This window comes from Urocitellus parryii, chromosome 12 (genome assembly GCF_045843805.1).
Source record: "Urocitellus parryii isolate mUroPar1 chromosome 12, mUroPar1.hap1, whole genome shotgun sequence".
Classification (NCBI taxonomy): domain Eukaryota; kingdom Metazoa; phylum Chordata; class Mammalia; order Rodentia; family Sciuridae; genus Urocitellus; species Urocitellus parryii.
Window position 1 is genome coordinate 14819366 of NC_135542.1, and position 144179 is coordinate 14963544.

Genomic DNA, 144179 nt, shown 5'->3' on the forward strand with positions numbered 1-144179 from the left:
ATGGAGACCTAATTTATGGAGATGGGACTGTCTTTTTGTTTCTCCAAATAGTTCTGTGAATCACAGCTTTAGTATCACAGAACCTGTGTCCCCAACAACTTTCTGGAGCAACTCTGCTATTCTGACCTGGACCTCCCATGTTAAGACTTCATCTGGAGTAATAAATTTATGATATATCCTTTTCATTTTGAGTTTTAATGCAACTTCTTGAACTTAACCCTTTTTTGAGATAAGGTCATTTATGAATTTTGTGGTAGTAGGTGTCACAAAATAACAGGCATTAGCCTTATCACTGTATATTTTGCAATGGATGGTATATTAGTAAGTAAATGTAGTAAGTGATGTGCACTCTTTCAAGAAATTTGATTACAAAACCATGGAACAGCTTCTTTCACTGTGCAATCATTTTAAGTGATGTTTAAGAAGTATGATATCATGGAAAATTGCTTATGATACAGTGTTATTCAAAAAATCAGAATATGCTACAGGAGTACAATAATATGAAATTACCCTATTCATTAGGGGAAAATAATGTAAAAGAATACCTGTTGAAAATGGGACATTTTGTTTATTTTCTTTATAACATTTTGCATCTGAGATTCTTAGTTACTGCTTAGAGCTTAGGTCTGAATATTTAAGGCCATCATTCTACCCATGGTAGAACTTTCTCAAGCATCATTCTGAAACCCTCTAATAGGGACAGAGACATTGGGGAGCTAGGATGAGAAGGCCTGTAGATTTGGAGGAGGGTGTGTGGAAAGGAATGGGGATGAGGAAGTTGCAACTGAAATGATGGGTCTTTTGAAATCAGGCAGTAAGGAAAGTGAAGTCAGAAAATTGATTGAATTTTTGATGACAATAGCTGTTTTTTAGCTAAGATTGAATATGATGTAGGTGAAGAGATAAAAAAAGTGTTAATGGTGAGAATGTAGATATTCAGATTTAAGATTATAGAGGTATGAGTTCAGATAATTACATGAGATGGTTTTAACTATGGAGTGTGTTGCTGAAGTGGAGTGCCCTGTGAAGGTCATTGGAAATTATGAAGTATACCACTTTAATGATTAGTAATAATATTAAAATGGGGCTTAGAATTCCTTTAAATTAATGGGAATTTGAATAGAAAAATAGCATCACAAATGTTCAGAGAAACTTTCAGACTATTTCCTAATGTTTTAGTCAGTTTTTTATCTCTATGAGAAATATCTGACATGAATCAAATTTTCCCCCTGAGAGCTTTTTTAATATATTTTTTTTTAGTTTTAGGTAAACACAATATCTTTATTTTATTTTTATGTGGTGCTGAGGATTGAACCCAGTGCTTCATGCATGCTAGGCAAGCACTCTACCACTGAGCCACAACCCCAGCCCTGACATGAGTCAAATTAATCAGGAGAAAAAGTTTACTTTGGCTTACAGTTTTGTCATTTTTAGTCTATGATTAGCTGACTGCCTAATTTTTGAGCCTGGTAGTACATCATAATAGGAACATGTAGTAGAAAAAAATCACTTGCCTCATGGCCATGGAGCAAAGACAGAAAGAAGAGACAGGGGGACTGGGGCTGGGGCTTAGTGGTAGAGCACTTGCTTAGCATGTGCGAGGCCCTGGGTTCAATTCTCAGCACCACATAAAATAAATTAGTAAAGGTATTGTGTCCATCTACAACTAATAAATAAATAAATATTTAAAAAAGAGACAGGGTCTCACAATCTCCCTTGAGGGCATTTCCTTAATGACTTGAATAACTTAGACTTGAATAACTCCCACTAGGTTCCCACTCCTTAAAGTTTCCACAACCCTTGGGCTGGGGATGTGGCTCAAGCGGTAGCGCGCTCGCCTGGCATGCGTGCGGCCCGGGTTCAATCCTCAGCACCACATACCAACAAAGATGTTGTGTCCGCCGAGAACTAAAAAATAAATATTAAAAATTCTCTCTCTCTCTCTTTCTCTCTCTCTCCTCTCTCACACTCTCTCTCTCCTCTCTCACTCTCTCTTTAAAAAAAAAAAAAGTTTCCACAACCTCAAGTTAGTGTGAAGCTGAGGATCAAGCCTTTAATATATTAACCTTTTGGGGACATTCCAGATCCATACTCTAGCCCCTAATAAATTGTTATTGAATAATTGATTGAAAATGGAGATTCTTTAATTATTAAATCTTGGTTAAAAAATGAGTTGAAAATGTAGACCTTAAAAAAAAAAGAAGAAGAGAAAAAACCTCAAGGTACATCATAAAGAAGATGTAGAAACTCCAACTCACAAATTCTGTTTATATGTGTAGGTAGCTTTAGTAACACATTTCTATGCTTTAAGAGCATCTGTATTTTATGCTTATCATAAATGTAATGTATTTATCTTAATACATATTTTCTCTTAAATATATTGTGACATCTTTGATTTCAATGAGTTTTCCTGTATACTATTAACATATTATACAGAATCTGGCAAGATATGAGTGCTCAATACCCATATCTATTTCATGACTATATTTCCTGACATCGTTTTGAAAATCTATATTCCTGTAGCTTGTGATCTGAGATTCAGTCATTCAAACCAAATGGGCTTTCATTTTCAATCATAAGATGTTCAAGCATAAGTAGTGTTCTAACTATTTGGAAATGGAAAGAGTATACCAACAATAGGTTGAGAACTAAATGGTTATATTAGTTTCTCCTAAGCCTGTGGTTCTACAAGTCTATGTTAAGTAGTTGTTTGCTTCTCTTTCTGTGTTAATATGTCATGTGTCCCATCTCTTCTGTACATTGTAGAGAGAGAATACACATAAATTGCCAATATTATATCTTATAAAATTATAACTTCTTGGGATCTAATGGAACATTAAGTATTATTTCGTCTAGAACCTGTTTGAAAGTGACAAAAGAAGAAATTCTAGGCATAAAGCATAAGAAAAAAATATTTCTCAATTTCTTTATTTCCCTTTCATTCCTAGGGTCCCATAGTCCTTTTAAATATTTCTTCTCCTATTCTCTCCCATGTTTTTAAAATATTTGTGTTAATTAGATTTTCATTGCTATGACCAAAATACCCACCAACTTAGAGACAGAAAAGTTTGTTTTGGGATCAAAGTTTCCATGGTTCTATACATGGTCAGCTGACTTTATTGTTTTGGGCCCAAGATGAGGCAGAAAGTCAAAGAGGACAAGTGTGACAGAGGAGCATTATTCCTCTCATGGCAGAGAAGGCTGAAGCAGAAGAGAGTGGAAGATATATGAATCCATCCAGGGCACACCCCCAGCGACCCACATCCTCCAGCCTTAATCTACCTGCCTGTAGTTACCACCCAGTCATTCAAACTAGGATGGACTAATGAGGTTATAGCTCTCACAATTATAGGAAGCACAGGTACTCTCACAGGGTCACCCTTCCAGTATGGTCTCGACTGAAATGCCCCCAAATCTACCCCTTTCATCTCTCTTATTCCTCATTTTCTGAATGTTCTTCTGTGTGATACTGTATTAGTCATGGTTCTCTAGAGCAACAGAACCAACAGGAAGTATGATTATAAAAAGGGGATTTTTAGATTTACTTGCACAACCAGAAGCTGGATAGTCTACAACGGCCATCTGCAGGCTGGAGAGCTGGAGGAACCAGTAGCTCCACAGTTCAAGATGCTGACGCCTCAGAAAAAGAGGAATAAATGATGCTACCCCAGGCCAAGACCAAAGGCTTCTGGATACTCCCTGGAGAATCACTGGTAGAGTCCTCTTTGGAAGAGTAAAGGACCAAGAGTTTGATATCCTCAGGTGATCACAGCAGCAATCAAGAACCCATTCAAGAAGAATTGAGCTTGCATCTGCTGCTGCTTCCTTGTTTTCCCAACTTTTATTCCATAGAAGCCTCCAACCTATTGGATGGTGCTGCCCACACTCAGAAAGGGTCTCTTCTTTAGTTGCTATCCCACATTCCAATCATTCCTAGACATACCAATAAGCTTCTTAATCATTGGCATCTCTTATTCCAATATAGTTGACAATTAAAATTAACTATTACAGAAACCAATAAAAAATAATTGATTAGCATTTTGGGTACTGTGTTCTACTCTTTGCAAATAAGATATTATATTTTATTTCTGAAGATCTTCCTCTTTATAAGAGACTTTTGGGGAGAATGTTTACAGGTAAGCAGGTGTCATAATCAATATTCTCAACTCATTCCTGGAGATAGCAGATTACATGGGAATCAGCCTTAAGGCAAGCTGCTCTCTGGCCACTCATATAACCTAGCTGCATATTCATTAAGAATACATTCTTTTCAAGGAGGCTTTTATTGTTGGTTGCACAAACAAAACAAAACAACAAGATGCTCAATTTGGTGATACAATTTCTACAGCCCATATATACCATGTCATCTCATTGGTGATTCCATGGTTGTCATGCTTGCTATAGATCATGAGGCATCTCTAAATCAGAAATCACATATTTGAATACCTATATAAGCCAAATAATCATGTAAGTTAACAAAACATAAAGGGTAGAATTTATGAGCAAGACATGGAAATGTGGAAAATAGAACATGGATACCCTATGCAATAAGGCAGCTGCTACACTTTATGGTTTGCCATATTTTACATAGCAAACTAGCTTTCTATTCCAATTTTTTTAAAGAAAAGAAGGTGAGAAACTCAGGCTTTTATGGTAAATACTTAGAATATGAAATATTTAAACCTAATTGAAAACAAACTGTTTCTACCACACTAATATAAGCCAAAAAAATTACAAAATAAAAACCCTAAAATAAAATACCCAGACTGCATTTGACCATCAGTTAACATTTGCAGATGTCCTATTCTATTTAATTTGGCTGTTGGCCCATTTGCAATTTTTCTTACCTGATAGGGTTCACACAGGCTTAACTGCCCTCCCACCAAGTCCTCCCTACTAGGACTCATTTTATAGCCCTGGCCCTAAACTGAGAATTTTATTTGCAGATCCAAGATTTCTTCTTGCTTATTCTCAGAGTTCCAGAATCAGAAAACATCTTTTTCAAATTAGAGTTTGACTTTTAAGGAGAACATACATTTTCATAATACAAGCCATGGAATACCAATTTCAAATTTATTTCTTTTATGTTGGATCTGGCACAGTTAGAGTGGAAAGGATTCAGGTGAACTTTGGGAGTATGATTTATTGAGCAAATCCTTGATGAAGAGTCTTATAAACATAGCTTCTAATCTTGTCTCTGACATTTCTTAGCAGTGTGAACTAGTTCAAGTCCCTTAGATTCATTCAGTTTTCATTTTCTCAAATTCAAAATGGAGATACTAATAAAGAATTATTGTTTTCATCAGGTTTTTTTTTTTGTTTTTTTTTTTTGCTGCTGTTACTAAAAGACCTGACAAGAACAATTTTAGAGGAGGAAAAGTTTACTTTGGGGCTCACAGTTTCAGAGGTCTCAGTCCATAGACAGCTCACTCCATCCCTTGGGACTTGAGGTGAAGCAGAATATTATGGAAGATGACAGAGGAAAGCAGTTCAGGACATTATATCAGAAAGCAGAGAGAGAGAGTGAGATTCCCCTCACCATCGACAAAATACATACTCCAGAGGAAAGGCCCCAATTATCCATCTCCTTGAGCCTCACCCTTCCTGCCTGGTTACCATTCAATTAATCCTTATCAGTGAATTAATGCACTGATTAACCCAATCATTTCACCTCTGAACCCTAATGCATTGTCTCACAAATGAGCTTTGGGGGGACATCTAATATCTAAATCATAACATTCTATTTTTGGCCCCCCAAAACTCATGTCTGTCTCTCAATGCAGTATACATTTAGTGCACTTTAAAGAGTCCCCATGATCTTAGCATTATCCCATGATTTTGGCATTGTTCATAAGTCCAAGTTCAAAGTTTCCTCTGAGACTCAAGGCAAACTCTCAGCATAAGTCCCTGTAAAAATCAAAATCAAGTTATATATATATATATCTAATATATAAAGGCACAGAGTCAACATTTCCATTCCATAAGGGAGAAATAGAGGTATAGAAAAAAAGGAATGTGACCAAAGCAAGATAGAAATCCATCAAGATGAACAAGTCCTATAGCTCCACATCAAGCATCTGGAGCATATACCATCCTGATGTTCTTTCCAAAGGGCTTGTGTAGCTCTGCCCCTATAGCTTTGTCCATTGTATCCCATGTGGCCTCTCCTTTGGCTTGTCTCTGCTCAATTTCTGCAGCTTTCCTTGGCAGATGTTCCACAGTACTGACATTTCTTTAATCTTGTGTGTCTTCAGTATGGCTTTGGCTTCTTCCTCACATCTCCATGCATTGCCTTATCAGAGACAGACACAGGGACACAGGGACACAGGGACACAGGGACACCAACCCTGCTGCAACCTTGCCTTGCCCCGCAAGCCTTCCATAGAAATCTTGGTCAAAACTTCCATGACCCCCTAACTCTAGCCTATTACATTCCTGCAGAACCAGCATTATGTGGTTGACACCAAGGACTGCCACCATCTTGAGCAGTAGCCAAACCTGCAGGAACCAGGCAGCAGCCTCTCCAGAGCTGGGTGACACAGCATGTTGCAACAAATTCCTAGGCCACCCTGTGCAAGCAGGATGCCCTACTGGCCTCTTCTCAAAGGTATTTTTACTTTTTTTACTTTTACACCCTTGAGCCTGAGATGGATGGGGTCTTGCCAATTCCTCAAGCTATCTTTCCTATAGTCTCTGGGTGAAGTCTTTAGTGGCCCATACATTGCTTAGCCCCAGTTTTACTCACAGCTGTCTGGTTAAAATGAAAGTTTTCTATATTTTTCTGCTTTGGTTCCTACTCCTAATTAACACAATAAACTTGGTTAAAAGCTGCCAGAAATATCATGCCATATTTTGAATGCTATGCTTCCTAGAAATTTCTTCCTCCAGAGTAAGAAGTGTATCACCTCTAAATTCAACCTCCTAGAAAGTCTCAGGACACGTTATTAGCCAGAACGTACCACGAATGGCCTCTAGTGCAATATTCAATAGAGTACCCCTTCTCCCCTGAACCCTCAAGAGACCAGTCTTTTCTGGCCACAGTCCTGTTGGCATTGTAGTCTTCTGAAATCTCACCAGAGCTTCCCATTGAAGTCCCTTAAAATATTCTGAAGGTTTACATCACTAAAATTTCCAAATTTCCTCCCCCAAATTCCAAAAAAGTTCCAAAAGCTTCTAAACTACATGACCAGGCTAGTCACAGCATGACCCTGCTTCTTGGTACCAATTTGCTTTCGTCAGCTTTTTCACTGCTGTGACTAAAAGATGTAAAGAGAACAACTTTTGAGGAGGAAAGGCTATTTTGGGGATCATGGGTTCAGAGGCTTCAGTCAATATACAATGGGCTCCATTCCTCAGGGCTGGAGATGAGGTAGAACATCATGGCAGAAGGGAATGACAGAGGAAAGCAGCTCAGGACCTCACACCAGGAAGGAGAGAGAGATACTTCTCTCACCACAAAGTATATACCCATTAATGCTTATTAGGGGATTAATTTGCTGATCAAGTTAACCCAGTCAATTCACCTCTAAACTTTCTTTCATTGTCTCACACATGAGGTTTAGGGGGACACCTAATATCTAAACCATAGCAATTTTTATAACAAATGGGAATGCATAGGAAAATACCAAGAAAAACTATGATATTGAAATGTAGGGCATTTTTATGATTGGTGCTTTTAATATTCAAATATGAATTTATCTTAAAATTTTATTTTTATTTTTCAAAATTTCTTATTGTTCTCTATTGCATGGAATGCAGTTAGCTAACAGTAGTGAAAAATTAATAACTAAATATAATAATAGTGTCAGGTTTTAACTGGATATAGTTATCTGTTATAATATTTTCTTCCATATTTCATTACTATAATATCCATTGATTATGGGATAGACATTGTTCTAGATACTTAGGCCATAGGTATTAATAAGATAGGCAAAGAGCCTGTCCTTATGGAAATTTTATTTCTAATTAAAGAAGTAGATCATAGCCACATAAGGAAATAAATACATAAGTAAATGTGTCATAAGGGTCTTAAAGTAAAATAAAACAGATATAGAAATAGTGAAAACTCCCTTAGTGTCTTTTTAACATTTGGAAAATCTGTAGTAATGTCAACTTTTCACCTTTCTCATTATTGATATAAATAACTTTTACTTTCTTTCTTTTTCTTGATAACTCTGGCTAAAGGTTTATCATTTTTGTTGATTTTCTCAAGTAATCCACTAGTTTCATTGGTTTTCTGCTTTGCTATTCTTTCTCTCAATTACTTTAGGTTGAATTTAATCTTTCTCAAAGTTTTTTTTTTGTTGTTGTTGTTGTTATTGGGTTTTTTTCTTTTTTCTTTTTTTTTTTTTTTTACTGTGGAAGCTGAAGTTGTTGAGGTGCTTCCTCTTTTCTCATGTATTTGGGAAGCTGTAAATTTTCCTCTAAATGCTGTTTTATACACATCCCACAAATTTTGGTATGTCGTGTTTTCATTTTCTTTCAAGGAAAATGCTGTTAAGTTTCCCTATGATTCTTTATTTGATGGATCAACTATTTATTTTCCAAGAATTTGGGGATTTTCTATATTTTGGTTCTGTTCTTTATTTCTAATTCAACTCTATTTTGGTTAGCTCCCTCTTTAAATGAGCAATCTGAGGCCCTGAGATAGTCTACATGTCTTCTTTTCATCCTTGTCTTACAGAGCACGGACATGCTACAGAGCTAAGGCAGCTATGGAGGTCCTCTGTTAGTATTTCTTGCTATCACATTCAAAAGATTTCAGATATGTCACTAAGAGTAGCCAGCATGAGTTTATTAGAGGGGATGTGAAAAGAAATAAAGAGGACACTCTCCACGGAAAATGGGTCTTCCCAGAGAGAATAAGGATTGCATGCCTCTCTGCCCTACAGTTTCATTATAGATCTCAGGGAAGTTTCTAGATTCATTCAGATCTTCCTTTTGACTATTAACTGACTGCAGGATTACATCAGACCTATAGGTTCATGCTAAAGATCCAAGGCATTCTGTGTACTGTAGTATCTCTTAGGGGTTATAAATAATATTTATATTAAATTATTCCAATTTAAAGATGCCATCTGTTTTCTTCTGGGACCCTGACTGATACAGAAAAGATTTTTAAGGGTAGTAGAGCTGTTCTTGAGGAGCTTCTAATTTAACAGGAGAAACATATTTTCTAGAACCTAATTTTGTTTCAGTTCGATGTGTCTGTTAATGTCAAACGAAGAAAACAAACATTAATCAATATAAGGATTCCAGCATGGAAAAAGATTACAAATCACAAACTCAGTTTAAATCCCTGTCCAATTTTAGGATAGTTTCTCATAATTCCTCTGCAGAATATGTAATCTTTTTCAAAAGATTAACTAGGTGATCAGAAGATTTGCCATAAGAGGTAGCAAACAAGTAGTTGAAGTGTTATCATTTGGATCTAAAATGTCCCCTAATAGCTCACATGTGAGACAATGCAAGAAGTTTCAGAGAATAAATGATCAGGTTGTGAAAGCCTTAACTCAATCAGTGAATTAATCCCCTGATAGGGATTAACTGAATGGTAACTGAAGGCTGATAGGGTGTGGCTGGAGGAGGGGCATGGCTTTGGGTTATATATTTTGCATCTGGGAGTGGACTCTCTGTCTGCTTTCTAATCATCCTGTGAGCTGGTTCCCTCTGCCACACTCTTCTACCATGATGTTCTGCCTCATGTAGAGCTCCGAGGAATGGGGCCAGCCTTCCATGGACTCTGAAATCATTAATTCCCGAATAACTCTTCCTCCTCTACAGTTGTTCTGGTCAGGTCTTTTAGGCACAGCAGCAAAACAGCTGACTACAACAATCATGGAGTATTTTGAATAGGCAAAGATATGGCACAAATTCAGATGCTAATTTGGGATTATTTTCTGAATATTTAATGTCTATGCCTTTTTTCCCCCATGCTAGTGTGCTTTTGAGAGGCTTGTGTTATGTGATATATTCCTTCCATCAGAAGATAAGTCAAGCCTGTTTGGAAAGCCAGCCACTTGAATGATTGCTAATATAGTTTTCTTTGGCTCTGCATCTAGGGGATGGGATAAAAACTATCCTGAAAAGTAGGATGGAAACAAAAAGAAATTACAATTTCAGTTGACCTAGAGTCAAATTAAGTATTTGAGCAGTAATATCAACCTCATGCCCAAGAGGAGGGCTTGAGTCTATGTAGAAAAAAATAAGAACTCAGATCTGTAATAGGTTGGGAATTGGAGTACAAGTGTACAAGTGCACAGAATCAAAGAATTCAAGACACTGGTGGTGGGAAAAGAAAACTTCTGGCTACTTATTTTTGCTGAGTACTATCCAGGAAGCTTTGAAGTGACACCACAATAAATATCACTGGAATAGGTGAAGCGATGGTGAAGTAAGTGCCTCCATAGACTGCATGAAATTTCTACCTAGAAAACATGATGGGTTGAAATGAATTAACGTATATAGGTTCTCAGATACTGATAGCACAAGGAGTGTGAAGAGAGAGGCATATATGTCAGTGATAGATGGTTTTCTTGGAAACAAATGTAGTTTTACACAAATGAACCATGACTTTATTAACCACTGGGAAGCAAAAGTAGACTAGGATATATGAGTGCTTCAGGTGAGGTAATTGTCTTGAATCTTTTAAAAAATTACTTGACAGTTTTTGAAAGGAAAGAGGGCCTGGCTGCTAGAATCAGCACTCAGCTTTTCATTTTTGTCTCATGGAGTTCAACTCTAGGTTCAGTTATATATCATAGGGATCTAAAATCTTCCAGTTAGCCAGACTCATCTTTCTTGAAAGGGAAATAGGTATGTCCTGTTGATACTTGAAACATGGCCCACAGAGACCCTAATCAAGCTTCCTTATGACATTCAGCCTGTCCCTAAAATAAAACCTTCTCCTAGCATGTTCTTAATAAGGACAAAATAAACAAACAAATAAATAAATAACACTTTAATAAATTCCACCTGATTACAAGTGACATCAAATTAATTTCTACCTACATATATTATTACTGTCTTTTCAGCTCCATTTTTTATAAGAACTCATTAATTCACATTGATGTACTATGCCATTTTTGGCATCTTTCAAAATTCCATTTATGTATCGCCCTTCTTAGGAACTCCATACATTTTCAATTTATTCCTACATTAATATGTGAACACATTATTATATTAATCATGTATATATCATGCTGTGTGTACTCTCCATATTACATATCATTGTGCTTTATAATACATTAATATATTAATATACATTACTATATTTTATCATAAATCTTATATGGTAAGGGAATTCTCCTCCATAGCTGCATTTAAATATGTCCTAGGTTTTATTAACCTTTTATACTTCCATAGAAATTTAATAATCAGTCTCATGAATTGGGACTTTGACTGAAGCTTCATTATGTCTTTAAATCAATTTGTAGTGAATTGACATCTCTGGAGTATGTTTCTTTCTTTATTTAGTACCAGGGATTGAACTCAGGGGCACTAGTCCAATGAGCCACATCCGCAGCCTTATTTTGTATTTTATTTAGAGACAGGGTCTCACTGAGTTGCTTAGCACCTTGCTGTTGCTGAGGCTGGTGTTGAATTACTTATCCTCCTGCCTCAACCTCCCAGGCCACTGGGATAACAGGCGAGTGCCATCGCTCCCAGCTCCTCTAGGGTATGTTTCTATCATAAGCATGATCTTCCGCCGAATTACTTAGGTCCTTTTGAATGTATCTCAGTGAAATTTTATAAGTTTTTGCTTTTAGGACTTTTACATCTTTGGTTCAGTTTATTACTTAATATTTTGTACTTTTGTTTGTTTGCTATATAACTTCATCTTTGTCTAAATATTTTCTTGTTATTTATTACTGATGTATAGTTATACAATAACTTTTTACATATAATCCACATAAAATGTTTCAATTCTATTATTTATAACTATAATTTATATGTTATATTTCTATAATAGTTCTCTGTACATTCTTTAGGGCTGTCTGTGTGAACAATCATATTATCTACAAATAATGACAGTTTTATTTCTTCCTTTCTAAGCCTTATATCTTAACTTCTTATCTTATTTCACTGACTAGGAAATTGGATATCTATCTTATATCTTGCAAAACAAACAACTTTTGATGCATTGAGGATTCAAATATCAAAAGCAAAATTTCAAAATTTTGTTTGCTAATAGCTATAATATTGGTGTAGGAAACTGTTTTAAGCAAGATTTCAAAAGTAATAGCCACAAAGTAAAAGATATATATCTTTGTTTATATTAATATGAAAACTCCTGATAATCAAAAAGCAGCTTAAAGAAAATGGGAAAAAATAAAAATGCAAGTTATAAATGGGAAAGAGTGTATCTGTAACATATATAATTGGCAAAATATAGTTACTGTCTCTTTAGGAAATAAAAAGTACTACATATAATATTAAGATGGAAAATTTATCCTTTTATAAACAGAAAATATTTATGGCTAATAACCATATTTAACCATGGAGTAGAGTGTCAGGATGAAGAGAAAAGACAGGTACTTAGTGAGCAGTGACAAGGACATGCACCGATATGTGGATAAATACACCTCATACAAACTGGGGTTCCTGGCTGTCTTGGTCACCACTTCTTTCCCCATCTCCACCCTTGCCCCAGGGTTTTGGTCTTGTGGAGCTATGTAATTCAGCTTATGAATGTGACAATACTGCTTCATGGATTCCATGGTCAACTTTGTCAGCAAGTCTTTATTGCACATATTTTCTTAGTTAATGTATGATGCCATCTTTCCCTCCCAGGCCCTATAGCACTTGTAAAAGCCACACCAGCAGGGGTCGGGAGAGGTACAGGGCATAGCACAGAGGGTCAAGGGGTGTTTGAGATGAAAAGGGTATTAGAGACCAATGAGAAAATTAAAGCACAGCAGGATTAAAATGGTTGTCTGACATCACTTAGTTGATGAATAAATTCAAAGGATATTTGTGACAAGTAGCAGAGCCTGAGCTCATTTCTCTTGACTCTGGACTAAGGCACTTCCTGTTTCATCACACTGCTCTGTACCTGCCATATGCACACTCAGAAGATGCCAGTTTTATCCTGTTCCATTTATACTTACAAGTTTCTAATGTATATCCTCTTAATACCTTATAGTGCACTTCACAGGAGAGGTACCAGTTTACTTCCAAATCTCTTCCTAGATGAAAAATATGTTAATCCATGCTTCAAACAGACACAAGAATGATTACCACCAGGTGGCATACAGGCTTCCACAGGAGTTCTCTGAGCCTCTGGGATCACTGCCAAAGATGGGAGGAGAAGGCCATGGTGGGTGGGAGGCAAAACTGGAGTGGTAGACAATAGGGAAAGCGCACCTGTGGAACTGCATAGGCAGAACTCAAGAGTTCTGTTCAGTGAGCCACTCCTCTGCTTTTAGGACTCATCGTAATCTGATGACCTAGTATATTTAATTTTATCACATAGTCACTTGAACTTGTTTTCTCTGAACTGTGTCTTTCTTCCACTTGGTTTCTTTGCAGCCTGCCTTTTAATTAAACTCCTAATATATCTATTTAAGACCTCCCCAGACTGATTAATCACGTGCCACCAGGAAACTGAAATTCCATCATAAAACAGTTACTAATGTGTGAGGGGGGATTATTAAATTGCTGTTTTATTGCCCAAATTGACAAAGATCAGTGATGAAGAGTGAGCATACTGGAGTTGCGTGGCAACGCGTTCATCTAATTAATGAAGTGACAGTTTTATGCTGTGAAGCAGCAAAAGGACTTGACAAGACTCATGGCTTTTCTCATTGACTCTAACAGCTGGAATGATGTTTCTTAACATTCTCATAAGGTTTGGCAGTAATATATTACCCTTGTCACACTTAAGGAAGGAGGAAGGGGCAATTAAAATCTCTTTCCACTGTCAGTGAATCCCAGTAGAAAGACATTGCTGAGAACTAAAGATTCCCTGGGCCCTGCCTTAACCTGACTAGCAACATCTACTCCACTAAATACACACTACAATCAGATATCTCTGTTGTGAATCTTGTTGTTTTAGTACCTTGACTGGACAAAGATGGAGAAGTCAAGTGTAACTGACACAAATTTTCCCAGGGAGATAATGGAGAACACATTGAACAAATTCACCATTCACTATTCATTCAACAAATATTTATTGAATAAAAGCTTAAGGTATTGACAAACATTTTGTTAGTCATTCTGAATTCACAATGCAATGGGACCTACAAGTGAAAACATGGACTAATTCTGAATCCATCAGATATGAATAATATTGATGTATGTTTTCAGTGACAATAGTAAGATTGTCTTTATCAGAAGGAAAGGTAGGCAACTCAACCTGTACTTGTGTGCATTTGGAGTACGTGTCAGTTGGCTACTTTTCTGTTCAATGGCCAAATATTGGGGCCTCTGTGTGTTTTGATTCTGCTCAGATAGGCAAAGAGGATCAGATGGATTTGAGAACTGTATCTCTCTTGAGTCTACAAGAGTCCTTTGGAGATGAGATGAAAAATAGTCTGCTTATTACTAGGATTACAAAGTTCCAAAAAGACAGGCTACAGTGCTACTACAAAGACAGGCTTGCTTCTGATATTTTAGCTGCCCTAGTCTTTCATTCTTTACTCTCCAAAAAAAAAAAATATTCTATTATATTAAGGAGGAAGAAAAATGCTGCCTATGTCTTAGGTAATAATGGTAGGTCTAGCCTCAGATCTCAATCAGATGTAACCCCAAGGTTATGTGTGGGAAGCTTGGTTCTGAAAACTGAAGTTTTTGAAGGTAAATGATTATAAATGTAAATTTCAACTCCCTGTGGGGCTGCTTGGCTGAGAAGGATTTCTGAGCTTGGCACAGCTCAGTGGTAATTATCTAGACTTGAACACAGTTTTTGTTTCACGGGGAAAGACATTTGGCAGAAATTCTTGCAGGCTCTAAAAGGCCACATCCTTTTTTGCCCCCCCTAGGAATGCCAAAACCTCTAATTTCCAGACATAAAATGTTAATGCTTCTCTCTCACCCATATCCTGGTTCCTGTCAACTTTTAGGAACAGGGATGGCTTTTTCTGGAATATAGGAAACCACAGAGCTTTTAACCTGTTAGGATTTATCTCAGTGCCATTGTTTCATTTAGGTCAGTCTGTGTAGCACGGTTTTCAAATCTCCACAGCCAAACATGTGTTTCACTTGAAGGGATAGGCCAGAGTTCTTCAAGCAAATGATATCTAAGCTTTTTGTACAATCTACTTAAAATATCTGTCTCTTTTTCATCTTGAGACAGCAAGAGGAGCAACAAAATTATTTAAAAGCATTTTAAAGTATCTAAAATGTGCCAAGTATTGTGTGGACCAATGCATGCAGATCCATAAACCAGAAGATACAGTATTGATCTTTAAAGTTCTGAGGTCTCTGCATCAAAAACACATATGCCAAATCAGCAGAATATGATTCTAAGGCTCTATATGAGCAATACAAAACTAGTGTGTGTTTTTGATTTTGTGTGTTTGTGTGTGTGTGTGTGTGTGTGTGTGTGTGTGTGAGAGAGAGAGAGAGAGAGAGAGAGAGAGAGAGAGAGAGAGAAGAGAGAAGAGAGAAGAGAGAAGAAAGAAAAAGAGAGAGGTGAGGAGGAGAAATGGAGATATTGAAAAAAATACACTATTTACTATTCATTCAACAAATGTTTCTTGAATACCTTCTAAAGCTGGGCACTAAAGCTGGGATATAATGCTAAGAACTGAATCTGGTACTTTCCCTTATGGATTTATTATTATGCACTCATTCATGATACAGTGCACCATGCTAATTGAAGAACTATGGATGGGCTTTGGAGTAAAGTCATTCTATGTTCAAATATTAGCTATTCAATGTATTTATCTATGTGGCTAAACAAATTAATAAAAGTAACCTTTGGTTTCCTCTTTTGGAAAATAGGCATAAGAATATATGACACCCATGAGTTGTAGTGATTAAATGTAAACACAATACCTATTGTAGTGTCTGGTATACAGTAAATGCTCAATAAATAGCAATTAGATTTAAGTTGTTTTTTTTTTTTTAATGGCAAGCAATAGTAGTATGTAGGTGGAATATCTAAGGCAGCCCAGGGTTCCAGAGGTGTGAGATGCATCTGGAGGATAAGAGGAATTAGGAGAGAAGAAGCAGAGACAGAGGCCTGGGATGAAGCAAATGGAGAAAGAAGCGGGGATAAAGTTCCTGGAGGAAGAAGAGACATCAGCACTTATAGGACCTAACTGGTTAGAAGGAGCTTTGGCTCTAGCTTCTCTCAGAGCAATCTGAGAGTCCATTGTCTTAATTGATGATTTCAGAAGGACTTTAGGGTTAGAGCTGCCAAGAGCATAGCTGTGATCAATCCCTGTTTATTTACTCATTTAAATTGTTTATAATCATATGATCTTATATTCTTGAAAAATTATTTTGGGCATTTTACATATAGATATCTATAAGGAAACAAGGATGATCTGTTTGCTTCTTATTATTGTTAAAATGATGGTTTGTATTTGCTTGTAGAATCTTAGATGTTCCTATCTATGATTATACTGAACATGTCTTTTTGACAACTCTGCCTAGCACTGTATATAGATATAATGACTATGCTTCCTAAACTCAAAACCAGTTTGACCTGTCTGGTCGTTATGGAAAGGACCACAGTGTGGCATATTGAGACCAGAATGTGTGGTTTCCTAAAGATGTTTCACCAGGGTATTACTGTGTGGGGACTTGCACCCAGAAGTGTATCTAAAGAAGCCCCAACTGGAGAAACTGCTTCGTGACTCAGTACTTCAAATCCATTGTCTCAGTGATGACAAGTTTTCCTTATACTTTAATCCCAATATAGCTCAGTTTTAAAAGAACATTTTCCAAAAATGATACCCTTTGTTTTCCTAGGAATATAAATTTCTTCTTCTCCCTCTAAATATCACATATGCCTACAAATTTATTCTACTTTACACGTGGCCTGTGCTGTTTCTGAACAACCTTTAACTGTTATTGTTTGTTGGTACAGAGAATTTAACCCAGAAGTGCTTTACCGCTGAGCTACATCTCTAGTCCTTTTATTTATTTATTTATTTTTAAATTCTGAGACAAGGTCTAGCTGAGTTGCTGAGAGCCTCACTAAATTGCTGAGACTGGCCTTGAACTTGCAGTCTTCACACTTCAGGCTTCTGAGTTGCTGGGATACATACATGCACCTGACTCTGTCTCTCATGATAAGGGTGTTCCTCAAATGTGTGATTGTGGAGGCCCATTTCTGTAGTAGTCCCATCTACCAGGGAGGCTGAGGCAGAAGTGCTTGAGCCTGAGAGTTTGAGATCAGCCTGGGCACCATAGAGAGACCCCTGTCTCAAAAATCAATAAATAAAACAGATTGTGTTTAAATATAAATCAAAAGCACAGGTTGGACAAGGTACCTGAATGACACACTTCATGTTAGATAGCTTTCAAGGCATCCTGTGTCACTTCACTTCCCACCATGGCCACCTGAGCATCTGGGACTGTCAGTCCCTGAACTTTCCCCATGTTCTCTGTGAGCTTGCTGGGAGTGGCCTTCAGGGGAAAAGCCACCTACCACCCAGCCAATTTTTCCCAGCTTTCAGAATATTGTTGGCCTCATGTTTCTCTTCCTATTGGTCACACTTTTTCCTAGGAGGTTTCTATATTTCTTTAAATAGATACTGCGAAGCTTGTCCTCAGTCCAATGGCCAGACATGCCTGTATGTTTAGATGACAGCTGTCATTCTGTTACACAGATCAGTCCTTTGGGTTTGTTAATTACATGCAGTTGACAGCAGCTATAGCTAATTTTTAAAAATACCTGTTGAGGCATTATGTCACATTTGAAAGAATACTGGATATAGCACCAGAAGTGTTATCTAAAGTTCCCCATTTCCAGAAAAGACAGGAGAACTAAGAAAAAGCTGTCCCCTCTCATTGTTTTGCAAAATGTTAGTATCATCTGATTTCTAAGAACATTCCATTTCTAATATCCAACGGTTCTATTATACAAAGATCACAATCTATACATGAACATTATTTTGGGGATTTCAACCATAAAAAAACCTATTATTAGATTTGATAATGGAAGTCAAAATCAGTGAGTATGTTTGGAATACTGGATTGATGTTGGAAGGGGAGATTTACAGTCACTTCTTTACTCCCTAAATCCAAGTTTTTGTAGAAATTAATTTCCTGAAAAAAAAAATGAAATGCCTAACATCATTAATCTCATGGTTAATGTGGGTGGGTTCAGATTGCTATATTGCTACTTTATGATGAATTATCTTTGACCATTCCGATTTCTATGATGAGGGAATATGATTCTTATACTTTCATTCCTAATTTTTTAAATAATTTCTTATCATTTATGGATGTAAACATATTTCTGAAAATATTCAATCTGTGTATACTTTTCTTCTTTCACATATTATACCAGCAGTCCTGTAATATAAACAGCCTTGCTTATTTTGGAGGACCCTATATTTAACATGGCCCCTAAGTATTGAATGTATGCAAAATTCCTTTTATTAATAAGGATAGTAATCTGTATGCTGATACCAATCTATGAACTTCTTGTTTCCAGTTCATAATGAGAGAAGTCCAAATATTGAGAGTGATTGTTAGGAACTATTAAAACAATTTGACATTGCTGTAGCATCAAAATAAGTGATCAATAGGCTTATTGCACTGAATGGTGTGTATAAAACATTTTGCATATTGATCATTTATTTTGCAGAGTTACTAAATTCACTTATCATTTCTGCTTGTTTTTTTTTTAGATCAATTAGGATTCAAAGTACTCAGTTGTGACATGGGAAAGAAAAGTTTTATTTCTTCCTGTCTAATCTGTGCTTTTTATTTCTTTCTTTCTTCACAGTATTAAGACCTACCAGGATATAGAAATGATTCTGAAGGGTATTCTTACCTCATTCTCAATCTGAAGAGACATCGTTGTCTTTTACCATGAATTTTGATACCGTATGTTTTGCCATAGATATCCTTGCGAATGTTGATGGAGTTCCTTGTCATTCCAAGTTTACTAGGAGTTATTATTGTGGATGTTTGCTGACTTTTATCAAATGCTTTTCTTGAAACTATCATGTGGTTGTTCTTGTGTGGTTGTTGTAGTGAATCACATCATTGATTTCTGAATGTTAAACCAACTTTGCCTTCCTGGGATAAGCCCCAAATGGTAATAACACATATATTGCTGGATTTGATTTGCTAAAAGTATGTAAAGGATTTCTGCATCTATATTCATGAGGGATATTAGTCTTTAATTTCTTTTATTGCAGTATTTTTGTCTGATTTTAAAATCAGGGAAATATTAGCCTCATGAAATCAGTTGGAGAATGTTCATCTTTTTCTATGTCCTGGAAGATATTTCATGTAATTGATATTATCTCTTAATTAAATATTAAATAAAATTCACCAATGAAGTTAATGAATCTGAAATGTTCTTTGTGGAACCATTAAAACTATGATTTTAAAATTTTTAAATCAAATATAGGACTATTCATTCTTTTTTTTCCCCATGAGCCATGGCAGTTTGTGTCTTTTGCAAAATGTTTCTCATCATCAATGACATCTACATTTTTCCAAGAGTAATTCATAACAGTCCCTTATTATATTTTAGCATTTGTAGAATCTGTAGTGATGGCCTCTTTTACACTCCTGACTTTAATTATTTGGTTTTCTCTAGTTTCTTGATCAATCTGATTAGAGTGTTTTCAAGTTTGTTAATTGTATCAAAGAAGTATCATTCTATTTGACTGATGTTCTCTGTTGTTTTTTTCTTATTTTATTGATTTCTATTATTTATTATTCCCTCTCCATTTGTGTCTCATATGCTATGAATTTTTTTAGATTGTTCCATTTGTCACAATATACATATTTTAACTTATCACAGTCTATTTACAAATAAATAAAAAATTTTCCACTTTATTGTATCATCAAGAAATTTGGGAGCTGTGAGTGTAGCAAATTTAAAACACATGCTGACTATGTTTTAATAAAGATATGTCATATATCTTACATTATATTTGTGCTTACTCTGTTTAAGCTATACATTACCTTTAAAAAATATTAAACATTTGAGGAACTTTTTAAAACTTCTTACAGTTCTGATACTCCATTCTTCTAAATAGATTCAAATTTATATCTTGTGTTATTCATCTTTTGCCTAAAGAAATTTCTTCATCATTTTTCAAAATCCTTTTTTATTTGTTCTTTTTAGTTTTACGTAAAAGTAGAGTCTATTTCTTCATATTTGTACCAACAAGGAGTATATCTTATTCTAATTAGTATTCCAGCCTTGTGACTCTACAGAATGTTGAAATTCACTGTGATGTATTCATATATGTACATAGGAAAGTTATGTCAGAGTCATTCCACTGTGTTTCCTATAGTGTAGTTCTGCTGAAGACAAATTATCTCAGTTTCTGTTTGTTAAAAAAAATGTTATTTCATCTTTATTTTTGAAAGCTATTTTTGTTTAGTATAAAATTATGGGTAGACTTTTTTTTTCCTTCCAGCATTTAAAAGTGTTACTGAATCTTTTTCTAGCTTACATATTTTCTCATTAGATGTCTAGTAAGATTCTTCTCTTCGTTCCTTTGTACTTGAACCCAGGATGCTTAACTACTGAGCCACATCTCCACCCATTTTTACTTTTTATTTTCAGACAGGATCTCACTAAGGTGTCAAGGGTCTTACTAAATTTCTGAGGTTGGCCTTGAACTTTCCATCCCCTGCCTCAACCTCCTGTGTTGCTGGTGTGGTCTTATTTTGTTTTGTGTTTATCAAGAATCTTAATTTAGTGGGTTTTAAGTGTTCATCAATGAATAGCCATTATTTTATACAAGTTTTTGACCTTTATTTCTCTCCTACTAATGCTCCAAATACATTTCTTAGTTCACTTGGTATGGTCCCAAATGCCACTGATTTTGTTTGTTTTGTTCTTTCAGTCAGTCTCTCTCTCTCTCCCTCCCACTTTCTGCCCACATTTTACATTTTGGTTAAATTCTGTTATTGTCTCCAAATTCACTAATCTTTTCTTCTGCAGTATACAACTTCTTGTCAGTTGAATAATATGTTGTTTTTTTTTTAATTTTAGGTGTTTCATTTGTTCTTGTGGCACTCCACTGCACACATGCAGATGCTCCTTGAATCATGATGGGTTAAGTCCTGATAAATACATCTAACCAGCAGGAGGGCATTACTTAGCCACACTGTGCATGTTAGAGTAGTACCAGTTGCTTTCCCTTGTGACTGACTGGGAGCTGTGACTTGGTGCCTCTGCCTAGCATCTCTAGAGAGTATTGTATTATTTATCACTAGGCTAGGAAAAGATTAAGATTCAAAGTTCAAAGTATGGTTTCTACTGAATGTGTATAGCTTTCACACCATTGCAAGTTGAAAAATCCTGTCTAATTTTAGTCATGGTTTGTCTGTGCCTCTCTCTTCTACAGAGACTCATGAACCCTCCAGGCTGATTCTCTTCCCTGAAACCTAGAAACTTTCACTAAACATAGGCTGAATCAATTGTAGAACTTATCTTTGTTCTGCTTCTTCCAGAGTTTAAGTTTGATGCTACTTCTTTTCCAACGTCTGAAAACCCCAACTATTTCACATTATTTTTCTAGTATTTTAGTTAGGAACAAAAGGCAAATGAATATGAGGTCCAAGTTACCCCAAAATGGTCTGAAAATTTCTAAATATAGTTAAAACTAACTTATTTGAGATAATTTGAGAACTAAAATAATGAGAACATCAATAATAATGTCACAAATAACTGAATCTACACCACAAAGTAATGTGTTCAGTAGAACTGAGATAATGAAAATTTTCTGTAGCTACACTGTCCTCTACAATAACCACTAACTGACATGGTCATTTTAAGGCACATTGAGCCCTTGAAATGTTTGAGAAACTGAATTTTTAATTATATTTAATTTTAATAAATTTATATAATTTTGACTAGTGACTACTCTATTGGGAATCCAGGTCTAGAGCTTGATAGAAAAATGTTAAAATAAATGGAACAGAAAAAAGTTAATGAAAGATACAAGGATAAATTAAGAACAAGGAATGGGTGGGGTTTTGTTTGTTTGTTTTGTTTTGTTTTTTTCTTTTTGGTTGAGTGAAATCAAGTAAAATGCTTGCTATTCCAGATTTGTGTTTAAAAAAGAAGATCCGACAATTAGAGAAGACACATAGTACGATGATGGCTGAATCAACTCATATTTCCAAACATAATTTAGAAAGATAATGAGGAACTCAATGTGTTTGTCATTGCTGCTAATATCATTTACCCAGTGGTGAGAGGTTAAGGGGAACAATTGGAGAACAGAACAGATAAAACAAATAGGTGGAAACATCTGTCTCAGTACCAACCTTTCCTGCCACTTAGTACTCATAGAGATTTTCAATCCAAATGGGACATGGTGGCTTATGAAGTCTCTATTCTGCCTCCCATCACATAGGAAGTAATAGCTAAATTGATCAAAGGTAACACCTCTTCCAGTATGTTAAGAGACATAGGACTTTTTCAATATGGAGTATAGAAGGCAAGAGGTAGCCGCCTACTGAATTTTCCTTTCTTAGATATCTGTTATTCAGAGTGACCATGCATAAAAGCACTAATTCTTGGAATCCTTACTGCTAAAGTTTAATACTGAGGATATTGTATTGCAGGACCCCTTCTTGTGTGGAATCTTCATGTTAATTAATGGCCTCTGGAAGTAGATCTTCCAGTAACTTGTAAATGTCTATAGTGGCTTTAGACTAATTCTGTCAAGGAGTCCATTATTTTTGAATGTTAGATTATGCTTGAATGTCTATATGGAAGTTTTATTCACAGGTCATCATTCCACCTCTTATTATTAAAATGCTTCTGCATGACTGACCTATTTTTATGGGTCAGATCTTTAAAAAAGTAAGAGAAAAATTGCTTTTTTTCTTTTCCTTTTTTTCCCAGTGATCTGTATATAAAGTGCAGGTATATAATATACCAAAAGATGCATAGGGACACAAGCTTCTATAAATCACTGTCAGGACAGGAAACAGCACTGCTTGCTTGCACCTATTCCACCATAAGTTCTAACCAGAAAAATGTTGTGGTTTATTTGGAAAATGCTTGTGTTTAACACATAATAAGCTGGGCATATATTGGTTACTGCATTATAAGAGAATATCAGTTATTTCAAAAGTGTATCCAAGCAGGTCACAGGGTAATAGAGGTAGGATGGAACATGGCAATACATTTATTCCCAGCAGAAACCTATGAAAGTTGCAAGGAACTCTAAAACAAAGAAAGCTGAGATGGTAGGCTTGATAGAATTCGACTGGTACTACAGTAGAGAGTGGTTGAGATGTGGTGAATGGAGGCTTTCCCAAATCCTATGGAAAGTACAGTGGCAAACATCCAGAGCATGGGCTTGGACACAGTTAACTCCTGGCTCCACTTACTGACTTTAAGTTACTGTTCTATGACTTGGGCTGACATCCAAAAAAGGAAAAATGGAAGCAATACTTCCTACTTCTGGCGCTTTGATAAAAATCAAATGAGTTAAAGTTTATGTAAACATAGACCTATAAATTCAGATGAATATTCAGACATGTCTGGTAGGTGAGTCCTGCTGCCATGACACTGGAGTTCCTGGTATTACCATTGTGGTGGGCAGAGCCCCTTTGTATTACAGCTCTTTTTAGCTCTTTGGCAGAAAGTGCCTGCTAGGGCTGTCCACTGAAACTGGATTTTCCGCTGCTGTAATCACTATGGGCTGCAATTGTTTGGATTACAGCTCCTTTTGGCTCTGTAGCCAGCAACAGCCTGCTATCATTGCAGTTTAGTAGCAGATCACAGTGATTCCTTCAGGGTTATTGTCTCATGAACTCGAAAGAATGAAATCCTTGGACAGTGGCAAGTCAGTGTGAAAGAGTAGGATTTATTCAAATAGGAAGAAAAGAAACAGCTCTCTCCCACCAAGAGGGGTCCTGATAGCAGACTGTCATTCAGATGTACTACTCTAGAGGGTTATATGGCTGCCAGGTTGGGGCACTGCTCAATATTTATACTAATCAGATATTGGAAAAATATCAGGGTTATTGGTCGGGCCCGCAACATTGTATTTGATAGTCACTGAAGTTCTCTGTAGTCTTCACTCAGGTCCACTCTACTTTCCCTTTTCCTACCTCTCTGGAACAAAGAGGCTGGGATGTCTACAGAGCACTTAATTTCTACAGAACAGCTTGTACTTTTCATCTTACTTAGAGAAGACTTTTGGTGGCCCATTGCCTTAATTGCCTATTTTACTATCTGACTATTTACCTTTTCAAGAGGGTTTTCTGCAAAGATATTGAGACTCAGGAGGGGCAGAAAGGATAACTTGCTCTGAGGCAATAGGGAAACGTAGTAGACAAATTTCATTTTAGGACAAGATGGAAGTATTGGCGTGGAGACATAATTTTAGGACCATGTATTATCCTTCAGAGCCCATATGGACCTATATCTGGTCTTAGGACATAGGCTGCAAAAGAAAAGCATCAAAGAGCAGTTTCACTAGATGAATACTTAGGACAGAAGAACTGGATTTTTATATATGTATGTTGTGTTTGTGCCAACTGTATTTCTCTCCTTTTAAATTTCTATTGGAGTATGATATAATGCAGAAAAACATAGTAGGGCAGAATAATACATATATGAAGCCCTCCAAACAAAAACCAACAATCGGCACCATTTCAGTTAAGTTAGTTGTGATAAAAGCTGCAGTAAGGGAGAAGGAAAATGGTGGATACTGCTCTGCAACTGTGAAGGTGTTCATTTTTTTTTTATTATTGGTTGTTCAAAACATTACAAAGCTCTTGACATATCATATTTCATACATTTAATTCAAGTGTTAAGAAGGTGTTCATTAGCTGAAGTGAGGCAAACCTGTGGCAAAACAGAGTTGATTTTGGTGGAATGATTTTGAAGACACCTGGGTTCCCCATCATGGTGGGAGAGGGTGTTTATTTTTTCCAGATGATAGATGCAGACTGGAGAAACCTGGAAAATATGAGACCATGAGACCCCTTGGTGCTGGCTACAGAGTAAAGATTCTAATTATCTCCTTTCTCTTTTCTTTCTCGAAACACTTGGATATGGACAGTAAAGACAGAGGAAAATAGATTTTTCTTTAATTTCTTCATTGTCACTTATGCTACCCTCCAAGATCTCCCTTCAAGGAATTTCAACTGGTTATTCTGGTCTAAGTTGCCAAACTGAAACAAAACAGTTAGCCAGAGCAGCTGAGGGAGAGTGCTAAGAGTTAAAATATGTATCTTAGGTCTGTCTTCTGTTTCTGATGTTACCTACTTGTATGACCTTGAGCAAATAATTTACTTTCAGGACTCAGTTTTCTTGTCTATAAAAGAGGTTTAAATGACCCCAGAATTCCTTTCCACTGTGACATTCTGTGAGTTCCTTCAAGATCTCGTTTCTCTAATTCTGTCTGTGGTTCTTACTCCCTGCCAGAGGTAATGAAAGACACAGTGAAGCCATCAGGGTGATAGAAAGCTTCTCCCACTAGGTGAGAAATTTGTTTGGTACAGGAGGTCCTGAGGAAATTAGTTTGGCTAAAAGGAAGTCTTCTATAAGACGTTAAGTGAAAATGTGAGCTGGTATCCAAGGTGAGCCAGGTCAGCAAAGACCCCTTCCTACTTTGATTTCTTTTAGTTTATTTTAACCAGGTTGGGGCTTAGGAGTCTCAAGGAGTCTAGGGCAAAGCAAGCAATGATTGTACATATTTTACTTCAGAGTGCAGTACATAGTTAGCATTTCTACAGAATAGTAATAATAATTACCACTTATTGAGTGCTTGCCTGAACTCGTCTCAAGTCAAAATGCTTCACATTCTCATTTAATTCTAAGTAGTATTCATTATTTTGCCCATTTTACAAATGATGAAACCATAGCTCAGAGATGTTTAATATTTAAATTCACACAACTGGTAAGTAATGGAGGCAGTATTTTAATCTAAATCTGTTTTGACCCCCATTACTGGCTTTTATGTTGATCCCTTCAAGGAGTCTGTATAGTGAACACACTGGTATGCCACACAGTGTGGAACACATCAGAGTCTTTGGGCAGTTTAATGGTAAATGAATTAATCAAAAATAAGTAAACATCTCAAGCATATTTAACACAAAATAACTAGGACATGGTTGGATCTCCACATGAATTCCTCCTGATGAAGCACTTTCTGCTGTGACAGAAATAAAATAAAGCCTCTCGGTAATATACAGCAATTAATTCTACATTTATATGGTCTTTTTTTTAGAACTGTATTTTAATTTTTTAAAGCACCATTTTAATATCTGTGCTGTAACTGATAATTATTTTGGGAAGGGGGCAGGAGCAAAGGGATTTTAGTGACAGCACAAACAATTTTTAATGCAGCAGCTGCAAGGCTTAAATCAACCATGTGCCAAGATCCCTGTAGCCTTTCAGAGGGAGGATAGTCTATAGATAGCGCCCCACTCTTCAAGGTCACTTGTTTGAGTCAGGCCAAAGCTGATAGTGGCTTAAGGTCACCTTCATTTAATGGCTCCTTGGTGGCCTCAGCAAATGAAATAGTAGACATATCCAATTTCTTCCTGGGCAACCACCCAGGACTAATTCCAAAGACTCTTACTACAGATGGAAGAACCAGTCCTGGCATAGACACTCATCATTGTGTACCCTCAAGGTCTTGGCCATGTATAATAATAATTATTATTATTATTATTATTATTATTATTATTAATATTAGATATTCCCTGACAAGCCCCTGGAAGAATACCAATGTGGAAAAAATAAGCACATTAACTTTAATTGTTGTGGGTCAGGATGGAGGGAGTGAGCACAGGGGAAAAGGATGAAATTCATTCCCTTATTCTACCTGTCTCCTAACAACATGTCAAAGTCCATCTAGGTCTCAGCCTACCACAAAGTTGTTCAGGACCAATAAGCCCAGGATGTCCCATGAATTCTAATTGCCTCTGCTATTTATATATCCTCTTATGGCTCATTATCACTCATGACTTCAAGTTGTGTTGTACTCTCATTTGGGATGCTCAAGTGTAAAATAGCAGGTAGGACATTAAGATCTTCACTTGGTTCATTGATTCATGAAACTTGGCTTAATACGAGCCCTCAGATGTCCTTATTTGAACAACATGGTTTCCTCCAGGGAGTTCTTCTCTCTGAAGTTCTTCTTAATATATCAAGTCTAAAAGTTACCTATAGTAGTCACACACCACCTGCATCCTTACCCCAGCATACATAAAGCACTATAAAAGAGATGAGGATGCACTCGCTCGGGCTGCTTTTTTAATTAACCTATCCTGTTTATATCTTTGCATTATTATGTTCTTTGAAGAAAGAGGTACAACATTAATTAATTAGCAAATTAAGTTATTTAAGTCTATAATTCTCCTGGGTACTTTTATCATAGCTCTTTTTAATCTTTTAAATCTAAATCGATATTTGCTTTTTATTATGAGTTTGCTTCTTCAGATATTTCAGCCACCCTATCCCAGATATGAATCCCTGAACTAAAGTTCATTGTATTTGTGTCCTGAACCTCTCTTGCTAAGGCGTTTTTCCTACAGGTGACTCTTCAATCTGAGACAAGGTGTATCTCTCACGGGGTCCTAGCATAGCCCCTGTGAATCCATGGGCAAGAAATACTTTTATCTCTTCCATGGAAGAGTTAAAGCTTAGTAAGTATTTGTGGAATCAAGTGAATAAATTAATGACTCTGCAGTGCTTCTGTGAGTAGTTTCCTCCATTCTTTCTCACTTTGAAATCCTGAAAGAATCCCAAGCAACTGCAAACTCTGGCTTGTGATTTTCATGTGATTTTCTATCTCTGCACCTGGTTGTAAAAAAATACCACATTGTTTAATTTTTCGGAATAAACTTAGTTCTGATTTTTTGCTTATACTAGTGATGACTGGGAGAAATTCAAATTCAGTAATGTTTTTGGAGACAGGTGATTTGCATGAATATTTAGAAACTGAGGAAATATTCTCTAATCTTTAGTCTATTGTGATTATTTCTGGCATGTATATTGTTAATGTTACATGATCCATGCACAATATGCAGACCTGTTTATACTCAAATTTGGGCACAGAAATCTTGATATAGACAGAGTCCTTAACACCTGGCATCCACCTAAGTATAGATATCAGTCAGGTCCAAGGGACTGAAAGGGAAGTGCTTCTCCCCACACCCTACTTCCTTTCCACACTTTATGATCCTCTTCCTTCCTTAGGATCAGTCATTGTGTCTTTATAGGTATATCTCATCATTTCTTTCTTTTGAGGTAGATCTCCTTAGTCAGAGTGACCTTATAATGTATCATCCAAAACAGGACACTTATAAGGGTAAAAGAGAACTTAGTAACATTATTAATAACTAAGCCAGAAAAATAAATATAAATCATGATATATGTTGCCCTGAGTGAGATTGATATTATGATATAATCAGAAATATTTATTTGGTCTCTATCCCTGGTTCCTGGCACAGGGATTCTGAACCCTTGGAATCTCCTTGGAATCTCTGAAGAAGTTTGTATGCTAATGAAATGTGGGTGACTGGTGGCTCCTAGAAAGCTTCAAGGTAGGGGCTGGTTACCAGAAAAATACAAGCAAGATTAGAGGGTCAGGGCTTTTTATTCCTAGCTCTTGACATCTAGGGAGGAGAGAGGGGCAGAAAGTTAAATTGATGACCAATGGCCAGTGATGTAAACAACTATAGCCTCTGAAAAATTCTGAAAAAACCTGTTCAGAGAGTTTCCATATTGTTGAATACATGGAGGCTCCTAGACAGGGATGTGCCTGGAGAGGGGATGGAAGCTTCTCACAGTCCCCATATATGCCATGCCCTATGCATTTCTCCCTATAGCTTCTTCTCATCTGAATCCTTTGTAATAGCCTTTGTAATAAATGAGAAATTATAAAAAAAGTGTTTCCCAGATTTCTGTGAGCCATTCTAGCAAATCAAATGAACTTGAGGAGGGGTTGCGGTAACCCTGATTTATAGTCAGTTGGTTAGAAGTATGATACACAGCATAAGACTTGTGAATAGTATCTGAAATGTAGGGTAATCCTGTGGGATTGAGCCCTTGTGGGATCTGATGCTAATTCTAGGTAAATAGTGTCAGAAGTCAACTGAATCTCAGGACGGACACCTAGCTAGTGTTTGCAGACTACTGATTGCATGGTATATGGAGTAAACCACACACACACACATCTGTTTATATGAGTGTTCTGTGTTGTATTGAGTGTGAAAGTAAGAAAAACAGTTTGGTTTTTCTATCTCTTTCATACTATGCCTTCCTAAATGGGTCTTTAGAAACACAATACCAACTTGTTTTTCCAGAGGTGAGAGCAGGGAAAGGAAATGCTGCCATTGGCTAGGCTTGCTTTCTACTTGTCATGTGAGAAAAGGTGCCTCTTATGAAGGATTCCCAGAGTTCCTGGAAAAAAGGGGAACTCCACTCAGGACCAGGAGAGTTATCAGTGTATGTGATGGAAACACATTTCAGAATGCACTAGTCAGAGACACAGACAGAAGTTTGTTTAGGAGAGTAGACACATATTCAAGGGGTAATGGGGGCAATCTCAAGAGATGCCTTTGGGGGTAAAGTGAGGAATATGCATTGGGAGAATATGCATTTCAAAATTAGTGTCCATCTCCAGAGAGACAGACATAGTTTGGGAGTTCCTAGCTCTTCTTTTAAAGGAAATTGGTGAGGTATGGGTATGAGAAGGTATATAGGAATAATATCATTCTGGTGATCACAAGATCATTTCTGGTGGTCTATTCAGTCCCAGGATCCTTAGGCTGATGAGTCTTAATTACCCAGTTGATGGAGATCACTAGAATCTCATCTAAATTATAGGTTTCTCAAGGTACTATATCTCTCTTTGTTTAGTATGTTTATTAGGGGATTATTTAAAAGTGCGGGTAGATTTACAGATTTCTCAAGAATTTGGGAGTAATGGACCTGGAAGAGAGAATGGTTTAGGGAATGATGGACCTGGAAAAGTATGCAGAACTTCTGAATTCAAGCCTTATTTCCTTGTCTTTCCTTTATTTCTCTTATCTACCTGTTTTTTATTCCTTCTATCCTACCTCAAACCTATCCTGTTAAAATCTTATTCACAGATCAAAAAGCACTGCTCTTCCTAGGAAGTTATTCTCCTTGGCAGTGCAGATCTAACAGGGGAAGAATGTCCGCACCCTTTTGGCAACCATAATCTACCAAACCTACTGTAGAAGATATTGAAGTGAAGTATCTCAGAACAGAACACTGAGTAATTTGGTGTAATCCCAAAGTGTCCATTTATCATGCCACCACTTCCCATTGCTTTATGAATATAGAATTCAAATTAGAGCTGCTTGCATTCTGCGTTGAAGCTGTTGCTTAAATAAAAGCCTAGATAGAGCTCAGCCTAGGTGCTTTCAGAATTGGAGCTCTCTGCCGCAGTCTGACTGGGCACAATTCAGGAGCCACTTGTCAAAAGAAACAAACTTTATTTTTAAAACTACAAACGCCAAACAAAACAGCTCCTCAGGAAAAACCCTCAGAGCCCAACTGCCACCACCGGCTTCCAGAAGCCTCTCTCACACACCAACAACCACCTCCCACAATCCTCCTGCTCTTGAGGCCGATTGGCTAGGTCGCGTGGGCGGAGCCAAAGAAGTCCCCCAATGAGCAGTTCCGTAGTCTGAAGGGCAGGGAAACAGCCCAATGAACATGACCGCAGAGGAGCCAATCAGCTAGATGTTGCTGGGGCCGCTGTGAGCCAATCATCAGCTGGCAGTCTGAAGGGCAGGGAAACAGCCCAATGAACATCACCACAGAGGAGCCAATCAGCTAGATGTTGCTGGGGCCACTGTGAGCCAATCATCAGCCGGCAGCTGGGAGTTTGCTGGCAGCTGGAAGTTTTCTGGGGCCCCTTTGGTGCCTCTTATGAGGAAAAACTATTTGCGTTTGAGGAACAGATAGGGAGAAAGGTCGGATGGACATTTCAGTCCCTGGAGATGAGTGAGACGGAAGAAAAACCGCTCACAACTGAGGAAAAACTATTTGCGTCTGAGGAACAGATAGGGAGAAAGGACGGATGCACATGTCAGGAGGATAGAAAGGCTATAATGAAATTTTGTTGTTCCATTTTTATTGGATTCTGTCTCGGTTTGGTTTGGTGTTATCTTGCTGGGTTGTATTATAGTAGAAATACGGGATCAGCAATTAGTAAAAAACAAACCGAAAGAGTGTTAAGTAAATTGTTAGACGAAGGAGGCATCTCAGTAAAATCAAGAATACTCAGGGCATACGTTGATACAATACAAAAATATAGCCCATGGCTTTTTAAGGAGGAGTTGTTAGATATATCACAATGGAACCATCATGGTGAAGATTTAAAAAGAATAGAAAAGTACAACCCAGGGACTCTGCCAGTTGGCACATTGACATTGTGGGCAAACGTATCTGGTTTGCTTAGTCCAAAGCCTTCAGATCAGACAAAGGTAGAGGAAGGAGAAGACATATTGATTCAAGTAAAAGAGGTCTCTCAAGTTAGTCAGAATGAGGAAAAGATTCAAGTACAAGAGAAGGTCTTTCAAGCTAGTGAGACAGAGGAAGGAAGTTTAGAGCAGAAAAAGCCATCAGGGGAAAAGTTACAACAGGAGACTGCTAATAACACCTTTCTATCAGAGAGCGAAAGTCTCCAACCAACAGCACCACCTCTACAGGAGACTGCTACTAACAGCATTCTATCACCAGAGGGCATAAGGGTCCAATCAACAGCACCACCTCCATATGCTAAGAGACTCCCAACCCCCGCAGTTGATAGTTGGGATCCTGAGACAGGATCTCAAGTATGCCCTGTATTTGAGGTAGGAGGGCAGCGAATTCACCAGGGTTTATTTTACAAAACAGTGAAGGAGCTAAAAGAGGCTGTAACAACCTATGGTCCTCAAGCACCCTTCACTGTAAGCTTGATCGAATCCATTACCAACTTAAACATGACGCCAGCAGATTGGGCTAATATGTGTAAAGCTGTGCTAACTGGAGGACAATACCTGTTATGGAAGGTTGCTAATGAGGAATTTTGCAAGGAGACAGCTATGGGAAATGCAGCAGCTGGTTATCCTCAGAGAAATCTAGATATGTTGTTAGGAAAGGGACCTTATGAGGATCGGCAGCAACAACTTGCATATGATCCTGGTGTATACGCACAAATTGCTATAGATGCACTTAAGGCATGGAAGACTTTACAAGGACATGGAGGTTTACAAGGTCAATTATCTAAGATAATACAAGGAGCTAATGAACCTTATGCTGAATTTGTAGATAGGCTTATTCAAACAGCTACCAGAGTTTTTGGGAATACAGAACAAGCAATGCCATTAATAAAACAACTGGCTTATGACCAAGCGAATCGTTGGTGCAGAGATATCATTAGACCATGGAAACAGGAAGATTTAAACAAATATATTAAATTGTGTAGAGACATTAATGAACAAGAGCAAGTCATGGCAGCTGCAGTAAAACAGGCTTTAGATGCCAGAGACATTAATGAACAAGGGCAAATTGTGGCAGCTGCAGTAAAACAGGCTTTAGATGCCAGAGACATTAATGAACAAGGGCAAATTGTGGCAGCTGCAGTAAAACAGGCTTTAGATGCCGGGCTAAGAACATGCTACAATTGTCAACAAGCAGGACATTTTAAAAGGAATTGCCCCATAGGAGGAGGGTTTAACAATACTAGGTATCAAAGGAATAGAATACCGGGTATTTGCCCACGATGCCGTAGAGGGAGACATTGGGCTAATGAATGCCGTTCTCAAACCACCATAGAGGGTACTCCATTATCAAAAAACGAACAAGGACAAGGTTTTTATCCACAATATCGTGGACAAAGGCATCGGGTTCCGTTGCCAAAAAACGGACAGGGGGCCCCAATGCTCCGGGGCCCCAAACCACAAATATACGGAGCTCTGGAGGAACCCAGCAACCCCAGCAACCCCATCAGGGTAGTGCCCAGGGCATCAGATCCCTCATCAGACAAACCAGAGGGAGCGCAGGGTTGGACATCTGCGCCTCTGCCAGAGCAGTACTAACTCCAGAGATGGGAGTTCAAATCATTCCCACAGGGGTGAAAGGACCTCTTCCCAAAGGAACAGTAGGCTTATTATTGGGACGCAGCTCTTCTACTCTAAAAGGACTTTTGATAAGTCCTGGGGTAATTGATCCCGATTATGAAGGTGAAATAAAAATTATAGCCAGTTCTCCAAAGGGTATATCAGTAATTTCACCAGGAGATAGAATAGCACAATTACTAATAATACCAAGCCTACATGATAAATTTTCCAATCATACTGTAGAAAGAGGTTCCAAGGGATTAGGCTCCACAGGTGTAGATTGGGCTATGCTTTCTTTAAATTTAGATTCTCGCCCCATGCTAAAACTAAATATTCAAGGACATGAATTTAATGGGCTACTGGATACAGGTGCAGACCTTAGCATTATCTCTCGTCAAGAATGGCCAAAACATTGGCCATTACAACAAGCCACTCAAACGCTTCGAGGCCTAGGAGTGGCGAATAATCCCGATAAAAGTGCAATGGTATTAGATTGGAAGGATCCTGAAGGATGTGAAGGAACTATACAGCCATATGTATTGGATCATCTTCCTGTAAATTTATGGGGACGAGATGTCTTAGATCAATTAGGTTTGACATTAACAAATAATATCAATCAAAATGCACCCACTATTATGGCTAGACAAGGTTTTAGGAAAGGAAAAAGATTAGAAAAACAAGAACAAGGTATAGCAGCACCAATACAAATAAATCAAGGAACAGACAGACATGGGTTGGATTTTCACAAAGGGCCACTGAGACAATAAAAATTACCTGGAAATCAGAAAGACCAGTATGGGTCCCTCAGTGGCCCTTGACTAAAGAAAAGATACAAGTAGCCCATGATCTGGTCAAACAACAATTAGTGGAAGGACATATACAACCTTCTGTATCTCCCCATAATACTCCCATTTTTGTCATCAAAAAGAAATCTGGTAAATGGAGATTATTGCAAGATTTAAGAGCCATTAATAATGAAATGGTCATTATGGGACCTGCTCAATCGGGGATTCCTCAGTTGTCTGCTTTGCCAAAAACTTGGTATGTTTTAGTTATAGATATTAAAGATTGTTTTTTTTCAATTCCAATTCATCCTGAGGATAGTCCACGTTTTGCATTTACTATCCCTGCACTGAATCATGAAGGTCCTGATCAGAGATATGAATGGAAAGTACTCCCTCAAGGGATGGCTAACAGCCCAACTATGTGTCAAATTTATGTTAACAAAGTAATCCAGCCACTTAGAAATCAAAATCCTGAGCTACAAATATTTCACTATATGGATGACATATTATTAGCACACAGAGCTAAAAACACATTGCTAGAATGTTATGCCACACTTACAAACTTATTAAAAAATTATAATCTAGAGATAGCAATAGATAAAGTACAATTAAATTTTCCAATTAATTATTTGGGAGTTCTATTATCCTCAACCATGGTCCGTCCACCAAAAATTCAAATACGAGTAGATCAACTCAAATCACTTAATGACTTTCAAAAGTTATTAGGAGACATAAATTGGATAAGGCCTTATCTAGGTATTCCAACAGGAGAATTGGGACCTTTATTTGATATCCTAAAAGGTCCATCAGATCCAAATTCACCCCGAATGTTAACGCCTGAAGCAAGAAAGGCATTAAAAATCATTGAAACATATATGGAAAATATGCATTTGGATAGAATTGATATAAGTTTGCCTTTATTATTTATTGTACTATCAACAAAAAATATTCCTACAGGAGTATTTTGGCAAGAAGGTCCATTATTATGGATACATTTATCTTATTCTCCTAACAATATTCTTACTAGGTATCCTGAGGCTGTAGGACAATTAATACTCAAAGGAATAAAAACAGCAAAGGCAGTGTTTGGAATTTCTCCTAATAAAATTATTACTCCATATACTATGAATCAAATTGATGAATTAGCTAATGAGTTAAATACTTGGGCAATAATCATGTGCAAATCTAATGTTTCATTTGATAACCACTTACCATCTAATCCTTTATTGTCTTTTTGGTCATTGCATCCTGTAATTTTTCCAAAAATGACAAGAAAAACACCTATCATGAATGCTCCAAATATATTCACTGATGGGTCAAATAATGGTACAGCAGCAATAGTTACCCCTGATCGAACTTTTACATTTTTAGTACCCAAACAATCAGCTCAAAAGGTAGAGCTTAATGCAGTATTACAAACTTTTGTGATGTTTAAAGATTCTATATTTAATTTATTTTCTGATAGTCAGTATATAGTTAATGCTATAGTATCCCTTGAAGATGCTGGTAGGATTTCCCCTTCTTCTACTGTTTTCTCTTTGTTTTCCACTATACAAAGTTTAATCTGGGACAGAAAAGATCCATTCTTTATAGGACATATCAGGGCACATACAGGATTGCCTGGAGCCCTTAGTTTGGGCAATGATTTAGCAGATAAAACTACACATGACGTACATATTTTCTCTATACTAGAAGAAGCTATAAATTTTCATAAAAGGTTCCATGTCAATGCTAATACTTTACAAAAGCGTTTTAAAATAACTAAGGAACAAGCTAGACAAATAATAAAACAATGTCAAAATTGTGTGACCTTTTTACCACAAGTTAATCTTGGAGTCAATCCTAGAGGATTGATACCTAACCATATTTGGCAGATGGACGTCACACACTTGCCAGAATTTGGAAAATTAAAATATTTGCATGTTACAGTTGATACTTCTTCTGGATTTTTGATGGGCTCCCTTCATGCCGGAGAAAAAACTAAAGATGTTATAGCTCATTGCTTACAAAATTTTGCCACTGTGGGCATTCCAAAACAGTTAAAAACAGATAATGCCCCTGGTTATACATCTACTTCTTTTAAACAATTTTGCTCATCATTTGGCATTACTCATATAACAGGAATCCCATACAATCCACAGGGACAAGGCATAGTTGAAAGAGCTCATCAAACTATTAAAATGTACTTATTAAAGCAAAAAGACGGAATTGGGAAGGGGTATATATTCCCCAAAGATAAACTTAAAATAACCCTTTTTACTCTAAACTTTTTAAATTTGGATTCATCAGGACTTAGTGCTGCAGAAAGGCATATGTGTCCAAAAAATGTACATAAGCCCAAGGTACTTTGGAAAGATATTCTAACAGGACAATGGAAAGGTCCTGACCCAGTAATTGTCTGGAGTCGGGGGTCTGTTTGTGTGTTTCCACAGGAAGAACAGCAGCCGATTTGGATTCCGGAGAGATTAACTAAAGTCCTGACCCAGTGATTGTCTGGAGTCGGGGGCCTGTTTTTGTGTTTCCACAGGGAGAACAGCAGCCGATTTGGATTCCAGAGAGATTAATTAAAGCAATTTCTACAGACCAAAAAGAAGATGATTTGGCTCAAATCCATAACAGCTGATATCCAAAACTCCAATTTGGCTATCCTTACATCTGCAACAGAACCAGGATGCTTTTTTCAATATCTATTTTATTCTATTTTGTTTTTTGAGCTCATATAGACCTAGGTTAATGTTTTGCTGATCAGTTCTATATATATATATATATTTTTTTTTACTATAGAGTTTTTAAACATTGCAATGGAGATTTCACCTGTAAAAAGTTATAAGGCCTTTACTATTATGTTATGTGTTGCATGTATTATATTATGTGTGCACACTTGTGTTTTGTGTTATATGTTTGAATGTACATATGTCCATATATCATATATGATTGAGCGCTCATAAAAAAAAAAAAAAATGGATCCAAAATTTTTTTTTTATTCACGTGATTTAAATGGTTTAATTTAAATTGGGTAAATAACTGTTAAGAAGGTTAACAGATCTGTTTGTTTACTTTCACCTATTCTTTTTATTATATTTAATAATTCTTTTCAAAATAATGTAAATTGTTAAGAAAATTGTTTTCTTTTAGTGCCTTCTAGAATGTTACACAATTATTAATATTAACCATTATTGCCAAAATTCCTATCTTCATCCCAGTGCCAGTGAAGATAATGTAAATTGTTAAGGAAATTGTTTTCTTTTAGTGCCTTCTGGAATGTTACACAATGTTTTCTTTAGCTATTATTGCCAGAATTTCTATCTTCATCCCAGTGCCAGTGAAGACAATGTAAATTGTTAAGAAAATTGTTTTCTTTTAGTACCTTCTAGAATGTTATATAATTTTTTCTTTAGCCATTATTGCCAGAATTCCTATCTTCATCCCTGTGCCGGTGAAGACAAAGATAAAACTAATCTACAATCTCTGCAATAGCCATCACTGAACCGCTTACAGAACTTGCCTAAACTATGTGTCACATGTATGCATTGTGAACTCACTTGTATGCATTGTGAACTATCTGTTGGTGCTGATAACGCCAAGGTCGCGGGTTCGTTCCCCGTACGGGCCACCAAATGCCGCAGTCTGACTGGGCACAATTCAGGAGCCACTTGTCAAAAGAAACAAACTTTATTTTTAAAACTACAAACGCCAAACAAAACAGCTCCTCAGGAAAAACCCTCAGAGCCCAACTGCCACCACCGGCTTCCAGAAGCCTCTCTCACACACCAACAACCACCTCCCACAATCCTCCTGCTCTTGAGGCCGATTGGCTAGGTCGCGTGGGTGGAGCCAAAGAAGTCCCCCAATGAGCAGTTCCGTAGTCTGAAGGGCAGGGAAACAGCCCAATGAACATGACCGCAGAGGAGCCAATCAGCTAGATGTTGCTGGGGCCGCTGTGAGCCAATCATCAGCTGGCAGTCTGAAGGGCAGGGAAACAGCCCAATGAACATCACCACAGAGGAGCCAATCAGCTAGATGTTGCTGGGGCCACTGTGAGCCAATCATCAGCCGGCAGCTGGGAGTTTGCTGGCAGCTGGAAGTTTTCTGGGGCCCCTTTGGCTGTGGCTCTCAACAGCTCTCCCAGGCAGTGATGCAGAGGGCCTCCACTTCCAAAAGTCACTGTGGGAGAGTTTCTCACATTCACATTTTCACTTTAATAGAAAAAAGCTTCCATGTCAGGAGCTTAAATCCATCTCCAAGGTGAACCAAAGAAGGTGGCAGAAGTGTAGCTATTATTATAGCAATTTATTTCCTACAAACAGCAGCCCCCAGGTGAAGAAATGTGAGTAGTTAACTTGCTATTTTTTCTTCTAGATTATTTTTTTTCCCGAGCCCCTATTGTGCCACCTCCGAGAGGGCCGAGTGGCCTCTGCCTGTCCTCCTGTCATGCTGGATATGACCCTGCATCTTTTGGCCACTGCAGAAGCCTAGTCTGTCCCCACTAGACAGTTAGACATTTTGAGAACAAAGAATGTTAATCCTCAATCCAAAAACACAGAGAAATCCTATTAGCCTACAAAAGAAACAGAATATAAAAACACCCTGTTCCTCCTTCTCAGAACCATGTCTGATTCATTCGGGGGCAACCCTTGTGAGGTACAGAGTTGGTTCTGTCACTTTTTTGTGAATCTAGATTTTTTTTTTAATCTTTCAAGGCTCTGAAACTATGGCTGCACTTCTTTTGTTTACAGATTGAAAAAAAAAGTTATGTTCCCATAATGCCTGAAACATGAAAACATTTCATTTATTCTTTTAATAGTTGACCTCAAAAATCATATTTTCTCAGATTTCTTATTTACCTATTGTCCTCTCACCCCCATTTCTAACTAAGGAGAAAAGATAAAGCACATTAAGAGGAAAAATTTTACTTTCTTGTAATTAAATATATTCAAGAAGAATTTTCCATATTTCAGGGAAAGAATGTTAAATCTGAAATATGGAGCTATGCTTTATTTCCCTAGCTTGTAACAAGGAGTATGAAAAATATCAATTTGTTCCTGAGAGATGCTGGAGCAACTTAATTAAAGTTGTTTAAGTACTTTGGAATCCTTTGATGGAAGGGAGCATATAAACCGTGTAATGTGCTTTAATTTAATGTGAAGTTTTCAGAAACCAGAAGGAAGCCTTTCCATATTTCATCCATTTCAAACAATGTGCTCACAAAGATCTTTTTTCCATGTCCATGTATATTTGGTTGTGATAAATATAGTCTGTGACCTTTAACAGATGTTAAAGTGAAAACACAAAGAAATTGGACATGCTGTGATGGCTATCGCCTATTTCACAGAACCTCTCAGCATATTGATTGGTTGGAAGACACTTCTGAGAGCTGGTATGCGACTCTTAATAAATCTACTCCATTGGGGTGGAGTGTGTGGGCTTCTGAGACCCTACACCAGCTAAGTCACATGGCAGAAAGACTGAAACAGTCAATAAACCTGACCTGTGACAACAGGCCAGCAGGAAGCTCTGAGGATTCTTGTCAGGGAGCAGCCCGTTGCCCCTCCTGGCTCTCCACATGGTGGAAAGTGCCTGTGTTCCCTGATTAAAGGCTCTGAAGGGATATTCTTGGCTGATGCCTCCAGGAGCAAGTTGGTTTTCTGTCAACAAAGTCAGTATAAAATTCACCTGGAAGGGCCTTGGCTTCTCTCCATCATCCTGTCAAGGTCTTGACTGATTCGCTTTTCCCTCTTGCAGCCTCTGGGAGCTCTCTCTCTGGCATGTGTCTGCTTAATAAAGTTGTTGTTGAAGCTGTGTCTCTTAACCTTTCCCCGTGGGAGACCTGCACAGGTTTCCTTAGTCATTAAAGGCTTCCTTTCCTGCAGGTCAGGCCCTGGCTATGCCCTCTTGAGTGCATTCCAGTATAGCTGTGTGCAGAGAGGTATAACAAGGGATCCTACTTCTTAGGAGACACTGGTATCATTACTGTTTGAAACTTAGTGCTACTAGGGGAAAAGGAGTAGGGACCTTGTCAGAGAAAAGGAAGTTTTCATGGTGCACTTCAATGTCATTCAGTTGGTCTGGGAAGAACTATCATGAATATGGTCACACACTGGGTGAAAAAAGAATAAGAAACATGACTTTCACTGTATTTGTTCTTTTCTTCCTTAGCCTCTCCTAATGAAAGAAGCTTCAGCTATAGGCTCAACCACCTCACTTGGTTTTGAGCCAATTTCAATCACTTAGATTGCTGCTGACAATTGCTCAGTTTTATGGTCTTTTAAACTAGCTAAGGTCACTTTTATGAACCAATTGACTATGCAAGTCTAATCTGCTGGCTTTATCATTCTTACCTTAATTTGGGACTTCTACTCTCATTTTGGAGATTGAACGTGGCTTTTTAGTATTTGAACTTGGCTTTGTCCAGTTATATATTTTGGCTATTCAACTATTCCTGATGCATCTAGTTATCTTATGAGTATCTTAACCAAGTTTTTACTTATGGAACTTAAAATTGACATCAAACTTGGAGTAACCTCACAAATAAGCTACTTATGGCAATCAAACATTGGGACTAATGTGAACAGATGGAATTTGGAATTAATATCATTTTGATAAGTCCTAGACACTTAAATGGTCAGTGATTCTCATTATACATCTGCTAATAATTCAGGTCCCCAGGTATGAGTGGAATCCTCCCTGAACCCCAGCTATCTGGAAACCTGGAATTGTGCCATTCTCCTCCTTATAGGCTGGAGTCCTTCTAATCCATTCCCCTGCAGAAGCTGGATGGTTTCTAATTCAAGTTAATGTTCTTATACTTTTTTTAACTGCTGAATAACATTTCATATTATAGGCATATCCCAATTTGTTTTTCTACTAATATTGTGTTGTTTCTCATTTTTTCTGTTATAAAATTTCTATTATCAACATCCTTACATACATATCTTTGTGCATTCTTTTAGCAAGATGTACACCTGGAGTTTAAACTGCTGGGTCTTAGGGGATGAATATTCTGACAGGTACTGCCACAAGGCCTTTCGAAAAGGTCTCATCAGTCCAACACCCAAAGAAATGATTGGAAGAATACTGGATTTTGTACTTGCTGTTCCACTGGTTGTAAAGCCATTTATCCATCTGTTGTCAGGCTACTTTCTTCTGATCCTTCAGATCTCTACTAAAATGTGACCCTTCCTAAGAAACAGTCTTTGACTGTTCTAGGTTAATCTACCTCTCCTCATCACACTCTCTCTCTCTCATTTTAACATGCCTTGCCTTCTCCACAGTATTTACGAGGACCTATAACTGAATTAGGTCTTTTATGTATATGTTTTGCCCCTCCCTGTCTTTGTTAGAACACATACATATTCCCTCAGGGAGAGATTTTTCCTTGTATCCTAAGCATCCAGAATAGGGGCTGCACATGAGAGGTGCTCAGAAAATAACTGATAGCTAGTTTTTCCATGTCCTTGCTAACACTGGTTTTATTTTCTTCCAAACATGTTAAGGGCACTTATTATTGACTAAGTACTTTTCTAAGTACCTTACCCTTATTATCTAACTTTTATGGTCATGACAACCCTATAATATCAACATTGTTACTGTTCCCATTTACAGATAAGAAAATAGACCAGAGAGAGTAAATACTTTTTAAGTTACATGTCAGTCATGGAGCTTGGATTCAACTCAAGCATAATCATCCTGGAGTCTGTATAATTTCCCATTACACTATCTTCGTTAATTTGATGGGATATAGTGATATTTCTTTCTTTCTCTCTTTCTCTCTCTCTCTCTCTCTCTCTCTCTCTCTCTCTCTCTCTCTCTTTCTTTCTTTCTTCCTTCCTTTCTTTCTTTTTTTTTTCTGATGGTGCTCAGAATTGAACCCAGGGTCTTATGCCATCTAGGCAAGCACTCTACCAACTGAGTTTTATCCCCAGTCCCCAATATTTCTTTTTAATTTTACTTTCCTTTCCTCTGTTTGTTAATTATTTGGGGGTCTCTTTCAATGTGTTCCTTGTTAAGTTCTTGTTTGTGAATTGGCTGTTTGGGACTTGCCAATGTATGATGTGTTTTTATTAACTTTTTCTCCTTCCTTTTATCTTTCCTTCCATTTGTTATTGCTGCTGAACAGGAACAAACACTCTTTGAATAACTCTTTGTCTACTGTTCAGCAGGTAGTTTTGTAGCAACAAAGGTATAATAGTTCAGAGCAGCATTGGGTCAAGTAGAGAATTAGAAAGGTATTCTTCAGGATTTTTCTAATTCCAGTCCTGCCCTTATGTTGAGTTATCAGCTAGAAGACTTTCCACCTGGCCTGTTGGGTGGGGTAAGGTGCTAAAGGATAGAAAGCCTCATCCAAAGACCAAAGGAACACAGGACATGGGCTCAAAGAGAGATGTTATACCAAATAGAGCTGCAAAAACACTGGCTGAGCATGTCAATGTTACTAGCTCTCCCAGAGCTGAAGAACATGAGGTTAAATGCAGATACCAGCAGAATGTATATACCTCAGGTGGCAATCGCTGAACACCCAGGGGCTTGTTTGAAGTCAGAGGGTGTCCTCCTTTCTAGTGTCACACAGTTGTTAAGACTCTTCCCATTCCCCAATGCCATCTCAAGAGCTAGGGAAAAGGCAAAAGAACAGAAAGACTGGACAAATGTCTTATAGAATAAATAATGAGTTATCTCTAGTGAAACTGTTTAATTTATTGAGTCATATTTTAAATTAAATTGGACTGAATTAAGCACTTCTGTTCCCATTACTTATTAGTTAGGGACTTAAGAGAAGTCAAAGGAGTTTTGGAAAAATGAAAAAAACATGAGACGATTTGCTATCTTGCTACATTGGGAATTTTCTCAGCATTTAATATTAAGAATGATGCTTAGTGAAGGTTTCCAGAATATATTTTTAAGCAAATTTGGGCTGATTCCTCCTACTCATAGCTTTTTATGAATTTTTATAGCGAATGGGAATTAAATAATTTTAAGAAATATATTTTAGCTTCTACTGTTTTTTTTCTCTATGATTTTCTATTTATATGATACATATGTCAATAACTTGCCCATGGTTCAGTCATCCTTACATTCCATAAACACTTTGTATATCAAGTAACCTTATTTCTTAATGGCTTGATCCACAGCTATCTGCTTTTCTTCTTCCAGGAAGCCCTCAAAATTGTTCCTGGCACACTTTCTTGATTTCTAATGCTAGTTGAATTTTATTTATTTATTTACCTATTTATTTGTTTGTTTGTTATTTTGGTCATTTCTGGAGATTTTCAATATACATGAAGCTAGCTTGTTTATACAGTCTACCATCTTGATCAATGTCATATCTATTTGAAAATGAAAATAACATCTTCTCCCTCAACTATCTATTAATTTTGGCATTCTGAGAAGATGCACCATGGTTATCATCTAAGTAACCAACTTTTATGGATGCATTTTCTTTACTTATTATTTTTGTTTTCAATGGATCTCTGGTGCTACAATTGGCCAACCCCAGCCTTTTCTGGATAACTGTGCTGGAATAAACATCTGACCCTAAGATCTTTTCTAATCCTTTCCATCTTGAGAAATTTCATCAGGAGTTGGTTGCTGGTTGTCTCTGGAGATGGAAGGTTGGGTGAACACTGCATCCAGAAAGGTCATTTTTGTATCATGTATTCTGGTGAGCCAGTAGAATGAACTTCTCAGTAAAGAGAAGTCCTAGAAAGTAGTGGCAAAATTCTATACACTATCACAGTCCTTCATGATCCTTCTGTTCTAGGGGAAAGAGCTAGCCACAGCAGTTCCACCTATGAGGCTTGTAAACTCTGTGATAAGAACCACCTCCAGTCTTCCCCATTGACTCCCTAGTTTTATAAAATCCCAAGTTTTCCCCATTCTTTTAGAGATATTCCTCACTCATGAGTTTTCTCCCTATTTCAATATCCTAAATATAATTATCTTAGTTCTCCAGTACATTTTTTTTCACACATGAAAAAAAGATAAAATAAATAGGAAAATGTGGCCCTGTGAGTGGCCTGTTGCAATGAGAGATAGAGGGATCTGGAGAGGCACTTCTCTGGTTACTGACAACTTTCTAGGGTCCAATCCTGGTTCCATTGGGAAATGCTGCTGTCTTCCCTACTTTGGCATTCTGTGACTTATTTCTGTATCCTCACACAGATTCCCCATGTGTAAGGCAGCTTAAGATGATTTTTATATCTTGTGAGCCAATCTTTACAAGCTGATACTGCTATTTTGCATGTGCTTGGTACACTGAGTCTAAAAAGCATTGAACAATGGAAAAAGAAGTAGAAAACCTAAATTCTACATTTTCTGCTTCACTTCAGAAAAGTAAAATTTATTCCCCAAACTGCATTTATTAGATTATTTTAGAATTGTCCTCTTTTCTGACCAAACTTTTATAAACATCATAATATTTTTAAAAGACAAAGATTGGGATTTGTTATACTTTTATTCAGAGGACCTAAAAATGTACCTAGCATATGTGAAGTTCTTGGAAAATTGATGCAGTAATCAGTAATTAGAGTGATACAGAAAAGACTATATGTTCATTTCGGTTGTGCCTTAAGACACCTACTTGACCTTGAGTAAGTAATTTTATCTCTCTAGGCTGCTTTCTTTACACCTGCTTACCCCGTGGGTTCCTATTAGGATCAAGATAAATATGAAGTAAAGAACCCCAAAATACTTTGAAAATTTGGTGCTACAGAAAATTGGGTAAAAATTACTGGTATAAAGAGTGTTAGATTCGTTAGATTATCTTTTTTTATTATAAGGTATAACCATCTTTGCTAAATAGTCACATAGGAATTTTTTTAATGACTTTACATGCAGAACCCTAGTTTTCTTTCTCTGTATTTAATATAATGAGGTTTCAATTCCCTGTGGAAGAGGTACTCTTTCCATTGACAAATACCTAGGCCCCTCTGTGCATGCCAAGTAATACAACAGAGGGTGTTTCCACTTGCACCCCACTTTTAGGCTTTCCAGATGTCTCAGTGCACATGAGTGAAAAAGTAGATTGGCATTTTTGTGACATTGCTGGGGTTGATAAATAAGCACAAATCTGAGAGCAAATCCTCTCAGTAAATATACTCAATTTTCATGTAAAATTGATGGGAACCATTAATTAAAAAAATTTAAAAAGAGTGTGACAAGGAAATCAAACAATTACCTGACTTTTAAAAATTAGTTATTTGCTGCTGTTCAAGGCCCTAATTAAATTTCTTTTTGGCAGAATCACTCAATTTTTCTCCCAGTTAATGTCATGAGTAAGTGGAACAATTGTTACGTGTTGGGATTTAAAATCTGTGAACAAATATTAAATGTAATGTGAGTTGAAAAGAAGAAAAGTAAAACAAAACAAAAAAGCAAGTAAACATATTTCAGGGAGTTTTAGATGAGCAAACAAAATTTTATTTGCACAAGGTTTGTAATTTAATTTTCAAAACAACACAAATATTTGGAGAAAATAAGTAATTATCAGAATGCATACACAAATATTGCTATTATTATCCATATCGGGTAAATGTTTTTATAAATTTATTTATCTTGAACCTCATCCACTTATTTTTGTACCCCCATTTATTGAGTATACACTGCTTAGCACATGCTGTACTATATGCCCAGGATACAGGAATGCATAAGATGTTAAGACCATATGAATTTTAGTACACAAATCCAAATGCATAACAAATAAAGCGTAAAACTTTCTCTAAATCAATTTAATTTCTCTCCTGACTCCCATTCTTGATGTATTGGCAAGAAATCCCAATTCAGTATGTCTGGTGGTTTCCCATCCTGCTTGCATAAGGCTTTTTTTTTTACATGAAGAAGAGTATATTTTGAAATATTATACATACATAGAATAACTTTTTCCAATAAGGATCCCATTATTGTGGTTGTACATGATGTGGATTTACAATGGTTGTGTATTTCTACATGAGAAAAGGAAAAACATGTCTGATTCATTCTACTATCTTTCCTAATACCATCCTCTCTCCCTTCCTTTCATTTCCCTTTGTGTAATGCAGTGAACTTCTAATCTTCTCCTCTCCTCATCCACATAACATTCTGCCTTTGTTTTGGGGGGACTGACTTATTTCCCTTAGCATAATATTCTCCAGTCCCAACCATTTACCAGCAAATGCCATAATTTCATTCTTATTTATGACAGTGATTTTCCACAGTGTATGTATACCACATTGTCTTTATCCATTCATCTGTTGTAGGGCACCTAGGTTGGTTCCATAGCTTGACTATTATGAATTGAGCTGCTGTAAACAGTGAAGTGGCTGAGTCATTGTAGTATGCTGATTTTAAGTCTTTGGTATAAACTGAGGGGTAGGATAACAAGGTCAAATTGTGGTTCCATCTTAGAAACCTTCATTCTACTTTCCAGAGTCTTGACAACAACGTGCAGTCCCACCAGCATATATAAGTGAACCTCTTTCCTCACATCCTCACCAACATTTATTGTTGCTTGTTATTGTTCATAATTGCCACTCTGACTGGGATGAGATAGAATATCAGTATAGTTTTGATTTGCATTTTTCTAATTGCTAGAGATGTTGAACATTTTTCCATATTTTTTTGATCATTTATATTTCTTCTTCTATGAAGTTCCTGTTCAGTTCCTTAGCCAATTTATTCATTGGGTTATTGTTTTTTCTTTCTTTCTTTCTTTTTTTGGTGTTAAGTGTTCTGAATTCTTTGGATATCAAAGAATTATTTGGAAATTAATGCTCTATCTGAAGTGCTGGTGGTAAAGATTTTCTCCCATTCTGTGGCCTCTCTGTTCATGTTCTTTTTTTGTTTCCTTTGTTGTGAAGAAGTTTTTTAGTTTTAGGCCATCCCATTTGTTGATTCTTGATTTTATTTTTTGCACTTTAGGAGTCTTATTGAGGAAAATCAAAAGTTCCTAAGCTGACCTAGTAGAGAGTTGGGCCTACTTTTTTTCTAGTAGACTCAGAGTCTTTGTTCTAATTTCTAAGTCCTTGATCCACTTTGAGCTGAGTTTTTTCAGGTAGAGTTTCAATTTCATCCTACCTCATATGGATTTTCAGTTTTCCCAGCCCCATTTGTTGAAGAGGCCATCCTTTCTCCAAGGTATGCTTATGGCACCTTTCTCTAGTATGAGATAACTATATTTATGTAGGTTTGACTCTGTGTCTTCTAATCTGTTCCATTGGCCTTCATGTCTGTTTTTGTGCCAATACCATGACATTTTTGTTGCTATATCTCTGTAATATAATTTAAGATGCATCCTGTATCACTTTTCTTACTAGGTATTGCTTTGGCTATTTTGGGCCTTTTATTTTTCCAAATGAATTTTATGACTGATTTTTCTATTTATAAGAAGAACATCATTGTAATTTTAATAGGAATTGCATTAAATCTATATAGCACTTTTGATAGTATGGCTATGTTGACAACATTAATTATGCATATCTAAGAACACTGGAGATCTTTCCATCTTCTAAGGTCTTCTTTATCATTCTGCAGTTTTCACTGTAGAAGTATTCATCTCTTTTATTAGATTGGTTCCCCATTTTTTTTTAATTTAAGTGAAGGAGATAGTCTTTTTCTTTTTTTCAGCTCCCATATACCAGACAGACACATCAAGAAAACTTCAGAACAATATTCCTGATGAACATAGATGCAAATAACATCCAAAACATATTAAAAAGATAGTACACCATGATCAAGTGGAGGTTCATTCCAGAGATGCAAGACTAGTTCAACATTCAGAAATCAATAAATGTAATTCAACACATCAGTAGATTTAAGGATAAGAATGACATGATTATCTCATTAGATGCAGAAAAAAACACTTAACAAAATGCAGCATCCATTCACGCTCAAAACACTAGAAAAACTAGGGATAGTAGAAGCATACATTGTAAAAGCTATATATGCTAAGCCCAAGGCCCACATCATTCTAAATGGGAAAAACTGAAAGCATTCCCTCTAAAAACTAGAAGAAACAGGGATGCCCACTTTCACCACTTTTACTCAACATAGTCCTGGAAACCTTAGTCAGAGCAGTTAGACAAAAGAAATATATTAAAGGGATAACAATAGGAAAAGAAGAAAAACTAAGCCTATTGGCCGTGACATGATTCTATATTTAGAAGACCCAAGAAACTCCACCAGAAAGCTTCTAGAACTCATAAATGAATCAGCAAAGTAGAAGGATATAAAGATTAAACCCATAAATCAGTTGCATTTCCTTAAGTCTTACCATATGCAATATCAAGGTATCCATGATGATGCTGGAGGGAACCCCCATCGGGAAGAGATCTGTGAAGATGAAAAATGTCTTTGCCTGCTTGTGTAGTGCCTTTAAGTTTTTTCCAGCTATGCATATTGGGGAAGAACTTCATGAGGCTGAAGTCACTGGAGTTGTGCAAACACAACTCAAAACACCCTTCTATGTGTTTGTTTTGAACCTTGCAGTCAGAGCCCTCTGGGGCCCTGCTCCTACAACTCAGGAAGTCACCTACCTCTCACGTATTTAAGAGAATATCTTTTTTTGTTGTGTTTTTTGGTACTAGGGATTGAACTCAGGGGCACTCGACCACTGAACCATATCCTCAGCCCTGTTCTGTGTTTTATTTTTTTTTCATTTTTTTATTTAGTTGTTTATTTTCTTTTATGTGGAGCTGAGCATTAAACTCAATTCCTCACACATGCTAGGCGAGTGCTCTTCCACTGAGCTACAACTCCAGTTCCAATTATTTTTATTTTTTCATTTTTATTTATTTTTTTATTATTAGTTGTTTTTAGTTAGAGATGAGATCTCACTGAGTTGCTAAGCGCCTTGTCATTGCTGAGGCTGGCTTGAACTCTTGGCTTTGATCCTCCTGTCTCAGCCTCTGGATAAGGGAGTTTCTTTTATAGATAAGCTTCTGTCCAGCACTTCCCCTCCCTCTTTGCCTCTTCTTGTACATTCTGCTTTCCAATTCCATTTACTTCCTGCAAAGTTTATACGGGATTATTTGGGCTTAGTCTGTTGGAAATCAAACCTGAGAAACAAAGCTACTTCTCAGCCTAAGCACATGTCTTTGAAACAATGATAGTAAGTCCCCTTTTTGTCGTTCCTATGATCCTAATTCAGACCAGGTAATATTTCAGGAACCATTATAAGTACTTTCTAATTTTACTTCTCTCTCTTTTTGTACTCTAAAGCATCCAATACATAGCTTCTATATGAGTCCCTCTGATATTATGATCTCTGGCCTGAAAATCTTTCCTGGTTTTCCATTGTCAAGCAGATTAAGTCTTTACAATTTAATTGTTTTAAATCTCCATGGTGGCCCTAACATAGCTTAGATGAGTACCAAGAGAGCAGAATGAAGAGTTAGTCTAGGAATAAAATTAAACATATGGAGCAGAATCATAAACCCATGGTGATATCAGGATGTGAGTGAATAGGACCTGAGTGTAGAGTTTCCTGAAACTGAATAGTCACTGAACCTGTCAGGTTCACCACAATAGTATTGATGAGTAGGGTGCTGTAAATACACTTCTCCTCATATTGAAATGATAATGTTTTAAAGCTACCACATCTTATTAACCAAGGCAGCATATGCCAACTAAACAATTCCAACAACTAGACACTCCAATATTTCATTTTTCAGTATCAAGATTATAAGAATCTGAGGGGTCCAACACTTGTAATATACCAATATCAGCAGGTATGATTGACATAACCCAGAAATTTCCCTGAAGCTGAACTCATTCCATCATGAGGAATGAAGAGGGTTATCATACTTACCTTAGTAAAAGGAAACTATGATGGGAAAATATAATATTGCTGTAAGATTTAGAAGCTACTTTTAGAGAATATCACATACATCTTTAATGAAGTAGAAAAAAAGAAAACTCTTCTGATCAGCTAACCTGTGAATAATCCTGATTTGTTTATAAATGAGACATTGGTATAAATCTGGATAGAAGCAACATGACAACAAAAGAAGCTTTAGTTAATTTTTAAAAAAGTATTTGGTTTTAATTTTGTTTTATCTGTGGGTAGTTTCTTTCTCAGAGCCTCTCTTGCTAGACATGAAAGAAGATCTGATCCCAGGTCACTTATATATGAACTACTATAGCATTGTTTCTGCTTGAGGAGGCTCCTAGGGAAGGCATTGAAACCACACTTCTAGAAATTTCTCCCTCCTATTATGGCACCCTAAAAGGCACTGAGATTTAAATTTGCGCCCATTCTGTTATCTTATGGTAAAATGTTTTTCCTCACTTAGGGAAAATTGTTCTAATGTTTTCAGTAACAGGGATCCTGACAGTTTTCATAAGTCATTAGTGTATCTGGCTGCATTTAAATGTAACTATATAACGTTAGTATGATCCCTTTCACATCATAACCCTGTTCCCCATGTGAAAGAACTGAAGGGAAGGAGACTTGAATTGAAAATTGCCCAGTAATGCATCCTGTTTGCTTCCCTGCTTTCTCTTTGGCTAAATGCTACACTGATTGTAGCACTTGAAGTGTTGCCATGTTTGGCAATGCAAGCTTCACATGATTTGATATTTAGCTGGAGGGAAAGAAGCCCAGATCTTTCTCTCCCTCTTTTCTCTCCCCATTTGTTTATAGAAATAGGAAGTGTCATAACCAGTTTGTCTGTTTACTTTCAGTCTGTTGTTTTAGGAGAATAAAGAAAATACTGACTAGCATTCAAAAGCAGCAGTCAAGAAAAGCAGACATCTTTTTTCTTTCCATATATCAACTTGTTTAATCAGAGCATTTGTATTTTGATGTATTATTATTACTTCTCTCTATGGGAATTGATTTGTAATGTTACCTAATCAGTGTGGTTCCAATTTTAATCTGGGAGCTGAGTAATAAATATAAGACATTAATTTCCATAAGCCATATGTATTTGAAAGCTTCATTTACATAGTGAACAATTTAAGCCTATAAATCCTAATGTGTTTCTATTCCTTTTGGGTTACTGTTTGCATAACCTTTTTATAGCTCTGGCAAACTTTAATGTTGTCAATGCAGACAAATTCCTCACTGTTGTCCAATACATAAAAATGTATTTTAAGTAACTCTCCTACACTCCCTCAGTAATTTTTCTTCTTTCTTTTTCACTCATTATGGAGGGTAATTCTCCTCTAGGAGCTGAAAAATTCCATTTCTTTTCCCTGCTAGTTTTAGCATCTCATTTGGCAGTTTTCTCTAGCTTCGTATATTCTTCTGATATAGATGGTACCAGTACATCTCATTTATCCCAGGCAAGACTTTGTATCATTAGGAATGTGCAGACTCAGCTATAACATCATCCATGTTGGTAAGAGGTCAGGACTATGAGACTGAGTATAACTAAGTACATATAACCTGAGCCTTATTTCAAGGGGATGTGAAGACATATTAAAAATGTTAAAATGGATCATTGTACTGTAGAAAAATATCTGTATGTGTATACACACACACACACACACAGAGAGAGAGAAAAGTTTAATACTGTAAATAGATTTGACTCCTGATCACTCATCTTTAGCAGTTGCTAAGTAATTAAAGTTTCAAATATTTAAAATTTTTGCTTTTTAGAGAAAACTATCTTAAACCTAGTCTAATAACATTCTAAGTGTGGTTAGCACTTTCATTCGACCTTTAAATTATTTCCTTAAGATGCTACTATGTTTAAGGTAAAGACAAAGAGTACAATTATTAGGGATTATTATTATTATTATTATTATTATTATTATTATTGACATGAAAAGAATACCTTAGATGTTTAGGTTGAATGTAGGAGAACTGAAATGCACATCTGTTCGTGCACAAATAGCCATTAGGTTATTGACATCTTTTTACAAGACTACAGTAAATGTCCCTCTGGTTACCCAAGCCTTTTGAAGCTGAGGGAAGATGAATTAGAGCTAAAGCAGAGTGTACTGGCTCATGCCCTTATACTCTCTCCCATGATTCCACTCAAACAACTTTCCCTGAATCTAATCCAGGTGGGTAGTGAACCAAAATCATTAGCTGCTGTTTCACAAACAAGGTGAAATAAATCAGGTCTCAGCTCAGTTCCTAAAAACAAGACTTCATTTCACCCTTCCTTCCTCTGTTAGGCAGTCTTGGTGGTCAAAGATTAATTGGTACACGAAAAGAGTATTCTCCGCTCCCTCTCGAGTCAGATAAATGGATGCTGAAGAGGACACTGTCTCTGTGTTGCAGATATAAGCAGATGTAGAGCAGCTCAGAGGTGGAGAGCAAAAGGTTTAGTAAGGATGCTAAACTGCCATTGTGCCCAGGGCACTGCCCTACTGCACTGCTGACTCAGTGTGCTGTTGTGCATGAGTTATGGGGAGAAAACAGGGAACTTGGGGTAAGGTGCACCTGAGTTGCAATCTTTGCTGCTCCACTTATCAGTGGTGGGAACTAGGGCACGTTATGTAACCTCTCTGATTCTCAGAATGGAGAATTGTTGAGTGTTGGGTGTGTAGTAGTTTTCTACTGTTGTATAACAAATTACCACCAGATTGGCAGCTTAAAGCAACATACATTTATTGGCTCAGTTTTGTTTTTTTTTAAGTCAGAGTTGCAATTATAGTAGCATAATTGGTTTTTTCTGCTAAGTTTTCACGGACTGAAAACAAGGTGCTAGTCTGGGTTGTGGTTTTCATATGGAACTTGGGATCTTTTTCCACCAATCACAGCTTGTGAACACAATTCTTTCCTTAGAATTATAGCACAGAAATTCTCATTTTGGGACTAACTTCCAGCCATCCAAAACTGCTCTTGGCTTCCTGAGGCTGCCTGCACTTCCTTACCATGGAGTCCCATGGGCAGTTCACAAGATACATTTCTCCAAGAAAGCTCAGCAGGTTTCTGACTTTTTTTTTCTTCAACCAGCTAGAGAAAAATCTGTTTTTAAATAACTTTTGTGTTTAAGTAGGCCCAAGCATATTTACAGCATCCCACTCATCACTACTATCTTGGTGAACCTGATAGGTTCAGTTACTACTCAGTCTCAGGAAACCCCTCACTCAGGTTTTATTCATTTCCAAATTCCTGCTTCTTATGTTTGTATGTATATAAGGTGTGTGTGTGTGTGTGTGTGTGTGTGTGTGTGTGTGAATGTGTGCCTGTGTGTTTGTGTTTCTGAAGGGAAGGAATAAAATTATATACTTCTAAGTAGTGTTTTAATATAAGCTCACAACAGATTTAAATACTAGAAAATGGTAGCACACACATTCATATGCACATATGTAGCCATATGATGTTTATTACACACATAATCCAATTTCTAATGTTTTATTTAACTGATCTAAACATATCCATAACAGTCAAATGTGAAGATAACTATTATTTGTGACACCTTATGAAACCCTACTGTCCTTTCATTTAAGCTACCTCACTTAGCCAGTCTTTTCTTTTGAAACTGAGAAGCCCAAGAAGAGTAAAAAGAAAACTTGAGCTATGGTTGTATTAATTATGTTTTAAATTTTTCTTTATTTTATGATGTTTTGTCATCTTGGGAGCTTTGCTGGCCTGGGAGAAACTATCCCTCTCAGAATTAGCTAATTCCTAGACATAGTAAATGACATCCCTGTTAGCATGGCTTTCATATGCAAGCCAATTAAGACAAACTCTACATCTCCAGCTACCACCTTTACCTAATCTCTCACAACCAAGCCAATATTTCCTCTGCCCTAAATCTCCCCAGGATCAGAGGTACAAGATAACTAGAGATCTCCCCCATACCCAGAGCCTGCTGAAATTATTCCAAATATTTAATCCTAAACACTAGTTTGTCTTATGAATTACTTAAAGAAATTACAATGAAGATTCTGGGTCATGCTTTCTCTTCTGTTCCTTTCGCCTCTAGACTCAAAGGAGGCTGCTTCCCTCATTGGCCCTGTGTGGTATGTCCCTTTCTCTTGGGTACTGTAATAATACTCTTTAAAATGGCATTGACCTCCCAATCTTATCACTTAGTTGCTTCTTAAATTAAATCCTGAATACAATCAAGACAGTGGTTAGTATAGGTAAAATAAAGACTAGTAATAAATCCTTGAATAATTTGATTAACTTTAATTATCAGCATTCTGCATGCCCCTTTTCTCTAAAGAATTGCCTATAATAGTAATCAACCCAGAAAAATGAAGAATTGCCTGTAATATTAATCACACTAGAATGCAGGGAGCTATGAGGAAAAGAAATGGAAGAATTCCCTGGGAAACATGGCAATATGTGTTCACATAATTCTCTGGAACAATACTTTGGACAAAAATCCATTTAACTTGTTCTCAGCCATCATAGTTGTTTTCCTGAATCATAAAATTCCCATTATGAAATAAATCCTGATATCAACTTGATTAGTATGACCATAAATCTGAACAGCAGCATGCATGCTTTAAACTGCAGGTTTTTTGGGCCACAATTATAGATTCTATTATTTCCCCTATGTATTGCAGCAATTAGATATTATTTCACTGTATTGCCAATTGTTAGCAGGATTTTTAAATGCATATAAAAGGCTTATTGGTTTAAAACTATTGACACAAGTTTTTGAAAGTTCATTGGCAACATAGCAAGTATTAATTTTGTTGATTAATTTTGAATTCTGTTTCAAAGAAGCCAAAAGTGCTCATAGTCTTGACTTATGAAGTTATATACTCCCTTTATATGTAGCTTTTTGGAGCCTTTTTATATGTAGGGCACACATATCTGGAGATAAGTAGTTAGTTACACTATTTAGAGATATTTTTAAAGAGCTGCCTAAAGTAAAAGCTTTGTAATAAAAATTTTCCTTTGAACCACGTTTATGTACATTTCACAATGCACATATAAAAAAAAGATCCATAGTCTGATGTTTAATGGGTTGTTGCTGTAGTATGTTCTGTGGGCATTAGTTCAGAGATGCAGGTTTAGAATTCAGTCCTTTGTAAATGTCTTGGTCTTGTTGCTGAAGGGATCTTCCTGCCAATGGCCATATAATGATCATCTCAGAATCAGGATCTTCATGGCAATGAAGTCCACTTGCAGTGGGTCACCTGCACTGAGTTTAGTCTTTAGCTTTTCCTTTGTTTACTTATGACTGATCTTGGGTCTATTTCTCAACATCTAAAATACTGTTTCATTATCTGTAAGGGGAGAGTTTAAAATTAAAATCTAAAATCTCAACTGCAAATTTAATGAAATTATAGCATTAAGAAATTGGATACTGAAAGGAAAGTGAGAAACAGGGAGATGGGTGAGCTAGAAATGAAAGAAGGAGACCGGGCAGAGATAAACATGAGAGTTTATTTGTCAGAGCTGAGGGGAAAAAAAAAAAAAAGCACATCTCTCCATTGACAGAGAGAAGCAAAACAGACTTTTATGGGGCAGGCTCAGGGATTAGAGCTGAGTGAGTCCTAAGGTGGGCAGTTACAGGTGGGGTTGGAATGGCGGAGTGGGTGAACCTCTCTCAGAAATGCTGTTGGGCAGGAAAGTGAAATTTTTCTTAACATGTCAGCTGTCTCTTAAGATGGCCATCCAGATACTAAGCAAGTACCTTACAGATATGATTATCTAAGATGGAGAAGGGAACTTTCATTTGCTGTGCTGTTCAGACAAATTAGTTCACTCTTTTTTTCATAGTAATAACAACTCATTAACCAGCCAACACTTGTTAAGTATGTATTAAGGATGAAAGAAAAATTAGGGCTCCTTGCTTGCTTCCATGATGACCTCTTTCCCTCTCCCTTGGAAGTTTAAAAAATACCATTTAATCTTTGCTATGGCCAGTTATTTGTTCTGAATCCTGTCTCAACAGATAAACGCTAAAGAAATTATTGTATAACCAGTCATCTTGGTAGAATTAGAAAAGTTGTTTATTGTTAATTGATGTTAAACATTAATTTTTAGTTCTGACTGTTCAACTTATTAATTGCCTTGAAAAGCACAGCCATGAAAAACTGAAGACTAACTTTCCTTTAAAAATCTGTTTTTATGTAGAATTGTTTTTAAGGTTAAAATGACTGGACAATTAAATGGAATTGCAAGTTAAATTAACAAATCCCTTATTGACATTTCAAAAATAGTTGCATTGTCAATAGTATGAAATGACGTGAATGAGGAACTATCATAGAACTATCAATATGAATCAAATATCATGCTTGAAATAATAATGATGATGATAACAATAATAATATCATGATCCCACAATCCAAAATCAGTTCATAGGTACAGCCATCTAACCAATGCACAGAACTCAGATGGAAAACTTATAAAAGGTCTTGTCTGTGAATTCCAAACACAGAACCTGAGCAACTTCATTCTTATTTTCACAGATCTCTTTGTAATTAATTATCTTTAATGATTAAAACAATCAAAGTTGAGATCACAGATGTAAATAAAGCAGAGAGTGGCTAACTATTGCCCATTAAGAAATGACAAAGGCCTGTAGGAGAATGTGCAGTAGAGAGAAGTCTAAGCAAACAGATTGAGTGAATATTCAGTGTGCTCTAAAATCCTGATTACCAGGATAAGAGCTAGAATAGCTAATGCACAAGCAGGCTCAATTAACCCTAATTAGTTCAGAGTCAGGCTACAAAAGACTTAATTAGCAGTTATTAGGTGCTGCTCAGAAAAGGAGCATAAATAATTGTTGGTAGCAAGCTGTGTTTAAGAGTCTCCTGGCTGAGTGACATCAAATTTTTTAAAAAAAGGTGAAATCAATGTTCTTCTATTGGGGATTAAATATAAAATAATAATATGGGTCTTGGCTTAAATTTCATTTATTCAGAGTTTATCATTGATTTAATTTTTTTCTGGACAACTCAGATGCTTCAGCAAAGTAAATTTAGGTTTAATTTTAATAATGTTATGGTTACAATGTACCTCAGAGAAGAATATATGCTATTGCAATGGCCTGCTGGCTTCCAGGGAATAAATGGAATGGTCTCCTTGAGGATTTTGAATCAGCCTTTGGAGGGTCTCACATTGAAGAGGTACAGGGAGAAAAGTTTGATATACAGAAAGCAATGAAACTGAGTTGTGAAGAACACAAGACAAACACCAATGTGTGGCCTGCATCAACTCCAAATGGCCCACTTGGATCCTGGCTACACATTAAATTCAAGTGAGCTTCTTTTATTCCAGCACAAATCCTTCCTTCTTCCTTGTCCCATTTATTCTCCGACACTTTTTCACAGAAACCAAAAGTGAAAGGGCCTCCTAGGACTTCATAGTAAAATGATTGTTTTCAAAGAGACCCAAAGACCAGTTTAAAAAAATAAACAGAGATCAAATTAGCTTGACCTACACTCACCACCAAGTTTCTTTCTCTCTGTTCCTTTCTCAAAATGATTATGACCCTCAGAGAGGAAGACTGTTACATTTTTATAATCTTTCTCTTAAGTCTTATAATATCCTGTACCAAATACATGAGCTTGACATGAATGAGACTAGGAATTTATTTTAGAACACTATAGGGTTCTTATGTTTTAATGCATATTTTATTATCTTTATTTAAGATGACTATAAATGTTATCATTCATAAAACTATTTAGCCTTGTCATAAATTATTCCATACAGAAATAGTGTTTGTAGGTTCATCTAAACACAGAATATGTGTCTTTTAAGATTCCACTGTAACCAACTATTAATTTTATAGAATAACTGTCTTCCTGTTTTGAAAATAACATCAAAGGACAACTTAGGAAAAGTAGAAGTGTTTTGTATTAGTTTTGTATTGCTAAGTAACAAATTATCACAAATCTAGCTGTTTGAAACAACACCCATTGGGCTCTCAGTTTAAAATCCAAGTGTTGGTCAAGCTAGATTCTTATGTAGAGGATCTTGGGAAAATCCTTTTCAGCAGTTATTCTTACTGCTTTCAGAATCTATTTCCTTTGGTCTGAGATCTGTTATGAAAGAGCTGCTTTCAGATCCCAGAGACCACCTACATTCCTTCTTAATTGTCTACACCATCTTCAGTGCAGAGATGGCACACCATGTCCTCGTTCTTTGGATGTCTCTGACTTCTGCCCACCAAACAAAACTCATTGCTTTTTAAAGCCCCACCCAATTAGGTTGGGCACATTTGGATAACCTCCTTCTTGAATCTTAAGGTGAATTGATTAGAACACTTAATTATCTCTAAAATCCCATTTTCCATATGACATAGTTATAGGCATGCTATCTTACTATATTCATAGTTTTAGGAATTACATATTAAGTTCCCCTGTATCCACACCTAGGCCTCTGCTGAGGAGAGAGGGTGACATTGGTCAGTGGGCAAGATCAGGAGAGAGAGATCATCAGGGTATGGGAGTGGCAGATGGAATGGCTGGAAACAAATCCTGGAGACACAAGAAGTATTCGAGAGTGAACTGCACATTAACTGACTGCCAGATTCCAGCATGTAATCTTTTGTCCCTTTGGACTATATTTTTTAAAAAATTCAAAGATAAAATTATTAAGCATTTCAGGATGGCAAGTACAGAATGCTAAACCTCAGTGGAACTCTTCCTTCTCACTGTAGGGCTTTTGAGACTTCAGTGGTGGAATGGCCATAAAGCTGACCCTGAAAATCAGCAGTGTATAAATAAGTATTTGCTATTTTTTAAAAGTAATATTTTGTAAACATCAGACACTTGATGGACAAAATGCTTAGTTGCTTCAAAATACCTTATCTATTTTATTTTATACAGATTAACCTGAAAGATGGGCCTGACTAGAGTCTCAGATAAAGTCAGAGCATTATAATGGACTGTATATAAGAACTTTATACCATTTACTAAGAATATTTTTTTCTTACAGTGGAAGTAACATTGACATTTTACACTATACAGACAAAACTCCTTTATTTTATTTTACTTTTTTTTTCTTTTTTAGCTTTTAATGTTGTTCTGGGTATTGTCCTAACTCCCAAAGTAGAAATCTGACTTATTTCACCATCAGTGGAATTAATTAAAAATAAATCAATTTGAACTTACTTTCAAATTTTTTTAGCTTTACCAAACAATTTAGTTCAAATTCAATTCTATTACAGAATAAGTTATGAAAATTGCACATAGCTTTTCCATTTTTTCTTTTCTTTGCTGTCAAAGCTACTATAGATGGTACAGGCTTAATCCCAAGGAAACTAATAAAGTGAATTGTTCACGCAATTACATATTATTTTCCTGTTATGTACAATTCTCTCTGGGCACCCAGTGCTCAGTGATTGACTGATCTGTGAAGCCAGAGTCCTATCTCATTTTGAGCTTTGAGTATTCAACCATCTCTAAATTTTTGACAGACTCTTGAAAGAGTAGAGTGATTGAATCATAAAAACCACTCAAAAAATACAACATATGCTTTGTTTTGTGTGGGGAAAAAAATCCCCATCATCCACAAAAAGAAGTAAAAAAAAATAGAGATACAACAAAATTCTTTAAGAGTGGTGAACTGAGATAAAGATGATACATATTGGAGAGAAGAGATGGATCTGGGTTCTTGGCTAATATAAAATAAGGAATCAAAGTACAGTAGTGATAGCAGTCAGTGGGTCTAATTATCTCCAGAGGGGGGCATTAGGATTTTCGGACTCCAGCTGTCAAGCAGCTATAAACTTCTCTGGGCTATCTTTTGAGTTTTCAGAGTGCAACAGAAGACCTGAGTTTCACCAGAAGACCACGGTGTCAATGCAGAGCCAAGCCAGTCCTACTCCTCAGGTGTTAGGAGACTTGCATGAAGGAGTCTGGTCATTTTTTCAGATGCATGGTTCTATTCTAAAACATGAAGTACTTGTCAAGAAACCTTTTGAGGCTTCCCAGAGTAAGCTGGTTCTGTTTTCAATCCTTGTGAGATAGTTGATTGACACCATTGCATTTAATTCTACTGACATTTGTAGAGTGCTTTATATGGGGAAAGCATTACACCAAAGAGTATCATGCAGAAATGAACAACTAGAATTTTCCAGTTGTGTGAAAGCAACAAGGTTCTCATGTGTAACATACCAAGAATAACAATCTAGGTAGTAGTGTATTTGTGTGTCTTTTTTTGGAAGCAGGCCCCCCAAAAGGACAGAGTCTAATATTTCATTTGTGAGATGATCTCAGGTAACAACGAGGCTAATATAGGAGTTACCAAGAGCAAAAACAGATTTTCAAAGTGTGGTTCATGGTTGAAAAGCACCAGCAACACTGGAGCACTGGTTAGAAATGCAGAATTTTAGGCCCTACTCTGAGCTAAATGAATCAGAAAGCCTTCACATGGGCCTGGAAATCTGGTCTAACAAGCCCTCAGGTGCTTTTGATACACTGAAATTTGATCTACGGAATTTGGGGAGTCAATTCAGAGAACCTGTCTCAGAGTAATCCTACTAGAGGAAAAAAGTTTGCTGGGAGATATATATATATATATATATATATATATATATATATATATATATATATATATATATATATATGTGTGTGTGTGTGTGTGTGTGTGTGTATACCAACTCCCAGTAGTCATCATTGAAGGCTTCTGAGTTTGGGGGAGGATGTTAAGATAAACATCAATATCCTGCACTTTGGCCTGTGGTGCCCTAAGGCAGAATAGGATTCCAAAATAAACCCTTGGCAAAGAGATGTTGTTCCTGGCAGCTGAAAGTCCTAGGAGCTTTATAATGGTCCGGCCCATTGGCATATGATTTGGGCACCCACAGCTGCTTCTAGGGTGTCTTAAGTATTGTGATAATGTACTAAAAGGCATAATGTAATGACATGAACAAAACCCCATGATATATTAAAGTCTACATGTAATATAAAGATCCATAAGCTGTGATCCCTACTCTCAGAGAGAAGATATGCAAATAGAAGCTAAGCAGAGGGTACTAAATGGCACAAGTGAGAGAGGCACTAATCTGAGGAAGAGGAAAGGCCATCCTGCATCAATGGCATCTGAGATGGGAGGCAGGCTTTTTGATGGCTGGGCTGAAACAAGAGGAGTAAGTGAACTGTAGAGAACACATCATCACTGCAACTCAAGTGCTTACTGAATCCGAGCTGCAGAACATCCTTTAACAGGATGGAAGTAACTTCCATGGCTAACAAATTCAATTTGTAAGGATGTGAAATGTTAGTGTTTCTCTGCCACTCCACAACTCCAACAGCCTCACCATCATGTTTTAAGAAAGAATTAAGCCTTCCTGATTTGAAAAATGCAAAAACATGTTTCAAGAATTCCCATGGATATGCTGCTTTCCCGGGGTTCTATGGAACTGAGTGCCAAATTAATCTTTTTTTTTGGTAGCAATATTACCATTTTGACATAACTTTTGCACAAGACTCCGTACAATTTTCCCCAATGTTTCCCCTAAGGGAGGACATTTCCACAGGTAAAAACGCTGGGTCTTTGGGAGTATTTGTTATTTAAGTCAAGTCAAAAGATTAACTGAAAGTAATAGGTCTGGTAGTGACCACAATTTTATCACAAGCTTCAAAATAGTGCTTGTCCCTGATAGGGTGCAGGACACTCTACCCCAAGTTATGGCACCCTGAAGCTTGTTTTCTGATTGTCCACATTTCTGTGTGAGAGCTGGCCATAAAATAATTCTTTGTTCTACCTCCTCTAAAAGTAGGTCATAAGACCCTCATGGGACAGAGTCCATACCCAGCAGAAAGGAGTGAAGACAGACAGATTCCAAGAAGCATAGGCCTTGATAACTTACCCCCAGTTTATTAACATTAGATGATGCTCTCTTTTTGTCCAGTAATACTTCTAGATGATTGTCCATTTCTCAACAAGGATAAACCTAAACATGCATAGTTTTTCTTGAGTCTTTGACTCTTCTGTTCTGAAGGCTCCCACATCCTAAAATTTCCATCAAATTTGTTATGCTTTTCTTTTGTTAATCTATCTTTTGCTTTAGGGGTTTTAGTCATAAACCTTGAGATGAGTAAGAAAAAGATATTACTTTCCCTCTCCTGTATCCCCAAGGAACCTAGCTCATTGCATAAATTGAATGGAATTGAGAATTAAGTGTAGAGCTCAACTGACAAATCAGAGATTCAGCAGAATGGAGCAGTTACAGTTTATCAGCAATCCTGTAAATATCTGGATCTGGGAAACAGAATACAGTGTCTTTCAAACATACTATACATTTGTTCCATTCATTCATTGAATAAATATTTAAGAATTTCTAATACATGAAGCTAGGTACTGTGGGAGTATAAAAGCAAATTAAGAAATGACATTTACCTATAAATATGTTATGATTCAGCTGGACAGGTTGAAGCTAGTATATACACTTTGTGATAAAAGGGTAAGTAGTACATAAGGCTATGCATTTAGCTTGCTATATATTGAAGGATATATAGGCATATATGAAAAAAAGAGAAAATTTTAGTATAAAAGGTGATTTTTAGAGGATCAGTAACTTGACAAATATAAGCTATATTATGCTAAGTAGATGAGCCTACCAGGTGTCACAGGGAAAGCCCCAGTGAAGAAAGTAACATGTATTTACTTGGCTCTCTGAACAAGATGTCATAGTAAGAACTAGAAGGTACAAGTCTTTGCGGCTTTATGTTAAGTAATGCAAGTCAACATTTTGTGAATTTGCTTGGACTGTATTAGGAACTGATCTATTTAATGTACAGTGGAATACCAGTTATAAAATTTTAAACAGGATACAAATTTTATCCCTTTTTCTTTCATGGACACTCATAAAAATAATCCCTGTGCTGTTAATGAAATTTCTAACTTGACTGAAGTATGCAATATGCAACACTGCCTGCCATGCAAATTTAGTTTTCATATTTACAATAAGAGCACTTACAGTCCACATTTAGAGAACACTAATGTGCTACTAAAGCTAGCAAAAGAGTATGAATTATACATAGAGCTCACACTTCTCCTTTAACCCATTTAATTATATTTAGTCAACGTGGTGATGACGGCAGATGGAGCTAGTATCACCTGAAGGTTAATAGGGCTGGAGGTTCATCATGGCCTCCTAATTCACATGTCAGTTGCCTCACATTGAATGCCTGCAACAGCTGGGGTTGTCAGGGCATTTTTCTTTTTCCATAAAGTTTCTCTACGTGATTAGATATCTTGGGCTCCCTTACAGCATGGAGGTCTCAAGATAGACTTTTTGCATGGTGACTAGTGCTTGCCTTAACACATATTCCAAGAGACCCATGTAGAAACTGCATGGTGTTTTATGACTCCATCTTGAGATAAATAGTGCATCTACACAAGATCTGATTACTGCAAAGCATGGTTTGTTGGAAGGGTACATCTTCAGAGACTAATGACCACATGTGTCATATATAGTTTACCACAATATGACAATGCCTTGCAATTAATACTTGTGTTAATCAGATGTCAATAAGAATTAATGGTCCACTTTATTGTACCTAGAATGATAATTAAAAATCTGTACCAGAGTTTATCCAGCAGTGTAACAATTATTTAATTAACAAATATAAGTTATCTGCTATGTGCTGAGAGAGTACTGGATCAATTCTCATAGACAAACTGGGTAGATACATGAGGACATGGAAACTCAGAAGAGTTGAATGGAGATGTTGTGGCGTCTCCAAAGGCAGCAGAGACAGGTGCCCACGTAGTGCTGTGGCACTGGGAACTCTTGCCCACATAAGAAACAAGACAAAACGAAATGACAAAATCTTGCATTGAATTTTTATAAATAAGACTTAAAATGTAGCTTTGTAGTTTGACTATGAAAAAGTGAGATATGGATTTGTTATCTTTAGTAAAACAAAAACAAACAAACAAAATATCAAAATCACCTGGAGGCCTGGTTAAAAACATATCTCTGGGTCCCATCCCCAGAGTTTTTATTCACTAGGTCTTGGGTGGGGCACAAATACTTATAATTTCTCTTTAATTCCTAGATTTTGTTGATAACTACACTTTGAGATTCACTGCTAAATGGTATTAAAGAAATCCAGAGCCAGACAGACAGAAGTTAAAGGAGTGATGATATTGCAATAGGGGAAGATAGAGTTTAATATAGAAATGAACTTAATTCTAAATATAATCAGAATAAGTGAGGATTCCACAGAGGAAGTTGTTCTTGGTGATAGTTCACTGGTGTATGGAAAATTACTAAGAACAGACATCAATTCTAGGGGGATCCTTGCTTAAGGCAGGCCAGCACTATCAGTATCGGCTGGGAGATGGAGAAAGATGAGGAAATTTGACAAGATATCAGATAATAAAAGAGGAAAATTCTTGCTAAACTGACTTAGCAGGATTCTTGCTAAAACTGGGCTTGATAAGAAGTATACAGATTGGCTTTTCATCAGTGGTTAGCCACAAAGAACAGTAGTTAAAAAGCATAAATGCAAAGTCAGACCAGACCTTGGAGTGAGTCTTGGGAATGTTATTTAATCTGTCCAGTTTAGTTTCCTAGAATGTGGGTAATTAATATTATCTTCCTTATTAGATTATTATGTGGATGAAAGTATATATATCAAGAGCTACATAAATAATAATTATAAATTACAGGACAGATAGTAGAACTCTTATATATCTGAAGGGCTCTCGTTTACGCTGTTATGGTACATCTGTTCTACTTGCTTGAATTTCCTGCAGTCACCTTGCAGACTATGTAGCTGCCCATTCTGATCTCTGTGTCTTTCCTTGCTCACTTTATAGAGGAAGACATAATAGAACATTCTGATTATCTGTTATTTTTCTTATATAAAGTTGAGAAAATCTAGCAACTTAAGGGTTTAAAATAATCTGCAGACTGAAAAATAAATCTTACTGTTTTCATGTTAAACTCCTCCTGGGGTAAGTATTAAAGAAGAATTAGGTTTGCATTAGTTGAGCTTTGCAGGATGCCCTGATAATGCCCCAGCAATCAAAATGTAATTATAAAATAGGAATGTTTAACTTACAGAATATATGTGTATGTGTGTGTGTATATGTATATATATATATATATATATATATATATATGAAATATATATACACATTATATATATGTAGATATATACACATTATATATGTAGATATATACACATTTTATATATATAATTATGTATACACATTATATAAAAAGTTATACACATTATATATAATATATAATACACATTATACATAATTGTAATTGTATATATAATGTGTTCATATATTTCTTATGTATACACATACATATTTTTATTCTGTGTGAACTATATTAGTCAAACATATGGGTTCATTAAGGTGAAGGTAAAGTTCCAAATCACTGATATAGCTCTCAAGCACAGTTGTTAAAGGCAGGATAGTAATTGACAGCAACAACAAAACACCCACTAATAACAAATTGCATCATATTTCTTGGCTAATAAATGTCATAACCCCCACTAAAAGGATGCGCTTCTTCTACAATAATATGACACTTGCTGAGGAGCTGCTGGAAGTAAATAGGATGGAAGTGTAATCCTCATGCTCCTATGCTGCCATTGCTTCATACATTGGGCTTTCTTTCTTGCCTCACTTTAACCTATTCATAGTAGATCAACATTTTTGAACATGTTTGTAGAAACACTAGTAAAGTGAGATGCTCAATTGAAAAAGTTCTGTATAGTCCCCAGATTCTGGAAACTGCAAGCTCTACTTTCTTCTTTAAGTCAAGAGACATATTAGCATTTGACAGACTGAATTCCTCTTGTGAAGAAACTGGTGTTTCCCAATTTATCTCGATTATGGATATTTCATAGTAATTGAATGTCCCCAGACAACACTTTTTTGGGGAATCTTGCTCCAGAATCTAATTGTTTCTCACTTAATAGATTACAGAATTGTCAATCAATGATTCTATTTCCAGCAAAACAGTCCTTCAAAAATAAATCAAAATAAAGGCATTCCCAGATGAAGAAAAACTGAAGGATTTTTTTTTTTTTTGCTGGCACATCTCTCCTAAAAGATATTCCTTTGACTGAAAGCAAATAACGTCAGATATTGACTCACACACACAAAAAGAATGAAGAAAGGAGAACTGACAGATATGTGGATAAAAAGAAATTTTCTCTCCATCCCCCTCTCTCTTTCTCCCCACTTCTCTCTCTGTATGTATGCATAAATTTTTCTCTTAATTTCTTAAATCCATAACATTATTTAAATCAGTGACTATAACATCATGTTGCTATGTTTATAGCATATATAGATATAATACATATGACAATAATATTATAAAGGAGGAAGAAATGAAGATATATTTTATTGGAATCAGGTCAGTATTAATCTAAAGTAGATTGTGATAAATTCAAAATCCATGTTGCAATCCCTAGAGCAAACCATGCTGAAAGTGAACAATAGCTAAAATCTCAAAAGTTTGATTGAAATAATTTACTAAAAAAGTGTTGATCTAGCACAAAACAATCAGGAAAGGAGCAGTGGGACAACAACAAAAAATGCATGAGGCATGAAGAAAAATAAGTAACAAAATGATACATGAGGTCAACAATATTAATAACTACATGAAATATAAATGCAGTAAACATTGTAATCAAAAGACTCAAATCAGACTAGATTTCAAAAAGCAAAATCTAATTATATGCTCTGTACAATAGACATAGTTTAAATTAAAAGATAAATTGAAAGTTAAAGGATGGAAAAGAATACACAATAACCAGAAGTGAACTGAAACACTTACATTAATAGGTGCTAGAACATTTTATTTAAAATATATGTTTATAAAATACTGAAAAAAGTATATTTTCTTGGCAAATATTTAAACATTTTATTGAAAATCTAAATTTTCTTTTAAAAAGCACTAAGTGGATACAGTGTCTTTCAAAAATTCTTTTAAGAGGCTATGGAAGTAAAAAATATTTGAAGTTTGCTCTTCCATACAAATTCATTATATAGAGAAAGACACTAAGTTTTGTTTTGTTTTTATATCCAGACTCCCAATTGATGGCAAAGCCAGGATTAGAAGAGCCCATTTCTCCTCAGTGACTATATTTCTTATCCATTTTAAAGAGGCACAATAAGATAATGATAAGTTCATGAGTATCAGGGCCACATTTAAAAAATCCTGACTTCAGCCCTTGTCAGCTATGTGACTTTGGAGAGTTTTCTTTACTTCTCGGTTCCTCAGGGGCCTTATCTCTAAAATAAGAGAAGTAATGCCACATGCTTCTTAAAATTTGTGGAGTAATACATGTAGTTTACTTAGCAAAATATCTGTGATATGGGAAGTATTCCATAAATGTGTTATTTTTATTCAGGGCTTTGAGATATTCACATAAGTTGTGCTACAAATAAATCATTATCACATTGGCCAACATGTTTCCACAGTGCAGGCACAGATTTCAGAGCTCCTGACTCAGATGGTGAATCTACATCTGGACATCAAGTCATTTTAGCAGTCAGCATTAGAGATTGAGTTGCAAGGGGTGAGTGCTAAAGGGAAAACCTTGTTAACAAGATAATAGGTGCTGAACTCAGCAGCTTTAGCTGTTATTGCTGATGAAGGGTAGACAGTGCAAAATGTGAGGTACGGGACATGCAGAGGAAAGTCAGTGTGATTTACATAATTTATTGCTTGCTCAAAGACCAGAAGTAGAACAGTAGGTTGGTAGGAAGGCCAGATGGCAACTCATTGACTTGAGAAATTCTCTTCAAAAACGACAACCTTTGTTTCTAGCCTTCTACTGACCCCTCCTTCTTTGGACTCTATACACTTGGCTCAGATTCAGACACAGGCAGCATTCTCTTGCCACTGTGTCTTTTCTCAGGTGGCTCAATTGTCTTGGAATCCCTCCCACCCTCCTTCTACTTTTTCTCTCCCACCTTTTGCAACCTGATAGCTAGTGTGCAGTTCACTCAACTAAAGACAGTATGCCTTGAAAACAGGGCTGTACTTTTAGGATATATATTTACAAAATTTTAGAATCAAGGGTGAAAGTGTCTTTATCACACTTTGTCTATAATACAGATAGTTAAGGTATTCTCTGGGTCCAGATGAAGATGTCTTTCCAGTCTAATGGTGATTAGCCACTGACTTCTGATTGGCTTGTTGAGCTGTAGTTAACTCTATAAATAAAGAAACAAAGGAAATAACACATGCAGAGGTCAGAGCGGAGAGAGGATACACACGTGATGACTGAAGTATCAGACATCTGGTGGGAAAGTGAATCAAAGTGAAGCTGGAAAGGTAAAAATGGTGAATGCCTTACTAAAGAATTCAAATTTTATTCTATCATGGCAAGCCACTGAAGAATGGTAAGCAATACAATAATTTGATCAGATGTGCATTTCAAAAATATAGCTTTGATAGTTTTGATAGAAATATGAGGAATAGATAAAGTCTTACATGTATTGGAAAGGGGTAAAGATGGAGCAGGAATTTTTGTAGGGTTATGCAAAAACACCAATAGGGGGAAGGATAAGGACCTAAATTAAGGCAGTGATAGTGAGGAAGAGAAATTTGTAAGCAACTTACCCAAGATTACTTTTAAGTACTGAACATACAGCAGTGAATAAAACAAAAATTGCTGCCCTCATGGAGCTTACTCTAGTAAGGTGTCTGTGAATACCCTAGTAGATGGTCAAATTAGTTCTGGAGACTGGATAAAAGAATTGTTGATTCAAACTATACCAGCTTTACTAATTTCTAGGATATAAAAAGAGCTCAAAAAACTTAACACCAAACAAATAACCCAATCAATAAATGGACGAAATAACTGAACAGATACTTCTCAGAAGATGTATAATCAATCAATAAATATATTTTTAAAATGATCAACATCTCTACTAATTAGAGAAATGCAAATCAAAACTACTCTAAGATTACATCTCACTCCAGTCAGAATGGCAATTATCAAGAATACAATCAACAATAAGTGTTGACAAGGACGTGGAGAAAAGGCACACTCATACATTGCTGGTGGGATTGCAAACTGGTGCAACCACTCTGGAAAGCAGTCTGGAGAATTCTTAGGAAACTTGGAATGAAAACACCATTTGATGGGCTGGGGATGTGGCTCAAGCGGTAGCGCGCTCGCCTGGCATGCGTGCAGCCCAGGTTCGGTCCTCAGCACCACATACCAACAAAGATGTTGTGTCCGCTGAAAAGTAAAAAATAAATATTAAAAAATTCTCTCTCTCTCTCTCTCTCTCTCTCTCTCTCTCTCTTAAAAAAAATCTTAAAAAAAAACACCATTTGACCCAGCTCTCCCATTCCTCTATCTATACAAAAAGGATTTAAAATCAGCATAATACAGTGACACAGCCACATCAGTTTTACAGCAGCACAATTCACAATAGCTAAATGGTGGAACCAAACTAGATGCCCTTCAATAGATGAATGGATAAATAAACTGTAGTATATATACACAATGGAATACTACTCATCATTAAAAGAGAATAAAATTATGGCGTTTACAGGTAAATGGATGGAGTTGGAGAATACCAAGCTAAGTGAACTAAGTCAACCCCCCAAAACCAAAGGCTACATGTTCCCTCTGATAAGTGGATGCTGATACATAATGGAGAGAGAGGGCATTGGAAGAATGGAGGAACTTTGGGTTGGGCAAAAGGGAGGGAGCATGGGGGTAGGTAAGATGGTGGAATGAGATGGACATCATTACCCTAGGTACATGTGTGATTGCACAAATGGTGCAACTCTGCATTGTAGACAACTAGAGAAATGAAAAATTTTACTCCATTTGTGTACCATGAAATGAAATGCATTCTGCTTTCATGTATATATAATTAGGAAAAAAATTAAATGAAAAAGTAATATACCAGCATATAGGTAATAGTTGAAACTATGACTTAAGAAGATGTTTCTTTACTGAAAAAAATGTCTTACTGAACAAGTCAGTTCATGGAACCACAATGGTGAACTGAACAAAAAACAAGATACAGTTTAGCGGAAGCATTTAGTTTTGTTTAGAAGTATGTGCAGTTTAATGTGGCTCAAAAACTAATGCCACCATGCTACAAAGTTTATATATATATATATATATATATATATATATATATATATATATATATATATATATATAGCTAGAATTTAGGAGATTGGCTACTTTGCACCAAGAGAAGGCTGTGCACCACACTTTATGTGGGATACAGATTGGGGAACTTAGTGAAGAGTGACTGTAGGGTGGAAGAATCCAAACTATATCTAATTAGTACTGATCAGTTTAACAGAGATATTTAGCCTGCAAAAGGTGAACATGGCAATGGCCTTCATATTGTTTTTTCCAGTACAGATGTGTGGGTGATAACTATTATCAATGGGAGGGAAAGTATACCAAGGAATTCCACAATAAGACTATTGTTATCTCACACATAGCTTAAGATACCAGCCTCAGATTCAGTAATTAATTAGGATTCTCTGGAGAAATGGAACCAACAGGACCTACATCTATAAAGAATAATATGTATTATAAGGAATTGGTTTACATGATTCTGGAGACTCTCAAGTCCCAAGATCTGCAGGGCAAATCAGCAAAATCAAAACTCTTTGGTTTTATTCCAGTCCAAAGTTCAGTATGCTGAAGACAATGGAAAATGCTAATATTTCCATTCAATTGCAAAGGCAGGAAAAAAGCCAATATCTTAGATTGAAAGCCATCAGGCAGGAAGAATTCTTTATCACTCAAGTAAGGGTCAATTTTTTTGTCCTGCTCAGGCCTTCAACTGATTAGACTAGGTACACCTGTTTTAGGAAGGGCAAAATGCTTTACTAGATATAAGCACAGTCAGGTTGACACATAAAATTAACCACAACAACTAACAACTGTTTCTACCCAGGGATTGGTTGATCTCAATCTAGGAGTAAACAGGATTTTTAGTCTAACTAAAAAAAAAAAAAAATCATATCTGGGTGGTTATTCAAAACCTTAGTTCACACAAGTTCTAGATTCCTGAAAATAATGTCTCACTATGCTAAAAAAATCTTTCTTTTCAGAGTATGAAGGCCATGTAACCATGCCATAATTGGTCAAGATTAGAAATGGTGCACTGCATTTCACAATCATTTTCTAAACCACTTCCCAAACCAAGAGAATCAGCAAAAAAGCAAACTCTTATCAGTTCAAATCTTATTTGCCTTTTCTGTCTTTCCTACTTTTTCTTCTTATGCACCAGTCTCAGCAAACAGAAGAAAATTAAGTCTGAGCATTTAAAATGTATTTTTAATTAGAAGACTTTCATCTGATCCAAGGCACTGTAAAACTCCAAGCTCTGACAGTGCCCTAGTTCCCATTTAATCTTCATTTCTCCATTTCTCATCAGCTGTGCATGCAGATGCTGAAATCTTGTTTGTTTATCATGGGGCCAAGAAGATTTATGGTTGGGTGCATGTTCGGCTGCCTTCCCTGCTCTCCTGGCACAGCTCCTGAGCTGCACAGCACGGGGGACACTTAAACATGCTTAATGGCGAAGTCAGTCCCACATGTTCCCTGTAGTTCTCATCTGGTTATTTTTCAGCTTCTGCTTTGGTTGAAGTTAAGGTAATTACAAAGTTATTATTTGTCATTTCCATTATCTTTGGGGTCAGAAAGACAGCTGTTGAAAGTTAGCATCATCTGTCATTTATGCCAGCTTGTGATCAACACCTGAGTGGACTTAAAAAATGAGAAAAGGGGCTGGGGTCCAGGCAGGTCATTGCTGTGTGTGTGTGTGTGTGTGTGTGTGTGTGTGTGTGTGTTTGAGTGTGTATGCATATGCATATAAAAGAAATCAACCCTGCAGTGAAGAAGTCTGTCTTCTTGAAACACCAGTAATGATGAGCTGTAAAGAAACAGGGAAGGCTGTCGTCCACAATAATGTCAGACTTTTTGAGTCACTCATGTGGTGAAAAGTAATGGAGTCAGATGAACTATTCTGAGTTTCCTTCCTGCTGGGCTATTTATTTTCTTCCATAACATGCTGTACATAGTTCTCTTTTCAGAGTGAAAATGAGAAAATGGTCTGGAGTTTGAAATGCTATCTTATCCCATGAAGAAATATAAGTGATATGTATGATCAATATTGGATTTTTGAGTCAGCAAACACTTCAGTATTTCCAAAACCTAAGTTACTGGTTGATCCTTTAGTTCAGGTAAACAACAAAATTTTTTTTTTCTGTAAATGGTCAGACAGGAAATAATTTAGGCTTTGTGGGGCCATGTGGTCTCTGTTGTAATGACTGAACTCTTTCTACCATTGTGGCCTCGAAGTATCCATAGGCAACATGTAAATAAATTTGTGTCATTGTGTCCCAATAAAGCTTTATTTGCAAAGACAGGAAGTGGGCCAGATTTGGCTAACAGGCCAACCTGTTGGCCAACCGCTGTCTTCATTGACATTCATTAAAGCTTGACCCTGAACCAGGCAAGGAGGTGCATACCTATAATACCAGCAGCTCAGGCAAAGCCAACTTTAGCATCATAGCAAGGTCCTAAATAAATTAGCAAGACCCTGTCTCAAAATTTAAAAATTTAGATAAAATATAGGCTGCAGATGTGGCTCTGTGGCTCAGTATCCTGAGTTCAATCCCTGGTACAACAACAAATAAATAAATAAATAAATAAATAAATAAATAAATTAAAAACTAAACCCTGAAGAAAAAGGCCATGAAATAGAAGCTTGAGATGGAGTTATCAAACCAGAAAAGAGCAGAGTCCTGTGTCGAAACCTATGGCTTCCTAAGCATTTGACTTGTTGCTATGCCCTGAATTCTCTCTGAACAACACATTTACCCAACATCCCTTTCTAAAGCTTGTATCTACTGATGCAGACCAATTTTCCTTTAGGATTTTGTTCTGTGAATCCAATTTTGTTTTATATGCTCTGAGGAGATAAAATTTTGGTACTTATCTTTCTCTTAGCACCATGAAAATATAGGTGGTGTTCAAAATTCTCCTGAGCTGAACATTCAGTTTTTTAGAACATGACTCCTGTCTGACCATTAACCATGCATTGTTATTGTTTTCAAATTATATGATTTGCCAAAAGGAAATCAAGCAACCATGGGTCTGTTAATAGACTACTCTGTAATTAAATGAGAAGAATTTCACCTAATCCTTAAGGAGGGAAATAAAATCTTTAAAAATCAGTCAGTTCAGAGAATGAGAATATGCCAAACCAAAGACCAGAGCTTAGCCTATAGTGTGTTGAGCATTCACCTGGATTTAGAATGGAGTGGGCTGACTTTTAGTTCAGTTTCACAAATACCTTTACCTTTTCTCATAGGTTCGTTTCAAGTCTGGGGGATCTTATTCTGTTCTTTTGGATATGTTCTTAAATTGAATAGGAAACAAGAACTCACTTAAACTTCATAAAGAAATTGAACTAAAATCAAGGAAGTTTATTTGAACTTCAAAAATAATAAAGTAAGAAAATAAAGAAAAGTGTTGAAATTTGCTAAAATCAAAAATAAAGTTAAGGATGGTCCATTTTTAGTATGTGTATCTTTATTTTCTATTGAGAAATTATTTCTGAGAAACTTTTTTTTTCCTCTGAGATCATAAATTGGCAAACTTGAGAGACCTATAGTAAGATGTATTCTTTAAATAAATACCATTAAGCAGCAGCAGCTAGAAAAGTTCCTTTAATTTCCCGATGAACATCTGCTACTTTTCAAACTCCACCACTTATTAGGAAGGTTGTGGAGAGACCAAAAGAGTTATAAAAGCAAGAATGATCCTTGTCCATTTGGTATTAGGAATATAATGCTTTTGAAAAGATAGAAAAGTGTTCAAAGTATATGAGGGAGGGGAAAAAAGAAATGTGTGTATTTGAGGACTGAAAAATCCCTTAACAAGCTCCTTTAAAGCATTGCCTTTAACATCAATTAACTTCATTTAGTACAAACCAATAAAAAAAAATGACCCATTATTAAAAAGTCTCAGCTATAACTCTGACTATAATCCTTCAGATAGTGTTCCAATAAATTGCATATATAGATGGATATTGATGAGCCATTGTAAATGTGAGTAGAAATGTGATGATTTTATGCTAAGAGATTTGCTTGTGTTAGACATCTGGTGCTAGATGGTAGTTGATTGATTGCTACAAGACTAGTAATTGCTATAAATGTTCTATTAATTGAAACTATGTAAAATTATTGATTTAAAATAAAATTTAAAAATAAGAAAGAAGTGAAAAAAACTGACAGCTTGAAATTTGAACAATTTACATAAATTTCAATGTTATATCCAATTCTCTCTTTCTTAAACTAAAATTGGAATAATTGACAAATTGCACTAAAGAATATGTGTTTAAAATGGAAGCCCCATTTTAGGGAATAAAAATGAGTGGTTTCATCTGTCTTCAGTACTGGGAATCAGGATTACCAACTGGTACAAACATTCAATATAATTGTATTTCAGAGATATCTCACTATTTCTTCAGTAGAGAAATAAGTTAGACCCATCAACAGCCATGGACTTAGTTTTTAGTTTGCATGGTTTATTATCAAAAGTGCAAAAATACTGACAAACATGCTGAAATAATTACTCTAAGATTTCTAACACAGAACTTGCGTCATTGATCAATTACAATCTAAATGCTGTAATTTAAACAATTACCAGTGGATAGAACAAAAACCCAATATTGTATGGATTGACTATTAATCTGTTAAATAATGATTGTTTGCTTAATGCCTATTGGGTATGTTACTTTGTTCTACAATCTCTGGAGGCCTACAATAAAATATATATTAGGACACTGTTATATCAACAAGTACTGGACTTACTCATCTTGGTATTATCCATAATGGCTGGAACAGTCTTACTAATAACTAACAAGACTAATAATAATAAGCATTACTCAATAATATGCATCAACTACATGGAATATACTAAGAACATGTCTTGTATAGATATAATATAAATGAACTTAAGGCACTAATACTATAATAAGCTACTTATTTGTAAAATATAAAATCAGGCTATATAATATGTATCATAAGGTGGCAGGTGTACTATACTTGACCTCTGACACCAAATAATTTTCAGTTTTTTATGTTCTATAATCTAACTTATCAATAAATCATTTACTTCTCAAAGACCCTGCTACATGTCTCCCCCCCCAAGGAGAAACATACATTACTCTTTATTATTTTATAATGGTTTTCACAATTCCCAACTTTAAGAGTCATTTTTCACCTTTATAGATGTGCATTCAGGTGTCCAGGCTGGGGTCTATGTGGCTTTAGAGACATACATCTAAAAGGGATGTGATAAACTGATAAAGACCTTGGAAGTGATAAGCCCTGCACAGAAACAAGTTACACAGCAGATTTTCTGAGCATTAAAGGACACAACTGGTATTTTTTGTATAACCCAAACCTTGTCCTGCTGGAGGAAATGGCCTTCATAGTTTTCTTTGTCATTATTAAGATAAGTCTATTTCTCTTACTTTCATCTTTTTCATGGTAAGGCTTCAAAGTCCTGCATTAATATAAATGCTGTAACTGCATGAAACTCCAAAGATCTAGACTCTAGGAACAAATGGCATGGGCACGTTTTCTCATTTATATGCTCATAAAAGCTGTATGTCCTGGAATGTGACAAGAAAGGCAGAGTGGTATAATGAAAAGATTAAAAACCCAGTTATCAAGATTCTCATATTCCAGGTTAGCTTTGCTACTAGACACCCTGGGACATTCAACAGTCCCCTCACTTGCTTGAGTTTCATTTGTTTAATCTATAAAATGACATAGTTGACAGCACTCAGGTCTTGGTTTCTAATAACATTCTCCAAGAAAAGGAACCAGGTCTAGTCAGAAAAAATGACTAATTCAAGGACTAAACAGGAAAAATACCAGATGATCCTGAAACATCTATTCATGCCTGAATGTAGGAAAGAGCTTACAAAGGAATGTTATAGGATACAGGAACTAACTGAAAGAGCTTCCAATGACTAAAGCTAGAACTATTTAGCAAGATATAGATATAGACATATCTCTAGACATAGAAAGCTACACACACACACACACACACACACACACACACACACACACAATGTAGTATTGGATTATAACCCAAAGCATAAAATATTCACCCATGAATTTATACTGACATAAATGAATGAATGAATGAATGAATGAATAAATAGCAGACACATCTTCCATATTGAAGAATTCCAAATGTATATATAGATTGTCCCTTCTTAAGGAACTGGAACACCACTACTCACTCCTTAAAAGTGGACTCTATTTTGGAACTTGCTCCCCATAAATACAGTATAAAATGTGGAACAAAGAAGTAATTGTATAGTAGAGAAATTTGGCAAAGAGGAGTGGAGTAGGTAAGAACAAGACTATAATCATCAGCGATAAGTCATGCTGATAGCAGATATATTGATAGTAAATACGTTTTTTGATACTAGAAATTGAACCTAGTGGTACTTTGTCTCTAAGCTATATCCCCAGTGCTTTTTACTTTTTATTTTGAGACAGGTCTTGCTAAATTGCTGAGGGCATCCCTAAGTTGCTGAGGCGGACTTTGAATTTGTAAGCTTCCTTTCTCAGCCTCCTAAATTGCTGGGATTACAGGTGTGCACCACTAGGCCTGGTGGCATATACCTTCCATTGAATATAATGAGAAAGACATTTTACCTTTTGTAGGCATAGGGGAAAGAAACTAATTTTCTCCTATACCCTTCATAAATTGTTAGCTGGGATTTCCTGTAACAAAAGAGATTAACAAGAGAAAACACAAGCAGATGCTTCATAATGGTGTAAACTTCATTGTATACATGGGTGATTCCAAGAGAATGAGTAATCTCTACAGTAGTTGTTAAAGAGTTGTCTTAGGCTTTGGTTTAAATGCCATTATTCTCTGAAATAAACAAACAAAAGGAAAGGTATGGAGAAAGTCCAGTTAACCTTATTAGGTTTGTTATGCAAATTTCAGCCACTGCCTTCCCCAGTGATGAGAATTTCTAGGGATTTAGTCCTCCTTTTCTTCCAGGTGCAGAGTGGCAGACATCTTTATAAATGGAGTTTTCTTTAATAGGGATAAATTTCTTCTACAAAGGCATGGCTTCTCAGAGCTTCATTAATTCTTATGCCCCCAAAGCATATTCCACTTCTCTACAATCATATTTTAGGGTGGTATATTCTGAGCCCCATCATCAGTATTTCTCCCCAAAACCCATTATCTTAAACTGCTCTGAGGAAAAAATAAATAAAAGTAGGACACTAATTGAGAGACATACTAAGGATTATGATAAGCAAAGTCTGAGAAACTGTCATAGCCAAGAGGAGCCTAAGAAGATATAACTATTAAATGGAATTTGGTATATTGGGTGGGATCCTGGAACAGAGAAAACAGAACAGTAATGAACTCTAAATAAAGAATGAAGTTCAGCGAATGCATCAATATCAGCTCATTATTTGTACTATGAATCACAAAATGTGCTGCCTCAAAATATGTTCCTTTGACCTATTTCAAAATGACTAATCTGAAAAGCTGACCGATTAAAAACATTGTATCTATGAATGAAGTAGAAATTCCAGCATATCAAAAGGATTTTTTTATTATTTTCCTTTCTCTATTGGAAATATCTTCTCACTGGAAGAAGAAATTGGAGGTCTGACACCTGGCCCAAAGGAGGTAACCATGGGCAACTGTTACCTGAGGGGCTTTATCTAGGTTATAAACAACCTTTATTCTACCCTGAAGACCTCCTTTCACTCCTCCCATATCTTGTCCTTTCCACCCTCTAGGAGACTCCAGGCTCCTGTCCATCCAAGCCTTCCATCCTTTCTGAGGTCAGAAATTCTCATCCATCTAATACTTGAGGGAGATTCATACTTTTTATTTTCAAAGTTTGCAGGGATAGCACACATTGTCAACCAGGCCTGACAATGTCTTGTTCTCCAACCATCAAAGAAGTGCCTAGAAGTCTCCTGTCATAGCCCTAAACCATCCAGGAACAGCAGGTCTTTCAGGCCCATCTCCCCTGATGAGACTACAAGGGAGCAATTACCTAGGTGGGAACAGAAACTGCCCTCCTAAGCAGAAGAAATCATCTTATGGGAAACAAGTTGCCCCCCCAAATAGCAAGACTTCTCCAGAGTGACCTTGCAGAAACCAGAATTGAGATATGATCAACAAGATCCCCATTGGACCAAGACTATTTATTCTGCATACCTCTCACCTCTGCCTGAATTCTTCCTCTAGTTAAACCTGAAGCTCATTTTAGCACCATGAAGATAGGGCACTTGATCCCCCCTTGTATTGCCTATAAGGCTATACTGAAAAAATTTCTTTCGGTCTTTCACCACTCTTTTTTTTTTTTTTCTATTTCATCTTTGGGGTAAGTGGCTGGACCTGATTTATTAGAATCCTCAGAATTGGCCTCTGCTCTAGGATTCTGGTAATAGAAACATATTCTCATTTAGGAATAAATTGAGCTTATGTTTTTTGTTTATTTGTTTGCTTGTTTTTTAAAAATACACTCTTTTGGGCTAGGAATGTGGCTCAGGCGGTAGCACACTTGTCTGGCATGCGTGCGGCCCGGGTTCGATCCTCAGCACCACATACCAACAAAGATGTTGTGTCCGCCGAGAACTAAGAAATAAATATTAAAAATTCTCTCTCTCTCTCTCTCTCTCTCTCTCTCTCTCTCTCTCTCCTCTCTCACTCTCTCTTTTAAAAAAATACACTCTTTTAATTCTTAAGAGCTCCCAAATATATAAATTCAACATTTTTTAATGATAAGTGCATAACACCTATGCTATTAATCTATTGAAATTTTTGCATTGTAATATTTTCTCATCCTACTCTCTACATTATTAGTATAACTAATTTTCAGTTCAAAAGGTAGGCAAAGCAGAGCATGGTGGTATGTGCATGTAGTTCCAGCTACCCAGGAAGCTTAGGCAGAAGGACCACTTGAGCCAAGATCAAGAACACCCTGGGAAATGTAGTGATGCCCATCTCACAAAAACAAATGAAAAAAGTAAACACATGCATTAATGTTCTTGATTTCTTTGGGACTTGAGTAGATCAGCCTAGAAAGTCCTGGTGTAAGGGTTCCTTTAAGAGTTAGACTGGGTAAGAGGTTCCTTGAAGAGTTACTGTGATAGTAGAAATGAACTGCCTGATTCCCTTAGAGGCAGAAATCCAAGAAAGGAAAAGGACTTTTAAACAGATTTCTCAGACACTATTATAGTTTACATATGAAAAGTCCCTCAAAAGCTCATGTGTGAGACCATGCAAGAAAGTTTACAGTGAAACAATTGAGTTATGAAAGCCTTAGCCTAACCAGTGCATTAATTCACTTGAATGGATTAACTGGATGGTAACTCTAGGCAGGTAGGGTGTGATTGGAGGAAATAGGTCACTGGGGTGTGCCTCTGGTGTTTATATTTTGTCCCTGGTGAGTGGAGCTCTCTCTGCTTCCTTGTTGTCATTTCCTGAACTACTTTCCTCACCCATGATGTTCTGCCTTACCTGGGCCCAGAGTCTTGGAGTTGGCCTTCTCTGGGCTGAGATCTCTGACACTGGGAGCCCCCAATAAACTGTGTTGCTTTTGTCAGGTATTTTGGTCACAGCAATTAAAAATTGACTAAAACAGACACCTTTGAGCCAAAGAATGTGACTATCCCTTTCCATTCCTACATGAGAACAAATAGAAAAAGGTCTCAACCTTGATAACAGTTCTTATATCTTATGGTGGCTTTGCTCTGTAACACTCCATTGTGCTGTCATTTTTCTTCTCATCTCAATATCCCTATGGATGACTAATATCTAAGTTCTCTAATCCAGGACATGATTAACTAAACCCTGCCCCCTCACCCCAGAAGTGCTGCAAGAATGAGTAAGTGAGGGTATGTTGGGGGCCTTGTGAGATATTATCCTTTTATTTTTTATTTTATTTTTTATTTTTTTTTAAAGAGAGAGTGAGAGAGGAGAGAGGGAGAGAGAGAGAGAGAGAGAGAGAGAGAGAGAGAGAGAGAGAGAGAGAATTTTTTTTTAATATTTATTTTTCAGTTTTCGGCGGACACCACATCTTTGTTTGTATGTGGCGCTGAGGATCGAACCCGGGCCGCACGCATGCCAGGCGAGCGCGCTACCGGCCCAGATATTATCCTTTTAAATGTGAGGATATTATTGAAATTGTCACCAAAAGGTTGGCAAAAGGCAGGATCTCAGAACTACAGCTGTATTTGCCAGTCATTTCAGAGAGATTGAAATACACTGTCCAGTGAAGCAGGGCACTTGCTTTAACTAAGAGAAAAGAGCCAAACAAAGAGAGCCTGAAAAAGGCATGCTTTTCCCAACAGATTTTGAAAGAAATATTATGATGGAAAGATTTTTAAAAATTTAAGACACGTATTCATTTGTTTGTTTATTCTTACCTTTTTTAGATTTCCTGTAATCAAATTTTTGTTTGCTTGTAGTTAATACTTCTGTTTGGTAAATTTGTTAAATCATACTATACTGACTCGGAATTGGTGACAAATGAAATAAGACTAGCTGTAATTTACCTTTCTATTATCTCTCTGTTTTCAGAAAAGATCTATATATCTTCATTAAATGGTACCAAATGGTCCAAATTATTCAAAAAGGTAAATTTTTGTAAGAAGTCTAAAAAGAACTTGAAACTCCTATTACTAATCTTAATTTTAGTTTATTGCTTTAAATTTTTAAACTTCATCATAATTTTACTGCCAATGTGTTGTCCCTGTAATCAAAATTATTCTAAATAATAAAGCATAAGATTTTATCAATTTGATGATACTTGAAAGTTAGTTCTTTTAATAATTCAAATTCATCTTGTCCCAAAGTATTTTTATTTCTGTGTGCATGTATGCATGCTCTGTGTGTGTGTGTGTGTGTGTGTGTGTGTGTGTGTTTTGAATGGTAGGATACAGTACTCCTATGATCATGTTTTTGCCCCTTTTGAATTTCGAGAGGTTTATGCTATAATATTTGGAGTGGTAGAGTAGCCAAAATATTTTGCTTTGACAGAGACTGTTTTCACAGAAAGATTTCTCACCTGCTTTCCTGCCTGAGAGCACATTCTGCAAGATGTCAGCCCTTGACCCTTCATTGGAATTGCTTTGGTTAAAGAAATAAAAAGTTAAGGCAAGAATTTGTTATTGGCTTGGAATAACAGAGGTCGGATGGAGTGTCTTCATTTTATTGCTGATATAACTGAGGCACAAAAATAACAAATGACTTGTCCAAGTCCACCAAAACTGTCATATGCATCCCCAGGTTTCTTCAAAGCAGGCCTTGTGTGCACTGGTGCTTTTGATGAATTCTGCTGGAGCCATCCCCATGCTCTTTCTTATATTCAGGCCCATTGCATGTTGCCATATTTAAAGGATCTTATAAAAAGTAAGTTTCTGTTAAAGAATAATATGTTTCTCTGGAGTCTTTTAATAGAATAAAAAAAGTCTGTTTAATAAACTCAAGTTCACTAAACTTTAGGTATATCCTCTCCCCAGCCTCAAAACATGCAAAAGCCATCCTATAATTTCTGTCTCTGGATGTATCTATGGATTCATCTTAGGGATCCTCTATCCTTTGGTAAAATTTTCATCCTAAAGGGGATAGCAGAAACTGGAGAAAAGTTTTTGAATTAGGTGCATGTCATACACTTGCTTTTACTAGAGCTCTATCCTCATTTTGTTCATTTCCTTCTACATCTTTGTTGTTATATGAAAACCATCTCTTTACCACACTTTAAAAATGAACTTTAAGGCTGGGGATGTAAGCTCAGTGGTAGAGCACTTGCCTATAATGCATAAGGCCCCCGGTTAAATCCCTAGCAGTCCAGAAAGATGAACTTTGAATCTATGGTGTTAGATTATAAGAAATATAATCTTGAGAAGCATATTCTTTTTAAAGGATATCATCAAATTGTCCTGATTTAGACTATACTGATATAATTAAATTTGATTTTAAAAGGAAAGAATCTATGGATCCAGGGGTATTCTATTATGGCTTTAATTCCAAAATTTATACTGCACAATTCACCCAGACAGCCACCATTCTATTGATTCTCCATGTGTTTCCTGCTCAAAGCTAAGAACGTGGGTCAAAGACAATGACCTTGTCTTTATGGATGAGAACTATCTGTAGGTAGGATTATAAATGGAGTTTCACTTTTCTCCTACAGCTTCCACATCAATAGCTAAATGCCATTTATTGAACTTAATAGGAAACACATTAAAAATGAGAACTTGTGAGGTATCTGTTAATGTACTTAACTTTCTTTTGTATGTTGTAAATTTATAAACTTTGAGAAACAATGAAAAGAGTTCTGTTAGAAACACACTCTTTCTAATTTTGTAATATTATGATTTAAATTGTCCAAAGACTTTTTCTTTCCCATAGACAGTATTGCATAATGTTACTGCAATATAGCCAAGTAAATTCTATCCAACATTATTGGAAGTTAATATCCAGGCAATCATCCACCTTCCTAATTGATTAGCAGTACAGTGTTTTACCATGGCTCTGGCAGTATACCCTGCGGTCCTATGCTTGTATTGAGTTGGGCATCTTTTACCATTTAAGTAAAACAAAGATTAGCAAACATTGATTTGCATAGCAGGGTGGCACCTAAATAAAGAAGCCACAAAATACAACATTGAGAGTATGAAAAGTGAGCTTATCAACAGCCTTGGAAAAGACTAATAGAGCACAAACATCTGCCACAGGCTCCAACTTGGTGAAAGCAGTCATTGAAATGATGGTAATAGCACAGGAGTAAAAAAAATAGTTAAGTCTGGAACATCATTATGTTGATAAATATATGCCCCAATACTTATTTCTATAGTGAGAATATTGTTTTGGAAATATTTTATTGGTTAGCAATTCATATTTTCTTTCTTCTGTGGTATTTTCACCATTAAAGCTAGGCAATGAGGATGATGAATCCAGAGAAAGAAAGAACAATATTTTCTAAAAGGTAAATAAGAAAAACAAAAAATATGATAGAACTAGAGACCAGGTTGCATAGGAAGGGGAAGAAAAGAGCTTCCCCTGGTAAGAAGGGAAAATAAGGAAAGAGGTAAAGGAGCAAGAAGGCAGATGTGATTAAATTCCTTTTGGCATGAAGGGGGAGAAAAAAATCTAGATTGTTCTGAGGAAGTCTGAGTGTTCTATGGGTATATGGCATGGAGAACAGTATTATTAACATAAAGAAAGGCTTATCATCATAATTTACATTTGTGTTTAGTATATTGATTGTAACCTTGTTGGACTCCTACAAGGGATACAATATAGAAAAAAATGTAGCTAAAAGTTGTATGCTAACAACTTATTTAGATATTGGCAATCATTTCTTTGTTTTTTACATACAAAATCAAATATAAAAGTATATATGTGATATCTAAGTATCATATATATAAGTATTATATATCATATATATATTTATATATTTGATTTTTATGTATATATACATACTTATATTTTTTCCAAAAAGTATATATACAAACAAATGAGATATGACATAAAATAACACAACTGAAAATTTTCACTTAATAATATGATCGCTGGGTTTTTATTCTTTGTTATCTAAGTACTTATGAAATACTTGTCATTTTTCTAAGCTGCACCATGAATTTAAAGATATATATATATATATATATATATATAATATATATATATATATATATATGTTTACTTTTTAAATTAATACACTTATTGTGGTTCTCAGCCAAAGAAGAGTGTACAAGAAATTCTCTTTATAACCTGAGGTTCTGCCAAAAGGGAAGTTTGACATTTGTTTATGCTTTGACATTGGTTCATCCAAGAGCTAGTAGCTTGCTACCACCATGCACTGGGGAAGGGATAGCCAGGGTGTGAGGGAGCCTCACTGGGAAAGGGAGCAAGAGAAGGGATCTGTGGTGGGTAAAAAAAAAATTGAGGTGACAAACCTGATGGAAACCCTTGTAACTCTGCCAAAGAGGACAATCAAAGAAATGATGTGTGGCACTACTTTCTGGGGATCAGTTGGAAATGTGACTGAGGGTTAGAAAAATACCAACATACAAGAGAACTTCTTGAAATTGAGATTTTCCTCAGCAGGGTCTATTGAAGTATCAATAATGTATTTATCAATACCTTGGAATTGTTACCATGATCAACCAAATGGATTATTTACACAACACAAACACAGCAGTGATTTTTTCTAGCCATTTTTCTGTCTGAATATTGAGGTATAGGTAAACTAAAGGAAGATGCATACGTGTGTATAAGTGTACACAGTGCACACATGTGCAAGAGAGGTAAGAGTATATTGTGTAGATCTGTAGGAAAGCATTGGAACTATAGATTCATACTCATACTAGAGGGGTGAGGAGGAGGACACATCTGAATTTGTTATGATGATAATGACTTTTTAAACAAATAGAACTGTTTTAATAACAAACATAATTGAAGATTATGAAATCAGATTTGATTTGCATTAAGAAAACATATTCTTCAAGAAATGAGGGCCAGAGCTCAGATGAGAAGAACTGGTAGCATATTGCCGAAAAACAAAACATTTTGATGTTCTAACCCCAATAAGCTCAACTCCTTTCTATTTGAAAGCCAATTGTTTTCATTGACAGGGTTCAAGCATTATACATGTTTCTTTGTTCATAGTGTTAATTTACTAAGAAAAACATTCTTTCATGGTAGTATCAATTATGCCTCAGTCCAATCCATACTTAAAATTTTTGTTTCCTACTAGTAGGATCTGAAATTATGATTCATTATGAAGCAATGTCAAATAAAAACTCAAACTAAAGTGTTTTATTATTAAATTCTAGGTGTTTGTTTTAACTGGGGTTTTGTCCACATAACCATGTAACAGCATAAACCGATATTCATTCTTAATGCAGTGAACATTTTTAAAAACTCTATAATTTAATTTTCTTCTGCCTCTTACCCTTTTCTTCACTCAGTGAATAGGTGAATTAAGTACTACATCCTCCTCACAATTTCCTCCCCTTCCAATGAACACAGGTTTGCCTATTCTCTGAAATAATTGCCTTCCTTCTTTTTTACATGCATCAGTAAACTGAGCGACTGTGAATTGACATTGGTTAGAGAAGAGGTAAACTTCAGGTTCAGAGGTGTAAAAAAAAAAAAAAAGCAAATAAATGCAGCTGATTATGTAAGCTTTAAAAAGACATTCTTGGTGATATTGTTTTAGCAAGAATTGCTTTTCCAACCAAATCTATTATGAAACAACATAACTTCCCAGACCAGGGAACATCCTCACTTACTGATCAAGGTCTGAACAACTTTGCTCCTAAAATCTGCAGCCTATGAATGGCCCTTTAGGTGCAGAAAGAAAAGTATCATTGGTATATATGAGTGTTGATCATCCAGGGCTTTTCTCTGTTTCAGTGCGGATACTGTGGATGCATTCAATTGATTCTAGAGAAAATTCAGCTGCAGATATAAATGTTTTCACTCTGAAGAAGTGAAGAAAGAAGAAATAACTAAAGACTGGCTTGTGCCCATTGTATTTTTACTAAAACCAAATGAAAGATATTTTTTTAAAAATCCTTCATTCGTTTACTCTCTTTTGAGATTCATTTACTCTCTTTGAGTTTAACCCAGAGTAATAAATGTTAGAAGGAGACATGTTAGATGTTGAGGGGAACAAAACAAGAAGGCAGACCCATTCAGATCCAAGAATGACTAGACAGAAAATATGGACATCTGTAGATAAATTCTAGAAAAGACCTCAAGTTAAATGTGAAAAGGACTTATTTGGAAAGCTGCCAGAATTGAATCCTGGAACAGAAAAAAAAAAGAAGAAGAAAGACAGATATCAATGGAAAAACTGAAAATTCTAGTAATGTGGCATTTGGTTAATGTATCAGTGTTAGTTCCTAAGCTTTGACAAATGTACCACAGCAGTGTAAGTAGGGAAAACAAGCTGGGTGAACAGTATGCAGGAACTTTCTATAATCTCTTTGCAAGTTTTCTTCATATCCAAAATTATTACAAGTAAAATATGTCTTCTAAATTATTCCAAATAAAGACTCCACTTAAAAAAATGCTCCAGGAGAAGACTATGCAATCTCTTTTTGTGTTGATGCTCCAGAGCATCCTGTTTTGCAAAACTGATGCTGAGAGATATATTAGATCCTTCAGTAAGGGATCTGGGAATCATCCAGACCTTTCCATTTTGTTTGAAAATAAAATGCACAACCAGTCTTGTTATAATGATGTGCATCATAAGACTGACAGTTGCAATGGGGCTGGTGAGAATTTGGGGTGTTTGTAAGTGCAGGCTTATTTCTTAGGAACTGGATACTGAGGCCATCATCTTCCAGACAAGCAGGAATGGTGGCTCTATGGAAACCCACTTGCTTGAGTCCCAGCAGTAAGGTCACCTTTATGTCCTGCTTGAATTAAAATGAACTTGGAAAAGCTGCTGAGATTCCGAAGATAGACACTATCCTATACCATGATAAATCTCCCCACCACTAAAGAGAGGAGGACATTTTTTGTACAAAGATATTTTCAAAGTGAGACTACTTAAGCAAACTGTCAAATATTGCTCTTCTTGTGGTAAAGAAACCTCCTCAATGTCATCTATTTGTCATCCAGATGTGAGAACTCCAGCCTCCAGACAAATCCTGTGCCACACAGATGTTGGTAGATGATTACTGTCATGGGGTGATCTAAGGGAAGGGAAAGGCCAGCTTGTCCAGAAATACCATCCTGCTAAAGCTGAAAAGGCTTGCAGTTCCCATTACTCACTCCTTTAGGATGGGTACTGGAAAGCATCTTTTAAAATGTTGCTTCAGTGGAGCAATGTGTCAGCAAACAAACCATCAATGTCCCATTAATTCAGCAGAATTAAGAAGGACAAAGAACCTGAAATCATTTTTGATATGTGGGGGCTAGGAAAAGGAGAGACTGAAACTTAAGCTATTTCTGGCTGATCTGAGTCACCTTTCCATGGTTATTCCATCACTCCCTCATAGCTTTCTTTATACATTCCCACTAATCGTCCTCTGGGGATTTGGGATTTATAATAGAAATAGTTCTAGGTGAGAACTATCCTAGCAGCAAAATCCTGAAGAAAGAAAAAAGTTTGAAGGTACAAAATTTGTAACTAGTAAAAGAAAATTGTGTTGCCAAATGGAACTTCATGGATTGACCCAGGGTCTTGAATTCCTCTATCTTAGTCTGCTCAGGTTTTTATAACAAAGTATCCTGATATAAAATGGGTGACCTAAAAACAACAGAAATTTATTTCTCACAGTTCTATAAGCTGGAAACCCAAGGTCAAGTCATCAGCCAAATTGGTGATCAATGAGGATTTTCTTTCTGGTTCATAGACTGTAGCTTCTTGCTCTACCTTCCCCACATGGTGAAAGGAGCAGATAAGCTCCCACAGGCCTCTTGTACATGGCAATAATCCCATTCACAGGGGCTCCACCCTTGTGAACTAATCATTTATCAAAGGCCTCACCTCCTAGCACCAGGAGATTGGTGTGTGGAAGCGGGTATAACATCTAAACCTTGGCACCCTTTTGCTGATAAAGGATACCACATTTACTCAGAAGGGATTTTTCTCTCCAGCTGAGACAATGGACAGTATACAAGGAAAACTGAAGTTTTAGTGTGAACCAAGGGGGACGTAGTTATTTTTCCTTGAGCAACCCTCATCCTCTGTCAGGAACTGCAGAACTTCAGCTACAAGACAGATCTAAAAACTGGTTAATTACAATACTTATATGCCTAATTATAATTGAAGATGGCTCCTAATTATAAATTTCATTAGCATGAATTATTATTTCAAGTAGATAATGATCAACTATTGCTATAGAATAAGGTGCCTTTAAAGGTCAATTCACAAAAGTATTTTTTTTTTCTTAAAAAAAAGTGCCAAAGAGACTATTATGCACTCATACTATTTAGGGTTCAACATGTTCCCATTGAAAACTATCACTTTCCCCCTGCTGTGAAACGACTTTAAAATTCCAATAACTTTCCCAAGGGCAGAATATTGATATTTACCTCTCTCAGAAAGACATGCCTCACCATGGGAGTGCTTACAAATGTTACCTAAATTAGCTATCTTCCTAATGAAGCTGACAGAGACAAAATTGATCATCCTGAACTGTTCCTATAAGTAGCAATGACAATTTTGATCTTGCCATAGTGTTTTTACACAGACTGACAGCCCTGCCTTCTAGAAATTCTAAAACACCAATAAATATTCAACCAGCAATCAAGGATCTTAAAAAAGGAGTAAGAATGAGTTTTAAATCTTGATAGGTATGGTAGTTATAAGGAAATATGTCCCCACCCCCTCTCTCTCTCTCTACACACACATACACATACACACACACACACACACACACACACATATATACACATACACACACATATATACATTTATATATGGTCATGATGTGGTAGAATTAAGATTTTTGTGGCTCATTATTGTATCTATTATACTTCACAAAATGAAGTTAAAAAGAATATGAGTACAAGTGATAGATAGAAAAAATCGAGTATTCCCCTAATAATTTGAATTTCAATATATCTATCTTATTTACAACATTTAAAAACTTCTGACATACAGATTTCTTTAACTTCATATTATATAGATCAGTAAAAGGTATGGCCGTAATAAGCTGATGATATAGAGATGTGTGCTTTGCCATTTTGAGTTCCTCATTTATTAATTTTGCCTAAGTCTCTAAGATCCTATCTCTTTAGAACTCATGCATACATCTATTATATTATATGTCTATTAGATTTTGAAATGTGTTGTCTGTCTTTCCAATTTACAATGACTAAATTTGTTGTCTTTCTTCTGTATTGACTATAAAAGAAAGAACTGTGGCCCATTTATTATTATATCTAGCACAAAGCCTGGGACATAGGAGATGCAGAATACTCTTTTAAAAATTGATTTTATAAGGGTATAAATTTATAGTGTAAAGTTCACCCATCTTTAGGGTACTATATCAAGAATTTGACCACTGTTCCAGACATGTAACCACCATAAAGGAATTGGGCATTTCCATCACTCCAAAAAGTCCCCAAGTATCCTCGGCAGTCAAACTCTTCCCTCAATTCATGACACTCATGACACTAGCAATCACTAATGTGCTTTCTGTCACTAGATTTTAACTTTTCTAGCATTTTATAAATGGAATTCTAAATTATATTCTTTCCCTTAGACCAATGCATTTGAGATTTGTACTGAGTAACATTCTACTGCATGGATACACCAGTTAGTTCATCTATCTGTTCAATAGCTGGCAAACATTTGGAATGATTTTTTTAAGCTACTATGAGTACACAGTCTATGTGGAATATGCATTAATTTTTCTGTCTTAATTTCCTAGGAGCATGGTAACTGGGTTGAATGATGTGCATGTGCTTACAGTTATAAGAAACTGGCAACTGTTTTCTAAGGTGTCTCTTATCTATTTGCATCCTTATTGATAAAGTGTGAGAATTCACATTGTCATTCAACAGTTTGAGGTGACACCTAGTTTTGATTTTACTTCCATTATTTCACAGTTGGGATCAACTTTCTTTTCTCTAAGAAAGGGTAATGATGAACATTTTTTCCCCTTCCTTGTTGGTATGACTTTTTTGTTAAGAATCTGTCCAAATCCTCCTTGGCTCATTTTAAAAACTGGGTTATTGATTATCTTATTCAGTTGTAAATGTTCTTCATCTTGATAAAAGTTCTCACACAGATAAATGTTTTATGAATACTTTTATCTAGTTAGTTATTTGCAGTTTGGGTTTTTAACTGTATCTTTTAAAATTATTTTTAATTTTTTGAAATCTAATTTGCAAAAAGTTTTATGGTTCACACCTTTTCATAGGTACTGTAGTGCTGCTTGTTTTCTATTTGCCTACATGTTCTTTTTGTTCAGATTTTACTCTTGTTCTGCCTTCTATTGGAATAGCAGAGTATCAGGTGTGATTTCACTTTGTTTTCACTATTGACTTTATTAGCTACACCACGTGTATTTATTTGTAAGTTTTTGCTTCATAATTTGAAATTTATGTTTTACAAATACATTTCATAATGTATGGATACAGTAGATGCAGAAGAGGCTTTTCAGAGCTTCCTTCCTCTGGCCACAGGCAGAACCTTTTAAGAGTGAAGCTGCCATAAACCTTCATAAAAGTTCATAAAACTTCACAGGTAGGAAGAAGATCGACCACTAGCACTGGGATGAGAAACTGCATAGACAGACATCACAAACTATCATTCCTTCCATTAATCTTTCCTACAGCCCACCTGTTTTCCCATGGAAGCCCTTTTCTCCCTTCTTCTATTTAGCTTGTATCTAAACCAGCTTCAGCTCTGCAGTGAGATGGCCTCTGAATGATCCTGCTGACACAAGTACACAAACCTCATCCTTTCTCATTTTACCTATTGTCAGTTAACTGACATGCCCTTGACAACTGGACTAGAGCCGGAAGGGAGACACCTTCCTCCCAACTCTTTCAGTGATGAGACAATGAAGGTCAGGACTTCCCGACTCCTCCAGAGACATCCCCAGAGACCAGAGATCTCTGATACAGCTAACAAAGATGAACTTTTTCTCCTGTACACTCCCAAATCTCTCTGCCTGGGGTTCAATTGAGCAAAGGGTAGTAAGAATCTCTCCTTATCTTTTCTAAAAGGGACTTCCAAATTTAGATCTATAGTAGCTTTTGGGCTATAACCAGTTGTTTGGGTATTGTGACTTCTGTATTGCCACTCTGCTCTGTCACTGACTTTGGTGTTTCTGTTTTATGTTGTAATGTCTGAAAGTTGTTTTTCATAAGAAGAATTGATTGTATTGTAGCACAAAGATACAGACACTGTCAGCTTGTTATTTGGGCCAGACTTACAGAGCAGTGAGTTTGTTGTTCTCGATATATCTATTTAAAAATAATTTTCAAAATATTTTTGTAACTTTAAATTAGAGTTGTACAGGACAAGCATATACTTGGACAAAGATTGCTGGTTGTTTATTGAGAGTGAGGGTGTTCTTTCTATAGTTTTCTGTCTGCCAGAGAGTAAAACTTGTTGGTTCTCTATCTGGAAGTGACCAATCATTAGGTTAGGGGCTGCATACATGAGACATACAGACAGCACTTCCAATCAACCATCACCAGCTTACAGGGAATTTGTCTGTTATGAAGAAGGCTCTCAGCCAATAAAGACTCATTCTTTCCCCACTGCCTCTGTAGTACTGACAATTCTCATTTCAGTAGCCTGGATTAATGTGTTCACAATCAGCAGCATCTCACTTTTGTGGGAGACAATAGGAAAATACCCATTTGTCTTTCTTTCTGACTGTGGTGATCAGGGACCTTGCTGTGCTTTCTCCTCGGCGATCTTTGGATGTGGGGACTGTGTCTTCTGTGCCTTGTTTGGGCTTGTATTCTTGCACTCAAGGATAAGCTCATTGGTTTGAGTGACATTTAGAATGAATTACACTCTTAGAAACTAGGTTAGGGTTCTAGGATTCTTCTTTTGAAAGGTACCTCTTGAGCTAGAATTTCTATCTATCTATCTATCTATCTATCTATTTATCTATCTATCTATCTATCTATCTCTCCTCTCTGTTCTATTGATTCTTATGGGAATTTCTCAGTTGCTTAGAACCTGACCTTCACAAACCCTGCTGACTATTTGCTCTACCACTATAGGGATCTGCCCACTTCCTTTACTATTGACTTCAGGCCTTCTGCCTCCTATCAGGGGCTCTCAGGGGATTTGGGGACACTCAAAAGCAAAAACCTGAGGTTGAAAAGGAAAAAAAAGACTATCTGGGAACAGCCTGGATATATCATCAATGCCAATGGGCTTTGGGGACACCCCCATAGCAAGTAGATATGTCTTCAGTCCTTGGCTAAAAATTAGTTTACAGCCTCCATAAAATTCTAGCCAGGACCAAAGAAAGTCTCCTCCACGGCACTGGAACTTTGCTGTATTATTGAACAGATACCAACTTGTCCTATATACCCAAATAATTTGGATAAACTATAAATTTGGGAAAAGATGAAAGTGAACTATTACATATTTTGTATTAATTTTTCTGAATCATGACTAAAATTTTAGAAAAAGAGCTTCAAGGTATCTCTTTGCATCTGTCTATATTTATGTATATGTGATGTTTTCCTATCTCTGGATGGTATTGCCAGATTAACTTATGAACTCTCTGAAGGAGCTCTATTCTAATTGGTTTGGAGGAAAATGAGTTCTTATATAAAATAAATATTCCTAAAGCTCTCAGTAGTATGGAACTAATCTAAAAGCTTTTAAGTTTCATGTGACTTGAGTTAATCCAAAGACTTAGACCAGTTAAATTAGACCATTTTAATATTATTAGTTTAATAAAAACCACTGTGCCTCTTGTGTTATCAACAGTAAGTGTAATTTTTAAATTATTTTATTCTATTTGTTAGTCAAATAAGCTAATTTTATATCACTATATGTTTAAGATTATAAAACTTATAAATTTAACTCTACTATAATTTAGTTATCTTGACAAATTTTTCTTAATAATGATTGTATTTTATGTCTGTCTAAAAATAATTTTGTAACTTGAAACTAGAGTTGTGCTAAATTAAATGAAGTAATAGCTTTTCAATAAATATTTATATCATTTCTAATTAAGAGACTATAGAAACATTCATTATTGCTCACAAGTTTAAGTTTATTTACTTCTGACTTCTTTTTTAAATAATAATAATAATAATTATTATTATTATTTTATGTTGTAGAACTAGGGATTGAACTCAGGCTTTGAGCATGCTAGGTAAGCCCTCTACCACTGAGCTATATCTCCAGTCTTCTTATGTTCATATAATATAGAGAAGCTAAGGATATCTGAATCTATTAATAAACGTATTCATTTTATCTTATTAAAAAGTTATACTATAAAGAAGAATATATCTCTAAATTTGTGAAAGGGTATAGTAATGAAACTTCTTGTCCAGCTGTAAGATGCTGGTATATGGCAGATAATTTGAATTATTTTATAGATTTTTCTATAAAAGAACACTTTAGTAGAGGATACACACAAATGCACACCCATACAGACACACACATGTATATACAAAACCAATTTATGTCAATGAAACTACTAGAAATAATAAAAGGGAAAGGACTTGCCATAAAAAACATGAAAGGAATAAATGAGGCATTTTTGGTAAGGAAAAGCAAGAGTAATTTTGCTCTAAAATAAAGTGGTTATTATCCAGAAAGAGGACAATTGTGTATAAAAACCTGAATGGATGTAGAATATTATAGATGGAAAAGGAATTTTATATTCTTCATTAAAATCACTTAAATTTTTTTTAAATGAGATTTCACATTAATAATACCTGAATATGAACCTAGATTTAGGATAAATCTTTAGTAAAATGATAAATTTTTCTTCATGTATTGGTCTGTTTTTAGTACAAGATATTCACCACTTGCATAATCAACCTCACTTTTGAAAGACATAAGGTGTTTTCTCTTTTGCAATCATGTTACCTCATAGAGTTATTTAAAAATCTTTGTTACTTTGATTGACTAAATCAATTATTGTTTCACAGGCACCTGTGATCAAGTTTTCAAACCTTTTGACAGTTTGGACAACTTTTGATATTTTGCCTTCTCAAAGTCAAATCTTAAATAAACCCTCAAACTCACATTTAGTTTGGGATTTCCCAGAAGATCTGGGAAAAAATCTCAAAATGTTTGTTCATTCACCTCATAAAAAGAGATTTTAAATTATTTGGATTATGTTGAATATAGTTAATAAAGACATATTGGTATTGATATGAAATATTTTAAGTAATAACTGGAATACTGTGACTAACAATATTATGCCAAGATATATTTTGTATTTTTTTTACAGTGAATTCCCATGAGATCTTCAACCATGCCATTTTAATACTTTTGTCATTCATACGTAGTAGTTGTTTTATTCAGATGCTTTCCTCAAAATTCTTTCAAATCAGCTTCTCACCAGAGTGCTTTTCTCCAAACTAAAGAGGATCCATGAAAAAGAATCATGTAGGTACTCTGGGATCCAGGCTTCTGAGGGCATTGCTTAATAATTTTGCATTCACATCACTGAATTGATTCAGAATATTTAAAACTAAATAATATTTAAAACTAAAGCAGAGGGGTTCATTTATCTGTTAACTCAAGATGAAGCAGAACAGAAATTAGTATCTTGATCTGTTTTGTGTTGCTATGACAGAATACTACAGACTGGGTAATTTAGAAAGAACAAATTTTTTTTTTCTTTCCACAGTTCTTAAGGCTGGGAAGTCCAAGATTAAGGGATCATCATTTGCCTTGGCGAGGGCCTTCTGACTCTGTCCTCACATCCCTGTATGGCAGAAGATGAAGTGTAAGCTCTTTTATAAGGGCCTTTATCCCATTAGTAAGGGAGAGGCCTCATGGTCTAATCACTACTTAAGGCCCCACCTCTTTATACTACATGTTGAAAGTATTTGAATTTTGGACAAGACCCATTCAAATAGCTGTTACATAAGACTAAGTAGACTGATGAAGGATGATTCTCTTTTATAACTCTTGTTTGAAATATTGCTGATTCGATAATGTTCTATTTTCTGGATATAAGGAACCCCTTTCTGTCTTCTCTTGAAGCTATCTTTAATTTGTAACATTTTAGTAGATTGTACTTTTGTAAACAGAAATGGCTATTTTTTCAAATAATATTCCTTTGGTTGTCTTTGATGATTATGGAAATAAATTATGTTTCAATGGAAAATTATTGCACACATTTATGGGTTATCAGATTCTAGGTATTTTTCATCTCTTTGTAAATTATATCCTGTCATTTTGAACATTCTATTAGTAATTAATGTTTCCAACTTTTCTCCCACCTTCCTGACTTGGTATCACAGAGAACTCAAACCTCACTATCTGGATCCTTAATGGAACTCTAGATTTTTTTCCTGCCATTTCTACTCTAGGATTTAAAGACATTCAATGAGCTAAAGCTGGATGACTTGATTTAAGCTTCAAAGGACTAAGCCGCGCAACCAACCATGTACGGCCAAATTTTATACTTGAATCTTTGTTGAGCAGGCCACTAAGCAAGTTCATCAGAACACCTGAATCTTCCATGATTATTTCCTAGAAAATAATTGTGACTGTGACACAGATGTCTTTGCCATTGCCAAAGACATTCAAACTACAAACTAAGAAATCTATCATTGGACTGCTGCTTTACCTTTAGGTGACAGAGAACCATTTCAAACCTAGCATGTAAAAATCTTGCCTTCTGGACTCAGAAGGTGGGTATATAGTCTACTTCAACCATTAATCTTCCTTGTCTTCCTTTTAGTTTCCATAACAACATTAAAGCTGGGATATGTCTTAAGGGTGGAACATTTGGGGAGCATGTGCCAAGACTTGGGTATAAATAATTCCCAGCACCTACCCTCTCCCACTTAAAAAAAGAAAAGTCCTGATTCTCTCATCATCAACATCAATCAATGTTCTTTAATCCCTCATTTCAATAAGTCCTCAATTTTAACCTATAAAACGACAAACATTAGCATTTTTTTTAGTATTTATTTTTTTTTAGTTCTTGGCGGACACAACATCTTTGTTGGTATGTGGTGCTGAGGATCGAACCTGGGCCGCACGCATGCCAGGCGAGCACCCTACGGCTTGAGCCACATCCCCAGCCCTACCATATTTTCTTACATCTCAAACTTACACCCCTGAGATGATCCCAACTCTTCCTGAGAGAGCTCAAGGCTGCCTGCAAAAAACTGACTGTTGGACCCAGCCAAAACCTGGTAACAGGAAGTTCGGCCTCTGAACTTCCTCTTAAAGAGCTTACTTTAGAAGGCTGACAATGATAAACCCTGTCTCTCACCTCCCATTTAAGGCTTAAATCTTCAATCACCCAGAATTTCTTTTTTGAGGACTTGTGTGTAAACAGTCTCTCGAATACAAAAACTGAGGAAATAGTTCACAGCTCTTTCTCCTAACTCCTGTGGGAAGTTAAAGAGCTACTGATGTTATTTTTTTTTTAAATTGCAGTTTTAAAATTTTTCCTTTAGCTGTAGATAGACACAATACCTTTATTTTAGTGATTTTTATGTGGTACTGAGAGTAGAACCCAGTGCCTCACACATGCTAGGCAATTGCTCTGCTACAGAGCTACAACCATACGCCCCTGTTCTGATTTGAATGCCTTATCCAAAACTCATGTTGAAATTTAACTGGCATAGTAACAGAATTAAGTGCATTCCTTATAAAACAGTGAGTTTGATCCCATTTCTCTTTGTCTCTGTCTTTTGTCCTCTTTTGCCCTTTCACTTACTTCCATAGGATGGATGACACAGCAAGAAGGTCCTCACCAGAGACTGACCTCTCAATCTTGGACTTGTCAGACTCTAGAATTGTAATCCAAATCATTTCTATTCATTATAAATTACTCTCTTTGTTTAGAATAGCAGTAAAAAACACCTCTAGCTTCAGAAGGTGGTCTTCTCTCACCTGCACTTCTATCTCCAGGAATGAAGCACAGCTATTTAACTGACTTGCTCTGAGGGCTGGGATATTAGTTCAATGGAGTGTCGAGCATTGCATTTTCTGATTATTCACCTTTATTCTATTTAATATTCTTTCCTTTTGCAGAACTCCTACCTTGCAACTTATAACCTGAATCTTCTCTCCACAGCATTCAACCCTCAACCTAGCTCTTTGTGAAACTTCTACGGAAGTTTCAAATGGGAAAAATGAAAGGGCAATGTTTGAGATTCAGAGGATGCAAAAGGAAGACTTTTTTGGAGGTTCTTTTACTTGATTAAAGGCACAGACTTCCAAGAATGACATTGCCATAAATTCCCTTTCAGAGGGAGTTTCACAGCCAAGAAGGAGATCAACCACTAGTGCTGGGATGAGAAATTGCACAGAGAAACACTATCACAAACTATCATACCTTCCATTTGTCTTTCCTAAAAGTTTACTATTTTACCATGGAAGCTCTTTCCCATCCTTCTCTTTCTTCTATGAGTTGCTTTATAAACCAAATCTCAAGTGGTTCAGTGAGCCTCTTCATCCAAATGCTCCTGAATGAATGTGTAAATAAACTTTGTCTTTTCTCCTGTTAATATATTGTGATTTAATTTATAGGTCACTGATCACAAAATCTAATGGAGATGGTAGAGGGAAAGAGTTTTTTTCTAAGTATAGCCTAATATTAAATAGTATTATCGTACTTCACAAGTATTATAAGAACTTTCAAGCATTTTATTATTTTTCTTTCCTCTACTTTCTGCTATTATCATGCAATCTTCTCCTATGTGTTCCAAACCCTCTATAGTTTTTATTATGTTTGCTTAAACAGTCAATTATTTTTAAAGATTTTTAAAGTGAGAAAGATATATTTTATATTTCTCAATTTGTTGTGAGCATTTTCCCTTTCTTTGAGTATACATTTTCATGAAAACTTCCTTTAAACTTTTATGCAAGACAAATCTGCTGGAAATGGACTTCCTCTGATTTTATTTTTCTAAAAGTGGTCATTTTACTTTTGTTTTTGAAGATATTTTCATTGAGTATAGAATTCTGGGGGGCAATTTTACCTTACTTTTTTTTTTTTTTTCATCATGCAGAAGTTGTTTATGTGCCTAGCAGCTATTTCTTTTGATTCTTTGGGATATTTAGTCACAGATTATATTTAGAACCACCATTTTATACAGTCCCTTTGATTTTAGAATTCCAAAAAACAAGAACAAATGTTTTTTAAAAACTAAATTAAACACTTTAAGAACCACATATATTAAATGTTTTAAAATTCATTTTTTTAAGTTTCTAGAAGTAGTCCATTACATGATAACACATGGCTTTGCTCTGGAGCTTGCAACATGCTTTGGTGGGTTAATTACCACATGGAAGAAGATTAATTTTTAATATTGGTGCTTTTAGCATGTTTTATTATTAAATTATTTATTTATTTTAATTTGTTATAAATTATGGCAAAATGCAATTCATTTCATATTACACATATAGAGCACAATTTTTTAAGTCACTGGTTGTTACACAAAGTATTTTCACACCGTTTGTGTCTTTATACATGTATGTAGGGTAATGATGCCTAACTCATTCCACCGCTTTTTCTACCCCATCCTCCTTCCTTTCCCCTCCCTCCCCTTTGTCCTATCTAAATTTCCCCCATTCCTCCCATGCTCCCCCTTCATCCCCATTATGAATCAGCATCCTCATATCAAATAAAACAGTTGGCCTTTGGTTTTTTGGGATTGGCTTACTTCATTTAGAATTTTATTCTCCAACTCCATCCATTTACCTGCAAATGTCATGACTTTATTCTCTTTTAATACTGAGTAATATTCCATGTGTATATATACCAAAGTTTCCCTATTCATTTATCTATTGAATGGCATCTGAGTTGGTTCCACAATTTAGCTGTTGTGAATTGTGCTACTATAAACATTGATGTGGCTGTGTCCCTGTAGTATGCTGTTTTTAAACCCTTTGGGTATAAACTAGGGAGTGGGATATCTGGGTCAAATGGTGGTTCCATTCCAAGTTTTCCAAGGAATCTCCATACTGCTTTCCAGATTGGCTGCACCAACTTGCAGTCCCACCAGCAGTGTATGAGTATACCTTTTTTTAACCTTAAAAATTTTAAGTGTATTTTTCCATCATCTCTAGCTTTCATAGTTTCTTATAAGCAGTGTGCCATAATTCTTACCTTTTTAACTTTGTAGATAATGTCTTTTACCTTTGACTGATTTTAGTATTTATGTCTTTATTACAGGTTTTTGACAATTTATTAAGATGTGCTCTGAAGTGCTTTCTTTATGTTTATTCATAGAGTCTGTAGCATGTGTTGGCTACATGAGTTTGTTCATTTTTTTTGTTTAATCTTCATTAAACATATCAAACATGTAATCTGCTATTATCTAACCCAGTATATTTTTTGCTCAAATATTCTACTTATAATTTATAGAAATTTAATTTGTATATTTTTGCATCATTTATTTCTATTTTAATCATATTCATGTATTTCATTCTTCAGCATATTGAACATATTTATGATAGCTATTTTTATATCTGTTCATACTAAACGTATATATCTGTCAGAATTTATTATTTCTGAATCAATTTATATTAATTGATTTTTCTGCTTGTTGGAACATCTGGTAATTTTCTATAAGATTCCAAACATTGTGAATTGTGTGTTCTTGAGTACTGAGTTTTGTTTATTACTTTGAAAGATGCTGTACTTTTTTCCTGGCATTCTGTTAAAGTATTGATGTCACTTTGATCATTTCAAGTTCTGTTTTTAAGGTGAGTTACAGTGAGGCTAGTGAGTCTTTTAATCTTAGGGTAATTTAGCTCTATTCATAAAGTGATGTCATCTCAGGCCCTGCTTAAAACCCTTGGTATTAAGAAGTCATTCTATTCTGTCTGGTGAGATTGCAAAAGATTCCCAGTCCATGAGAGTTTAAGACTTGTCTTACTGCTTTCCATGATTATTTCTGTTTTCTTACAGTGTTATTTTTTTATGTCAAATGTTGATGGGGAGCTGCCACCTCTACAGATCTCTGGAGATTTCTTTGTATATTATTTCCTCTGTAGTAATCTAATTCACAAATTCTAGGTGACTCTGGTCTTCACAACTCTGACCTCATGCCACTAGGTATCTCCTTCTGTGCTGGCTCCTAAAACCTTAGTCTAGACAATAAGCTGAGGTGATGATCTTTGAGATTAAAATATTTGTTTTTCTTTTTTTTTCAGGAGCCACAGTCTAGAACTGCCCATTGCAGTAGATCTGAAAACCATTGTATCCTATTCCTTCCCAACACTAATTTACTAGTTATGTAAATTGGGAAGGAAAATCTGGCCTCTATTATTCTGTCATGTCCCAAACCATTATTATTTGTGATAATATCTTAAATAAAGACTTTTTAAAATTATGGTATGTAATATGCAAATTATGTAAATTTAAAGGAAATGCTAAGATTTTCAACTCTATGATCAGGATTCAAGTATAATCTATCACAGAAGAAAATAAGAAGCTGAAATTATAATGTTTAATATAAATTCTAATATTTTAGGCTCAACACAAATGTATGTAGAAGTGAGGTGGAGAGCTGTAACTCAATAGCAGTTTATGTAAAAATACTTCAGGAGTTTTAGTAATTCTACAAACATTCTATGCATGGTGGCTTTATAAAAAATATATTTTAAAATATAGTCTTCCACAAAAATGTATTCATTGAAAAACGTGTCCAGATCAAAGGAGTTATGATTTTCACCATGCAATTTTTGTACTGTTTTGTTTAGAACTCACTTTTAAAAATAAACTATCACTTTAAAGTGTGGCATTAATAGGGACAAAACAGCCAAGGTTGGTACCTGTACATTAGAAGTAATACTCCACACCCAATTGACCAAGCCAGTAGCAGAAATAAGAACATAGAAACATTGTTCCCACCCAACAAATTGGGCTCTCCATGTTCCCACCACCTCTTTTAAATGAACCACTCAGACATTTGCCTATGAACTTGAAGTGACCTACACTCTATTTATTCCCTTATATATACTGGTAGCTGCTACTGTCTTTCTTCCTGCCTGACATGACCTGCAGATGGAGTACTGCCTCCCAATTCATGGTACCCTCCTGTCTCAGAAATTGGAAGTAAAATATCTTTGACCTTATTTCCTGTTGTGGTGGTGTATCGAATTTGTACCTCCCATCTGAAAAACCAGGGACTATCCCAGGTCAAGTTTTCCTCAGGGCACCAAGGGGGATATAGAAGCTGGATGTCAGTGCCAGATGAATGATGATCAGGTAGGGCCACAAAATCATCTGCCAGTAGAAACTAGTGATTTTGTGAGGGACTCTGTTCAGAAGTCAGACAGCTATGCATCAGATCATCCTCATGGTAAAAGAAATATCCTGTGAAAGGCACACTGGGACCCACCACACCAGTCCCGCTCATTTCCCATTAAAGCCCTGGATAGCTGTTGTGGTACTGGACTCCCAGTGTAACAGGAGACTCTCAAGACAGGTGTTGACAAATTCAATGTTCCTAGAAGAAGAAAACCATAAGAGACTAATGTAGACTTCTTCCAGTCTATATAGTGGTGCTGAAAGCATAGTTTTGTCACTACCTCTGTGGTCCATGTTCCATCTTTCCTCTGCAATACTAAGGTGTTCTTTTATTTTTTCCCCATTCTCATTTATTTACATTGGGATTGTTAGAAAATTTTGATAATCCATTTGACCATAAAATAATATTGTTTGGAAATTACTGGTCAGAAGAAGGTGAGGAGACTAAGTAAGACAATGGTATAAATTGGATTTTATTTTTACTTGTAGTTTATAAAAACCCACCTCAAGCAAACATAGGTAAAATGGGAAGTGAAATCATGTATTGGATCCCTCAATTCTCTTAAGATGGTAATTCTCCCTAGATTATCTAGAGCTTCAATTTAATCTCTATCAAAATCTCATCCAACTTTTTTTTTTCCAAAGTGCTGGGGATTGAAATAGGACCTTGGTCATGTGTAAGCAAAAGCTCTACCACTAAGCTATATTACCAGCCCACAATTTTTTTTTTTTGGTAGATGTTGTACACGTGTGTGTGTGTGTGTGTGTGTGTGTTTATATACACATGCAAAATAAATGAATTTAAATTAATACATACCATAATAAAAATCAATTTAAGTGAATGATAGACCTAAATATAAAAAGTGGCATATTAGATTTTTAGAAGGAAAAAAAAGAGAAAATTAAATCTTAGTAATCTTAGAATTATGAAAAATAGCCCATTAAGTCTGAAGTTTTCATTCTTTGAACATAATAAATATTCAAGTATTTCAAATTATATATGTTCATTGTTTAAGTATTTGTAGTTGCTCCACATGTGGGATGATGGAACAAAATGAGTTAAAAATAAACTTACTATACAACTCAGAAATTCTATTCCAAGTCTTCCCAAGAGAAATAAGATAAAAATACACAGAGATTTGTATATATTGTGGCATTATTCATAATACCCCCAAGTTGGGAACAACCAAAATGTTAATTACTTAGTGAAAGGATAAATAAATATACTATATTTATACAATTCTGTATGTAATTATGTAGCATATTCATATAATTGTATAAGATAAAAGCTGTAGTATATTCAGCAATTAAAAGGAACAAACTATTAATTGATGCATCAACATGAATGAATCTCAGAAACAGTATGCTAGGTGAAAAAACAAGACTCAAAGACCAGTATTGTATAATTATATATATATACTGGAGACGGGAATGGGAATTGATTGTCAACCAGTAGAAGCAATGATGGAAACAATCTAAATTGGTTTGTGTTGATGTTTCATAACTGTTATTGTTTGGATTCTTGACATCTCCCCTAAAATTTACATGTCAGGTAATGCAGGAATTGTTAGAGTTGAAATGAGAGCTGTAACCTCATCAATCAGTGGATTAACCCATTTGATGGATTAACACTTTGAATGTACTACTGGGTGGTGGGTAGGTGAGGTGTGGCTGGAAAAGGTAGGTTACTGGGGGCATGGCCATGGCCCCTCCCTCTCCTCTCTGCTGCCAAAAGCTGAGCACCTTTTCTCTGCAGTGCCTTTTGGCATACATTCTGCTTCACCTTGGGCGCAGAGCAGTGCAAGTCAACTTACCAAGGACTGAAATTCTGAAACTGTGATCCTGAAATGAGCGTTTCCTTCTCAAAGTTCTCAACTAACACAATGACCCTACTGACTTACTAAAAAGTCATTGAATTAACCTCACACGAACAGGTACAGTATGTATATTTTATGATACATAACTTGTGCCTCAGTAAATCTCTTGAAAGAAAGAATGAAAGGAAGGAGTCATCAAACCAAATGCAAGTGGAACATGGGTGTGCCACTGTAACCCCTAACTGCTTGCCATCATGAATCAATCTCTGCCTCTCAACTACACCTGTGTGTGTACACACACATGTGCACATATATCACTTTCTCTTTATGCCAGGAAAGATGGACTTGGCTTACATTTAATAACATCCATAATGCAGAGGGCCGAAACTAATTCTTTTTTGCAGTTAAAAATTATCCAGGGGAGAACACTCTTTTGTTTGGTTGAGTCCCAATTCTCCTCTGCATCAATCAATAATCAATAGTAAGTAGAGTGGTCGTGACCCTCTATTTATGGCAACTTTTATCTTTAAAAGCTGCTGAAAATCATTTTAAGCAGGTGATGTGTTATAGTTAAAGCTTTGTCCCAGGGTTTCATAAACTGACTTCCAGACCACTCACATATAATCAAATCAAACCTTTATTGAAGCACACTAGTGGCGACTGATCAGAACATAAAGCTGTTCCCCTGATCAGCCCCGAACAATTGCAAGGGCACTCCTTATAAGCCTGAAAACCGCAAAAGGGATGTTCAGGGGGTCCAGCCAATGCAAGCAAGCCAGGTTACAGAAGCAGGACAGTGCAGTCAAGCACTGGGAAGCCTAACCAATCACAGTTAGCCCAGTCACCCCACTTACAGAAACAGGGCCCCTTTACCCTAGTTACAGAAACAATGCCCCATTAGGTAGTTCCGTGTTCTTAAAGGTTTCTATAGCAAAAGGAAAAAAAACATCTTGCCCCAGTCATGACTCTTCTACTTGGCCTGGTTGTTTTACAGGATGAAGTCATAAAACAAAATGGAGTCACATTTGCTCCTACTATCACAATGTTTTGACTTTGATGCTATTGCAAAATAGTAAATAGAGGGTCACGACCTCTCTGCTATACTGTGCATGTGTGTGTGTGTGTGTGTGTGTGTGTGTGTGAGAGAGAGAGAGAGAGAGAGAGAGAGAGAGAGAGAGAGAGAGAGAGAGACAGCAGAGAGGCAGAGATACATAATTGTAAAATTTTCCTTCATGTATTTTATCTATTTAGTCTTAATCCTTAGGATATTTCTGAGGTGGATACCAATAATTCTATTTGATAAGTAGGAAGATCAACTTTTAGCTGCTAAAATATATCCTGAAGGTCATATGATTGAAGTGTTCATGCCACAATTTGAACTTGATCTGTCAGGCTGCACAGCCTTTTGTTCTTTCCCTAAAACATAATCCTTCTTTTGTTATTTCCCTCTCCTAAGAGTTTTATTACACCACTCCTATTTCAGAGTGTCGGATTGCCTCTAATTTTTCTGTTTTCTAAATAAAACATTTTCTAAGCCCATCCTAAACATACAGTTGTCTCCCTCTCAGATCTTGGGCTGTCATTTTCCTAGTTCACGTTGGCTCCTTTCTGCTCCACCACCAGTTCTCTGCTTTTCTTCAGGCGCCCTAATGTCTAATTTTCAACAGTTTCCCTCCAAATGAAAATCACTACTGGTATGGTAAGCATTTGGAGTTTTATTATTGATTTATGCCTTGGGTGAAGAGGTTAATTAAATGTGAATTTTAAGCCGACAACATGATTAGGAGAGTGAAGCAACCGGAATTCATGAATACTTCCAAAGCCATTAAAACTATTTAAAATGAACAATGACTGAAGGTGGGAAAATGGAGGTGGGGGTGGGCAGAGAGACCAGCCCTCTCTTATTTGTTACTGGATTAATGAAATTCTGAAGAATAGCAGAATCTTTCCAAGGCATTCAAGTCCAGCTGGGTTTTTTATTTTGCATTTATATTGACATTAGCATGGAATATAATACATTCTTAATAAACCACTCTTCCATACTCTCTTTGTTTCTTCTATTTCCAATCACATCTCAGCACCCTGAGCTTACCCACACCAACGGATCAAATTAGAAGATTAGGGGGTGGATTCGTGGGTTACCAACACTTAAAGAGTCCTTGGGATGACTTTCTAAAACTTGAGAAGTTGGCATAGACTGGACACTTTCATTCCTCCTATTTTTCAGGAAAACTTTCTGAAGGTCGTATCTGAAACATCCAAATTTATGGCAACTTTTATCTTAAAAAGGTGCTGAAAATTATTTTAAGCAGGTGATGTATTGACTTTGATGCTATTGCAAAACTATATCTTAAAGACTATGATATTTATTGCATTTTAATTTGTAATGGGCATAGCAGTGTTCACTATGCAGTGAGATGAATAGGTCAGCAACTATAATGCATGATGCAGCATGCTAACTGGGGTAGTAGCCCTTCAGAATCAATCTTAGAACACTAAAGAATGCTATTGCTATTGTGATTCTGACCACACAAATATCTATTTGCAGAGATAACAGAAAATACAGGGACATGTATACTGAGCCAGAATCGAAGACTCAGCAAAATGGAAGTTAAAAATCAGTTTACAATCAGATATTTCAGATTAAAAGGATTAAAAACCCTGACAAATGTTAAACTGATGCCTAGATAAGCCTGAGGAAGGAAAGACTGTTAGAGACTGTGAAACTGTACATTAAAATGCAGGGAAGAGTTCCCTCATTTCGCACATACAGAACTAACCCTTGGCTCTGGACAGCGTGGCACAAATTTGTGCCTTCAAAGCTCTGGTGATCAAGGCCTAAGGCAGTAACTTCTGGGCCAAAGCTGCCTACTTTTGAGGAGGATAGGATTCATGGAATCTGGGAATTGTTCTACTGTCTGGAGAGGCTGGCTAATGGAGCCTAGTGTTTCTCAGGGTTACCAGAATGATAGCAAGACTTTAACTCCCCTGTATGATTCCCTCTCAACTCCAGTGGACTCTGCTGCGCCCACAGTGAATCTCATGTGTGCTTATGATACAGTTCTGGTCACTGCCTCAGTTATTCACTCTATTTGGCTCCAGATAGCCAGTCTTGCCTTTACACATGAACCTCAGTGTGTACCTTCTGCAGGTCTGAGGTAGCATATATTATCTTAGAGAAGGATCTCAGCCTCAGCACTAATGACATTTGGGGGCAGACAATTCTTTTGTTTGAGGATGCCGCTCTGCATATTACAGAATGTTTGGCATCATCCCTTGCCTTTACTCCCTAGATCCCTGAACCCAAAATTATATTAATTTAAAAAATTGTCTTCACACTTCATCCAGGGAAAGATTATCCTTGGATGAGAACCATTGCTTTAGAGGTTGCTACCTTAATGTGCTGGCCTTGGAGACAAAATTCAGCTTAGCTCAACCTAGATTGTATACTTATCAAGATAGTAAGGAACATTTGAAGATTTAAGATGCTAATGCAGAAAACACAGTGACCACTAGAAGTGGCTGTTTTCAGGATACATCAGCATGTCACAGGAGGCAGAGTCCTTATGTGGCTGCAGAGTAACTTCCTTGCCCACTTAGTGGGATGCTTTGCTGTGGAGCTTTTTACCACCCAGAACTATGCTCAAGCTTCTCTGTATTTCTAGCAAACCAGCCACATCCCAAAGCATCCTGCCCTTCACAAGTTTGAACATGGATAAATTCTATCCACTCTCTCCTCACCAGTAGCAGAATCTCTCTTGGATGTACTTTCCCTAATTGCCCCTCACTGACTTAAAAAGTGAAAGTTACAGTAAGAACTTTGAATTCTTGCTTTCTGGACCTTAAATTAAAGGGACTGCTTCCAAATTTAGTGAAGGAATGACCATAGAAGAATCGCCAAGATGGTGAATTGACTTGACAGTATCAGGAAGAGACTTGGATGGAATTGTGAGTTAGGGTTGGGGTGCACAGAGACTGCCATCTATGGAGGAATTAACCTATGCCCCTAAAGGAATAGTGCAGGAGCTCTGGGTGGAGCCACAGGAGGCAGATTTCACCTTGATGAAAAAAAGGGGGAATCTAGTGTTGGAAGCTACTCAAGATGCAAGGAATGGCAGTAGGCTTCAAAAGCCTTTAGATACTTAACCAGAAGCCTGAAAATATGGTAAAGGAAAAACCCTGTGTGGCACTGGTGGTTGGTGAAGATGGATCTTTAACTGTGATTCTGAGGACACCAGAAGGTAGTAAGAGCGTCTTAAATTCAAGCAGAAGAACTTGCTCCCAGGGAAATGACCTACACTCTTTGGCTCACTTGGATAGCAAATACTACTTTAAAAACATTCAGACCCATTAATGAAAGTCAGGAGAGCAATTCCTTTGCCTGATTGTGGTGCATGTGTGTGCTTGTGTATTTGCACACATATGAATTCATTTATAAGGAATAACCATTTTGGAATCACCATTACTTTTAAAATTTTTTATTAAAGTAAGTATAGTATGAGTGTAAAACTAATAAAATTGCTAAAAGCCATGGTTATGTACAAATTTGGATGTGTCTCTCATTGTCTCTATAGTCCAAGGACAGCCCTCTTTCGAAATAAGATCAGTGGCAGCTTCTGCCTCCGGCTGCCTGCAGAGCAGAGGCCAGGGCCCAGGCAGCATGCTTGGTGTCCACATCAAGCACATGTGATTTCTAAGTCCATAGAAGGCTGTGAAGATGAAGGATTTAGGAAGAGAAGAAAGAGGGATGAAGGAGGGATGACTGTAAGAGGTAAAGGAAACAGCAGGAACTGAATTCATACTTGCTTTGATTCTTGTCTGCGTTAATGTACAGAGAGATGGAAGCATTTATTACATTCTTTTTTCAATTGTTCTTCTAGGCCCAACACTGGCTACTTTCTCCTCATCTCTAGGCCCAAAGATGAACTTGGCCATCTTTGAAAATTCTTTACAACAATGCACCATGGAAATCAGCAATAAAATGTCACTCTTTCTCCTTGCCCTAAGCATAGTATGTGTGGGTGGTTCAACAGCACAGTGAGTTGGGCCTGGGCCATTTCTGTCTTTAATTGTTTTCTGGTGGGGAGTGGGGAATAACAAGTTTTTGGTTTTGTTGACTTTCCAGCCTCTAGAATATTTATTTATTAAAAGGTTAGATTTAGAAAGAGCAAGTCTCCCAGAATACCAGCCTCTAAAATAACTGGAGACAAGAGCAGATAGAAACTTCCCATGACAGATTAATAATCAGAAATTTTAGAACATTGAGAGGGAAAACTCAGAGGCAAAATTGCTTTTTATGATCTTCTTTTTATCTACACGACATCTAGGAACTCTTTTTATTTTCCCACTGAATTTACAGCACTAAACAAAGACAAAAATCTTATGTATATACATACCTGAGGTAGTTAGCCCAGTTGAAAAACTCAGGACAGGCTAAAGTATCCACTTCATTGCCTGAGTTATTGAATTATTTGTAAGATGTATGTATCAATCAGAAAGTCAGATAATTACTAAATATCCATATTTTCTTGATCTATAAACATCAATACATTGGTTGAACTGCATTAAGTTGTACATTTTTTCCAATAATGTCACTGTTATGATTTGAATAAGAGGTTACCTCCCCTTAAAGTTCCTTTGTTAATGCAAAAATGATTAGATTATGAGAGCTATAACCCAATCAGTCCATCCCATCCTCATTTGAATGGACTGACTGGTAACTGGAGGCAAGTGGGACATGGTTAGAGGAGGTGGGTTACTAGGGAACTGCCCAGAAGGGTCCATTTTCCCTGAGGCCTCTCCCCATTTCAGCCATGAATGGAGCAGTGCTCCTCTACCACGTCCTCCTCATGATGATCTGCCTCACCTTGGACTCAGAGAAATGGACTCAGCTAACTGTGGACAGAACCTCTAAACCATGAGCCAAAATAAACTTTCCATCCTCTAAGCTGTTCTTGTCAAGTATATTGGTCACAGTGATACAAAAGCCAACAATCACCAATCCTTAACACTCTTAATATTTTTAGATTAATTCTTGGAATTACTTTTAATGCCAATACATGTCTTCCATGAAAAAAATATTCATGACATATTCTCAAGTACCTTCTAAGCATTTGAGCACTTCCTAAGTTACAGTCACTATGGTGGGGAGGCAGAAAATGAAAACAAATAAATGAGGGATGCAATTAAATCTAGTTTAGAGAATGGAGTGTCTATACATCTGTCTCAATGAGAGATAGTACAGTTATATACATGCCCTTGGATGGGCAGTTTTCTACATATCATGTGTGAAAGAATCAATGATTACTCTGAAATTAAATTGGGCCTACTGGATAATTTTGGCTTTATTTTAAATATTTTCCTTGAAAACTTATTTCAATATAACTTTTAAAATTTACATGTGTAAAACCTTAATACACATTATTGTACGCATAAAATGAACTCTACAATTTTACTTGCTGCTAAGCCAGTCTTAATTTTTGGTTATAACTAAGTCTTATGATGTATTTTAATATTAGAAATAAATACATGTGTTCTTGGGGCACATTTCATCTACACTATGGGGCCCAAGCAGCTCAAACAGCATTAAATTAAAAAATGGATTCTGTCATTTACTAGTTGTATAAACTTGGACATTTTACTTACCCTCCCAACCCTCAATCTTTGTCATCTGTAAAAATGAGATATTAAGTAACTTTTAGAGTTTAAACTAAAGGAGATAAATTATGCAAATTACTTAACACAGGTTGAAGCATTAATACCCCAATGAATGTTTGCACATTTCCCTACTTAAGATCAAAAAGCATTTCTAAAAATGTGCCAGTGTATTTCTATAAAAATTGAAGGTTGTTGGAAGAAGTTCATCTTATCCATTCATTACAGCAAAACCAGTTGTCCATCTAGCTGAAATCACAGTATTTTAAATTTACTGTATGCAGCTGAAAGTAATAAAACTGTATTTGCTTTAAAACACAATTTGGGCTTACATTTTTCACACATTTTATTTTTGCCTCTACAAATCCAGTATTTTCTATGTAATTTCAAATAGTTTGTAGCTATTATATTTTACTATGTGCTTTCTCTATTACTGATATTCCAAATTGAGGTGAATTTCCCAAAATTAGAATGGAAACTCTATGAGGTCTTCTGTTTGTTTGGACACTATCATATTCATGAGTCTCTACATGAATCAAGGCAGGATGACAATTCTGTCAGTGGCTGTCAGTGCAGAAATAGAAGGCTGAACTGAGCTCTCTGGTTTAAAATGTATATCCGGAGTTGTCTGGGTTGTTAGATTTAATTTGTTTGACTTTGAAATGGAGTTGGACAGAATTTGATAGACAACTACTAACCCAAGCCTGGAACTCAATTCACCTCTGAAATGAGAAAGGTCCCATCTCCTTTCTTTTCCCACCCTTACCCCTTCTTCCTCAACCTTATTTCTCCACGTGGTCTAAGGACCAATCACCCAGTAGACAGATCATGCATTGAAAATGTTCATAGGGTGAGCTGACTCAGGAGAAATGCCCTCTTCTCCATTGGAGGGGCAGCTTCCCTTCCATTTCAAGCTCGACTTGAAATCAATATATCATTATAAACACATATGGTGCAGGCAGAGACAGGAAGTGGATACATACCCAGGATAAAGTACTTTGGAAACATTAGTTACTTTGAAATGTGCTGTATGCCGAGGAGACATGAGCATTTCACAGTGGATTTTTTTTTCTTTCTTTCTTTTTTTCTTTTTGCCTCAATCAATGTCCTTTCTTTTACTCTCTTGAAGCAGTTTTATAGACAAGCCTGGTCACATGCTTGGGAAAATTTCGAATTCCAGTAATATTTTCTTACTGCTTGTCCAGCTCCCAGCCTTTAATTGCCACTTTTAACTGCAACCATGTCACTTGCCTGGGGGAGAAAGATTTCCTGGTAAATTAAAACAAAAAGAAAATGAAAAAGAAAATAAATATGTGCTTTATTGCCTCCTACAAGTAATGTTTTTTTTGTTTGTTTTTCAGTAGCCTAACTATCTTGAGAGTAAACTCTTTTGATGATAATAAAATTCCTATTATTTTCTCAAAAATTTCAATGTTAGTATGGCAAGCATGTAGTCATACTAAAATTGAGAAAGGAGCCAGAGCAGGATTTTCAAATTCTCCTCCACTTTTCAGAAAACTCAGGTTTCCATAGATCTCCGTAAAAAGGATTATTTTTTTCTATTTTTCGACTAAGCTAATTTGAATATTTCATTCCACAATTCTTCAACTTCCAAACTTCCATAGCGACAATAGCTATCTTCCTCCTTGATCACCCATAGAAAAGTCCTTTATTCCTCTTCAGTTTTCTTGACATCTATATCATCAAACATGCCTCAAATTTAAGGAACTGCATCTTTTACAAGTCGATGGCTCTTCTGACCTTCTTTACATAAGGATATGTATCACCTTATTTTCCAAGCAGATTTAGATCCATCTTATCATTTGATCAGAGACTGAGATTTAGGATTCAGAATTTGAAAGGAGTGCAGCTAAGTGGAAAATAGGGATTGACTATGTCACCTGACCTCATTCAATCATATTCCAGCTAATTGACCTGGTTCTAATCCAGGCTGGCTCCATTCTACTCTCTGCTTAAAGGGCTAGGCAGGTGAAAGAAAGATCTTTTACAAATATTTTTTTTTAAAAGAAAGAATACAGCTAATTGTTGACACTGTTTTAAAAGATTTGTGTTAAGAAGGCTTGTTGGAACACTGCAACCCTAAGGTTTTTAATTCATTAATTCTGGATATAGAATTAAAAGCATGAAACTTGTGTAGTGAAGATTGGCTTGAGCTTAAACAAATTTTTCCAATTCTCGTCCTTGTTAGTTAGTATCAATGCTTTCTATATCAATTCAGTACAAATGAAGAGGAGATTTTGGCTATCTAGATGGATTGAATACTAACTGCAAAATTAGTAAGCCACACAATATCCCTTTATTTGCCTAACTTAGCTAGTTTATAAGTCCCCTGGCAGGGACTGTAGGTTGGTACTATAGTTTGTGCTTAGCATACTGGAGGTTCTGAATTTAATTCCCAGCATCACTACCAACAACAAAAGTCCACACATTATAAATAAATGGACTTTAAAATAGTCTGTGTGGGATTGCTTTTTAATCCTAGTTTACTCCTGCCTTTTTCCTGTTACCTACAAACTCATTTATACACTCATTAAATATTTCTTGAATATCCTCTATTAGAAGATTATGTAAATGAAAGAGCATGCAAACTAGTTTAAGTGTGTGGATGGCACTAGGCCAAAGAGTACCTTTACTGCAATGTATGAAATGTAGCAGGGAAATGAGATGTGCAAAGAGCTAAAACCCAAGGTAGAATACCAATGCCTCACCAGAAAGGCATAGAATACTGTGAGCATTCATATATAAACAAAAGAAATTCAAGTTAGGGAAGATTATGAATTGCTCCATAAAATGAAGATAAAGAGAATCTGGATATACCCAAAAGGGAGAAAATAATGTAAATAAGTCAGAGAGAAAAGGCCCTGGCAGGAAGGGGAATGATTGGTTTGTTTAGGGAAGGAATATAAACAGAAGTAACTGAAGGTAAAATTAAAAATGAATATCAGATTAATACATGTTGAAATCAGGTTAAAATTTTGCATGGTGATAAAGAACAATTTTAAAGAATTTTTTTTTCTTTTGTTTGATTTTTAGCACAAAAATAACCTATATGAGGATAAAAAAGAAAATTGAAGACAATGATAGCCTCAAAAAGACTATTAAATCAATCCAGGTGAAAAGTAAAGAGGTTTTGAATAAGGTAGCACCGGAGAAACAAAAGGGAAAGAACAAATAAGACATGTTATAATTAAAACTATAGAGGCAGCACAGACCAGCTTTTAGAGAGATGAAGGTCAAAAATGAGAGGAGCTCTACACTATAAAACAGAATAGCACAAAGGGAAAAGAGAGGAGAATGCAAAGGAAAACTAGTTTAAATGCTCATTCATTTACATAATCCTCCAATAGAGGTTATACAGTCTCTTCTTGGATCACTCAAGTATATTAACATGCTTTCAAGCAAAAGGGCATCGACTCTGATGTCTGATTGCCTCACTATGAAAACTGACCATATGTTGGAACAAAGGATGTGCATGGTCCCCACAGCAAGCTTTGATAAAGGTCAAAGGCTCTCCTGTGTTTTCATGTTCATGGCAATAATCAGGTCTTAGCTTTTAGGCTTTAAAAGAACTGGATGTTTTATAAACCATATTTAAGAGCTGGACATTTTATAAATCATATTCACTCAAGGTCTATGCACAAGTTCTGTATTGGATGCTAGGCTCTGCCTCCAAGAATCTCTTTGACCCTTGGGATAGGAGACCATCTTTCCCTCATTCTTTCTCACTCTCTGCTCAGTCCATAATCCTTTGAAACCTGATTTCTACCTTAAACACTTAGCTGAAACACCAATCACAGGTAAGTCAATATAGCCACCACATTGAATTATTTCTATTTGGTTCTCATTTATTTTGCTACATTCTCGGATATTTGAATGACTGATTCTTGGTTTCAGATCTACTTCTTCTCTTAGTCACTACCTCTCTCCAATCACTTTCAGTGCAAGCAGAGAGACATCAGACAGACAGACAGACACACACACACACACACACACACATTTTTTTTTTTTGCAGGGGGGGTACTCTTTCACTGGCTCTGTAACACTTTAGTAGCTTTTCTGATAACTCCTTTATTTTCCAAATTCCTCTCTCCCTTGTCCTTTCTTTAATCTTTTTAGTACAGGTATTTGCTAAGGTATTTTCCAGGGCCTTTTTAAAAAATTAATTAATTAATTAATCAATTAATTTTTTAAATTTGAATCAGATGGGATATATTTTCTCATTTTTCTGAGTGTACAGGTTGCAGAATTACATTGGCCATGCAGTCACATGTATACCCACAGCAATAATAATGTCTATTTTATTCTGCTGGGGATGTGGCTCAGTGGTAGAGTGCTTACCTAACATGAGCCAGGGCCTTTTGTCTCCCGTTAAAATGCCTAATTTTTTTTTTTTTTGGGTGGACCTCATCTATCCTTATCTATGCAACAATTAAATATGTATGGAAACAAAAGAGCTCAGGGATGCTTTGGTGATAGGACTAGATTGTGAAAGCCACAATTTTACTGGGAGCAATTGAGCATGCCCAAAGGGAAGATAGATTACATAAGCAAGACCAAGTATTTTGGGAACTTCTGTGTCGGTATAAACTCATAGACTGTATTTTATAGGCAAAGGAGAACAATTAATACATTTTCAACATTGGTAACAATCACCTTTTTGGGTTGTTTACAATGGATCACCTACTAGCAAATGGAGAATATTCAAAGCAAGAATGACAGACTATTTATTTATTTATTTATTTATTTTCATTGCTTTTTTTTTTATAATACATGACAGTGGAATGCATCACAATTCTTATTCTACATATAGAACACAATTTTTCATATCTCTGTTTGTATATAAAGTATGTTCACACCAATTCATGTGTTCATACATGTACTATGGAAGAATGACAGATAATTTAGACTAGTGATCAGCTCCCATTAATTGACACTGTGTTGAGATGGCATCTCAAGTTACATCCACGTTAACGTGGACAAAGGCCATAATTGTGCAGCCAGGTATGGTTGTGTTAAACAAAAAAAATTTAAAAATCAATTGTTTTGGACTAAGATCCTACATTATGCCCCCAACAGAACAGACTAAAAAATTAAAATGGGGAAGATGAGGGTCACTCAAGCTAAAGTTGCTTGTTATCAAAATGAAACTAAACTATTGATCTGACTACCCAAGAAATTAAGATAACAGAATCAAACAGCCAAATTTCCCCAAATGGCCAGCTCTAGTTGGTATGATAATGGTCTTCCCTTTGCAACAATTCTTATACAGAAGAAGCAATCTGAATGAAGTCGGCCGAAGCAATCAGTCATTCTGTCTCCCTGTCCCCACCTTAGAAAGAAAAGTAACTTTTGAAGTTACAAATTCATTTTTTGTTGTTGCTTTTGCTTTGTTCAGCCTTCCTCTGGCTGTGAAATCCACCTCTTCTGTTCAGCTCTTTGGAACCATTATTCTATTATATGGAATGCAGAGTTGCCCAATTCTAGAATTGAAAATAAAGCCAATTAGGATCTTTAAACTATTGTAATTTTGTCTTTTGACAGCTGTTATCTCAGGGACAACTTCCAAAAGACCTGTCTACTGTCACTGCATCACTTCAAAAAAAAATATTCTTGGCTTCAACCTGCAATATCTAGGAAACACGAGATGCATTGAGGGTTTAATGGAAATAGGAGTCAAGGGGAGATTCAGCTTCCAAAAGAAATAAGATTTTTCTTCATTGTCAAAATAACTGGCTGTCAGGTAATATGCCATATATTTGCCATCAAAGGTCTAGCAAGTAGAGAACAATGGAAAGAGCAGTTAGGAGGCTTTTGCTGGAATGCAAAATAGATATGATGAAGTTCCAAATTAAGTTCATGTCAATGGTGCTGGAGAGAAGAGGATGGATTGGGGTGAGATTAAAGTTGCAGTTGAAATCTTTGACAGAACCATGGGATGATGATAATTTAATTGGCAGTTGAGGAAGAGCTCATGCAGAAAACTGGGAATGAAGGGCTTAGAGATATAATAAAAACTCAGAATGTGGCATCACAACAGGCCAGCTCCAACTCAGGAGGTATGAAAAACATTGCAGAGAGGTGAAGCATGAGATGACTGAAAGATGTCCATTGAATTTAGCTGGTGGGATAATTGACCCTGGCAAGAACAATTTCAGTGTACTAGTGGGAGGAGAGGCCAAGTTAAATATCTTTATTTCTTCACCTTCCATTCACCCCTTTCAAGAGCTAAGCTATAAAAACAAGGCAAGTGAGGCTACGGTAAGTTTCAGGTCATGTCTCCTTTTTTTTTTTTTTCTGTTGTGTTTGTGATGGGAAATATTTGAGCATGTTTATAGATAAAGGAGGGACCTATTTGGGAGGCAGAACATAGAACAGGAGAGAGGTCCCTGAGCTGTTGGAGGAAGTAGGAAAATAAGACTGAGAACAAAAAGAAGAAAACAGGAAAGCGTATGCAGATGCATATCAATTTGTAGGTGTGGGGGAGGAAGCTGAGGGAATTCAAATATCATAGGCTCATTTTCTAGACTCATATCCTGAGGGGTGGAAGAAAGGATGTCAGAAAAGTGGCAATTGTACTGAGTGTTATGGTAAGTTAGAGGGAAGTAGCTAGCAATGAAGAAGAGATTATGTGAGCAGCTCTGAAGACTTACCTGTGCTTTTCAAATGGAATTGGTAGTTTTTATCATTGGTAGTTCTTTTATTGTGATAAACCCTGTACTTGTTGGTTTTTAACCATGCTAGAGATGCCTGCTTTTCCAGATTCTGGGGTATGGAGCCCTTGGGTAAGTGGGTGGAAATATACCATACCCAGGATATGGAATGAGGCTGATTATTTCTCAATGAATCCTCAATGATTATTCTTGTACCTTTATGCTCTTGTTATCCAATTATCATCAGATCTTTCCAAAGCCTAGTTATGGCTTTACATAACACCAGAGCTGTATAACCAGCTTGGATCTTTTACCACAAGCCTGGAAGCTGTTTTCTTTAGATGCCTCTAGACTAAAAGCTGCAATCTTTGAGTTGATCCTGTCCTCATTGACCACACACATCTTTCCTCTGTAAAAATCCATGAGTCTCTTCCTCATCCGATTAATGCCAGTGAGCAACTCCAGGCGAGGACAGAAAGCCAATAGGCCATTTCCAGTAACTGAATCAGCATGCTCTATTCTGGATGTGACGAATTGGGCTGTGGACTCTGTGAGCTACTGAACCACAACTGAGGTTTACAAATACTAAACAACAGGGTAGCACCAATAACTGTAAATTTTGTGTTGACAGCCTTGGGAGGTACACACCAAGGAATCTATAATTATTGATTACTCTTATAGATTGTGGTTAGTTGATTCCTTATGGTATAGGCCTCAATGGGTTGGTATTTGAATCATGCACCGCCCACACACCTACATCTGTGTGTGTGCATATGTGTGTATATGTCTAAAAACACACAACAAAAAACTCAGCTTTCAAAAAAATTGTTAGATTATGTTTAAGAAGTATTCTTAGAGATAAAGGGGACAGATTTAGGCTGTCAACCTCACCAGACCACTGCTATTGGTTGCTCTGAATAAGTTTGTTGCTTTAGATACTGGGTTGGTTTCCTGACAGATTGACTCACTAAAGAACCACATTCCCCAACCCACAATTGTGCAGTCCCAAAAGCTCTGAAAAACAATAATTGTCTTGTAAAAGTGTGGGAACATTCATTTATTGGCAAAATTGGACTTCAGTTGATGTGAGATTATCTGTGGTTTTAGTGTTCCCACTTAGAACAACTTCCTTTAGAAATATTAATGTTTTGTGGTTATAGAATACTGTCTATGTGGTTACAGATTGCTCCACACCCTACTCAGGGAGTTGCATAATAGTATATGAACTAAAGAACATCTAAGTTCTGAAAAACTCTGAGGGGTAAACACCTCCATCTCTGAGGATTTCACATAAAGAACTGGGAACCTGTACTTATACCTCTCCAGTTAAAATGTGACTATTGTTAGCCTGAACATTGAAAGACCCTGTAGTGATCTTTTAACCTTTAATTTTTGTGACCCAGAGGTTGCCAAATTTTACTCTACATTGGACTCACTGAAGGATCTTTAAAAATTCCTGAAGTTGGCTCCTACCCCTAGACATTCTGATTTCATGAAGATGGGGTGACAGCACATTGGGATTAAAATTTCAGGGGGTTCTAATGAACAGTGAAGTCTAGAGACTACTGTTTTAACCCATCATAGAGTTATTTTTTAAAATTTTTTTATTAGTTGCTCAAAACATTACAATGTCATAGAGTTATTTCTGGGGATATGAACCTCAGCAGAGCTGAGCCTGGGCACCTGAGGAATACTGAATGCTACTTGAATTAGAGATACTGCCCTTGGTTTAAAGCACCTCAAGATGTTTTGTGGTGTAATGTGTGCAGGGTTTTTTTTTTTTTTCTTTTTTCTCTCTTATTGTTTTGTTTTGTTTTCTTTTGCTCTGTTTTGTTCTTTGCATGGGGCTTTCTTTACATCTAGAGTCACATCATCACCATTTTCTATCACTCCAGCACAAAGACCTTAAATTTTCCACCCTAATTATACACTTGATTCTTGGGTAATTTGGGGGAAGTAGTACAATGGCTAGATTTAGCTACTCATAGTCTCCAAAATAATCTCTCAACAGCCAAATAATATTTGATTAAATAACAGCTGACTTTTTCCCTCCAAAATTAAATGACTGTTGTGAAAACATCTGCTTTAAAAAAAAAAAATAAAGTTGCCCCACTATTGTACTAGTTATTTATAAACTAAGGGTATTGCTTGGTAGTATGTTCTCAGCCAAACTACAACTATGTTAGTTGTGAGCACTTGTTAAAAAAAAGAGAGAGAAAATTTTAAAAATAAAAAGAAAGCTTGGAGGTTAGTTTGATTTCTGATTGATTTCTGATTTTCTCTCTTATTTATTTTACTGGGAAAAGATAATAATTTCAGAGTTCATATCCTTCCCAGGTACTGGTATTTGAAGTCAACTTTCTGAAAATATAGGGGAGGTTTTTTAAATTAAGTGTGTAGAACATGCTGGATTTCAAAAATGAAAGAAAGGAACTGCTTTTTCGGGGTTAAAAGTGGGACTGCAAAAGCACACAGATTCTTACATTGCAACAAAATTGAGAAAATTTAAATGTTTTTCAACTGATGCAGAAGGAAAATTCTCCTTGTTGATGATTGAGTTATAATGTAGTAAATTCACTTCAGTTTATGGAAAGTGTTTTTTATTGTTAAAGGAGGCAAATGGATTAGTGATAAGCTTTGTCAGCAGGGAGCCTACAGCAGTCATTTCCCCAAGGGAGGAATGACTAAAAAGTACACATTTAGTATTTGTCGTTACTTAAAAGAAAATGACTTGAATTCACCACTGACTATGTGGCTAGTTCTGTTACCTACAGCTTCAAAAGCAACATTTGTTTTCATAAGCAGATGCTGTTTTTCTCAGCATTTTGCATTGCTACCCATCCGAACAGCAATTAAGGCACAGCCAGTTTCAGAATAAAATATCTTGAGAAGCACACCTTTATTAAGTCAGCCAGCACAATGCAAGAGTTTGTTTTTATTTTTTTCTTTCTTTCTTTTTCTTTTCTTTAAAAAAACAAAACAAAAACAAAACTGGTTTGCTCACCTAGAAACTGGAATCTATAGTTGTCAGATGGAGGTGACCAAAAAGAGAGAAAAATTTATAATAATTGGGGAGAATTTTTTACTTGAATTATCATAATAAGCATACTGGATTACCTGAGAATGCCTAGGCTCATACTATGGGTGAACTCTTAAGTTAACTATAAAGTAAACTAAAGAATAAATATGTATTTACAACTGCAAATGTGTGTGGTTCCAGAGTCAGTATCAACTCTTGGCTCCCTAGGGAGTTGTTAAACTCCCATCAGACTATGAGAGTCAGGGAGAGTAGGAGAGAAAGAGAGAGAAATGGCAGGTCTGATCTGAGCTGTTTAGATCCACTTTTCTTTAATGATCCTGGTTCTGGCTTCTCTCCTAATCCTTCTCTGCCCTAAACTTGCATCTCTTGGAATAATTTGGACTAATTATTTCCCTATATTGAGGCTTGTGGACAATTTGCAGAGAATTCTGTCACTGTGTCACTGTCTGCAGTTGGTCATAGTCCATGCTTCATCAACGTTTTCTACACCTACAACCACAATTTCTCATAGCTATGACTAGATACCTGCAATGCTCAAAGTGGAAGTTTGCCTTTTCTCTATGTCCCCAGTCTACTGTCCGGGGAACTTCTTTCTACTTAAATTAAGTGTGTAGAACATGCTGGATTTCAAAAATGAAAGGAACTGCTTTTTCAGGGTTAAAGTGGAAATGCAAAAGCACAGAGATTCTTATATTGCAACAAAATTGAGAAAAATTTAGGCTGCTATTCTCAGGTCTTGGCTGTCACTCATCCTTCCTCATCCTACTCTCAGGTGTACTGTAATGCCATGAGAACCCTTGCCTTTGTTATTGGCAGAGGTAGTGCAATGGGAGACTTCCAGTCTCTATGGATTCTTTTTAAGTCAACCTCCCCTATGGTCCAGAGTAACACTATCACACTTTTAAGTCTAATACTACCACCCCCTATGCTTCCTACCACACAACAAACAAATGGAACTGAGTCATGAACAATTCTGCATTTGTGATTTATGATTCCAGTCATTTCACTCTGACATCTGAGTGAGAAAAAAGTATGGATGATAGATTTAGAGGGCAGAAACTCTTATTATCCAAATATGAATCTGCAGCCCTTGTTTATTTTTATCTCCTAAAATCCAGTCACTAGCATTCATTCTGTTACTTATAGAAAACATGGATGAGGTTGCATTTTGAACCAGGAACGCTGTCAGTTAAGATGATCAAAATGATCTCCCTCAGTAGCCTCACTAAGGGTCCGAAACTCTATTTTGGTGGAAGCTCCATTTCCAGGTATGTTCTTTCTTGTGTAGTCACACACAGCCTTCATCCTTGGAAAGTGTTATAGTCAACAGTATTTATCATTTGGCTCTGGTGCAGCATCCTGAAACCCAAAAGCCTAATAATCAAAATTCCTAAAGATCAAATTCCTATATCCTAGTAATTTGACACTTAACAACATTTCATCAATATAGTTACTACTTTTAAAACCACTGTTTTTTTTTTTTTAACAAGAAAGAGATATGATCAGGGAAGCAATTTGGCAATACTTGTTTTCTTGAAAGCAAACAAAGAAAAAACCAGCAAAGAAAATCTGAGAAACATTGCATAAATTGCCAAAGCACCATTCCATGCTTGGGCAGAACTTAATAGTTATTGAATTAAACTGGGCTGACTTGAAATCTGAATAGAATTGTGTGTGCTATGAGGTACTTCTGCCTAGTAAGCAGAGGTAGCAAACTGACATGTTTTTGAATATGCTGACATTTTCACTCACACTCCCTTTAACACACCTCTCTGCTCATACCGCATGGTTTTTAGACCAGATTTACAAATAGTATCATTATTGCTCATACAAACCAATATTTCAATCCATATCTTATAAAAATAAAAAATGTGGATGGGAGGATAGGAGTATATGACAGATAGATCTTGGCAGTAGGACTAAAAAACAGTAACCAAAAATAGGAATGCCAGTATCCAGGCTTTTATTGTAAGCTTAGAATTATGCACCAGGCCTGCTTTAGAGCTGAGAGAAGTACAGTGAGTAAAACTGAACTTCATCATAGTGTCTATGGATTCTAATTGTACACAACTTATCAATACTGCTGTCTTATCTTAAAACATACAACTCAAAAGGCAACATAAAGTTGACATTTTAAAAAAGTTATTTTTCTACCTTGAGTTTGTGTGTCTTGTTTTTTTGTTTGCTTTTGCTTAGCATAAACGATCATGCTAACTAACGCATTTTCATGGGATTTGATGGCTAAATGAGGTTAGTTGAGGGTGTTAGAGGAACTAGTGACTATCTCTAGGACAATCATGAAGCCATAAATATTATCAGCTGAAATTAGCAAATATCTGTCTATGCTTGAAAGTATAAGTTTCATAAGAAGCCAGGATTCAGTACATAACCAGTCAGTTACTGAAAACAGCTACCACAGTGTTAGTGAAGTCATTATACGTAATTCATCAGTCCTCACTAAGAAAGCCATGCAGCCTTCAACCAGTGTTGCCTTTTCTGCCTCCCCTCCTTCAACCCACACTCAACCCAACCACAAGTCGAGTCCAAGTTCTTAACAAAATTTGAATTACTCCTATCAACCAACCCAGAACCACTGATTCTCTTTTCCTTTTCTATCTGTTTTAGTTTTTAAGGGCTTTGTAACCAAGTGCCATGAACTTGGGGATATAAACGTAGAGATCTATTGTCTCCAAGTTTTGGAAATCAGAAGTCTGAGTTACAGGTGTGGCTGGGAGGGAGGATCTATTTCATGTGTCTCCCCAGCTTCTGATAGTTGCTGGCATCTCTGGCATCCTTGGCTTATAAACACATCACCTTAACCTCTGTATAATGCATTCTGCCTACGTACATATTTCAATGTCCAGATGTCTCATTTCTTTAACAGACACTTTGTATTAAAACTCACTCTGAAGAGTCATTTTTAACTTGATTGCCTCTGTAAAAACTCTTTTTCTGAATAAGGTCTTGGGACTGCCAGACTTGTGACTGATAAACATGTCCTTTGGGGGACACAATTCAACCCATAACACTATGCATGCCTGCTCTGCCCCCCTCCTCATTCTGATCTACCTGATTATGTCACAGGTAGCATATTGATGTGTGAGGTCCTTAGATTCCATGGATTTATATGGGAATGGATACTAGTGAATGGGTAGCAAACAATGCTTTATCATTCTTTCTTATCAGGCAAAGTCATCCCTAAAATGTAGTGCCCAGGGCAAAGCAGTTCTCGATCTCATTTGTGGATCATGTTTTTATACATGTGAGTATGCACATTTTCCCTGCACACATACAGGCATGCATATGCATGCACATACATATACACACATATCTAATGGGTCTGTGTTAAAATAAATATCTAGAGGAAACCCTAAAAAATAATAAAAATAGTAATCTGGTCTACATGATACAGAGTCTTCTAGCCAGAAGGGACTAGTTATAACACATGTTCTTCAAAAACCTATTTTCGCTTATTTCATTCCATATCTTATAAAAGTAATAAGCTGGCAGATTCAGCTCCCTCCTTTTCCCTCTCTACACAGTTCTAATGACCTGGCCCTCGGAGAATCTTGGGAAACCCATCAATATGTTGAACCCACAAAGTAGCTGTTAGTGGTTATGACAACCCTTCTCTAAGATAATGATTTGGGGCAATGCTCATAAATGTCTACAACAATTCTGAGTGCAGCAATTATATGGGAAGAAAAAGCAGGGCAAGTACTATTTTATTATTTTTTCATTTGTTTTCTGGAAAATGCATAAGTTCCAATAAAAGAATATTTAAGAATACCATAGTCCCCCTTTTTCCTCAGGGAAGATGTTCCAAGAACCTGAGTGGATGCTCAAAACCTCAGATAGTATTGAACACTATGTATTTTTTCTATATATGCAGAGCTATAATAAAGTTTATTTTATAAACTAGGCACAGTAAAGGGTTAACAATAATTTACCATAGTTCTTCGAAACCTCCACCTTAAGTGGAGAACTTGTACCTTATCATTTAAAGGAAGCACTTTACCACTTCTCTTTGGCATATATGAATTTCCAGGACTGCTACTCTTGCACTTCATGGCTATCATTAAGTGCAATAAGGATGACTTCAACAGAAACATGACTATACTGAAACAGTCAATTTGATAATCAAAGTGCATAGTAAGGGACTACAGAGCAGGAGCATATGCTCATGGATATGCTGACAAAAAGAGATGACTCACACCCTGAGCAAAATTTCATCACACTACTCAGAAGAAAGCACAATTTAAACTTATGAATTGTTTATTTCTGAAATTTTCCATTTAATATTTTTGAACGTAACAATGGACAATTGAAATTGCAGAAATAAAAACCATAGATAAGTGGGGACTGCTCTATATAGCAAAAGTAATGGATATATAATACAAATGGAAATTAGGTTTTTCCCTGAGGTAGAACTTAAATTTTTAAAGAAAAACTGGTAATCTTTGATAAGTAATGATCTATGAGCTATGTTTTCAAAAGATATGTTCTTTAGAACAGTTGTGCTCACATTGCATGTGTGAAAAATAAATTTTGAAGCTGTATCTTCATCTGCCCTGCTCTGGCATATAACAAACCCAGCAGTCTTGGAGGGGCTGGGAACATGCTCTGTGTGTGCTGACTTGTTAGACCTAGCTACATCTCCAGATTTTATAGAGGCTGAAAATGACTGAACCTGAGGAGACACCTGGTGGAGAGTGGAAGCATTCTTCTCTCTAGTTCATGTATGCTTCTTTCTTCTTTTCCACTAATCTGTTGTAGCGCAAGATCATGTCACAGAATCTTTGTATTTGCTTCTTTAGCAGCATGGAGATGGGAAGCAATTATACAAAAGTAAAAGAGATGTAGTGTTAATTTAGCCTTCTTGTATGACTCATACTCTATGAGTTTAATTATTTCCTGTATTCATTTGTTTATTCATTCACCTGTATGTTGATGGGTATACCAGTGAAGGAGAGGTCTTGATTTTGTATGTGGCTGTCATAATGAGCTATGGAAGCAGAGCATAGAATCATTAAGGGCAGGGATAAAGATGTAATTGTGTGGGATTAGGTTCACACAGAATGCTAAGGGCAGATAAGCAGAGAATTTGTCAGTAGGGGGTCATAAATAGAGTCATAAGTGGATGGATTAAAAGTGGAGTGTTAAATAAGTAGAAGATTTAATTGAGAGGGAAACGTGAGCCACCAGGATGGAGCATATGGAGAAAAGAGGACAATAAGTGTAATCAGCCTCCGGGAATAATGAGAGGTAAGCTGGACTTGGTTAGGCACCTTTTACTAGAAGAAAGTTTCTTCTAAATGAAGGCACCCATAGCCTAAAAACTGTCTACAACAGATATGTTCAATTTAGGCAATCTTGCATCTTAGACTGTCAATGATTTTGGAGTCAAAAAGGGAAGACCACATCTCTCCATCTCTTCCTAATGACATATATATATGTATATATATATAATATGTGTGTGTGTGTGTGTGTGTGTGTGTGTATTGGGCAATGTGCCAACCAGTTAGTACTGCAAAACTTAGCCATGGCTTAAATTCTGTGGCTTAAAATACCAACCATTTCTTATTCTTCACAGGCCAGGTCAGATTATCTAGGCTGGGCTCTGTGGAGAGCAGGAGTTACTCCATGGTTTATTGAATAGCAATTCTCAGACTGTGCCTAAACCTGAGTTACTCCATTTGTAAAGCAGTAGTTTGGCGAAAGGCCCTCCATTTTGAGTAAAGTACTGAGGTAGAATGACTTTATATCTTATTTGTAAAAGTAAACAAAACCCATCTGCTTGGCACAACCATAAGGCACAAATTGATAAATAAATTAATCATGCTAATCACAGTGGCCACCTGTGGACTTATTAAATTAATCAGAAACACATGGATGCATGGACATATCAAACTCATATTAGAAAAAGCAGGCCCATGATCAAATAAACCAGATCACCAAACAAAAGAACCCCCTCACCCGAGGCCCATAAAAGGAGAAGCACCCTAAGACTGGACATGGTGGGGCATCTGGACCTCATCACCTGATTCTCATCATGATCCTTGCCCAGGAAAATTACCACAGAGACAAACTTCTGAATCTCTGTCCTGGGGTTTCAGCAGAGTGTGGTTTCTCCTGCCTGTGATGACCCTGCACAGCTGACACCCCGAAACTGCCAGCACATTGGACCTTTCCCCAGGATGAGTACCTGAGCTTTGACAGCTCTGCACCTGAACAAGTTCTTTGGCTGGTTCATAATCTTATCTGAATACCTATAATGACTCTTTGCATTGGTATCTACCTTTGCTCTGAATTCATCCTGCTGAACCCCTATGGCTGCCTTTAACCCTTTCTTAGCCTATCTGTAATACATCTACATAATTTTATGAAATGTGATGTGTGACTTGATATTTAAAATTAAGATTAGAATAAAATAATTTGCATTTTCCTGGCTTATGACTACCAGATGACTCACAAGTATTCAGTGAACTGCCACTCCTGAAAGTGGTGTAGCCTGTGAATTTGTTCTTATTCAATAAATTTTGACATCATGGAGAGAAACAAGCATGTTTGGTCTAGGCCAACAGCATGGCTACTCATGACATGCTCAGCCAGGGTGGCTCTGCTCCGCATGCCTCTCATCTTTCTCCTAGATCCACAGGTGAGCCTGGGCACATGGTGGTACTGGTGGAGGCTCAATAGTGTCCGTGTAAATGTGTGAGACCTTTTGAGGCTGAAACTCAGAATTAGAATTAGTCAATTGCTCTGTTGACTAAGGCAAGTGTTGAGGCCAAAGTCAGAGTCAAGGGATGGGGTAATATTTTTCATTCCTTTTATAAGAGAAACTGAAAGTCACAGGGCAAAAAAGGATGGATACAAGGAGTGGTGAGAAATTTAGCCAATGATGCAACCTACCATAGCCATGTCTCTGACAGTCTCAGTTATATTTTTTTTCATCTAAAATAGGGTCATAATATCTGTCCCTTTACCTAAAGCATTATGAAAGTAGATACAATAAAACAATGATTATGAGGGAAAATTTAATACTGCATGTGTAAGTTTTTACTCAGCAGTAGAATATACTGCAAAGTAAGGGAAAAGTTTTTTTTTCTCCTTCTTATATTCTCTACCCTTAGCAAAACTATAAAATCCTTTCAAAAGTTACCCTCCCCTAAAGTTTCCAATCTAATGCCTATCTGCCAACATAAGACTTTTCATACCTAGTAATGTTTCCTAAAAAATGTCAGAGGAAAATTTTTACAATGACCTTGGATGTTTCTGGAAGAACAATTTGGAAAAAAATCAAGACAAAACAAAACTCTTCCATATTGCGGATTCTTTCCTCTTAAGTGTGAAATCAGTGCAGGAGACATACTATCAATCAGAAAGTCCCCATGAGCCTCTCTTTCCCTGGAGTCTTGGTGTTTCTGCATTTCCCCTTCCACAGACTTTTCCTTTTTCTCAAAGCATCAATGGCTAAGACAGTTGGATTCCAAGAGTAGACAAATAGAAAGATGCTAAGATTTTCTAAGAGTCTTTATCTCTTTGGCCCCATGCTTTAATCAGAAGTGAGTTAAACTATTCAGAGTTGGTAACATATGTGCTCAGAGTTACAAATTAATTAAAAAACTGTTCATTCCCTAAAGTTAAAAATACAGAACTCAGCATTATTTAGGGTATAAGATAATATGTGTCACTTTCAGGCATGGAAGACACTTTTTAGAAAGGAAATTTAGATTTCCAGTGGTTTTTGTCTTCTGGATTAATTTAAAAGAAGAGAGTGAGATTTCCTGGCTTTCTGTACCCGCGAATAAGTTCATAAGTGACTCTATTTAATCAGAGTGAGCTTTACAAGAAAGCTGGACTTTTCCAGATAAGAATCCAAAATTCCATTGGGGACAGTGGTGAGGGAAACAGTTTTCCATATCTGTGCTGTTATGAATTCCAGTTCTGAACTTCACAACTTCACAGTTATTTTCTTAGATTGTTTATTGGCAGATATTTAAGTCAGGGGAGTTGTGGATATTAATATAATCAAAAATTGAAAGATGAAAGACGTGACCAAGCTGATTGAGAACTGAAGTCTATTCAAAGCCCAGGCCATGTGGAGAAGACCATGCACTGAGAGTAAAAGAGAAAACGCTTAGAAAAGGAACATATTTTGCTTTCTATGATGCTCCTGCACTCTCAGTAACTCACTTTAAAGACAGATCACCTTAAATTAGGCTTCAAAATGATGTGTTTCTGTTGTAAAATAGAAGCTAATTCCTTAAATGATAGAGACACTATTCAGCTTGCTCAAATGTTTTGATTGGATTAAAAGAAAGACTTTGGAAACAGATCTATTTACAAAGTCCATACAATTCTTCAGATGTGTATGGTTTACCTTTCTCTCCACTTCTTCTTTATTTCTTATTTTTTCTTTGAAAGGCAATGCCTTGTAGCTCCTTTTTGGAGATAGAAAAAAAAGAAAAAAGAAAAAAATCAATGATCAACAACAGTCCAGCACTCAGGAACAACATAGAAATAACCCATCTGTGTGACAGGAGAGTGTTTATAGTAAGAAAAGCAGCCACCATTTCAGAACTTCCACAGGGCAATTATGAGAAACAGTATAGAAAACATGATTAGAAAAAGGCAAGGGAAAATACCAATTCCACTAGAGTTATGAAGACCCTGACATTTGTATTTAGCAGAGTTGCTTCTGCCTTCTCTGCCACCTGCCCTGCCATCCACCTCCCCAGAGCTGATTTATCTATTTATCTATCCTTTCACTCTGGCACAGGACACAGGCAGCCAGGTAGGACACATACATAGGTGGCTACATATGTCTTTGAGTGTAAGTTGCTATAAGTTATGGTTTTGTAGCAAAAAGCAAAACAAACCAAGCTTCTTATAGACAATGGAAGAAGCCTAGACTTGCAGGTCAAATAGCCATGACTTATAATCCAGATCACTAGCATGGCCTTAGTCATGTGCCTGAAGTCTTCAACATCTGTTTTTTTTTTAATCTGGAGAAGTAGAGAAATTAATGCATAGAATAAACATATTCTTCTCAGAAGTACATCAAGTAATATATATATATATATATATATAAAATCTTTTATATAGTGTGTGTCACTATATATATATCACTATATATAGCTGTATGTCATGTGTCACTACTATATATATGTGTGTGTATATATATATATATCACCTATTAAAGTAACTTGACCATAGTATGTACTTACTATACAAGATCCAGGTATGGTATTAGGAAAACAGGAGGCAATCTTTGATATATTAATTATTCATTGGGGATTTAGAGCTTGTTAATGGCAAATGACACAAGGATTTGTGTGCCATCTCTGAATGATTGACAGCATCTGCCTGGAGAATTGGGATGAGAAGGGTTTTGAGAAAGAGCTCAGTAAGAAATACTGTGGTGATGGATTATTGCTGTCTGCTGTGAGAAAAGAAGGACGGGGTAAATGTGCTATGCATTTACCATTTCTGACTGAAGATCAATAGGTAAATTAAAATAAATAAAAATAACACACATGTCTGATCTTCGGAGATTGTACGGCCTAGTGGAAGACAAATACCAATAGACTAAGTATTACAAAAGCTACCGCACTCTTTACTACCTAAATAATCTAAGCAGGTGTCACTTAGCCTACATATTCCACAAGAAGATGTCACTGAAAGCTTCCCAAAGGGACGATTCTTAAGCTTTGACAAATGGTCAGCCACGGGAAGGGTGGAGGGAAAGAAAACGACATTCCTGCAAGGCAGAACATATCAACAAAGGCAGAGTCATGAGAAACCGCAGCATCAAGGTCAATGGCATAAGAGCTTGTAAATTTGGAAAATGATATTTGTTTTGAGATCTGTGAGGCAGGCAGGCTCTGCTTACCACATTGAGTTCTGTTAAGGAACTTTATTTACTTGACTTATGTGAATGGCGGGGAAGCAACCCAATTTATACCCCCCCCCCAATTTCCATTCATATGCACTAAAATAATTTCTTTGGTAAGTCAAAGTTTGAAAATTGATGAAATGTCCTTAGTTCTTACATACAGCGTCCTCTTTCTACCATGATCTATGCCGCCTCCACAGTGGAGTAGAACCTAAAGGAGGAATAAAATTGTGTTTGTTTAGAGTTTATTTTTGTGTCGTGTCATCATTAGTAGAGGCAAAAACAACAGTGGACAGCATGGATTTCTAGTAGACACCTTTCATCATTTGAGTCCCTGTCCTCCTCTGTCCTTTCTTCTTTACTAATTATTTGCTAGTGTCCCTGGGATGCTAGTACTAATTTCCCCTGAAGGGGTTAACCACCCCTTCCTCTGTTACCCAAAGTGCACTGCTTATATCTTTGTCATGGTCTTTATCCTATTCAGCCAGAATCTTGTTAGGTTTTTTCATTTGTACACTGTTGGAAGATGTCAGCTCTATTCTGTAAACTCCTGGAAGACAAGAATCAGGGCTTATTTATCATTGTACCTTTCACAGTTCTCAGCCTTGTGCCTTGCACACATCAGATGCTCAGCGAATGTGTGCCTGAGTGAATTGAATGATGACTATTATTTGATGCTTAAATTTTAATCATTGTTATAATGAAATTGGTCATCTATTAAGTTTTCTCTATACTTCTTAAAGCTGTTTCTAAAATACTAGCCATATTATCAAATTATTTGTATTCTAAAAATAGATGAAAAGACAGAAGCTACAGTGAGTTTAAATTATATTTGTTTGATTTATAAGTATAAAATATGAAACAATTATTTGTATGATTCTGGTGACCATTACAGCATATTAAACCAAACTAGTTTCCAATAGATACATGAAGATTGTTAGTTTTCAGAGTAAATTCTCCTAATATTATAACAATAAGTGTATTTTGAATGGCAATCAAGAATTAAGTTTCCTATTTTAACCACATAGTGACAACTGGCTAAACATAGGTTTGTGTTCTATGGTTAGCTCTCTCAAGGAGAACTTCAGGAAGAGTAAACCTTGATACCTCCAGGCAGAATAAAGGAGAGGTACCATTGCAAAAAGAAACCCTGTGTCTTTAAGAAAAGGCAACCAGGAAAACTACAATACAAAGATGACTCAGAGAGCAGACAATGGTGGCATAGATGGCCATCACCTGTGCTCCTAGGAAGAGTTGCAGAAACTGGCTTTCACTCAGATCATGCAGGGATGCTAACCCCAGAATAGATAAGAGACCTCAATTCATGTGGACAAAGTACCATCCACAGATTTGGTTTCAAACAGCGGCATATTTTGTCATACAAAATGCATTGTGGTCTCTTCATGCTACCAATTTACATTGAGGTAACAATACAATTGAATTATTTGGTCTGTAGTTTAGTTATTTACAAGAATAATGCAGGATAGAATGGTTAAGGAAAAGAGATAGAGAAGCCATTGAAATATCTCTGAACGTAATTCTCATGCAATTGATGTTAATGCATTGACAGGAATGCTGGTCATTCTCTAAGGTCCCATGGATAACAGAAGAACTGTATCAGTTTTGAAGAAGACTGACTTTTTTTTGACACTCCTTGATTTGCCAACGTGCCACCTAACTCTCCTCTCACGGATTGATCTGTTTTATATCTGGGTTGTATAGTCCCAGTGAATGTTGTACCCACACCTTTATATCATCCTTGATTCCACATCACTGTGCTCATATTTTCCATTAGTTATCATAGTATTTCTTAAGCAGAAAAGACAAACATCAGATTCACAATTTCAATGGCTGAATCTCTAAAGCCAGGGACATTTATCTTGGACACCTTTTGTTCCATTTTATTCTCCCTTGGCTTTCAGGCATTGATTCTTTTTTTCCACCAGAGTTTACCCTCAAGGCAGTCTAGAATTAGTTAACTAAACTTTGATATGAGTTTGACAGCGTATTAATGGGTATTATTGACTTCTAGATATTGAAATAATTGTAACTATGTCCCCATCTAATCTTCAGATTTTACATGTCAGGCCATCATGTCCCACAGGGAAGCCTGAAATTCCAAAGCAAGTTAAAGAAGACCAAGGACCCCAGAGCTCAGGTTATAGAGAACAGTTATTTCACCATTAGGATGTCTTTGATTGTACACAATGGAAATTCACACCTACACTGGTTTAAGAAAAGAAGTGTGGGGGAGAGGATAGGAAATCTGCTGACTCACATAACTCCCGGCCATTCCAGGAGATGATTTTCTTCCTTTCAGTTGCCAAGTTTTCTCCTCTGGGTCTTTCACTTGGGTCTTCTCGTACAGCCAAGATGTCTGCCAGCAGCCCCAGGGATACACACATTTCTTCTACTCAGGAGGAAAAAAGAGCCTCTTCATCTCCAAATTCTTGGCAAAAATAAGAATAATACCAAGGTTTATATCTACCAGATTGGCTTAGATCTTATGCCCACACCCAAAACAATCAGTATACTACGAACAAGGGGGTTGTCTTTCACATAAGATTTCTGCCGTTCTCTTAAGCTTCAGTTCTTCAGAACAGAGCATCAAAAACAAAGGAATGAACCAGGGCCTCTTATTACCAGTGCTTCTAGAAGCTCTGGTCTTCCTGTGAGGTCACTTGTTACAGAGAGAGGCTAAGCAGGTGGCAGGTGTTCACTGCAAACAGATGGGATGGGCAGAAATTGAGGCCCCCAGCAAACTTTTTGCTTTACCCTGTCACCCACTCTACTGTAACTGTGACTTGATGCCTGTGTGCTTCTTCGAACTGCATGGTGCGCTCAGTTTTCCATTTGCCCACCACCCTGTCTCTACAATGTTCTGTGTGCTATGAGTCACAGAACTGATTTCCAGATTTTATGTTGACCGGGTCAGGTTTCTGTGGTGGTATTCCATTCCTCTTCCAAATCCACCTCCCTAGCCTATGGGCAAAGGCCAGATAATAACATCAAAAACAGGATATTCTTTGCTGTTTGTATCACTTTTATTTCCTGGCTTTCCTTGAACTTTTCCAAACCTCCTTTGGGACATTACTTCTTTGAGGCACAAGTCTCCTGCATTATTGTCATGGTCACCCATCACACAAATGAAGACTGGGGAAGATAAGTGACTTTTCTAAGGTCACACAGGCAATTTGTGATGAAGTTTGATTAAATCTATTAATGCTGATTGTTCATTTTTTTAAAAAAAACACATTAAATTACTAAAGTCACTTAAAATTTAGAATATACTTAAGGCTTTGGTTTAGGCAATATTTAAAATGACTTCCAAATTCACAATTTGAATGAAAGGAAGTAGACATTTATTCACAATAAGACAAAATGAGATCTGATGGTTTATTACTCTAAACATTCACCTTTCTAGAAAACTGTCAGGGAGTTAGAAAATAATAGAAATATTATAAAGGCACAACTCAAAGTATTTTTCCTTAAATTCAATAATGAAAACAATCGGTTATGCATCTCTGGATTGTCATTTGTTTTCTTGCTTCACTGACAAAGTGAATAGTATATTTGGGGAAATGTTCTCTATTGGGAGCGATTGACAAAATTTTCCTGGTGAATTAGTGGATCCAGAAGTGAACATGTTCCTACATAAGGGAATGAATATAAATGAGAAAATCACTATCATGTCCTGAGAACCTTATTGCCTGACAGTTTCAATCAGGTGACAATTTTGTTAAATGTACTTTCTGATGATAAATTCAGTGTTTGGGAGTTCACACTCTCCTATATTTGATTCCAAGAAAGATAGTCTCATGTACACATGGTAAACATCTTTTTGGAGAGATCAGAAAGTGACCTTCTTCAAACTGAATTAGTCTTATTCTAATTCAATACTGGATAAAAAGGTTTAGATGAAGAAATTGCTCTGCTTACTTATGGTATTCCATTCTATTCCAATTCCATCCAATTTTTCAGATGGACTGATCTTTGGGAGCTTATCAGAGATGCTTCAATTTCTCCCCTTTCACTTAGGCTTTGAATCTTTCTCGGTGAGTTGCACAATGCTGTTGATTAACTGATATTTACTGATTCTTAAAGTTTTGACTTGAAAGATGGTAATTGCCAGCATAATACTGCCATGAATTTAACAGAAGAAAAATAAAGTCAAAACACTTTACTTTGGCTTTTTCTAGAATACTATTTTTTCTTCTCTGGCAAAGCTTTTCAAATCCTTTGCTTCAAGCTGATCTCAGTAATTAAAAGAATGGTTTTAAAAATGCTCCAAAAGGATTTTGCATATTAAAATTCATTAAAATGCAGTGTTCACAGCACAGGATATTTTATCGTAACTATCTATGAAAAGCAAAATGGGAAGAAAATTAGGTGCTTCCTTCAGATCCATTGCCCATGTGTGTTGATTACAATTTAGTTGTAGAACTGAGAACTTGACACATTAACAAGTTGTTATATGGCTATTAACTCAATTTCTATTCAGGGATTTGAAAAAAAAGGAAGAATGAAATTAGAAAATAAGAAAAAACCCACTTTCTTACAATATAGTGTGCGTGTGTGTATGTGTGTGTGTGTGTGAGTGTGTGTTGCTGGGGATTGAACCTAGGATCTCAGATGTGCTAGGCCAGTGTTCTAACACTTATATACCCACCAACCCCAAATCCACTAATTAAGCTATTAGAACTGCAACAATTTTGTTCTTATGAAAAATGGTATGCCATAGCTAATGCTGCTACATTGCTGGCGAATAAAGCTAGTCTGTTGGTAGGATGTGGTAAAAGTCCATTTACCTCAGAAATAAGAATATCTACTTCAAAGGAGCCCAGGATAACCAAACAGTTGGAGGAATCATTCACAAAAGTCATTGGGCATTATGGAATTCTAGCCATTAGACAATTGATGGAATTTCCCCCAGAATATGGTGTTGTCATGGAGATACAACCAAAGTGGTCCCTGCAATACAAATTTAGCAGGAAGCATCCCTCCACTAAGCAAGGCTGAAAGAGCACCAGTGCCACCTGTTTGTGGTCAGCCCTGGGGAATGTGTAGACAGGTAGATTCTCACTGTAACGGATTTAGAAAAACTCTGGATAAAAGTGATTGAAGAGGAAGAAATATCAGAATTATTACAGCATTATTACAAACATTAAAAGATATCTGATTTTAAATACTGAAGAATTCATGGTGAATTATCTAGCAACATAAAACAAAATCATTATTATAATAATTTATCATTTCTTCTAGTGAATATTAGTAATAATTTAACAAGCAAGTTAAGGGTTCAGTCTAAAAATTCTGTTTTGGTTCAAAACCAAACCTTTTAATCCTGTCTTTGCTTGAAACATCTTTTAGAACTTTGTTTTGATAAATGAAAGACTGTTGTGTTATTATTTAATGTTATTTGTTGTTTATGGTTTGCCTTTCCAAATTGACTAATATCATCAAAAGAATAAAAAATTGCATATGATCCCTTCTTCCTCCATTATTCTTTCTATTACTCTTTCTCTGAAGGCTCAGTAAATGTTTACTGATTTCATTTTGTTTGACTATATGGAGTATTTTGGGTCCATGTGTTCAATAGTCTTTTCCGTGACTCACAAACTCAGATTTTCCTTTTGCCTCAGTTGCTGTGTTAGTATATTTTTCGTCATGGTGACTAAATGCTGAGGGGTGGGCTGAGGTGCAGCAGAATATCATGGTGGAAGGGTGTGGAAGAGAGAATCTGATCAGCTCTGGGGAAGAAAGAGAGAGAGAGAGAGAGAGAGAGAGAGAGAAAGATATTCATCCCCAGGGGCTTAATTATGCCTGCCTCTCAGTAGTCTGTTAATCTATCAATGAATTTAGGTTACAGCCCTCATGATTTAATACTTCCTTAAAAGTCCCAACTCTGGACATTGCTGCACTGAAGATCTGCCTCTACCTGTGCAGCATCAACAAAGAGTCTCCAGTAGGGGTGATGAGAGATTAAGAAAAACAGAAACAAAGAAAAGCCCAGAGACTGTCTATGTGTAATAAGAATTGTAATGCATTCCACTGTCATATATAAATTTGAAAGAATTAATTTAAATAAATTAATTTTTAAATAATTCTAAATATTTAAATAAATAAATAAATAAAGGGAAAGAAAGATGAGAGAGAGAGAGAGAGAGAGAGAGAGAGAGAGAGAGAGAAAGCACAGAGAAATTTTTAAGCAAAGCTGAGGCCAGGTGGGACACTGCCCTCTGATGGAGGAACAGTGACCCAGAACTAGCTCTGCACGTTTATTACATAGGGTCTCATAATCAGGAAGTTTAACTATAGGAACAGTGTAAATTGTTCAAGTTTGTTAGTTATGAAAAGGTTTCTTTGTGCACTAAAAAGTTACAGAGCTAGAAACATTTTTGTAATATCCTGCTGTTAACAGTGTTAGGAACATCCTGTGACTATCCTGCTGTACCCAGAAAACCCATTGTACTGGAATGTCTGATAACTATAGCATCACAGCCTACTATCAAGGCTGTTCACACCCTCACCTTTTGGCAAAGAATGTTTCCCAGGCTTGGCTTTTGCCTCCCCTGCAGGATCAGCCCATAACCAGGGCTCATCCACTCTCCACAGGGATCCCTACTACAACACATGATCTTTTGGGAAACATTCCAGATCTAAACTGTAATAATTGCCATCAGACTGTGGACCTGCTTTTTTTCTCAACCCATCACTCCTTTATGACTAAAACTTGGGCCATACCCCAAGGTAGTGACTGAAGTTCATGCTGCCTGTTCACAAAATTTTTGACAATGTGCTTCTTACTTTAAGAGCTACTTTGTCCCTGTATGTGTGTGTATGTATGTATATACATACATGAGACGTATATTGAATATCTGTGTCCATCATCCATTTTAAAAGACATTCTTCCCTTTGGACCAGACAGCTGGACTTGAGTTCAATGCATGCAAGACAAGTCAGGCTTACCTGCTTGGAGCATGTCATTGTTTTGTCTCTTGTTCTGTGCCATGCTCCAGTTCAGGACTCAGCCCCACCTCTTCATCCCTCAACCTGCTGAGAGTCATGAGTCTTTGCTTAATGAAGCCCACGCATAAAACATAAATGACTTATCCATTGGCTTGTGAAAAAGTGATAGGATGAAATCCTTTACAAACACATGCCATAATGGAGTGCTTACATTGTGAACATCCACTGCTGCGCTGGTTAAGTGAGAATTCAGCAGGAGTTTAGTAGCTATGGCCAGTTGGACTTACGTGCAGGTGACGGGGTAGGCCTGGGATTGAATCTACCCATTCACAAACCCTTTTTTGCAGCAGCCCAGATGTTCCCAGTCTGCATGAAATGCTGTTCTTAACAATGGAGTGATATTTAAGAGCAGATTTTAAAATGCTCCATTTCTTTTTAATTATTAACTACTTGCCTCAAGGCATGTGACAAAAATTCATCCTGTAAAAATGTCATTGGTAAAAATTTTCATATAAAATTTTTCCTCATTAGAAGGTGTGTGTGTGTGTGTGTGTGTAGTGAGTTTGTAAAAACATAAAACTAACTGTCTGATAAAGGCATCATATTAAAAACAATAAGAAACAGTCACTTTATTTGCTTTTTATTTATTTATTTTTAGTTTTATTTTTAGTTGTCAATGGACCTTTATTTATTTATATGTGGTGCTGAGAATCGAACCCAGTGCCTCAAACATGCTAGGCAAGTGCGCTACCCCAGCCCTTGCTTTTTATTTTTAATAAATTTTTATAGGTCTTACTTGAAATGTACCAAGGGGTGGGATCCTGGGACATACACATATTGGCAGGGCTGAGAAGATAAGGAAAGGTCTAAACCAGTTAGCACTGTGGTAATTTTACCTCCAGCAGAGTGTGGGAGGGTTGTGAGACATTTGGAGAGGCGCATTAAAGTTGAAGGGAGGTGCTCAAAGGATGACCTGGATAAACATCACAATTTAAATTAGAGTCTTTCATGGTTAGTGAGTTATATCTTCATTGTTGCCTATTTCACTAATTAGATCTCAAAATGATTCTCCTTCCTTTGAACCTTGATAAACTCTTTCAGAATGGTTACTGAGGTTGATTTTAGCCACTGAAGTAATTTCAAAGCTGATAAGACCAGGAAGAAGTTTAGAAAATGAAAATTATGTTTCCCTTTGATTCTACATAGTCTGAGCACTTACCAAATAGTAACTATGAAATTTGGAAACACAGAAGTGAAAGCAAGTATCTACTATATTTTTGGAAAACTTGAATGAAAATATAAATGAAGAAATGTTTAGAAGTAACTTATTTTCCCTGTGTGATTTTCTGTGACACGTACTTGTTACTCTGAACATACTTGTTACAATTTATATTTTGATATTTTGTGTTTTTGAAATATACTTTCCCTATCAGAATGAAAGTTTTATTAACCTTTAGTTATTTCTATTGTGTTTATTATAGTGTCCACAGTGCAAAGAGTAGGATCTAACATGTGTTTGGTAAATACTTTTTATTCAATTAATTGATGAATAATGAATGAAGAAAGAGTAAATGAATAAAAAATATGTAATGACTTTTTGTTTGCAGTTTCACGTGTAAGAAAGTCACCACACTGTCTTAAGTAAAAAGCTAAGGAAATTGAAAAATCAACAACTCTTCTTAGCATTATAAGAGAAGTGAAATCATAGGGAGAACCTGTGTGCTTTACCTCCAGGACTTTGATCAGATTCTACGGTATATATAGGTGAAAATCCCCTTCTTGCTTTCAGCATGGGGAAGGCCAAAAAAAAGCCATTTTGAAATATGTTAGAGTATTGTTCTTATTAACAAGGCCTACCAAGGCTCATCCTCAGAAGAAACTAGTTAAACAGCGCTTAACCTGATCGCGGTTTCTCAGAGCTTAACCATGTGAGAGTAGGGAAACATCTAACTCCAGCCTTCCATACATGAGAGGGGAAAATACTAAATTCCAGCCCATCTAGCATTCTATGTGAGAGACGGGAAATAATACCAGCTCACTTTGGCCATCCTCACTGACCTAGAGTGGGAAAGAAAAAAACTCACATAAACATGTGAAATTCACAGTTCAGAAGCTTAGGTCACTAAAAGACCAAGACTTAGTCACAGGACTAGGGACAGCTTCTCTTTCACCCACACCTTACTACCACATTACTAAAGGGTATTTATAGCAATATTCTTTACCCAACACATTATTGTCTAGATACTAAGAAGAAATTACAGTAAATGATAAAGGCAAAAAGCAGTTTGAAGGGACAGAGCATATACTGAAACAAATTACATTAGAACCTCCCAGAAAGAAATCCTTAGGCATCAATCTAGCAAACTATGTACAATACATATGTGAGGAAAACTATAAAACTCTGATGAAAAAATCAAAGGAGAATAAATGAAGAGATAATTCGTGTTCACGGATAGGAAGATTCAATATTGTCAAAGTGAAAAATCTTCTCAACCTGATCTATAGATTCAATGCATTTATAATCATAATTGCAGCAAGTTATTTTGTGAATACTTAAAAACTAATTCTATATTTTATATGGAGAGGCAAAAGACACAAAATAACCCTAACATTCTTCAAAGACAAGAACACACTTTAAGGACTGATACTGTCTAACTTCAAGAAATATTATAAAACTGCAGTAATCAAGAGAGTGTTAATTGACAAAAGAATAGACAAACAATTAGTGGCACAGCATAGAATAAATATAGTCAAGTGATCTCTTACAAAAGAGAAATAAAATATGATGGAGAAAAGACTGACTTTTAAAACAAACGGTACTGGAACAACTGGTCATCCACATTCAAAACAATGAGTCTAAACACAGACCTTACAGACTTCACAAAAACTAGCACAGACTTGATCATAAATATAATGTAAAATTTATTTCTATAAAAATCATAGAACATAATATAGGACACACTTTAGATGACCTTGGATTTTTATTGACATTTTAGATGCAACACCAAAGGCATGATCCATGAAAGAATTCATTAGTTGCCCTTCTTTAATTTTTTTTTTTAATTCTGTTGTGTGAAAGACATTGTGGAGAAAATGAAAAGGCAAACCACAGCCTCCAAGAAAACATTTGAAAATGATACATCTGATAAAGGGCAGTTACCCAAAATAGAAAAAGAATGTTTAAAACTGTACAATAGTTTTGTGGCAAGTTTGGTGATTTCTTATAGCACTAAACATAGTTACCATGTGCCTCAGCATCCATCCCCTTCAATACTAAGATTTGAAAACATCTTCAGAAAAACCTTCAATACAAAAAGATGTGAAAACATCTTCAGAAAAACCTCCACATAAATGTTTATTGCTTATTTTTCTATAATTGTCAATATTTGGAAGTAACCAAGAAGTCCTTCCCTAGGGGAAGAGATAAATAAATCATGGCACATTCAGATAAGGGAATATTATCCCATGCTAAGAATAAATAATCTATCAAACACTTTGGCAAAAGGAACCTTAAGTAGATATTAGTCAGTAAAAGAAATCACCCTGACAAAACTATATACCATGTGATTCCAACTATACACCATTGTGAAGAAGTTCAAACTGTTCAGACAGTGAAATATCAGTAGTTTCTAGGGGTTAGGGAGAGACAGGGATGAATGATAGAGCACAGGGAATTTTAAAGATAATGAGTATACTATGTTTTTATGATAATTATTGATACATGTCATTTTATTTTTGTTTAAACTCATAAACTTGGTACAGCACCAAGTGTGGACCCTAAGGTAAACTCTGATCCTTGGGTGACAATGATGGGCTAATGTAGACTTATCAGTTGTACCAAATGTTCTATTCTGGAGGGGAATGGTAATAGTAAGGGAAGCTGTTGTGTAGATACAAAGGATATTTGTATAATTTCTGTGCTTTTCTTTCAATTTGGCTGTAAATCTAAAAGTGCTCCAAAAACATAGAGTCTTTAAAACTAAAAATAATAAAAACCCATAAAGAAGCCAAAAGCCAAATTTTAAAATAAAATTTACTAATATGAATGTGGCCTATAAAAATATTATATGATGGAGAGAACAAGTAAATGTTAAAGAGCTAGGATACTTTAAAAAATTAAAAATAGATAATTACCACTCATTTTTCTCATAACCTATGTCTAAACTTGAACTGACCTAGTTTTTTCACTTTAAATCTTATTTTGCTTTATATCTTCCCAGCTTCTAACATTATTATATTAGTTCCCTGCATATAATTTCCAAGTAACCCAGATCAATCTTATTATCCACCATCTGGAATTTTTTGCTGCCTTGGCATACGCTCCATACTGCAATCCCTAGGACCCACATTTGAATGAACCATATCCAAGTTTATTATGATCTTTGACACTGACTGTAAGGGCTGCTGAATTCACTGCCTTTGCTGACCAAGGCTCTGTTGAAATATCAAGTTTTCTAGCTGCATGTCAGGTTTTAGCACTTTTCTGCAAGTCCTGTGTTGGCTTAGCTCTCACATAATTCAGCCCTGACCGTCTTCCATGGTGGTGCTGGTGGTAAGCGGGTTCTCAGATGAAATGTGTAGACTCTTTAGAGAAATGTGTCTCAGGACACAAATAATTGGATGTCATCAGCAAAAATGGTGAAGAAGAGAACTCCCAAACATCCATCCTTCCTGAAAAGCAACAAACAAAACTGCCAAAACTGTCAGAATAAATTTTTACAGAATCCTGAAAAGTATCCAAACATAGCCAAAAATATAGCCACAACCAGAAGATTGCTCAATCATGAAAAAAACAGCTACATCTCAAGGAGACTGTTTTGTGGCATTTTAACTTAATTTGATCCCATTTTCTAGAATTCTATGTCTGATAAATCTATCTTTAAAAAATGATGTATACATAATAAAGTTTTATTCAGCCATAAAGGAGATCAAAATTATGTCATTTGTAGGAAAATTGATGGAACTTGAAAGCATATAAGTGAAATAAGCCAAACTCAGAAAGTCAAGGATTGTGTATTGTCTCTGATTTGGAAGGTAGAGAGGAAAAATGTGTGTGTGTGTGTGTGTGTGTATGTGTGTGTGTGTGTGTGTGTGTGTTTGAGAGAGAGAGAGAGAGAGAGAGAGAGAGAGATCATGAAAATAGAAAGTAGACCAGCAGAATAGAGGAAGGAGACTAGGTAAGGAGGAGAGGAAGGAAAGGGGAGGTATTGCGGAACAAAATTAATCAAGTTATATTGTTATACTGTGTGCATACACAAATATATAACAACAAATCTCACTATTACATATAATTACAATGTACCAATAAAATTTGCAAATAAAAAAATTAATAGTTGGGATATTCCCTATTAACTGAAAAACATAAAAGAAATTCACAGATAAGTAAAAATTAAGAGTTTGTTGTTACTTGACCTACCCTGTAATAAAAACTAAACAGAATTCTTCAGGCTGAAATGAAAGAACACTAGGCAGTAACATTAATCCACACAAGGGCTGGAGATGTGGCTCAGCGGTAGCGTGCTCGCCTGGCATGCGTGCGGCCCGGGTTCGATCCTCAGCACCACATACCAACAAGGATGTTGTGTCCGCAGAGAACTAAAAAATAAATATTAAAAATTCTCTCTCTCTCTCTCTCTCTCTCTCTCTCTCTCTCTCTCTCTCTCTCTCTCCTCTCTCACTCTCTTTAAAAAAAAAAAAAAAAAAAACATTAATCCACACAAAAACATAAAGAGCAATAATAAAGTAACGATATAGGTAAACATAAGAGTCAGTATTAACTTATGTTTGGTCTATAATTCTTTTGTTCTTATATTATTTAAAGCAAATGCATATTATAACTAGGCTGCATAATATATAAATGGCTGCATAATATATAAATATATAATTTATGATAATAGCAAGACAAATGGTAGGGAAATACATAAGAAAAATTTTTGTTTAAGAATAAGTTGACATTATATGCATTAGATTTTAGTAATTAATATGTAATATGTAATCATTAGGACAACTACTAATAATAAAATTTAAAAATATTTAATAAAAGGAAAAAGAGAACTGATATGATTAACTAGAAAATATGTACTCAACACAAACAGGGAAGGTGATGGAGAAATTTAAGAGCTAATTGTTATGACCTTAAAAACAACAGAAAAATGGCAGAAGTACTTATCAGTAATTACATTAAATACAAATGGAATAAACTCTGCAACTAAAAAGCAGAGATTGACAAGTTGATGAAAAATATTATACAACTATATGCTGCCTTTAAGAGACTCACTACAAATATAATGATACAAATAGGTTGAAAGAGAAAGGATAGTAAAAGATATTTCGGGCAACTAGTAACCAAAAGATAGAGTAACTATATTACCATCAAACAAAATATACTTAAAAACAGATGTTATTAAAAGAGACAAGAATACTATACTGTAATAAAAGGGGCACTCAACCAAGATGATATGATAATTATTAACACATGTGCACCTAATAGGAAACACATAATTGAATACTAATAGAAATGAAGGGAGAAATAAAAGATCAATAATAAAAGGTAGAGCTTTTATATTTTGGTTTCAATATTGAAAACAACAACTAGATTTTAAGGTCAACAAGCAAATGGAATACCTATAAAGCAGCTAGATCTAACAGACATATAAACATCATTACGCTCAACAACAAATTAACCATTTTTCTCAAGTGTAAATGGAGGATTTCCCAGGATTGACCATATATTGGGCCACTAAAAAATAAATCTCAATAAATTTGAAAAGACTGTAATAACATAAAATGTTATTTCTCTGATACTAATATAATGAAATTAGAAATCAGAAGCAGAAGAAAATCTGTAAAATTCACAAAAATAAGAATGTTAATACAGTCAACCTGAAATAACCAATGGATCAAAGAAGAAGTCATACAAGAAATTAGAAAATACTTTGAGATAAATAAAAATAAAACCAGAGCATATTAAAATTTATCAAAATGCAGAAAAATCAGTGCTCAGAATAAAATTTATGACTATAAATGCCTCTATATTAAAAATGAAAAAGGATCATAAATCAATAAATCACCCAACTTCTACCTTAAGAAATTAGAAAAAGAACTAAACACAAATCACGAAAAAGTAAGGCAATAATAAAGATTAGATAGAAAAAAAACTATCATAGATATTATAAAATTAGGAAAAATCAACAAAACCAAAAGTTGATTTCTTGAGAAAATCAACAAAACTGTCAAATATTTAGCTAAAATAATCCAGGGAAAAAGAAGATTTAAAAAACTAAAGTCATATATAAGAATAATTTATTATAACCTTACAAAAATAAAAAGAATTTTAAAATCGTATTATGAAACCTATTCTAACCAATTAGACAAAGCAAAATGGACAAATTCCCAGAAAATCATAATCAACTACCAAAATTGAAGAAACAGAAAATATGAATAAATCTATATAAAGTAAAAAAAAAAAATATATATATATATATATATATATATACTGAATTTATGAGCTACTGAAATCAGGAGACATAATGTAAAGGAGTGGTCTCATTTTTTGAGTTGATGCTATCAGCTTCCTGAAGAACATGGCTAAAATATCATCTCAACTTACTTTTATGAGTATTAATTAAGATAATGAAATTAGAGTGAGTCAAAGTGGGTATTCAAGGGTCATTACCTGGTTAGGGTGGAAGTCTTTAAGTTGTTAATAAGAATCTTGTTTATGGTCTGAGATTGTGGCTCAGAGGTAGAATACTTGCCTAGCAAATTTGAGGCCCTGGGATCGATCCTCAGCACCACATAAAAATAAATAAAATAAAGGTATTGTGTCCAACTACAACTAAAAAATAAAATAAAAATAATGTTGTTTATAATGTGAACATTGATGGGGCAAACAGATATCTTTATGTGGCAATATCAGAGATTAGGTGTACTAATGGGACCCCATGATGGATGGTCTTTCAGCACTGACGGTCCCTAAACAAATCCATCCTGTTTAACCTAGGTTGGAATAGTGTAGAATGTTGGAAGCTCAACTGAAATACGAAATGTTGCCTGGAATTGCTAGGGTCAGTTGGCAACATTATCAGGTTGAAGGCTGAGGAAGGGCCCAGGGTCTCTCTACGCAACATCTGGCTGGAAACACAAGATAATATGCACAGGTTTGGGTAAAGAGGCCAAGATATGGAAAAGTAACTTTTATCAGGATCCACAGCACAGAAAATGCATTGATTCCATAAGTGTATGGTAAAGTCTCATTATGGGTTACAATTAGATTCGGAAAATATAGGAATTTAACAGTTGATGGCATTAAGCTAAAAGTTTTTGAATAAAATTGGAATGTTTAAACATTCTTGTAAAGTGCTTATATTTTTACTATCATAATGGACATTTT